The sequence below is a fragment of the Cyclopterus lumpus genome, chromosome 9, assembly GCF_009769545.1.
Source record: "Cyclopterus lumpus isolate fCycLum1 chromosome 9, fCycLum1.pri, whole genome shotgun sequence".
Classification (NCBI taxonomy): Eukaryota; Metazoa; Chordata; class Actinopteri; order Perciformes; family Cyclopteridae; genus Cyclopterus; species Cyclopterus lumpus.
In genome coordinates, this window is record NC_046974.1 from 10927313 (window position 1) to 11038623 (window position 111311).

Consider the following 111311-nt stretch of genomic DNA (forward strand, 5'->3'; position numbering starts at 1 on the left):
ATCATCGACTCTGGCCGCGATGTCACAAGAGAGGCTGTCAGGTCTGGCCATCCTTAGCATAGAGAATAAACGTGCGCGCAGTTTAGATGTAAAGAGCGTGGTTAAAGACTTTGCACACAGATTTGCTAAAAGATGTGCACATGTGTATTCAAATGCAAACCTGTAGAAAGTAGCCTACCGGTGTATCGACTATATGTAGGCATATTTGTTATGTTGTTGTAACACATGTTCTATTTGAGCTGTTTGATAGGCCCTAGCATATGTTTTGTTTCTGTTGGAATACATTTGTTCTCTGTTTGAGCTGTTTTTTCTGATTGAATAAATTTCCCTCAAAAGAAAAGCTTGGGTCCTGTTCGTTTATCTTTGGATAATGACCGCCGGACAATACATTATCCCTTACATATGGGGGGGCCCCTCTCAGGGTTATTCTGCAGGGGGGCCTCATGTGTTTCCGTTACGGCACTGAGTATAGCCCAAACCACAATGTTTCCCTAAACCTAACCAAACCATTATTGTGAACAAACCTAACCAAACGAGACGCAACACATGGTACTGCCAATGGTTTCCCACTATTCCACTGCTCAACAGGTGACAACCATGGTAACACACCAACATATGCTGCAATGAGCCCTCAAAGACAAGAACATCAATGTTCATTTAAAACACTTTAATCATTATTTGATTTACTATTCATCAAATATATTTATTATTATTAATAATTATTATATATTATTGTTATTATTATTAATTAATTAATTAATTAATTGTTGCGTCATGGTTGCTGAATGCGCAATTAAATATAAAGCAGGTTAAAGAGTGGCATTTGAGTAGAGTAAGGTTTTATAATATCTTTCCATGGTGGTATACAGAATACCATGTCCTGTATCTGTCCTCCAAAAATATGAGAGGAATAAAATCCTCAAATAAAATATCTGGTCTATGCTGTGATGCTTGTTTGTGAGAGATTTAGTTGAGAATCTAAAATGTCCCTTCAGAAGGAGATGAAAACACAAATAGTGGCATAGAGCCACATCAGCAGTCGCAAGCATTATTTCCTGAGGTCTGGCGCTTACTGCTTTAATGTGTACTGCATGAAGGAGTGTGTTGTAATCAGGAGGCCAGAGGACCAGCAAAGGACCCACTGTAGTCCGTCTGCCACAGCCACAGGAAAGATGTGAACCCTTAGAGACAGATTGCAAGTGTGTGTTTGTGTTTGACTTTGTGGGAGCGCCGAGTGAAAGAAAAGAGAATGAAAGTAAAGGAAGGGGATCGGGGGGGCATTTAGGAGTGTCAGGGCCTCTTCTGGTCCTGAGGCCATGGTAGTCCCTCTCTCTTTACTTTCTCTGCCTCTCTCTTCCTCTCTCCAACCTAGTGCTCTGTGATTTATGCCTATAACCTCTGTAATTACAGTACCAACCGCAGCAGCCGTCAGGTTCAGATAGGGTAAAGCACAGGCGTGCCCCATCACCTGAGAGCAGCAACTCACCAAGTCTAAAGCAATTTTCCCTTCAACCTAATCTCCTTGACATTGGCTTGAGGAACATATTTGTGTGACAACAAGACACTGCAGCGCCAGACATCAGTCAATTGTTTTCCATTAGAGGACACAGTAAGGTTATGAAGAACGTGTGCTCTGCGAGGGAATCAGATTAATTTCTGTTGATTGATTTTTGCTCTTATCAGTGAGGTTTACTTGGTCATTTTACTGTGTGCCATTACCAAACTGACTAGTGTAAGGATACAATAGTAGCTGAAAGTACTCACTTGTAATAGAGTCTCCTCTACTCCAGCTGTGGGATGAAATATATTTGGCGGTTACTTGGTGACCTGCAGCGTGGATTTTCCATCTGACTTGACACATATACTTGGATATAAAAAACCCTTTCAGCTCCACAACAGAGAGGAAACGTATCTGTTTCCATGTGTTTTGGGAAGAGAAGCCATTGGACTTTCAGAGCCTACTCTTCTTTGCAGTGTATATGTATGGGGATGTCCATGGCACACCAGGCATTGTGAGTGGACCGAAAGCTCTCTTTGGTAGCCCCCTCGGTGAAGCAGCACGATAGAAAGTCAGAGAAAGAGAAAAATAGGAAGAAAGAGAGAATGTGCCCACATGAGTGTGACATAGTGCTGCCGGACTGATTTGTTCACCATGACAACTGCGTAGGAGGGTGGGGGGTGGGGAAGCTGGCTTTTCGGCCCGGCACAACACAGAGAGGCACGGCTGTCTTAACCTCAGTGACATTGCTGTTGTCAGCGGGTCAAATCCTTGAATATCAATGAACTGACTCAGTGCCCCTTGCATCGGTCCTCAAAAGTGCCCGACCCACATAAGAAGCTCTTGCGGTCCTCTTTGACCTCTCCTGACCTGCGTCCAGCCTCTTGGCGCATTCAGACCAGAAAGACTGATTCCACAGGGTTAAACAACCCTTAAACAGCGCACATACATTCCTGCTTACAGCTTAAAGTCAGTCCAGTACATTTTTGTGTGCTAGAGCAGTGATTACCAACCAGAGGTACTGCTGCAGCTGCCAGGGGGCGTACATGAAAGATTACTGAGAAGCTCAGCTAATTTGAAAAAAAAAGGAATTCAGATTCAACTAAAGAAGCTTTAATAGATTTATGGTCACGATACAAACAACTAAACTCGCTCCAAGAGGCTGACTGGACAAACTTCTTTACAGTCTTTTATGAGTTAGTTGTAACACATTAAAGATGTAAATTGCCATTGAGATTGCATGAGAATATATGTCCAAATAATTAACAAAGTAATGGACACATGGTTTAAATAGTTAGTTAAGACAGAAGACAGGATTTAAATTATAAGCTAAAAGTCTATGGATAACAGTTGAAATAATTGAAGAATGCAAACTTGAGAAGGCGGACCCTGTGAAGACGACCTGCTCCCTATGTAGATATGAAGGGCTCATTTTCATAGATTAGGAAGTGGACGTATGCACCGTGACGTCATCTATTGGTTTGTGGGCTGATGTTTTAAAGCTTTGAGTTTGGCATTTTGGCCTTTGACATCTGTTTTTTCTGCCACCAGAAGAGAAGGGGTTGGAGCTAAGTACAACCCATCGCTGATAAGACATATTTAGGAGACCTATATGGTCACAATACACTTTCATGACGTGAAAACACACCGTGAAAGGGTTTAAGTTCTCAGACAGAAACAAACAGGCCGCCGTGGTGCCTATTTATCACAATGTAGCCATGCCCCAATGCATACTCTCCTTTGTTGTCTATTTTACTCTAAATGGGACCAGAATTTACTGAATGAACATCAAGTTGTATTGAAGAAGACTTGGAACTGGAGATTAAGACCACAAATTCATGTTAACAATGTTAACTACGGTAATATAAAGTGAGAAGTAGGAACATTTTCTTATAGACTTCCAAACAATCAGATTTTCTTTTGTAACCAGAGGAGTCACCTCCTGCTGGCCAGTAAAGTTAATTCTAAGGTTTACAAAAACCCAACTATAGATATTTCAGCTGGTTATACATGGATAAAAACATGGCATCATCCAATTAAGTCCCCTAAATCCTACATATTGGATGATTCACATCCTCTTTAAAATCAATTGAAATGAACACACAACAGGTCAGTGAAGGGCTACTTGATCAGGATGAGGAGGTACGTCAGATTAAAAAGGTTGGGAACTATTGTGCTAGAAATACTTTTTTAAAGCAGACACCGCAAACAATGTAACTTACACAACACATTTCTCGAGCACAAAAGGACTCCTATTACAGGCCACAACCGGAGCAGCATTCCTACAGCAGCACCACCCATCAATTCAATACCCAACTATGGAGTCATGCGTTTCCTGCCTAAGAGAACATGTTGTTGTTTGACGGCTGCGCTGCTCCTTTCTCTCCTTTGAAGCGCAGAAGAACAGAGGCTTGTCTTTATGTTGTTATCTGAATCTTGCCATGTTGGTTCAAAGTGGTGTCCGTGACCCAAGGCAATGATCAAACAGAGAGCCAAATTTAGTTTTGCATTTCCATATCAACCACTCTTGCTTATGATACACTGTGGATATCCAACAGCATACTATGCAGGTGTTGTGGAGTAAATATGTGGACACATAGTTTGCATGCTTTTGTGAAACAGCCTTTACCAAAGAGTGCGATGGCATGCCTTTGGCTTGTGCCTCCCTTGAATTTAAGACTGTATAGACAGCTGTAAATGCTGTCTATGCTCACATCTGTTCTTGAAGACTTTGACAGTTAAAATTAAGTAAATCTTTTTTATACTTTCCGAACCCATCATAACAAAAAATATAAGTGCATTTTATAAGTGTTTAAGTGTTGACAAGTTTAACAGATAAAAAAAACAATCTCAAGTTGTCTCAAGTCTCACATCAAAAGCTCAGGAAATAAATGTAAGTGTAGAAAAAAGCCAATAAGTTACTATGTAAACAAAGACAGCGGTGGGGCAACAGTGTTTCAATTGGGTTGTCAAACTGCAATCACAGATTGGCCCTTTAAGTGGACCGTTATTTTCCACTCAGGCCAGATAAGTGGGTCCTGACCCTTTCTCTGTGTAGATTAGCCACTGCTGCCATCACTTCCATTACTATTATCAGGACCAGGCAATCTGGCCCGCTACCAGTGTCCAGGAAACTGAGATTCTTTTGCCATGCTATAGCTTGATTAATCAAAGGAACATGTGCACAGCTATCAGATACGGTCGTTCATCATCTCCCCAACTGTTCCTCCATACTTATCCCAAAATTGCTTCCAGTCCTGTCACTGCATAAAACAAGCTGGGAGCAAAATGGGACATTGTCTTGGACCGCTGTCGACGGACACATGTTACGTGTTGTGCCTGCCCATTCCTATTAACTTGATGCCTCGAGAGAAAATGAAATACTCTGCAAGCTGCAAGGATTTTTGCCATACCGAAGAGAATATGGTTGTAAAAACACAAACAAACTGATGAAGCTTTTTTTGTTTCATTCAGTTTTTTCTGTCAATTAAAAACAATACTTTGAATTGAAAAATACTAATACGAAGTAACTAAACACAAATCTATGGTATGTTTCTTCCTGCTGACATCATGTGTTCATGGATAAGAATTAAGATCTGTAATACAGCTTCTCTGTGTTGTTTTCATTGAAAACCAGGGTTTTAAAACGAAAACTACGTCCACCAAGCCTTTCAGCATCGTTTTAGAAATGACTTCTGTCCTTATGAGCACACCTGAAAATAAATATAACATGCCTATCCATGCACACTGCCGCTTGCGAGTGCTGGTGTAAACAGGAAGTAGATTGGTTTCTTAGTGACAGAAAGTACTAAGATTGTGCTTGATCTTCCTCTATAATAAATCCACTATATACACAAACGGACACATTTCGTTGAAAAAAAGTTGTATTTTTCAAACTTAGTTACAAGGCTGCAGGTCTTTACTTACTTTAAAATGAACACTTACAAATCCAAGTTACTAGATTCTGGGTCAATGCATTTGGTCAACACATGTCTCACTCGTTTCCCCCTCGTAGCTCTGTCGTAACTTGAGAGCATTTATGCTTTTGATTGTTTACAGTTTCTTTGTGGACTTTATAATAGTTGTGCAGAACAAAATAAGCAATAATAATAACAGGAAAGTACTCTGTTTTGTGTCCTTTGCCCTCCTCAAAGCAGCAACCCATGACTTCAAATGTCTGCTCAATAGGGCTGATAATGCCGCTGGACACGCCGCTTGCAAAATGCTCCAATAACCGCTTGCTTCCTCCGCATGAAGGGAGTAGTAACATTATAAAATGCAGAATTTACTTGCACAACAGCTGCTAGTATAGACAACAAGGTCAGCAACGCCTGTAATCCGTTATCCATGTTGAATTAACCACTGGTAGTTGATCGGTAATAAAGGCTGCTGTTGTTTGTTTTCACACATTGTGACTGTTAAGACCTAATCAAGTGGTGGGTGTCTACGTTATCGTTTTCAAAGGTCTACATTTCCACCAATCCACACGATGAGGCCACCACAGAGTTTTCAATGATAAGCAAAATTCAACACAACACTGTCAGAGCACCCATGCACTGCATCGTGACTGAGAAGGCAAGGGCCTGTGTGGTTAGAAGGATGTGAATAGTCTGGTGTCAGCTGGAAGCAAGAGTTTTGCCATGGTGATTTAGCAGCAGACTATAATCTGTCACCTTCCTAATCCACACCGCAGAGAGCTGCGATCGTTCTTAAAAAACGCAGCAGAATTGTAGGAGTGAGGGGGGCGGCTTTCTTCTGATGGTGGACATTCTGAAACAGAAACTCCCAGACATACACAACAGACACACAAACGTGTTTGTGTTGATGTCCATGCAATGATTTATTGCAGAAAATGAACGACTTCCTGAATATCATCCCGTAAAGCACTACGATGTATATAACTGCATGTATGCGTGAGTGCATTGTGTACATGTGTGTGTATAACACCTGCACTTGTTTGTAATGTGTAATTGGTTTTTCAACAATGTTATGAAGGCAGTGACAGGATTGATGGTTGGTGGAGTGGAGCGAGCGAGCGCAACAGGAGACTGTCTACATGTGTATATCTTTTTGAGTGTGTGAGTTTACAGACAGTATAGGAGCCATAGAGACATAGACAGAGGGAGAGGGATGATGATGGATCTGGCAGGCTCATGAACACCGCTGGGAGAAAATGCCTGTGGTTCAAAGACACTCTCGGCAAACTTAACAAAGAAAGATGGCACAGAGGGGGAGAACATGACAGAAAACTACACAATCAGCCGTCATATAAACTTGGAGAAAACATCCAGGCCCTGCTGGCAAGATATACTGAATGCAGACATCTGATAATTTTAACATAAACTGAAGTACTAAAGTGCGGTGGACAGCAAGAACACAACATTACTACTACTACTACTACTACTACTACTACTACTCAATAAATAATAAAATATGCTTCAGGTACTTTAGGTATAATAAAACCATTAATGACTACTTATAGGCTATTTATTTATTGTAGTCTAAGTGACAGTTGTTTGGTACAAAACCCAGACTCTGTCTTGACCACGTACCGCTGATGGACATTTGCAACGCTGATGACATTGCTAATATGTTTAATGCGTGTATAACATACATCTAAGATTATTCAAGGTTAATAAAGGAAAGTTTAGTAGATGTCTAGTCTGAGCCTTCGTCACAATATAAGATAAGTAAACAAAATCTGTGTGTATGACAAAAAAAAAGAAGGTCTGCAGTTCTTTTTAAAAATATTTACAGGTTTTATGCATTATTTTAAACATGTAATAATGTTTTTAAGTAATAAAGTATGGTCTAAAATCAGGCTATACATGCCAATAAATCCCAGTCTACATCAGAACTAAAACATAAAGGCAATTGTCTATTGCTCAGTGGGAATACCATAACATAAACAAGTAGAAGTCTTGCTGTCACAACTGTATGTCAAGTTGGGTTTTTGTCCTGTCTCTATGTTTGTTTTGTGACTTCCTGTTTTATTTTGGAAATTAACTCTCCTTTCGTTTCAAGTTCCGTGCCCTTCCTCTTGTGTCACCAGTCTGATTGTCTTCCCTGATTGCTGATTGTGTCCACCTGTTTCCCCACTTCCCTCATGTGTACTTATAGTCTGTGTCCCCCCTCGTCCTGTGCCAGTGTGTCTGATCCCTCGTCCTGCACACACGCCTAGTCATAGTCATGTCCAGGAACCTAGTGTTAGTCATTTCCAGGTTTTTTTTCCCTGTGATTTTTTGTTAGTTGTTTCCAGGTTTTTTCCCTGTGATTTTTTGTTATGGAATAAATCTACAGTTAGTTAAATCTCCACTCTGTGTCCGAGTCCTCCTCCACAGTTCCCGCCGCGTGACACTTGCAATCAAAATCTTACTTCAGGATATATCATCATAATAATATACTTAGAGTATTAAATGTAAAAGTATTAATTATGTGCAACAATGTGTGTTTATATGATTATTATTGCATTCATTTTAATGTGTAAATGTTACTCATTAGTTTATTAAATTGGGTACCTTTAGTTGCAAAGAGTTAGATGTTAGTTAGATCAGTAAACGATCATTTCTGGAGAGTGGTATGAATCTTCTCATCTAACTCGACAAGAAATATATATAAAAAAATGCTTGAAGCATTAAAATTTGAGCTTTTGTTCTGAATAGTTATTTCACCATCTCGAAAGCATTGTAAAGTGAGTTTACAGTGAGAGAGATGCTGATGCTCCCTGAACTAAGGGGGAATCTGCTGAAAATCCCCAAGCACCTGTTATTCCATTTCCATGTGTTTCAGTATGCATGCACTGCATTTCAGCGTGCGGTAGTTTCCCATAGAGTTGTCACTTTTGTTCAACAAATTGTGATTGTAATTGTGAATTTCTTATTTAGTTTTCCAGCTATCAGTGTGCATGCTTATACATGCATCAAGCCTCACAAGCCAAAGTATATGAGAGAGTCAGTCTTAGGGGAGGAGGCTAGCATACAAAGAACAATGTCTGAAAAGTAGAAGGAGTTGCCATGCTCTTGTCTGTCTGATGTTGCATTCAGCCGAACTCGTCCTCTGAGGAAGTGCGCCGCTGCCCTGCTTGTATGCAGGGGGAGTGTCTGTTTGCACAGGTCTGTCAGTTAACACTAATCTGCCTGATCTCCACCTCAAAGTCCCTCACTTCTCCACATGCAAATAAACATATTCAGTCCTCTTTCAAACCAAAGCCACTATCAAACACTTGTTTGATCAGCAGAGGGCCTGCGAGGCAGTTCACTATGCATTTGAAAAAAGTGTCCTGCCTCCGCCTTGCAGGGAGAGAACTCATTGTTGCCAGGTTTTTATGTAATTACTCTCACCTTCAGCAGTGGCTGGGAACAACTGCCTCCACAGCAGACTGACGTGTGTGTCTGTGATCTGGTTGCATGGCTTGTTACTGCAGATTGGGCATTAACATGTACTTTTACATTGCCCTAGATTATTTGCTATAGATCAGTCCAGAACATGACACCCACCCACACCTTCTTTAACCATAATCCTCAGAACTCGGGGGGTTTATATGCCAGAATAATTTGAGGGATGAAAGGTTTTCATTGCATTATCTGATAACACTTTGGTCTGTGAAAGTTGCAGCTCTCTTTCCTCCTTTTTTTCCCCGGGCGCTTCACTGCAGCCCACTGCTCCTTCATAACTAAGGATGGGTCAAATGCAGAGAAGAATTTCCCCACGGGGATAAATAAAAGTGTACATTTCTTTATTTCTTTCTTTCTTCAATAACCCTCTTACTATAAGTTGCTTATTGAGCAGGAAAACAAAGCTGTTCATTTGTGATGCAGCACCAACTATCTTACCAACGGAGGCATAACTCACCAAAAGGTTACAGATTTACATTTGCAGCAGCTGTCCAATCCGAGAAACAAGTGCCAAGAATCAGTATGGGTCTGACGCATTAGTAGCATATATGTTGGAAGGAACCCACCTGCCCCGAGCACCAGCCAAATTCCTTTGTGTGTTATTTGTTGTGTGCGTGCGTTCATGTACGGGTATATGACATTGAGAGGCTAAGCACTGCTCTTCCAACAGACAGGTCTGAACTAGTTAACAGGTGCTGCTGGAGCAGCTGAGGATGAAAACATGGGGCGTCTCCACAAAGGCAGATCAAAGAGGAGCTGCCTCATCCGCCAATCATCTCAGCAACTTGATTCATGTCACTGTGTCAGAGAACTTTATGATTGTTTGCAAAAGCAGCAGACAAAGTTAAGGTACACTGGTTCCGAAACAACACCACATTGCATACAATGAGATGGCATAAAGAAGAAGGTGTAGTCTTTATTGATAAAGAAGCATAGTATTATGGTGTTGACTGGTGAAGAGGTTTCCTTGCCGCTTTCCTTCTGAACTGGAATCAGCCTTTGACATGCGGAGGAGTCATTTCCACTTAATGCTTCTAATACTGCTCGGCTCCACAAAGACACTTTACATCAGCGCAATTATAGTGTGAAAAGCTGAAAATCCTGGCTCGCTGTCAAAGCAGTCAGTTTAAATTAAATCAAGTAATTATCAAAGGTTTGATGCCGTTTCAACACCGCTCACAAGCAGAAACTCCTTTTTGTCAACAAATCCTAAACCAACGCAGACACCGCTACCTCCAGCAGTAAAAATGAGAGGCAGGAAGTGGATGAGTGTGGTGAGACAGCATTTGTCCCGGCAGAGTTTGGATACATGTGGGTCTGAGATTCATCTGCCTTAGTCACATGGTTGTAGCGGGATTCTCCGCTTTGTCAAATACATCTTTGCAACGAACAACATTTAACGAATAGCAGCGGGAGATGAGATGACTTGAGAACATGTGATCTACTGTTATAAGATCTATACCTTTAAAGGCCTAAATACCAATAGATACAGATGAGCCCCCCCACCCCCTCCCTGAAAAATAACTTTCTTGCCAGCAATACTTTGCCCTTGCTCTGAGCAGGATTTCTTTCCTTTGAAGAGAGGAGAAGAAGAGAAGTGAAGCCTGCTTGGCTGAAGAAGCCCTGGAGGGGGGTGGTAACTGTCATTTATATTTACAGCCTTCCCAGACACCTCGGGGGCTGTTATCCAGGTGGCCTCTGTTGAAGCTCTCAGAAGCACTCACACCTTTTTTGCAACTCAGAGTATCAATAGACACTGTCTGACTTTGATTCAACCACATAGAGGTTGTGAGTCATGTGCTTTTGACTGTTAAAATGGGTTGGGTTGACGCTGGAACTTGAATGCCCTCCGGGATAAAGCATTACTACACTTCTGAAACTTTATTAAACCGGAGAGGACTCCCTAACACAGGTTTTAAACTCTCAAAAAAAGATTTGAAAGTGAGACAGATGAAGGTAGAAAAGGTCTTGTACAACCAAACTATGTCTTATTTTTTTTTTTTTTTTTTTTACAAATATTAAAAGCATAACTTCATGCATATGTGGTTCTGTCTTGACATACATGTACCCAATGTCTTCAAGTATCCATGGAGTCAAAAACAATTGCTGTTGCTTGGAGTCAAGACTAGACTTGTGGCTCTCAGAGCATGGAGCTTTAAAATGTTGACAGAGTAAGGATCGTTTAACACCAAACACCTCAGGATACCACACATTGTATTCAGTTTGCTCATGCTTTAGAAAACCGCTTCAGTCAATATGTAGCTACTTCAAATCCAGGCCAGATGTGTCTATAGAAATGTCACTATGCCTAACTGATAAGAAGAGAGGAGATGACAGATATTCTTCAAACGATCTAATCCTGTCCTGAATGAGAGCTGGATTATTGTATAACCCCTTCATTGATACAAACCGACACATGCAACACAGCACGAGAGAGAGAGAGAGAGAGAGAGAGAGAGAGAGAGAGAGAGAGAGAGAGAGAGAGAGAGAGAGAGAGAGAAAGAAAGAAAGAAAGAAAGAGAGAGTGGACTAAAATGAAGTCCTATATCTACTTCAGCTGAGGGGAAAAACTATACAAAGGGTTATATAAGCATCCAGCATAAAGAATGTAAAGGATATACAAATAATAATAATAATAACAATAATAATAATACTAAAATAAACCCTCATGTTAACCACAGCATGAACATTGGACATTTTGGTTGTAAAAAAAACCTGTGAAAATTAATTACTTTGTCCTTTGGATGACACCACCACTTTCACTGTTCCTCTGTATGAATAATGTTCATTTATCCTGTAAATGTAATTCTGTATCACAATGTTTCAAGGAGAATGTTCTCATCAAACAGGTATGTATTCTAATTGTAAAAGCCCCTCTACACAATCTGTGAATAGATTTTACACGAAAATTGTTCTCACTAAATGTAAAACTCCATGCAGAAGTAACTTTGTTGCCTGAACTTAAACATAAAAGGAAACGCCAAGGACAATTCCCTTTTTTTGTTGTCTTTGATGCTGCCACTGGGGGACAAACATTTATGTCCCATTGTTTCCTTATGGATATTTAAAAACAAAAGAATAGAAATGTCACTATTAATGTTTCCTGTGTGTGTTGACTCTAGCATCAACATGTTACATTCCTATTTTATATGTAAAAGTGCAAGTTTTGTTTTCATTTCAAGAGATACACTGAGCTGATCACAAAACCAATCAGTAATTACTATGATAAAAATGTCTCTTTTGGCCATGTAAACAAAGCTGTTTCAGTACATAAAATGTAACGCTAATCTGTTTGCCTAACGTATTGTTAGAACTCAGCTCTGACATATCACATATCACATTCACAAATTATGTTGAATGATTTAGATTTTTTTTAAATGACTCCTCAACTGAACACAAGTGCTGCAACAGAAAAAAAAAAGCTTAATGTGGTCGGCAAGGAAACCTCTTCACCAGTCAAAACCATAATACTATGCTTCTTTTTCAATAAAGACTACACTTTCTTTTTTATGCCATCTCATTGTATGTAAGGTGGTGTTGTTTCGGAACCAGTGTACCTTAACTTTGTCTGCTGCTTTTGCAAACAATCATAAAGTTCTCTAACACAGTGACATGAATCAAGTTGCTGAGATGATTGGCGGATGAGGCAGCTCCTCTTTGATCTGCCTTTGTGGAGACGCCCCATGTCCTCATCCTCACTCCAGCAGAGGGAATAACAACACAGTTGCAACACACCATTTCGGCTTAACAAACATTTAAAACTAGAACGTTTTATTAATTTTTCTATTAAAGTTTTTTTTTTTTGAAATATATACAAATGTTCCCTTGTGCTATAAAACAGCAAAGAAGAAAAAAAGGAAAAGTCAACTGCGTGTACAAATAACTTTTCAATAACGAGTGCTTGATTAATTTATGCCATGGAATTGCCTCACAAATTAAGGGTAGTTTGGAAGGTCGTGAGCTCTTTTCAACAGCTGCTCTCACTCCAGTTAAACATATGTGGCACTGCCTTGATTCCCAATAAAAAGTCTCCAAACAATACTCATCTCTCTGACCGTTTGCCTTTCATTGTCCATACAGTCCTTTCATTGTCTATAATCTGTCATGAACAGTACAAGTGTCTTTTTTTGCCTGGAAGGAAAACATTTATTGCACATTATTCCGAGAGACCCCATGTATTCCACTCTTCTGGTAAGAGACAATGAGATTTTTTTTCTCGACCAAGTTCCTCAGTAGATAAGTGAATCCAGGAGTTTTTCAAACAAAGGCAGCTTTTGTTGAATGAGATGGCTCAAGACACACACACACACACACACACACACACACACACACACACACACACACACACACACACACACACACACACACACACACAAAACATTATCTTCAATGCAGTTTGCATAAATAAAACATGAACCTTGATTTCTTTTTTATGGCACTCTAATTACAAAGTCTCATTTAGGTAAGGGCTTTACAAGTATTTTTGGGGTTTATACAAAGAGAGCCAGCTCATACACATGTTGGAGGGGGCCGTGTAGGCTCATACTTCGTACTGTGCCCTTTGAGAGATGGGTGGGGTTTGATGTAAGGCCTGCTGCTGGTGAACACACTGGCAGCCTTCCTCCTCGTCCTCTTCTTTAGCTTCCTGCTAAACACGTTCTGCCACGACTGCAGTGTCTTTGAAGTCCAGATCCACATGCCGCTAGTGATGCCCACCACCAGCAACATGAAGATCTTCACCATGAAGATCTCAACAGTGGGGATGGAAGTCTTCATGGCGCACTCGTCTGACTCCGACCCGCTGCTGTCCACACACTTCTGCTCCCCGGCCACAATGCGCCAGTAGTCCATGTTGAGCCTCTCGTAGAAATAGCAGGCGATGACGCAGGTGGCCGGGACAGTGTAGAGCACGGAGAAGACCCCGATGCGAACCATCAACTTCTCCAGCTTGTCTGTGTTCTCTCCCTCCGTTTTCATGATCTTACGGATGTGGAAGAGGGCCACAAAGCCAGACAGCAGGAATGAAGTGCCAATAATAAGGTAGCAGGAGAGAGGAATGAGCACAAAGCCTGTGAGAGCTTTGACATCCATGCTGCCCACGTAGCAGACGCCCGTCAGTTCATCTCCCGCTACCTTCCTCATCACCAGGATCACGATGGTCTTCACAGCCGGGATGGCCCACGCTGCCAGGTGGAAGTAGCTGCTGTTGGCCTCGATGGCCTCATGACCCCACTTCTTCCCTGCAGCCAGAAACCATGTGAGGGTCAAGATAACCCACCAGAGGGAGCTGGCCATGCCAAAATAATACAGGATGAGAAAGACAATGGTGCAGCCGGTGCTCTCCAGACCCTCCTGGATAATATACTGAACCCCATTGTCTCTGTCACAGGCTATTCTATCAGCTCCCACAAAAAGTCTGATGAGGTAGCCCACAGAGTAAACACAGTAGGACATAGAAAGGAAGATGATCGGCCTCTCTGGGTATTTGAATCTCTGCGGGTCTATGAGGAAAGTGAGCACGGTGAAGGCGCTGGAGACAAAGCACAGTATAGACCAGATGGCTATCCACACTAGCGAGAACTGCTTGTCTCCCTGACTCCAGTATACATCCACTTTGGGGTGGCATTTGGGGGCACAGGACTCACTCTTCTCTACAAAGTGGAACTTGCCAGGATTGCTGCATGTCTGCTTGCTGTCCTTAAGGTGCAGGTCCTGCCCGCTCAGAGGCCGCTGTGGCCTGAAATCTGGAGGCTGTGTGTGGGAGACTTTGGGAGGCTCCTCTGAGCCGTTGTTTGGTGCCTCCATGCAAAGGTTGTTTGGGTCGTTTTTGGTCGGCAACCGGGCGCAATCCAGAGAGTCCGGCCAGGGAAAGTTAAATTGTTCCAAGATGGGAGAGCATTTCAGCTTGACCTGCTCACACATAACTCTACATGCTGGGATGGGGTTTGAAACCTCCTCTGTGCACATGGGAGCGTACAGGGAACACAGGAAAAATTTGAGATGACTGTGGCATCCAAACTGTATCAGTGTTGCAAACTCCTGCAGCTTTATTGCTGCCTCTTTTTGGTCATCATGGCCCATAAGATTTGGCATGCGTGTCATGTTGTAGCCAATGTCTTTACACTGGGGGATGTTGATGTGTTGACACCTCCCCTCTCCTGACCAGTCCGGGTCTATTGAGCTAATGGCTGAACCCCCACCGGCCCAAAGGACCAGTAGCACATAGATGAGGCTCAGGTTAACAGTTGAACGCATTCTCCCTCTCTTGATTTCAAGAAAAAAAATGTCGAAATATTCACCACTATAACACAACGCACAAGTTCATTTCATTAAAAAGTCAGTGATGAAACCCGGCTGGTGTTCGTGTCAGATCAATGCGGGGAAACAAAACTTACTGAACTATCTGCTGCAAGACCATCGTTTTCTCATGTTAGGTTTTTAGAGTTTAATAAAAACATAAATCCCGCATGGGTCCAACAATGTGTTCTCCCTGGAAGTCGCGTGCGTTCAGGTCCATGCTTTTAAGCGCTCAGCGTGTCGTGCTGGAGCGACTTGTTCGGTCTCCTGCACATTGGAGCATATCGGTCCACTGTGAGTAAAAGTGAACGGATCCAACGTGTGTTCCGTACTGGTTCCCAGATTACTCACTCATCCGTCCTCACGTATCGTATTCATCGGTGGAGCACTCCGATTTCAGTCCTCGTGCAACAACTTGGGAAAACAACAATAATGTTTCTCTAGTCCTTTCTGCGGCGGGGGTGGCTGCTCACGAGGCAACAGAAACAATGGATCAGTCAGCTGTATGCGTTGAATATCCTCGTTGATAATAATAATGATAATAATAACCGTGTCCCAGCAAATGCAGGCTTCTTGCTCTTCCCGTGCGCAGGCAGTTGCTGCGTTTGGTGGCAGCGCTCGTCTGAGCTGGTCGGAGCCTCCGTCCCGGTCTAACCTGCCAAAGGATCCGCCTTCAAAGACAGCCACTTTGCATAAGAAAGATGACACTGACCCGCGGATTATTTTCAAATCGTGCGGAACAACTCGTTCATTAGAGCACTTTCAAAGGCTCGGAGCAAAACTTCCTTCTCCCTGTTTGTTTGTGCTCCACCGCAAACTTCTTCTAGGACGGAGGACACATTTAATGATAATCACAACATATTGCGCAATATGTCACACAAGGCGCAACCAAAACCAGAGCGTTGTGCATGGTTGCAACTGATGTTGTAAGCACATATGTTACTGCAGGGCACGTTTATTTAATATTATTATTATCGTTATAATTGTTCAATGAGTCCCTTCCATTGAATTGCTTCCTCTTGGTAAGTACGTTTCAGAATGCAGCTCCAATAACAGGTAAAAACAACGACAAACGAGAGACGATATTCTCACACATTCACATTCACACGCATTCTGCAGTCACACACGATGTTATCAATATGTGTTTGACTTTTTACGTTTTGGATCACTGCAATCTCAGTTTAAGGGTTCCATTTAGGCTGAGTGGTCACAAATAATACTAAAAGCCTAAAACAATTTAATATTGTTCTTACATGCACACTATGACTGTCATGAGTACAAAGTAGAGTAAAATTACAATATTCATTTAAAGTACAGTGAGTAAATATAGCTAAATACGTCCCATGACTGTCGTTAATTTTCTGTGGTCTGACATTAATCCCGCATAGGGATTACATTTAGAAAAAATGAAATTCGATGATCCGAGACCAGAGTCTTTAATATCATGCTAGCAAAATGAATGAACATGTTTTAATTATTACATGCATGAATTATGTTTTTAGGGTGGGATTTCCATATAATGATATATTTCTGTTATATTTTATTTAATGTTATATGTACACAAACAAGATTGGATTAGCTGTTTTACAACTTAATTTATATTATATATATATATATTCAGATACTGCTTTGCCTCTCCCACAGGGACATCTGTATTCTCACCAGATGTGGACAATTTTAGTATTTTCCCCATTTTGACGTCCATTTCTTAAGTTGAGTTACACTTGGAGGCATACATGAACTCTCACAACAATCTACAGTGTCTTCTGATTTTGAATAAGGTGATATCAAAAATCCACTAGTATTTACATATTTATTTTTGAATCCAGCAGAATTTAATGCTCAAATGAACAAACCATGGACACCTCTTCATGTGCCCTCTATAAACCCTCTATTATAAACACTGATTCTAATAAGAGACTCTCACTACGCAGTGAATATCAACAGACACATTAAGTATATAGCGGGTTTGTTCTTTACATTCTTTAAAAAGCTTTTACATGTAGGTTGAGGCCTTGGTGGGACTGTGCTGCAGTGTAGAGCATGTTTTGTGTATGATTAACCATTATGTTATGAAACATTCTCATAAATCACAGAAATATATTTCTACACATTCATAAAGCACAGTGGCCAATGTTGTTCACATGCGGAGAAAAGGGCACTAACAAGCCACCAATGTTGGCTGAATATGGTTGATTAATTTCTTTCTTTTGATGTCATTTGTTACGATTGCACATTGAATCAGTGGGGACAAATACAATATTTTGTATTTGTATTTGTTTGCATGTTCACAATATGTTTTTACTTCATGTGCTCCACTTTCCTCTCATACTGCCAAATGATGAGTACCAATGAATAGATGGACGGGCTTTTATTGGCCTGTTAAAGCGAAACAACTCCTGTAGAGAGTCGGCCCACATAAGACATGGCAGCACCAAAGTCACAGTGTGTCATGAAATAAACCGAATACAACGAACGCATCCACACATCAGTAATACTTCAGTAATAAACTGCATCTGTGAACCGATGTTGCATTGTTGTTGCGGTGAATCAGAACTCCATCTTGGTTGTACACTGTGTCAGCTTCCTCATTCAGGAGCTTGATGGTGGGAACTACTTGAGAGAAGGTTATGAGGCCTTTTTTATGTATGTGAGATCCTCCAGACCTCACTCACATTACCTTGTAAGAAGTTTGTAGTGGTAAGATTTATCCTCGAGTCTGCCATGCTCTTCGTCAAGGGGGAAATACTGATCACAAGTAAACAGGAGTGCTTTTAGTCAATTTTTTACAAGAGTCACCGAAGTGCTTTTAGAAGTATTTCATAAATGTGTCAGGGCAAGATGAGAAACCTGGCACCAGCGTGCCTAAATGGTTTAAGCACAGCATATCTTAGTGGTGCCATTTCAGCTGTTAGCGCTCAGTGTGTGGAGCAGAAGGGGCATAAATATAGGGTATGAGTACACTTAGGAACACAATACCCTCCTCCTATGCAGCACATGTGCTTCTCAGATTCCAGTTATCCAGCTGTTACCGTTTGAAGGGGTTTGGTCTGAACTTGAAGAAAAAAATATCTCATGCTCATCACTTTATTTCAAAAAGACATATGCTAATGTACTCTCAGTTTGTGATCAATGCCTTCAGCCGCCACACTAGTTTGATTTCCTCATGGATTCTAGTATTTTAACCCATCAGTATTTTGTGCTAAGTTAAAATCAGTTTGCTGGGAAATTCATAATGATATGCAAGATATTTTCCTTTGTCAAAAAAGGCCAGATGTAGCAGCAGCATGCATTTTATATATCGTGACCCCTCACAAAGACAAGGACCACAACTGACTTGCCTGCTCTGTCCCTTTCTAACCATTTGCCCTTTATTATAGCTGATTTGTAGAAGTAGAACAAAAAGAGATGACAGCTTTAATGTGAAGACCAATATTGTATTATCAACGTGATCCCAGAGCCAGTGCTGCTCTCCATTTACTGATCATCCGGCTTTCGGGAAACTCTGTCTGGCATATTTTAAAGCAAATATCTGCCCTTATTATCGCTGCCTTTGGTGTAATGAAGCTGACAAGATCATACTGTCACACAGTCTAATAAGAAGACACAGTCTACTGGTTTGTTGTAATTCATCGCCTTTGTTCTGTGCTCGCTCCTGTCTTTCCTCTTGCCTCCCACTCTTTCGTGATTGTTTTGGTCATGATGATATCTCTTTGAAAATGAGAAGAAAAGAGGAGGAATCAGGCCTGTTCAGTCTTTAGCATCTGTAGCCTCAGCAGCAATTGTCTCTTTTATGATTTTTTCCCTGTATACCACCCCCTGTTTCATATACAGCCCCCTTATATAGCTCATTCCTACTCACACTCTCTCTCTCTCTCTCTCAGACCCACAGCAACTTTATCTCATCTTTGCAACCAAACCGTGCGGTGAAGAAAAGCAGCGTAGCTCCATCTCTGAGAAATCAGCGACTGTGAGATAATTCTGTAACTAATAAAGTGAAGGGGAGGGGGGGGGGGGGGGGGGGGGGGGGGGGGCTTTGATGGCTGAAGCTGAAAAGATATTTATTTTTTTTGTGTGTGGGATTTGCGATGTGTGATTCTATGGAGCGAGCTCGCTCCCCTGCTGCTAGGCTCTGGCTGGAAGCTGGCCCCCCTCTGGCTAATGTTATGGAGAATTGGAGGAATTTTATGGCTGTCTTTTCCCTCAGCCCCCCTTTTTTCTTTTGTTCCCCTTTGAAGAATGACTTTAGACATTTTATTTACATATTTAACCATGGATGAAAGAAATGAAGGGTGAGGAAGTAAAGCTCCTTCGGTTCTTGAGGGAATTTTGATCAGTAAAAACTGAGTTGAAGCTAATATAATTTTGTTTGCGTATAGCCTGAAATTAGATGGCCATCAAACACGCAACTGTGATGGTGACATTTCTAAAATTGACGCCATCAGCTCTTTGATAGGAAATATGATCTGCTTACTATCAGTGATAGTAATCATAGTATTTCCTCTTAATTGCTGTGGTTAGATGACACATGCTGTTCCAACATGTGAGGTATGCTATGAGAGAGATGGGGGACGTTTTCGACATGTTTGGCATTGTTGTCAGCATTGAAAGGGCATGTTGATTAAACGTACGGGTGGGGTAAGGCTATAATCTTCTTAACCAAGGCCCTCCTCTTCTCTTTCAGAGCGCACAATAAGAAGAAACAACACACTCAGTTGGAGGTGAGACTATTTGTCCACATGCCCTGCGCATTGTCCAAGGATCCTGTTCGCCCTCCTGATCGCACGCATTCAGCGTTTAGCTCAGGATGATCCTATTTATCAACATAATCTGCTATTTTCTCTCTTATTGCCACTCCACAATTTGTGAAGAGGTTTGTGCCAAAAAAACAAAAAAAAAGATGGGAATGCATCTGAACTTGGACAGTAAAACACCTTGTGATGAAATAATTTTAAAAATACTTAAATATAGAAGCAAAACTCTTTCCTATCCAGATGATTCTGTTTAATATCATACATGGTATTTTTCCATCCTGTTTGAAATGCTGGAGCTTTAATAAGGGTGCCAGTTTTAGTAAAGGGTCAGACGTTTTGAGGAAACGCATATGAATCAAGCAATACATTATTGAAGAGCTCTGTCAACATCAAAGCCAGCTGTATTCTTTGCTCATCTGGTTTAAATAGTTCAATAAAGTAACTTATTAATGAGGACTAATTTGTTTCACTCTTCTTTTCACTTTGCTCCATTAAAATGCTTTGTTTCACTGCTGTTATTATGGGTAGAGTCCTATTGGTTGAAGGTTAACCCGCTGACCTCAATCATTGTGTATTGTTGTTGATAAGAGGAAGTCACTGCGTCATTGTAACCTTTCAAGTGTTTATAAAGTAGATTAGTACAATTATAAGCATGGTGGACCTTTATATGACTGGTAAAGCTGTCAGCTAATCTGCAATAAACAGTTTTGTAATGAATTTTGTTTGTTATGACACCCAATAACATCTGGGTTGAGGCTGCTTTGAAACAGCAATATTAGTTTAGTGGCTGGGTCTTACATCATACTCTTTCATGTGGTGGTCGTTTAATAGCAAAGAGAAGAGGAGGGGAGGAAGAAGTGGTGGTGGAGGAGGAGGAGGAGGAGGAGGGTTGTTGGAGTTCAGCAGCTTGAGATGAAGCAATGGACCAAAACAGTTACAATCCACTGCTTGTAAAACACATTTTTGTTTTAGAAAGTCACATCAGACACATTAGAGACATTTGCAAAGTTAACACATGAGAGCGATTAGTAGATCAGAAAAAGTCACAGAAAAAGGAGGAGGAGAAAAAGAGTCAAAAAGGGAGAAAACATTTTATTGCCTTCGTTGGTAAAGGACGCTGATAGCAATATTATTACCCGAGGTCCTCGTGGGGGCACTTGAGTGTGAATTGCTAATCAGGAAGGCCTTCTCTGGTCTAATCCCTCTTTGAGTGGCCGGCCCGGAATCACCACGTCTGGGGAGACTCCCCACTGCTTCGGGCTCTGGAGGCTCCATTCAATAGCACAACCCTCCTGTCCCATTCCCACAGTCTCCTCACACTGTGCATTGCAGCCATACACACAAACACACACACACACACACACACACACACACACACACACACACACACGCACACACATCCTCATCTGACCAAATTAGATTAGACCCTTCCCCTTCTCCCCAGCGAGGCGCTGGTCTTTTCTCTGCCCGGTCATTTATCCTCCCCTTTTGTCTCTGCTTTATAAAAGAGAAACAAATTCCCAAACAACTCCGCTCCGAAGAATGCACTGGTTTGGAAAAGGATGAGGGAAGGGCAGACATCTTTAGCAGACCTTAGGTGATGCTATAATATCGCCATCCCTTTGGTGTGTCAGCTCTAATGATGTGGGGGGAGAAGAGTGGTGTGGCAGAGCAATGAGAACAACGCCAGCTGTGCATCATGTCAACCTGTTAACCCAAAATAACACTGAGCCGTTTCTGACAGCAACACTAAGGATCTCTTTATTGTGGCCCCTCGGTAACATTGTCTAACATTTGCTCTGCTTGGCCGTAAATCATCCCTGACTAGAATAGATAAAGTGCAGTTGGCAAACTGTCTGCATGAGACGTGCACCAGTTTGTCCGAGTCCTGTAGTATTAGTTGTTTCGATACCTTGTATCTTTATTCCTTGTAAACCAGTAATGGACACTGACACATATAGGCAAAATAAAGGCCTCTTTTGAAAGGGTCTTTTATAAGAAAGCCCGGGTGGAAGCTTATTCCTCCTGGTTCAATGTGCAGCCAAGCTATCCCAAAAGCAGAAAATTGAGATCAAAGCTAAATTAAAGCTGACTCGTTCAAAGAAGATAAAAATGTGTGAGCCTGCAGCAATATTTTCTCTATTGATTTCCTCCTTTGCTTGCACTCCGTGGGACTGTGCTGGCTGTGCTGTGCTCAGCGCCAGCATTGGAGACTCTGAGGCTGCTGCAGGGAGAAAGGAAATGAGTATCGATACAGACAGAAAACCACTGTCATAATGATCAGGGATAAATGGATTTTTCACAGCGCTTGAGATCTAGGTGATTGGGTAACTTTTCATTGCCGTCCAAATGTGTTTTCATTTCGCATTAAGACACCGGGAATAATAATGAGAACATCTAATGGCAAGCATGAGCGTGGCATGAAGAGCGAGCGAGGGAACGGCATTGTCTTCTGCTGTGATTCTGTAGAGCCAAGTTTTGTCATTGTCTTCTCATGCGGCGCAGGGATCTCTTTTTTAAGGAATCACATGTGAAGCCCTATCTCTCAGAAGTTTATTTAGATTTGCAAAAACTTTTGAAGAGTGTCTTTCACAGACATTTCTCTGGCCGTTTTTCAAAAATATTTTTTATATTTGCTTTTATGTTCAGCGCTACAACAAAGAAACAAGGCACAGATTGAGTGTTCTCAGTGCTGCACAGCAGATAACTGCACATTGAAAAAAATGTCAGCTTTAATTAGAGAGAGCTAGCTTGAATGTGATGTTCCAATAACAACACAACAGCAAAGAAAATGTCTTTGTGATGTTGAGCTCAAATCGAGGTAATTATGTGTAATTTACAGGTTGTTGGCAAGGTGTGAATGCATGAGTGAAGGTGCAGGTGAGGGGTTCCGTGCTGCGTTTGAAGTCCTGGAAAGGATTGACAAGCTTTGCAGTGAAACCTGAGAAGGTATGAAGACAAGCTGGAACAATCAGTGTCTGCAGAAACCACAGACCAAGATCATTTTTCTTTTTCTGATGTAATTCTCCCCATGTTGGATCTTTACACAGTCTTGCACATCAGTCTTCATCTACGGTAGAACAATGTAGCAAAAAGTTGTTGGAAAGCTGATGAGAAATCCAAAATGTCTGTCAATCGACACTGGAGGCTTCAACAAGTGACAACATATGAACTCTTCTTTGTTTTATGCATCTCATACAAGAGTGCATTCTCACATCTTTTATGCTTTCTTCCCCTTTCTGCTGTAAGGTGTAAAACCTGGGCGAGAGGAAAGGAACATGAATCAAGCTGAGGAAAATGTCTTTTAATCTGTTTCAGATATTGTTTCATAGCTGTAAGCAGTCTTACCTCATCTATGAAGCTTCCTCCTCAGACAGAGGGATCACTGTATCTGTAGGCATTCCTTGGGCTCAAATATCAAAACAGCCCTAAATAACCTGTCATTCTCTCTCCTAGATCATAGACTTTGCTACATGATCAAGCTTGTGGTCCATTTTTTAGGAAGAAATTACCCCTCAAGTTTAAAGGTCCAATGTGTAAGATGTGACCAGAATTATAACTTAAAATGCTCAAAAAGAGAACTAACCTATGTGAAGAGGTTGCAGTGTTGAACTTCTGTCAAAAACGTCTAAGTATTGTGTTGCAGACATATCTACTGAAATAAGCATGCAAAGCATCTTGCCCCAGTCCATCCTGTCTTGGACTACGACCTGCTCCTTGAGAGGCGATAGTGAGTCACCGTAGCATTTTGTCTGTCCTCAGTCCAACATGAGAGGACAAAGAAGTAGAGCTGCCTCAAGAGCTTGTCAATAATACTGTACATCCACGGTCCATGTATGTTTAGATAGTTTGTTTATTGGATAAAATTGTGCCAAAGTGGCAGAAATGATCCGTATTTTCATTTTGTTCCCGCCGTCACCAGAAGATCACCTCGCCAGACGGAGGTCACCCTGTAAGACGGGTCTTCACTTTGCGGGTTAGCTGTAGCAACTCTCATTCAGCCAGTGCAAACCCCAACAGCAGCTCTACATCTAACCTGTGTGAAAGCAGCAGCAGGAAGTGGGATCAGACGCCTGGTGCTGAGGTTTGCTCTACCTTCATTTGTGTTGCTACAACTCTTACGCATAACACCTTTAAGTGTTATATAATGTGGGGTAATTTACATGAAGAAACGCTTCGCAAAAGTTGAGCCGTAATCTTGAAATAAAGGATTGTGGTTATCAAGTGAACTTTATATCTAGAGTGTGGTATGTAGTAAATTGCCTTAGCAACAAAATAAATGGTCTAGCAATACAAATATCTTGTTTTCACACATTTCTGCTTCCGTCAAATAGACAGCTGTTGGTAACCCAGTTATGGAAAGTGCCGGTGGACTTTTTCTTTTTTTCTTCCCTTACTCTCAAATTCCGTGGCTGTTTGACTTATATACGTCTGGTGTTCAAGACCTGTTCCAGACATTGATATCAAACCTAATATCAAGTGATTTCCATTTCCCATCAGTGCCTCCTGAGTGATCGATTGGGGAACCTACAACAAATCCAAGGAGAAGCCACTACGACAGTCAGTCAAAACCTGTCCTGTTTGACATGCATGCTTCATACATCCTGTTTTGATACACTTTAGTTTTATTGCCAAAGTATGAGGGTTGATATCTCTGGGGAAGGGCTGTTTTTACTATTACCATACACAGCACATGAAGCAATACGCATGCATCTATCACACACACGTGCAAACACACCCATTCCTGTTTCTGCTTCATAGTGCACGTAGATGAGACCACTGCTGCCTCTTGCCATGGGAAGGGATGTTGATGTGGAAGCTTTAGCGGACGGATTTAAAAGGAGTTTTATTGGTGGACTCTCCGATAAGAAGTCTGCGACTTAAGCGCGCTGAATGTTCAATGTTCAAAGATGGCTGTTGTTTCAATGTACAAGAGACTGGGGCAGATTGGGTGTGACAGACTCAGGCCAGGATTGAGCTCTTAAGCTCGTTAGTAAAAGCATTCATGGACGAAAGCTTAGAGCAGTTCTTTGTCTGCTTTTTACGGTCATTATTTTTTAAAATTTAAAACAAAGTTTCTCAAAACTAACTATCATGGTAACCCAGTCAAAATGAGTTCATGTATTTTAGTCAGATTTGGGCAAATAACTTTTCGTTTCAAGTTATTTGCCCAAATCTGACTGGAATTTGAGTACAGCAATAAATACACAGAAAAACCTGTGTTTAGTCTTTATGCTAAGCTAGCCTGCTCTTAGCTGCAGCCATATATTCAAAACGCAGACATAAAAGTGGTATCCTCCCATCAAATCTCCTCAACAACATACGCTTATTTCCAACAATTATTTATTGATTATTACTAATATAAGCATGAACTAATACAAACATTAGCTAGCTGGCAATATTTCCATCAGCTAACGGTCTATATGTGTGTGTGTGTGTGTGTGTGTGTGTGTGTGTGTGTGTGTACAGGGGCCTGTAAAGGGGTCGGTATGCTTCATGCAACACTTCATACACACTCATTTGTTTAAAAGCTACTGAACCAATACAATTTGACTCAACCAAAGCATTTAAGGAGCAGGGGGCTGCTGTGAAGTGACTTAGGGTTCAATATCTGACTTGAGGACACTTTGACTAACCGGGGACCGCTAACCTTGTGGTTCAAGGACAACCGGCTCTCTACCACTCACATATATAACTTGTCCTCTAATTGCTGCTCATGTTGCAACATAATGGACATTATTTCACAATTGGAATGTGGTTGTCTCTGTTTGTGCATGTTGTAAATTCTATCATCTGTAACAGCAGATAGAAGTTACAACATGTACCCCATCCAACTTTTAAATCCTTCCTGATATCATCCAGCAGGTGTTACTAAATTAAGGATGAGATCAGCGTGCACCTCACAAGGACAGCAACCTTTTTGATCTCAGCATTATTCTGTTTAAGCCTCACTACAGATGTTGACAAGATCTGTGCTTTCATTCACCCTTGAAGAAGCCCAAAAGGAAGGGTGAACAAAACGTATGTGTCTTAAGTGTCGTCTTGAGTGTCAAGTGCTGTTGAAAGTCTGGGTTCAGAATGAGCAGAGTGTTAGCTGTCTAAACAGCGGACGGCCCACTGTAGTTCAAACAGGTCGCAGCACGAGTGAAAAAGGACACCGGCTAGAGGGGCCTCCTGTCCTCTGGAAGCTGACTCAACCTTGTTGGTACCCACTACCTCTCCCTTGTGAAACCCTTGTCCCCTATCTTTAAAGAACAAGGCATGCGCCACCATGACCCTTCTCTGTCTGGACAAACAACAGTAGCCTCTCTACGTTCCAGTGTCTGGTTCTCCCTTCCTCTCACCTCCTGGTTTTGACAGAGAGACTGGTGTTTCAGGTTCAGAATGTTTCTATTAGCATCTTTTGGTGAAGGCCTGTAATCCAGCCGTCACAGCCCTTGTGATCTGACCACGGCCAGGCTGTTAACCTGTGCCACTGTGACAATGTCAAAGCAGACAGACCCGAGAACACTGGTAGTCCTCAGTTCAGCAAAGACTCCTTCTGTTTGCTCCCTCTCTAATAATTGTTTGCTCCACTGTCTGGAGGTGTTTGTTTACGTCTGCTGGCATTTGGCTCAGTGTTGACATCTGATATGTGTAAGTGATATCTGTCATTCCTGAGTGCAGCATTGTGAGATGTTAATGTTAGATATTGTAGTTTTAGCTCAGAGGTTTGAAGATAACATTTCCTGTTGGCATCCTTGCATGCATTTTATTGTATCATTTTACTTTGCGTACATGTCCACACAGAGTATTGAGAGCTGAAGTCGGGTATGGCTGTTATTGTTGTATTTCCAGTTTTCCAGTTTTCTACATTTTCTTCCGCAGTGGTTTATTGGCGCCCACATAGAGAATTAGCATCATGAACTGTTTTTTCTTAGTGAAGCCAAGTCCTAATATTCTCATATTCTCATGGACTGCATTCATTTTTCTGACATTTTTATTGAAAATGTATGCTATATTTGGAAGGAAACCTGTAAAGTTTCCAACTGTTTAGCTGTTATCTCTGCTGTACAAAACTGTTAATACCGACATGACTAAACTGTGGCCCCTCGACTCATGGACTTGCCTGTATCATCAAGTTGGTCACGTTTTAAGTGGCAGACAAAAAGACGGCGTTTCTCCAAGTGGTATTATTGTTAGTATTGTTGTAGCAAAGACAAACTTTCCATTTTCCTCAGAGCCTACTACTGGTGACAAATGTAGCGACCTATTCAGACCATCAAAGGAACAGCAAGAAAAATATTAAAATATATTATTTTGTAATTCAATGCTGCTTAGAGTAATCACAGTGACCGGCACCTCTGCCAATAATGTGCCATTTCCCTAGGATTAGTAACTGCAAGAACTTACATTGATACTCTTCGGTATGGGAAAATCTACTGTTAGATACCGGGGATAATAAAAGTGCTCTGCTCTTCCTGTTTTGGTTGCGTAACGGTTGAAAGCACTACCCCCGTGCTGTAAATTGAGTCTTCATTGTCTCTGTAGATTCTCAGAAGACAGAATTGCAAAGTGACAACGAGGCTTATAGTGAACTCATCGAAATGTTGATGGTGCCATTATTCTGTAGCCATTAGGTTGTGCTACAGTATAAATGGTATAGCCATCTATAGTTATGAATACGTCTGGCCTCTGCAGAGTAATATGGGCTTCAACCAGTGATTTTTTCCTTGCCAAACATTTTATCTCTCCTGATTGGCATCCAATAAGTCAAACCATTAAAAGGATTAATCACATTCTCATTGAATACCAAGGGACATCCTTCAATTGATGGGGCAAACAATTAATGCCATCCTGTTTATTTGAAGTGATTATACTGGGTTTGTTCCCATCTGCCTCGTGGGAGGAAGTGCCGTCCCTGGTGCAGATGCTGTTTGTCTGAAGTCAGAACGGTGAAGCAGCGAGCCAGCATGCAACAGAGGAGATTCAAGCAAACTGAAATAGAACAATGGCTCTTCCACGCCTGTATCCTATTTCATAGGAACAATGCCTAGTTTGTGGCACTTTTCCATACACATGAAAGACAAGCCATACTTCTATAGCTATACACTGTACGCATTTTTGTGATATTTTGGTTCCGTTTGTTTTGAAGTGTGTTAGAGGAGAGACAAGTCTCTGCATAGCATCAAATGCTTCGCTCACTTTAAAGGATTTGTGACATGTGATATAATAATAATTTTGTTCCAGACTGTGTTTTAATGCTTATACGTACGGTATATTTATGATTGGCTGCAGCACCTCAGACTTCTGTCTTGTAGGCCTTGGACTGTTTGAGCAGCAGCTGAAGTTAATTACTTAAGTTCTTATCCATACGCAGTTTGCACCTACAGCTGTTTTCATTATATTACAAATTAGATCAAATTCAAGACATACAAAAAAAGCAAAGCACTAGAGAGAGTTTAATGACTGCTCTCCTCCGTGTGAGGACCTCCCTGGCCAAATGTGGTTCAAGGCGACTTCTCCTCCACTTATTGTCCAATGACATGATTGTTTGTTGTCATTGTGATATTGTTTTCGCTGTCACATTTTGATCTTGTTTTATGGTCCCAGATGTTGGCAGAGGGGTGCAATACAATGGAAAATACATCTCAGAGCTGCGTCTGATGTTCTCTGTGGTGTAGTGCTGCTAAAACAGCAAACACAGACTTCCTACCAAAACACAGAGCGGCCATAGGTCTTTACAGGAAAGAAACGTGGCCTGGGCCTGTTGCAACCTGTTGTGTTGACCAAGGGAATAGGTTTTTATGACAATTGTCCACTCAGATTGTGAGAGACAGTAGATTTGTATAAACAACAACATGTCACATGTCAGATTAGGCTACACTTACAGTAGTACTGATAATACCTGTTTTTCTACATTTGGTTTAAGAGGGAGCATTCTTTCCTCATAAATGGTGGAAATCCTGCACCCCTTTCCTCTCAGTCAGTGACTCCCACCTCGACTCCTCCGATTGCTGTCCGATTGGTGTGAGGAGGCCAGCCTGGTCTTTTTCTACTTCTGTAAAGGTTAGGAGATGTGAATGAATCAGTTCTGTGTGTGTCCAGGGAAGAGGCAGCACAAAAGCCTGTTGTGGGGGGTGAGATGGCCCCAGTAGAGCTTCTTCCACCAATCAGCAGTGATAAAAAAGAGGAGAGGGAGCCAGAGGCGGCAAGGGGAGTAGAGCTCCTCTGTAATTACAACATGGTCTTAAAAAGCAAATACCAAGCCCTAGCAACCTCAGCCGGGAGACAGAGAAAAAAAAGTGGGGGTAGTAAAGAGGAGGGGTAGAAAAAAATAGGCAAGGGGAGTTAAGAAGCGCCACAGAGAGCGACCCTGCAATGACCTCGGCTCTCCAACAATCGTCCGCTGCCAGCTGGAGCCAGGGTTAGGGGCGAAAGCGAGGGGCCGGGCAGGATCCCCTCCGATTTATGACTGACTATAAGGCCCTGAAAGAAACCCAATCACCCAGGATTCCTGCGCAGCATGACTCTGGCTGGAGAGAATAGATAGCCCAGGAGAGTGTGGGACTGGGGCTCCGGCGGCAGAGCCAACGGCTCAAACGCAGGCGCTGACACAGAGGGCCACTTTACCAAGGGGAGGGCCAGTGGGCACTGGCTCTATTATCTGCAGCTCTCTGCATTGAGTATGATATCATTGCACTGTGCCGACTCTAACCTCAGCTGCGTTCAACGACTGCCCAAACTCATCCTCTGAACTCTCTTTGTCCAACATATTTCACAACCTGGATTTACATGCACCCGGCTAATTGCTCTATCTGTCTAATTAGTAGTAATGTAATGGTTATTACATTTCAACCTGCTATCAATGTAGAGTGGGAAAGAGAGAGGCAGGCTGAGAGTAGGGCACGAAAAGAAAGGGAGAAGGCAGCTGTCTTTTAAAGCGGGGTAAGCCGTGCTTGGAGCTACCCCGCTGATCTATTAGCATATCTGAATGATCCTGTTCCTGCACAGCCACCACCACGCTGCAAGGTGGCACATCTGACGAACGCGCCCTTTTAATGTGCTTGCAAGCTGGGGAAACTCTTATTTTTCAGCCCGTTTGAAAATCCGGAGACAACTTGATGTTTGAGAAGCCAACAAAAATAAAAGAGGAAGAGAAAAGGGGAGAGGGGAAGAAAAAAGTTTGAGGTTTTGAGGAGGACAGAGTTTTACAAGCTTTTTGAAGCTGGATGCTTAATAATTCACTTGATGCTACAAGCAGTGAGGCAGTATGTATACACACTCATGCATGACAACAGTTTTCATAGCCTATGCATTGTCAAAAGAAAGTGTGTCACAACCCCGGGCTCAGGCTACAGAAAAAATGTTTTTCAGGGATCCTCAAAAGCCAACCCATGTTCGAATATGGATTTAAATAATTCTGCCTACAAAATTAAGAGAATTTTGAAAGTGAACATTTATTCAAGTCTATCTTTTGATAATATCTACAACAATGGCACACTTTATCCCATCATAGACTTTCAGAAAACAACTGAAGTGGCTTCCTGTTAAAAGTGCAATTATAGTGCACTGCCTCGTTCTGCAACATAATTAGTGACATGTACACGATTATTAACAAAGTAAAACAAACAGGTTTGACTGGATGCATTCCTTTGACGAGACACACCCAATATCTGTTGCACAAGTAATAGAAGTGATTCTACATTTTTACGTATAATATATTTGGGTGTTCTGATCCTGATCTTATTTGGTAAATGTGTCAGAGCTTATTTTTTCTTCTTCTTTCCTTTCCTTTCCTTTTTTTTTTGATCAGCCTTGAAGTTGGTCTCCCCTCGGCCACAAAGCGGGCTTCTATTGACTGGTTCCAAGGACCGTATTGATGGTTCCATAATTTGGGCACAGGAACACAAAAAGACTGACCCCCGCTGGGCTCAGCACGACAACCCAGTCAGCAGGGAGGCTTGCATTTATTAGCCTGGGAGAGGAGCTCCTGCAGAATTAAAGCACATTCACCCACCCATTGATCTCTGTCATGAAAACAATACACTCCTCCCTCACTGGCAGCGAGCTAGGCACTGCGCGCTCTGAGGTAATTCAGCGGCCATAGAAAACAGAATGGCTCACACCCTCGGGCTCCAAGTAAACTATTTGAAAAGTGAGAGAAATAGGATAAAAACAACTCAGCCATATTAGATTATCAATCCACCTGTCCAATTGTATTATGCTATGAATTGGGATGAATAGGGGGGATACGAATGCAGCTGTGTGTGTGTGTGTGTGTGTGTGTGTGTTTGTGTGTGTCTGTCCAGGGAGCAGAAAGTCTTTGTTTGTTTTTTGGCTGTGTTGTGACATGTTGAATGCTACTTTATGTGTCTCTGGAGGATTCTGATACCAGGTTTCCTCTATTTTTGTGAAAAGCTGTCTGTGGATTGGAGCATGGATCAGCTTTGCACAGCTTACTGAACTTGCCTTTAACGTTTGGCTCTGGCATCATGGTCATATGAGAGGTGTGGTTGCATAGCTTCCATCTCTCCAAGGTATCTTATCTGCTGGTCAGTGGACAAGGGTAATACATGGGATACAGGTGAGGAAGAATTATGGCAGTATGTTCAACACTATGAGCACCCAGCATCTTAGTTTCTGTTAATCCACTGATAATGGCAAAAATACCAGAGAGGCAGTCACAAGGCAGGAGCATGCCTTCCAGTATCACCTATCTGATAGGGTGCACATGTGCGTGAAACATAGGTTCTTAAAATGGCTTTACAGTTGACCGGCACCGGCTCCCAAGAGTGATTCCTGAACATTGAGTTATCAGTTGATGTTTTGGTCTGCAGTCCTTCCTTTGGGCAAACAATAAAACAATCTTGAGGAAACTAGAAGGGGGAGGGATGCACCAAAACTGCTCTTCTCACCCTTGGAGATGTATTTGTGTGTGTGTGTGTGTGTGTGTGTGTGTGTGTGTGTGTGTGTGTGTGTGTGTGTGTGTGTGTGTGTTTGTTTGTGTACACGGCCATGGCTGTTGACCTAAGGAACTAACAGGGCTTTGATGCTGCTAGTGTCCAAGGAGCGAGGGGTGTCTGGACTGGTCAACACCTCACACACAGGCTGCAGTGTCAACACAAGACACAAGAAGACAGAGAATGTCACACTTCACACATAGTTGAAAGGAGTGATGCGTCTCATTATGCCACCTAGAGCTGCTTTTGTCAGCTGGGGTTTGATGTGTAGAGGGGAAGGGCTCAGGGAGACGCCATGGCCTGGTATGGGGCCTGCCGCTGCCACCTTTGAAGTCACTGTCGGGACAAGGTCTTTCATATTTGCAGAAAAGAGAGGAAAACTCAAGGGATGGCCGTGATTGGCACACTGTTTTGTTAGTGCAATAAATGGCTTGAGCTAATCACCATTTGCTATCGCCCTGTTCATCAACCCTCTTGCAGCCCCAGGAGTTTAAAAACAGTGCTTTGCAGGCACTTTTTTGGCTCTTCAATCATGAAACTTCCTTTTATCTATTCTAACTCAAAAAGCCATTCAAACATCTTACATAAATTATGCTCTTAGCATTAGAATCAAAGGCGAGCAACATATCTCCTCATGCTGTCAGTGAACCTTTTGATGGACAGATATATTAAGGCTTGCTTTATGGAAAGCATATGCCTATTGTAATTCCAAAAGGAACCCGACTGCATCCCTCAGTGATAGTGATATTGAGGTCCTAAACAGCACAATTTTCCATTCCTTTCATGACAGAAGAATTCTCACAAAAATGGACAGAAATTTGAGCAATATCCTCTATTTGGTATATCAAACTAGTGTACAATACAAATTCCCTTTTCGACAAGACTACTACAATTCTTGGTTGCATTAAATGTCATATTTTTACCTCTAAATATCTGTGGAGCCACTGTATATATACCCTTGACTGTAAGCCTATCCGGACAAAAGTCTCTATTAAACATATATTATGTTTATAGTAATATGAGTCTTGTTTTCATAATTACTGAGCTGCTACAGTAATAGCTGGCCATACATTATCTATAAAGGGTATAGTTTTACATTTTGGGAAATTGGCTAATTAGCTTTCTTCCCTAAAGTTTGATGAGAAGATTGATACCATTCTCACATCAGTTTCTTCAATGTAAATTTGTAACTAGCAGCCTGTTAGCTTAACACGGAGGAAACAGCTTGCCTCTACCTTCACACATAGCCAGGCTAGCTAGATATGAGCTAATGCCAAAGCTCACTAATGATTAATGACTAATGATTCTCGTTTGTTTATATACGTGAAGAAAGTATGTACAGGGCGATTTCTTAGCCATACCTTCTGCCAAAGCCAGGCTAGCTGTCCCCCCTGCCTTCATGCTAAGCTAAGCTAACAGTCTTCTGGCTGTTGTGTCATGGATGGACAGCCATGAGAGTGGAATCAGTATTTTCATCCAACTCTTGACAAGAAATCACATTTGCCAATAACTATTCCTTGAATAGGCCTAGTAGTTTTTTTTTTTACATATTATTTAGTTATAGCTGTGAATATCTACCTTCTTGCCTTCTCCACGGTGCTCTTCGAATTAATTTTAGCTCTTTATTTGGGGATAATGCTGCACATAAATAGTGATATTAAATGCCTATGTGTCTGCCTTTCTTTTTTATCAAACAAGTAAGTTCATCGTATCTAGACTTTAATAATATTTACTAGGAAGAGCATCCATATGCTTCGTACTGAAAGCGGGATCCTTCCTCTATATTGTAAATGAGAGAAAGACGACTCAGTGGTGTTGACTAGTACACCTCAAACTGCCATATAAGGTCATTGTAAGGGCCTCTCTTTGTAATCAACTCAAGGTTTTCTTTCATAAACAAGGGAAAGAGAAAGAGAGAAGAGAAGGTGTGAGAGTGTGTGCGTTGATATGTTCTTATCTTTGTTCAAATAGTGCGAAAAAGGAAAGTCAGGAAACACAAAAGGGTGAAAAGAGAATGGAAACAAGGCCAGTTACAAGATAATGACAAGGTCAAGTGTGCGCTCAATGGCTCACTTCAGTCGGAGAGAGATAAGGCCCAACCTGCTGACAAGGTGTGTGCAGCAGAGGGGAAAGGGAGGTTAGGTGAAGCTCTGGGGACTTTCTCTCTCTCTCTCTCTCTCTCTCTCTCTCTCTCTCTCTCTCTCTCTCTCTCTCTCTCTATCTCTCTCTCTCTCTCTCAGACACACAACAACTTTATCTCATCTTTGCAACCAAATAGTGTGGGGAAGAAAAGCAGCACAGCTCTATCTCTGAGAAATCAGCGACTGTGTGTGTGTGTGTGTGTGTGTGGGGGGGGGGGGGGGGCGCTTTGAAGCTTCTTTTTTTTTTTGTGCCTGGCTATGAGAACACCAGCTCTCCATCACCACCTGCTGGACCAATTAGTAAACACCGCTAATACTAACATTTCAGGCTCATATGTTAGCAAACCCCTGTCCAAAACCCCCCTAAAAGTCTGATCCTCATCTTAGCAGTGTATCATAAGTCAGACTCACCGGTGAAGGAGGATGCTATGGATGCTAGAGAGATAGACACAAGAGAAAGTGTAATTGTATCTTCACAGCATTGCCTATATCATGCCCTGCTGTCTGGGGTCCAGTGTTGTATAATGACAGCAGTGTGGGAAGCTCTTATAACTCACCAACCAAACACAATCCTGATTTGAAAGGCACACTGCCAATGCTCTCATCAACTATTTCCTGGAGCAATTCCAACAATAACCAACCGTTTGACTGGAAGCATATTTGTATCGCTTTGATGTCTAGGTTTCTTCTGTTCTTGAGAGGCACATCACTGACTGAGTTGAATACAAAAAGGCACGTAGCTCCCATCTGACGTTGAGCATGACATTAAGCATGATTTCCAACGACAACAAATAAGTGTGAAAGGGCTACAGGCTTGCAACTTACTTTCACAGGGCATAAAGGATAGGATTAGTTGACGGCTATCTCTGATGTGTCACTCATCTCCAGGAGAGAAGAGAACGAGAACACAAGATAAAACAAAAAGATAAGATCTTTTGGTGAACCAGCAAAGCAAAGGAGGTGAAAAAGAGATGGAGAGATATGCTTCAATAGATATGTGATACAACTGATCCAGACACTGACCCTAATCCTGATCTGGAATTCTGATCTCATGTCTGGATAAAGGGATAAAAAGCCTTTGGGGGTTTAAGGCGAAAAAGTGAGGCCTTAGACAGATACTCAGAGGTGGGCTGGGTCAGTGGGACATCAGGCAACACTTTGACCACACCAAGCCTTGAAGATGCAAGGGGCCTCATCCAACACAGCCAGGCACAGGGGGAGCACTGAGAGAACGCACCAGGAGAGTGGGATTGAAGTGAGCTACAGGGAGCAGGCTGGCTGTGCTGTTGTGACTGATAAAGCAGCGAGTCAGGAGCTCTTTGCTCTTCTTCATTTGACTAGTAGTCACGTGGAAACAGGGACTGGGAGGAATAATTAAATTCACTTTTTAATTTTAGCTGATATTGCCATCTAGTGGTGACACCCAAGTATTTGATTAATCACAATTTCTGCAGGTCCATGTTACTTCAGCAGGTAATATAGGCCTCCAGATAATGGCTTTATATCATGGAAAAGCAACAAAGCCAACATGAATGAGACGACAGCTTGCTTCCAGGGGTGTCTTAGGTCAGAGATGGAGGCTTAACCAAACACACACACACACACGCACACACACACACACACAAAGTCCCCAGCAGAGCCACTGCTCTGTGTGCAGAGGATTAATCGGCCATAGCTAGGGCCCTGATGGTGGGGAAGCCGAGCGTAGAGAACATCATGGCTGGCTCCCACTCTATCAATCAGACAACTCTTCTTCTACCCAAACCAAATTGACCTACCGATGCACTGGCCACGTCCAAGCTCTGTGTGGAAATAAATCACATTGAATCAGAGGTAGGTACCTGTCAGCTCCACTGAATGCACCATCCCTCCCTCTCCTCTCCCCGGATGGATAGATGTGACTGCGCTCACACACACAGCAAGTTGTACAGTTGACTGAACTGCACATGCAGACATTTATGGAAAGAGGTTTTTTAAAGATGCTTTTAAAATGATTGGCTTGGAGTCAGTTCGCATGTGTACATTAATTTTGATGCAGACATGGGTTAAATGTGTTATTTTTATTGTTTAATGCATTCTTTAATCCCTTTGGCACATCCATTGGCCCACCCGCAGCTGTAAAGCCATCAGCAGCTAAAACTATCTGAACCAAAGAAGTTAAGGCTAAGATTGAAGTGCAGGTTTTGTAATCAAACTGTAACCTCCACTACCTGAATACAAATAATTGTACTGAGATTTGTCAAGCTGGCATTGGTGCAGAGTTATCAATATGTCCTTGCATCAGTGCTGACAAGACAAATTACCAGCCACTCACTGTACTTCATGAATACGTTGATTTGGAGTCTAATTCTCATTAGAAATCCAACCACAACAGTGTTGCATGCCCCCCCTCATCCTTCAGCTGTCCCTTTTTTCCCTCGGTTGTAGCTTCAGGAGGTTTCACAAGATGAGAAATGGTGTGAGGGAAGATAATGTGAGGAAGGCCAGACTCTAAATCTCAGTTCTGCTCATCTCCTCTCATCCTCTGGCTCACCTATGTGGCCAGGCTGACAGATGACATCCAGGCTGCATCTCTGTTCCTGGGTCATCCATTGCTCTTGGAGTGATAAGTGGCTCTGTCGTGGTGTGGCTCCTGGTGCTGCATACACAGTCAATCACAGTGCGGAGCCACAGTACAACAGCAGCCTGTGGAGGACAGCAGAGCAATAACTCGAGATGACATCTGTATCACCTGAAGTGATGAAATAATCTGCTACTTTAGGTCCAAAAAAGGACCATTTGTGCTACTTTTACTTGCCACAATAACTGTTAATGAACCACAGCTGTTTCATAGTTCTTATTGTCAGCTTGTTAAGTGATATCTAAATAGATTAAAGTTATGAGGATGTCAAGCATTTATGAATACATAATGTAACACAAGTTTACACTTTTGAGACAATAATTGTGTCCAACACACAAATTAATGCCTAATGTATGTAATGTTAAAAAGGTTGGTTCACTTAAAATAGATAAGAAGTCCTATTTTAAATTTCAAGTAATGCTACTGTTCAGACAGTGTTTCGCCCATATTTTGAGATTTCTTTCTCTACCCAAATACAATATAGGTAAAGCAAATGTAATTTGTGGCAGTAAATCATATACAATATCTGCTGTAATTTGTCTATCCAGAAAGTGCCCTGTCACTGATAATCCACCGAACGTGGGGTCATGGGGACCATATCTTTAGCAGAAAGTAGTTCCAAATTTCAATTCAATGAAAAAAAAAGGTATATTTACATATTGGGAAAATTACAAAAAATAGAAGACTAATATCTCAAAATCAAATTAAAATCTGCATGGCTAGATACCACTAAGTCAGCATTTTTCATTTTATTCTATTTATTTAGTTATTCGTAATATGGGTGAACTGCAAACCATTAATGTCAAACTCGACACAGTCAAAATCAAAGCTAACCAGGACTATGGTTACCTTTGATTCCCACTGGGTTTACCCTCACATGTGCGACATGTGCACTCCTGGCACTGTAATGCTCTGAATAACGTAAGTGCAGTCCCCAGTTACACACACACACACACACACACACACACACATGCTTCACAGGAGATAAATGAAAGGAAAATGAATGCAGTCAGAGTTGAACTAATTTTACATCCCACTGCAACAAGCAGCGAGGTGCAGCCTCGAAGCACTAGATGGCAGCACAACCACACTGCTGCACCTCTTGCTAATTTAATATTTTAGATATTCATACATGTCACCTGATCATTTCTGTGACATAACATGATTACATACAATGTCATATCTGTCCATTCACCTGCTGTTCGATTGACATGTTGCCGGTCCAAAAAAAGACCATTGTACTCACCATCCTCCACAGTAAAAGAAAGAAAGAAATCTAATAACATGGCTGGCTAACTGCTCAGCCTGCATGTCATGCTGTTGTGAGCTTGCACTAAAAGAAATATACATAAATTAAAGTTGAGCTCTGACATCAATTCACTGGCCTTTTCCAAAACCACTCTCTGGAGTCTGACTTTTGGAAGAGAATATTCTTGGTAATTCTCTGGACCTGATCGCAGTTTGCCAGGTAATTCCTAGAACTTATCAGAGAAATGGAAATTGGGTTTAAGATGTGAAGCCCCTGTGGTCTTGCGGGTAGTCTTTAAGAATGCTGAAGGGGGAAGACTTGGAAGTTTGATGTTTACAGTCTGCACTACTTATTACTGCTTTATTTCACAGGCTGCTGTTTTTGATCAGGTAGGGGAAATTACTCAAAACTGAAATAGATATATTTTATTCAAGGAGTAGCGCATTCAGTCTTGATACATAATTAGACTTCAGGAATCCCATGCATTAAGGTCAAGTGGCCACATCCGAATATGGGCTGTGCATATTGTGTCTGTGAATGCATCCTCTGGTGTTGGTGTAAACATACTTATCTGACTCTGAGATTCCTGCCCGTTGTGATTCATTCCATCATGGCTGACTGTGTTCCCCAGAGCGTGAGGGAGAAGCTTATCATCTGTCTCCTCATTTCATGCCCTGTAGCAGGCAGCCTTCAGCAACTGAACAAACTCAGGATGTAGTCATCATTGAAACACCTTCATTGCTACACAGGAGACATATAGGGGAAGCAGTGGGCACACATGTAATCACCATATTCCAAAGGAGTTTCAGTTGTGATATTGTCACAAAAATGTAACCTTTTCGGTACAGCATTTTCAGCTGGCTACAAAATGTGCTGTAAACTGAGATAACCTATCCAATATCAGCAGCTAATGAGGCAGAAAGAGGAGCTGGAGCAGACATACACTATCATTTCAGCTCCATACGTTGTCTTGCGCAAGATAAGCTTTGTCAGAGGTCAGATACTATGTGATAGTTTTACCAATTTTCAGCACTATTTCGGGCAACGGCGGTCGATTTGATGGCAGCTTGGATTGCCAGCCCATGGTGAATGAGCAGCTGCACTGCTTTTGACTCACAGGGGAAATCTGTTTGGGCTGCCTGGAGTTGAACTGCCGAGTACTTTTACTTCTGGTGAGAAGATTGCTTGCATGTTTTATTGAACGTTGCCACCGGCACCTCTCATCCTTGACAATCTGATTCTACCAAGGTCCAAGGCTCATGACCTTAATGTTCAACCAATGGGGTGTTGAAATTCACTCGCTCTGACCCCTCCATCAACCTCATCGGCCTCATTGGTCCTTTGCGTAGCATTTATGGACCACTCTCAAAGTGGATTGATATCTTTGCTATCTGCCTGCATTATACTTAACTGTCCTTGCACCTAAATAACCTGTCATCTCTGCCCTTTAGTTCACTTGTCCGATGATAGACAAGGCTAGACATCACTTAATCATCTATTCTTGGTTCTCTTTTACTGAAAAGGTGTGCAGAAAACAACCTCAACAAACTGAGTATGTACATGTCCTTTTGTCAAACATATTAAATGTGGGTCAAGACCTCTCAGCTTGCCAGCAACTTAATTAAGAATCTGTCTAATCTCCTTGTCTGACCTCAGAAGCTGTCATCTAAACTGTATTATAGTAGAGTTTTAATCCACTATAGCTGTCATGGAGCCAGTGATCCCGCCATAAAACACAAACCCAGTCCTTTATTATCCATTTTACCACTTAACCTCTACACAGTTTCAATAAAAGAGGGAATACAGAGGAAATTAGGAGGTTATTCTTAGAGATATTCCTTCACAACCCCAAGCTGACCCTAACTTCTCTAGTCTACAGCCGTGCTAGCAGCTAAGGGATGCTTGATACAGCAGAGCTAAATGCTATTGTCAGCGTATCTGATTGGCTATACCCTTCCAGGTCATTGCCAAAGTCTAACGTTAGCCTAACTATGATGCTAACCGGCACTACAAACTGGACAGGCCCAGGAAGAGAGCTTTTGCTCCCGTAGTCCGAAGGTAGACTACCCGGTTTGTACAATGGGAAGTTTTTGTCGACAAGACCCCGGACCGAGAAGCAGAGCATAGTGAGGCTTGTTGGATACAGACAGGTGGCTAAGAGTCAAGCCAGGGCCCAAGTGCATGCTGGAGAACCAGAGGGACTCCTCTCACCCGCTATGACTGCCTCAACGGCCACAGTAAATGTTCCCGATTACAGAATTACAAACAAATCATATAAGCATACAAACTATATGTGTAGTTAATTTGAGATTTATCAGATGTTATACAACTAATATTACTACTACTACTCCTAAAATTGATAATTATAAATAATAACACTTATTATTATTATTATTATTAATACGTATTATTATACTTTTATTGTTGTATTTTATGTTTGTTTTGTAAAAATCTGGAGGCTTTACCGGGGCATCTCATAGCGGGTGAGAGGAAAAGCACCCCTGCAGAACATGTTGGAGGTCAAACTCTACATCCGGGAGTGCTCTGACACTGGAGGACAGCTGATAGGGGACACTTGGCCCTGGGCTTGATCTTGCAACATTTCCACCCCTTTTTTTTCAACATCAATTTTGGTAAAACTGCCAATGTAAAAAACCTCCAAAAACTAGGGTAGTCGTCCTTCGGCTACGGGAGCAAAATGTCTCTTCTGGGGCCTATCAGTTCGTAACGCCAGATAGCATTATAGCTAGGCTAACATAGGCATTTAGCAACGGCCTGGAAGGGTCAAGCCCAATCCCAATATCTGACTTCGAGTCCCGGCCACTGTCAAATTTGTTGAGTGTTGGGTACTCTCTTGCAGACAGACATTTTGAGCCCTTTATGAACCCAAGTCAGCATTAGATTCAAACTTTGCCCAAGTAAATTCATAGCAATGTGACGTTAAACAGCAGTTACTAGTGGAAGCATGGAGACGTAAAAAAAAGGTAAACAAAGAGGACCGCACATGGGTGTTCAGCCTGGCAAATTACTTTTACACAACAACATTAAGGATTAAAGATGGAACATAAAAACACATGAAATCATAGAAGCTGTTTTGACAAAAACAAGTAAATAGATTATTTAAAATGACCTCTCATCTCGTGAGGAAAGAGTCTGGAAGACGTTCAAATCAGGGAGTAAAAAGCCTCCCACTCAACCACTTAACAGGTGGCATCAGTACGTGCCTGAGGATTCAGGGTTTGAGGCCTTATGGAACATTGGGATTGAGTCGCAGAGTACGGACCATAGGTTGGGGCGTATAGCAAATGTCGCACACACAGACAATCATAATTTGTGACGTCATCTCTGAAGGCTGGACCCTGAGCCTGAGCCGATCTGGCAGTTCTAGCAAATCTGGCTCATACATCCGCAAAACACCATAAACCAACCTTCACCATGCCGAGGAGGATTTGTAACTGAAATATAATGTTTGTGGATATTCATGTCCCTACTTTAATGCCTTTACACAAACCATGACATATTTTTACAATGAAATAAAGGTTGAATATCCAATTTAATTTGGCTGGCGCAATACATACTCATATGCAGATCTTTAAGACCCAAAGCATTTAAAAACGTTTTTTTAAAACTGACAAGCTCCAGCACAAAGTTAATGTGAGTAAGGGCTGTTCAGTTCAGGAATGCATTTTTTACTTTGAAAGCTTCTATTGAGGTTTTTGAATGAAGCCTTGAATGGCCGTGTGGCAATTTGTGTGCAAACTGTTTTTTGACAGAAGTAAAAAATTTTTTTTTAAATGTTAGATGGCAACACATATTATTTGAAGCAGAATTATTTGTTTGATAAATCACATTTATCTTTTTACATTCAAATTTGACTTTTTGACTGATACTGAGACAATTACAGAGACTGTATGTTAGAAAGAGATAATTCAAGAGAAGGTGGAAAGTGGACTATTGCATGCAATGTAGCTAGGATTTTTATATTGATAATTTGAATGTCAAACTTATAAATAAACTTGCAGTGCACATATTGTGTCACCAGAGAGAGTTAAAGGTACACATTTCTGAAACACTAAACTACATCATCATGATGGACGAGGTCATATTTTCGGTGCATATATGTAATATGTCCATGCACATTCAAGTCGTTAGACATCTCCTATCCATATTATTTGACCGATACTCGCCATGCATGCTCAAGATCTTTCAATGCAAAGGCAGGGCTGCCGGAAGAAAATCAAACATCTCATGGTCACCATCTCCATGGTTTGTATTAAAATAGATAGATATATGCTTATAACATACTTGTTTCATGCCCTTGCTATGACAATTGTATGAGCGTAATCTCTATACATATGGTAAGTAAAAGTGCCAAAAGAATGAAAAGAAACATAATCAGGTGATTAAACTGATTAACCTCAGCTACAGTCAGAAATGAGGAAGTCTTTTGGTCAGAATGAAAACCACACTTTGTCTTTGTTTGCCTCATTCTTGTCTGATTTGGTTGAGAATGCATAAATATTGAGGACTTGCCTTTTAGGCCTCTGAGGTCTCGTCTACCACACAATAACCATGCAATTAGGAATCATTAGACTTGTAGTCCGCTATCAAGAGTGCCTAAATTATTTTGGGATGTCTACCTTTCGGTCCATTCTTGTGAACGTGATATTAATTTGATTAAACTAAGGACAAACATTTCAATCCAATGAAAAGTATTCAAGCAAGTCTATGTGGTGTTTAAACACAATACATTTTGAATTAAATGGAAATATATGGCAGGATTCATTCATTTCAATGATTTACTTTACTTGCTATATTTCATGCTATAGTGTGTCTAAAAACGTAGATATAAATGATAGATGAATGAGATAGATAGGATGGAGGAGGGGGTGGGGAGGGGTTGAAATTAATCTCCCATGACAGGCTTAATTGTGGCCTAAATATTGCATCACTGATTTCATTCTCCATACAACCTCCTTAATTAAGATAACTAAACTGGAAATAATGAGACGATTGCAAAGCTATGAGGATTCTATATGTAACAGATACTATTGAGAGGACATCAACTAACAGTTTGATACATGCCTTAAATAGATTCTTCTTTTGTTTTATGTCACTATTGTTAACACATTTCTTGGACAATCTTCAAGATGGCAGCCTCTAGTAAGAATCAAAGCTTCCTCCTGAGACAAAAAAGAAAACAGGAGAAAGGAGAAATATTTGTATGAACGAGTGAGAAGTACACAGAAAGCGAACATCTGGTTTCTGCTTTTCGAGGCGGCTGTGAGACGACACAGGGAGGTGACATCAGATCTTTTTGTCTTGGGAATGTTTTCCTTATAATTCAGTGGGAAAAACAATCACAATCGTACTCAAAGTTGTATTTCTCTTGTAAGAACATTTCTCTTCGTTCTTTGAATTTGACACATCATTTATGAACAGTGTTTATGTGAGTGCTCCCCTTTAATTGCTTGAGAAGTCGTGAAAAGACATGGCAACACGGGCAAAGGCCACAAATCACACATCCCATTGGACGCTTGTGTCATTTCTTTCTTTTTTTGCTTGAAGAGTGACTCAATTTCAGTAGAAATGTAGACAGTCCTCAGTTCCTTCATGCAATTTAGTTATTCGTCGAGACATGTAAACATCAATTCAGTCGTCAATCAAGCGTGAGAGCCAATTTTCCTCCAAAGTGGGTGTTGTCGCCGTGTTAAGGGTGTGTGTGTGTGTGTGTGTGTGTGTGTGTGAGAGTGTGAGTGTATGTGTGAGAGGGCTGCAGAACCCTGTCCTGCCTTGGTGTGTCTGACTTCCCTGTTGTGGTGCTGGGATTACTCTGGGGATTAGCAGGATACTGGCAGCACCCATCGATGGGACAGAGATGACAGTTCCCATCATGTAGTTTCCCGCTTCAACCTCTCGCTACTCCCTGGACTTAAAACGACACAAACAGCAGATTACATGACTACGACAGCAGGGGAAGGAGTCACACATCACACAGTGGAGATTAGGCTGCACAAACTCTTCTTCGGCGGCCTGGGGGTGAAACCCAAACATGCGGAGCTGTCTCTCATGGCCCACTTTGTGCTGGATTAGGATGCTGCAGAGAACATTTCTCTGCACGAGAGTTTGAAAAAAACTACTATTAGTATGCTATTCAAATAAAGGAATGCACTGATTAATTTATTTGCAATTATAAGCATTACAATTTCCACTCAGAGGATATTGGAATGTGTGTTTGTGTAGCGATGACTACAGGAAATTATGCAAAAGCACATTCTAAAGACGATGTCGTATGATTAGACTCACCTGAAGGCTTAATGCACGTTTGTCTGACTATCTCTTGGAGACGTCAGTGCAGAGCATAGACTGTATGTCAGAAGTGGACATCGGCATGACATCACCCATTGGTTTGTGGATAAACACTTTGAAGCCATGAATTTGGCATTTTGTTCATCGGCATCTTGGCTTTTTGCAACCAGAAGTGACCCGAGAGGCTGAGTACATCTGAATGCTGAATAAAACACGTTTAGGTGACCAAAAAGTTTACATTTTACTTTCATGAACTGAAAACACTCTGTGAAAGGGTATATTTTGTAAAACACAAACACAGTCAACTCTTATTAGACCGGACAACGGCGTGATAGTGACCTAGGTAGCCACTACCTAAAGCATACCCTGCTTTGTTTATTTTACTCTAAATGGGACAATAATTTACTAAATTAACAATATGCTTTATATGCTTGAAACTAGCGATTGAGACCATAAGTCTTACAGTGTTACAATGTTTACTTAGGTAATAAATCAAAGTAGGGTCATTTTATTACAGACTTCATTACATGGTCAATAAAGCTGATTCTGATCTGACTTTGTTTTTAAACTAGAAGAGTCGCCCCCTACTGGCTATTAAAAAGAATGCATGTTTAAGGCACTTCTCCATTGGCTTCACTTTCAAGACCCTGAGCGTACTGCTTGGTGCAGAGCCAACCTGTATACATCTAAGACCCTGGGGAATTACGATACATCTGGCTCCTGTGTATATTTCAGGCTTTTGAGCTAATGTTTACTCAGGTCCCTGCATTGAACCTTGCAAGCAGCTTGCGTGCGAGTGCAGTGGATGCTGTACAAGCATTTACTATTAAAAAGCCTACATTTGCTTCCCACTTATTGAGGAAACACAACCATTGTCTCTGTGATTTAATGGGAACATACTTCCAGCGTATCAAAGATTTGTCTTTTGCCGTTTTATCCATTGTAGAATATGATAGAAAACTATGCTTTTTGTACTATAAGTAGAGCGATTGTTAGTCTTTGCAGTTTAGTGGGCGAGAAAGTCTACTGCAGGTGGGAGCATCCCGAGCAGTAATTGCATGTGGTGTAGTGCAGTGTAGATATGGTTTGAAGTGTGAGTGGGTGTAGTGAGACTTCATACTTCTTTGCATTATGTTTTTATTTCGGTGCAGATGTTTGTTCCTTTTTTTCGGTCAAAACCAACACTACCTGCAAAATATATAAAGGTCTTCACTAAACAACACGTCTTTTCCTGTTCATTTCCGTAAGCCCAGTCAGTGTGTTACCAACTCTGCTGAATTACCTGCATAGTACTACAAGAACCCAGTCTGGATTCGGAAGAATAATGAGTGTTGAAAATCAATATGCCAGGATTCTCATGAGCTAAACAAACACTTTCAGCAGATTTCAACATTGAGCCATATTTGCAGAGGTGTGGATTTATCCGTTGAGAAATATTAACACTTGTTAACTTAAAATAACTAAATTCAAATGAATAAAAACTTACCAACACCAGGTAACTTGCAGTGAACACAATTTCCAGGCGATTTCTGATAAATTTTCAATTTTCAAGATCAGACCCAACACACGGCAAACACATATCTATGTTTGAGAGTGGTATGAATACCGTTGCAAGAAAGTGAATACTGTGAGCCCATTTCCCCCAAAAGCCATGCGTTATATTATAAACTAATACTAATTGATATTAGTATCAAGTGAAATCACACAGCCCTCTTTATTGCAGCAGAACTGAGACCAGCAGAAGGCCTGGTGAAGGACATACACAGGATTGTGAAGATCAGTGCACATACACACACATACATACTCAACCTTCCTCAGTTAGTAACACTGTTATTGTAAAGCTTTTTTTTAGTTACATTTTTACATTTGAGTTCACTCACTTTCTGAGTTTGCAAGGAAAATGAGAACGGCAACATGTGGCTAAATGCACCTCAACAGAACACCCACTACCTGTCAAACAGAAGGATGATGTACATTGAAAACACATTCCCTTCCTCGTGGCACTCACATCTATCACCAGTTTATGGCCAGTCTTCCCACTCTAGCACATCTCTGCTGTGATATCCATCTATGTCAAAGCCCTAACTTGCATATCCGGAGGCCTATGTTGTTTCTCTGTCCGTTAAGTGTTCATAACATATTCTTAACAGGTTTCACCATATGTTTTCTCTGCATCTGCAAGCTATATGCATCTCATCCAGAGTCCCTTTTGCACAGCTTCATGTTATGTTAAATTATGGTTGATGCTTCTGACAAGTGATTCCCCATATGTGCTACATCAGATGAGTAAAAAGGTGACCTCTGCTATTTTATGGACAATTACATTTGGAGATTATTCAAGCATTTAGCTGCTAATTACTCAAGTCCAAATAGAACAATAGGGTTGTGTCTACTTCAAGCTATTAAAGCCTGGTCAATCATTAAATAGTTGTATTTGTGCGAATATATGACAAGTAAACATGTCCTCTTACGGCAGCCGCCAATTCTGCATTTGTGAGTATGAATATGCATGCAGCACTGAGGGTGTATCTGTAACGCTACAACAACTTCAGCACCAGTTTTGGGGGGTAAATCTTCTCAGCTGGTTTAAATACACAGTGTAGTTGCTGTTTCTCTCTGGGTGTGAGGAGCAGGTACATAGGAAAGGATCAAAATTGTCCTTCGGCAGCACTATACAGCACACTGGAGCAACCCAACACACATATACTGCTGCTGCTGCTTATCACAGTGCTGCAGTGCTAGGGAGGAGCTCAAATAAGCTCACAGCAGTAGCTTGTGGCAACTTCCTCTTGTCTCCAGATACTGTGAGGTTTGGTCCCACACTCTGTGTTGATATGTTAGTTAACCCTCTTTAATAGACAATACATCCCCATTACATTTACCACTCGTGTGCAAACAAGTGAGCTTTGTTGGAGTGAAACAAGTCAGCATGTACACCACATTTAACCATTAAGTTGTGCTGTAAATACTTGTGTACTTGGCTGTATTTCATTCTACTGAAATCTGCTCCCTATTCCTGAAACGTGCAGTAACAGAATTGAAAAGAAGTGTTAGCATCTCTTTCACACAGCACTTGCACATCAAAATATGATGTGGATGCATGCATGAATATAAATATATTAAGTTCTCTGTTAACAAAATGATCCAAAACCTACTGAAAACGTAATTATTTCTGATGCAACTGGGCTGCAAGTAATAGCCAGTCACCCACCTTTGCTTTACTGACATAGAAACTCCTCTTAACCATCAGAGGGCACTAAAAATCCACCTGAGGCTCTCAACCACTCAAAGACAATAGAATATTAATATTAATACATAAATATGACTGGTTATGTTTGGTTGTATTAATAATGTAAGTCACTTTTTTCTCTCCAAATGGTTGATGCAATGTATCTATTTCAATAAGCAACGGCCTCCTATTTATACTATACTCTTAATGATGTTTGCATTTGTGTTGTCCCTCATTTGATTATATGTTCTTACAACTTCACGCCATGAATATTGATTCCATGTCATTTATAGTTTCTGATGAACGCGTGTCCTCCATAATGACATACAGTGAAGTCTCACATAATCAGATTATGTGATCAACAATCAGTAAACACTATAAATATGTCCTGTTTGATCATTTCTACTGACATGGCCGGAAAACCAACGCAGGGTTAATCCTACCAGCTGCGTACTGAACGTGCATGGCTTCCTGAGCGGATGAACAGTGACAGATGATGAGTTTAGTGCCCTGAGGATTGCGCACAAGACAGTCAGTGATCTGCTAACTGCCGTTTAACACCGCAGACTGGGAGACCGACTCAATCTGGAGGACTTGAGTTATCTCGCTTCGAGGGATAATATTGAACCAAGCGGAACATTCTCCGTCACACGGTCGCAGCTCAAGACTCCCACATCTTCTGACCGGGCACGAAGTATTCAGCAGAGACTTCTCCAGGATCGTTACGCACAACTTTTACGCACAACCGGGGAACTGCCGATGAACGGATCTCGATGCGCTGTCACCTGCAGCACGAACTTCACTACAATCTGTGTTCTCACAGTTGTGATTATGTTAATTGAGCGAACTGCAGGAATGGATGAAACGATCCGCTCCATGCTCTGCTGAAACGAGACCAAACCACGGATATGGGAACTTGCCTGGAACAGCGAGCTGCTCAGGGTGCCAAAATGAACTTTAACTACCAGACCAGGAGGATTTTACAGATATTCTTTGCAACTATTACAACAGTTTTCACACAAGGTAAGTGACCTAGAAGTAGTTGCTTGCGTGTTGGGATGTGTTTAAATGTAAACTGTCCACCAGGGATAAGTAGCCTACAAGCAGCGTCTGCTGCCAAAGTGAAATGAATTAACCTGAAGCTTTATGCGACTATATCACCGTTTATGCATTCATACCGCGTATGCATTTACTGATATCAACTGAAAAACAATGAGCCATAGACTGAACTGTGAATTCCGTGCAAATCTTACTGAAGGGAGCTGGGCCTTTTTTGAGAAATGTCATGCCAACAGTAAAACAGTCTTTTCTAAATGCGTAAATAATATATAAATGTCCTAATTTGTGCCACAATCTTAGATCTCACTCGACAGTGAAACAGCTTTCTATTGAGCCAAACAGAGCATGTATGTATTGTGGCAAAGGGGTCTGACAGCAGTGAGTGTGATATTCATCATTTAAGATGAAATCGGTGTACATCGGAGTAAAATACTTGATGGGTTTATATTACAACTTGACCCACGCCTTGTAGTTTAGTACTTTGCTTTCCCTGATGAATGTATGTTAGAAAAACGGAGTACTCAATGTTCACACAGCAAACAAGAAGCAGACAACCTAAATTACCAATTTTGATCATTAAAAAAATCACATCACAAATGCATTTACTGTAAATTCTATAACTACTTCATAGATGGCTATTTCCAGGTAATGTTGGTGGCTGATTTATAGATACAAGGATGACAACACTTGAGACACTGTGATAAATAAGATGCTAAATAATAAAAGCTTAAGCCTCCCCTTTCTCCCCGTCTGTCTGCCTGTTTTCTCCACCCTTTCACTACCCAGGCCATTGGGGCATTACATGCTATGATCAGAGCATCATTGTGTCTTATAGACAAGCACTTAATGTCAGAAGAGAACGTAAAGAGTACTTTTGACCATGAGGTCTGACTGATGAAGTGTCGTCGTCTAACTTTTGTTTCGCAGCTCCACTCTTGTCAGCACATAATTCACTTTCATGATATAAAATAAATGAAATAACAGGAAATCAGCAAGAGTCTTGCCCACAGAACATACATATAGTAAAACTGAACAGTTTTGAACACTACATTTCATAATTTTCTGTTAATGCATCATGCTCATTGTCACAACCCTGACATTTCTAGATGACCTTTGATAACTAACCACAATGTTGTGTGATACCCTTTTTTTTAATCCCGGGAATAACAGCTTACCTTTCTTCTCCTGTGAGCTACTGTTTTTCCACCCAAGGTAACTGCTAAGTAACTAAATGTCTCACAACATACTCACACCTTTGTATTTAAGGACCTATTTATCAGCAAGCTGTCAGATCCTAATGAGAGTTTGTTGGGGCTTTATTAAAAGTAGATGTATTGGAAAGGTCAGCCTGTCAAAAGATTAATGATCAAGTGCTAACATGATACACAGGTGCTTAATAAGTGTTACTAGCATTAGGCCTTGCCAACATTTTCTTATTTTAAAGTATTCATCATCAGTGTATTGTTAGATATGTGACCCATAATACAAACATAACTATTTGATCAAAAAATGAAAGTGAAAAACTTTGAAACACAAAAAAATCCTCTTAAACGTTCAATTACTGATTAAAATGCAGACATCCATTGTTGTCCTCTGAAATGCTATTGGGAGTCGACTCCCTTCTGCAAGCTGTTTTGCACATATGGTAAAAGTCATTACTGCACATTAAAATTCACAGTGATTCCTCAGCATTATAATAGAATAGCACAAAGATTGATTACGATTGGAGAAATAAGGCTCAAAGACAACCACATTGAAAAGAAGTTAGCTGACTATGAACATATTTTAATATACAGCCTTGAGACAAACTGCAGGGCAAAAACGTAGCTCATTAGATACAACAGTGTTTTTAAAAATTTCTTTTATTAAAACTGGTGATGAGGAACATTATTTTAAAAGTCTTAGTCCCCATAGACCACAGAACAAATCTCTGCTACTGACTCCCCTTTTCTAAGTAAAGGGTTGTGTTTACTTTCCGTATCCATTCTAATGCATGGCAGTAAAGCCCTCATTGCACTGTATTTGCTTCATACATGTGGCCAAGCCAGAAACACTGAGGAATTTTATACTCACAAAGTCACGTATCCATTTCAAAAGACAATTCATGCTTGACGTTTATTCTCTGCAATCACTCAAAGGAACAGTAGAGTTAGTTTCAAATGAACAACTCCAAAATCTAATTTCCTACAGGTAGCATTTTCATTTGGACACAGAGATGGATGACCAAAGATTTGATCAACAACATATGACTTGAACCTTGACATAAAAGGAATTCTCCCCCCCCCCCCCCCCCCCCTCCTGGAAAGTAATTAACCTACATACAGTAGAAAAATAAAAAAATAAATCAACAAGACGAGGCATTGAAAATGAGCAGTCTTGGAGAGGTGGCTTTTAGAGACTGTTGTAGCATCTGCATGGCAACACTGATGCTTTCTGACTCCAAGGAGGAAGAGGAGCTCAGGCTCTTCAAAATGAGTGATTTGAGAGGCTGGAACAGCTGGTCCAGCGGATTTGCTCTCATGTTTTCCAGTTAAGGGCAGAATTCTCATCATGGTGAGAGAACCATAGAAGTATAGTTTTGCTTACATTGTCTACTTGTTAAATATCCCAAAGTGGCAAAGGAGAAGGATCTGCATCTCTTACCTGTCATGAATGATACAAAAAGCAGCATGCCTGAAAAGTCTGCTACCAAGTAGATGTGTGCTTTGTATGCCTGAGATTTAAATGGACTCCTTTTGGTTTTCTGACAGGAACAGCATGTGAAATAACAAGGAGAGCACAGATGACCCATCAAACCCAACTGTAAAAGGATGAGCTTGCATGTGAAGTAGTCTGTTGGCACATTGGCGGTGCATCCTCCCTCCAGGAGACAGTGAGCCAGTTTATAGTCACTCCAGCCGGAGCTGCTGCCAGCTCTGGTATTAAATAGCACATCTGTCGCTGTAGCCACTGGTAGGCCAAGCCAGGACAGCCACGTTCCCAGATTCCTGCCTCATGCAGTGTGTCGCCCATCAGCAAACATGACTGTCACTCTTGTCTGTATGTGGAAGAGTGAGAGAGAGATAGATAGAGATGCTGTGGTCTTCCTACGATGGCTGCTGGGTGACAGGAGTTTGACATATACAATATAGTCGTTGCTGTGTCAACTGTCAGACCATCATGACAGGCTCTTTGCCAGGGTGGATGAGTGAGGATAAAAAGCAGAAGAGGCCATGATGAACGGACTAGATGCCGGCAACCATGAGGGACATGAGGACTGATATTGACACAGAAAAGCTTCAAACTGTCCTTGTTAAATAACAATAAAGAATTGAGGCGCAGTCAACTCTCTATTTGGCTACTTTTGCCATAAGTTGACAAATGCAACTGATGCAAGTTTTCTAGATTGAGACATTATCCCTTTTGTCAGACATGGTTAGCTTTTGCTTTACCAGTGGGATGATGATTTGTTTTTTGTCTTAGATTGCTACTGAAGCTGTTTTTCCACCACGTTAATGCGGCACCATCCATTTCGTTATAATCTGTAAAGTAAACACCAGTGTTTTTGTCCTTAATTCACAAAGTAGGGCAATTAGCCACCAGATAAAAAGTGCATTCTCAGGTCAGCAGCCATAATCTTCATAATTCTATCAAAATGGACATTTAATGAGGACACACGATGGCCGGGTGACCTCTGCTCATGTCCACTGTGGCAAACACTTACCATTAAGCTTTTAAACCAGATCAGAAAATATTTATGCTGTTGGTTTGTTTTTTATTCACTCGAATAAAAAGATAATTCTGTGCACTTGTGATCAGTATTTAAACAGGCAGCCAGTAATCCTTGTAATCATTGTCCTTGTTTACTGTCCAACACAAAGCAACCAATGCAAACATCACATCTTCCTGAATGATAGACAGATACATTTTCAGATTTATCTCTGTTTTAGTTAGCCTAATAGTTTTATTAGAATTTTCGTCATTTACTTCTCGCAAAATACAACAAAAAGCAACAACATAAAAACATCAGAATGTTTTTTCTTGTGGTGGATCTGCTGGGTATTCACAGCATGCTGACAATCTGAAATAGCCATTTTAATCCCAGTTTTGGATGGCTGAATTCAACCTTGTGCCAAATTTATCAGATCCACCTTTCCTCCCCAAGCTGATTATCCATATGAGACAATGTAAGGGGACAGGCAATATAAGTCAATTTAAGCTTGAATCACTTGACACAGAATTTCCATATCAGTAAACATGTTTTTGAAAACTGAATTATATAGGAATGAATTCATCACTTTTTTGTGACATGTTTAGTTACCTGGGTGTTATTATTTAGGGACTGTACACACATTATTAGGGGCATTGTATTCTTCTTTATGGCTGAGAGAGGTTTTGTATTTAATCAAAACTTATACTATATTATTTCAGCTGCCCTTTGCAAATGTAATTAATAGTTTTGTTAAGTAGTAAGTCCTAAAAAGACAACATAAACTGTCTCCTTATCAGGGGCTTAATAATGTGTAAATTGTGGTGCACATTAGAAGTTCAATGAAGAAATTAAGATTGTTGCGGTACACGATTAAAGAATTTTCATCAATGTAACACACTTGTATTAATTTGATATTTTTGTGGGAAGGGTGTTTGCAGTTTTTTCTAACTGAAGAGGTTTCTAAGTCAAGAAGAGGTTTCAAAATACATATTGATATCCCCGAGGAGACCTCGTCACATCAATTCTTTCTGCACAGGCTTTCAACAAAGTCACCGAGTTCAACTGTTCGGGTCCCAGCCTCAGAAACTATAACACTATTACACTTCACTTCTTGTAATTTACATTATTCCACGTATGTGCTCTGTTACATGGATTTTTAAGTTAAGCTCAGAGGCCTTTTAGTGTAATACATTGATGGATCACTCAGTTGATCAGTTGGCCTTGGCTGACTTTTGTGCTCAAGTGTTCCTGGTATTTTTCCACAGTACTTTAATTGCTCAGTAATGGTTTTTGTTTAGTTTTTGAAAATAAGTTGCATAGAAATATGGTATTATGAGATATTGCCATGGCGTTTAACCAGCCTTCAATTTCGTAATTTATCTTACAGATTTGAGCAGTAAAGAGCTGACTGACAGTAAGAGCCCAGTGCCTTTCCCTGTCTTCTTGCCGGTCCAACTACGAGGTGCGAGATGCTGACTACCTCTTCCTGAAGGAGGCTGGGCAGGACTTTCATGAGGAACTCCAGCATGCAGAGTCACACGCAGCCCTTTGTTATCTTAAGAGCCAGCCGGCAGCCAGCTGTCAACGCAAGCTACAGCACTATGTCCACAGAGAAGCTTGTGCCTCTAGATCTGGTCCAGTCTGTTCAGCTTTTCAACGCTCCAAAGGGTCTTTACCTTTAACTGGAAAATCCAGGCCTTTGTGCTGACGTCCTCGGGTTTTCTCATCCAAGCCCAAAGTCCGGGTGCTCTTCTATGTTGCGGGGAGGGACTGGGGCCGCGGAGCAGGAACTGTGGATGAGCTACCGTGTGTGAAAGTGTACGCTTTCTGGCAGACCCAGGAGGTGAGAGGTTCCTGTGTCATGGGAGGCGACAGAGGAACCTGCATGGCTGAGCTGGCTCCCTGCACTTGGCTGGTTCGCTGTGGGGTCAGAGACCAGCAGGGAGAGGCAAGGACCGACTACTGGGAACCCTGTGGAGCTGTACTACCAGGCGCAACCCAAAGTCAATGGAAAGTGTAATTCTGTTGATGGAAGTCGTTGGGGTGGCTCACAGCAGCAGGCAGCAGAGTTTGTTCCTTTCACGCCCATGCAGGAGGATTGGCAGCGTACGTCTTCTGCAAGTGCCAAAAGGAATGGCAACACTTTCTCGACTCAAGCTCGGCAACGCCATTGTCATACGGACAGTCCTCCAAGCCGCTGAAGAAGACTGATATCTCCACTTTCTACATACTCAATGGCCAGCTCTGCTCAGCTGACTAACTTCACTCTCAGGTAAGACAGCGTCTTCGGCTGCCTCACAGTTTGAATAGCTATAGTGTAAAGATCCATTGCAATACACTGAGGTGAAATACTGCCATCACTTCAGAGGGCTCTGCAATTTCAATGTAGTGCAAATTAATTGGTTAATAAGAATTCAATGCAGAGAGATGGTCACTAATATTATTATTCCTCTTATCTAGTACTTGCGCAAATCCTGTGCCATCAAAAATGAGGAATATTTGAGGAAATGAGATTTAGCATGGATTATGGCATACGATAAGAGGTTAACCGTCTTTCAGAGAACTGGAGATTATTTGAGTTTCAGTGAGCACAGCCCAATGACATTAAAGGCTGCTTCAAGAGCGGTAGTCATCAAGGTTGACATGGATCAAATGAAATCACGTGTACGCATGTGACTCATTAATGCTCTGCTTTAAAGGGTATGCCCGGGATCTCTGGTAATTCAACGCACTGCTACTAAATGTATGAAGATCCTGGGGATTACCGGGATATCTCAATTTAATTTAAGGCTCTGTTCTTACTTTGCAAAGCAAAGTGTTCTTGTTTGACTGGAGAAGAGAGCATTTGTAGTCCCATCTCAAAACAGCAGTTATTCCTCTGGAGGTCTCTGTGACCTTATTGGTAACATAAGATAATTGTTATTTAAAAGAAAACTCATACAGTATATATCCTGGGAACGAATGCCTCAACCACCTGACTTGTTCTGAAGAAGAAAATACAAAAAACAAGACTCTGTTCTCATGGCATTCTCTCAATATGTCAGTTTATTACTTCTCTTTTCAAGGTGAAATGATGCAACATGGGAGATTGGCACCTCACCACTGCAAGTGAATTAGATGCCTCCATTTCGCTCTCACTGCTTCATTGTTGCGTTTTCATGGTCCCATGCGCGGCCTAATGCCTTTTATTATCATCATCCAGACGGAGTTCAAACAGAACCACGTTGCAGCAAAGCTAGATTTGTCGAGGTTAGCTGTCAGAGCAGACAAGTAGAGATTTACGCTAACTTGATTAGAGGCCATTTTTTAATTATTATTCTGGACACTATCCACTTTACTCCAAGCCAGTGAATAATGGCCTGCCAGGAGGTATGAAATACATTGTCTCAGTTATTCATTTGGTTTGTGTGTAGATTTAGATCATGAGTAGAGTATGTCATAAATCCTTCCATCTTATGCGGTTTTGATCATCTCTGTTGCTGTTTGCCGTTTGTTGGATGATGTCCAGTTCAGTGTCCTGACTTAAGAACTGGCTCAACAGGAAAGTCCTTGAAGGCAGCTTGTCTAAAAGTGTGTTCATTTCCTGGACAATAGTTACAGCCTTCCTTGTAGATTGAATAACGCTGTGCTACACAATCATACTTCCTGGAAATAAATAATTTGTGAGTTACTTCCGCCTTGACTTGCAAATACATGCTTCAGTGGAGGTGAGCCGTTAAGGGGACAGTCATGGATTATTAATTCCCTTTTCACCTGGTCCTGTATTCATTCACTTAGACAGTCACTTAGTCAGATCAATTGTGAATGCTGGAATAGGTAAATATTGATTGAGGCAATACCTGTGCATGGGTGGATTTGTGCTTTACAGTTTCAGAGTTGCGTCTGCAGTAGTCCCTCAACATTTCTCTCAGGTCATTCCATTTCTATCTGGTGTACCAATAGAATAAAGAAACATAATTTAAAAAATGTCATCCTGCGGTTTTATGAGTTGTCTGGATTTCCAAGAGAATCCGAGAACTGGGAATTACAGACCTCTGAATGTATTTTATCGGGTTAGACAATGTATTTAAATTTATTTAGCTGGTTCACTTTTGTTCTCTCTCCAGCAGAGATGCCAAAAGATACATTCTGATCTCTGCTCTTCATTCTGTCCACTTTTAATCATTGCTGCTTTAATTAATGTACTCAGTCACACATGTTTCTGAACAAAAATCAGATACCAGAAAGATAGCCTCTCCTCTCCTCTCCTCTCCTCTCCTCTCCTCTCCTCTCCTCTCCTCTCCTCTCCTCTCCTCTCCTCACAGCTGTCACTTGACTGGAAGATTGGCAATCTTGTTAGGAAGCTTTGTAGCAATTAATCTTGTGTGATGTCTTTTTTAGAATGTAGTAGTAGACTAAACTCTGAAATATTTGATATATTTTTTTACATCCAATTAACATTAATTAAAAAATACACTCATTGTCTGACTGTCAAACGCTTATATCCAGTACCCTCCCCCAGCTTATCAGCACATTAACAAGCCCTGTGCATCCGGTCCTCAACAGCTGTCTGTGTTCTTTATCATTGTCTGAATGTCCCATTAAGCTTTGCTTAATATCCTCTCATCAGCATGATACACCTGTTATTGATGTCTATAGCTGGAGTCAAGGTACATACAAATTTTGAGGTCGATTGAGAAATAGAGAAGGCACACCTGTCCTTTCCTGTTCATTCTCTGTGAGAGTTTGATAAAGGTCATTCATAAAGTATAATCACACACCCACGTGTTTGGTAATTAGGGGATCCCTTAGTGTTTGCTCAGGAAGTTGACTGGCGAGAAATATGTGCTTACAATTTTTCTTTGGGTTTTTCTTCTGGATGAAGCACAATCGTTTGTCTTGTTCTGTGGGGTTTTATTTAAAGACAGCAGTGTGGCAATAAATAAACTATACATTCTGTGTCAACAGGACAACCGTGTCAGTGAGCTCTTCAACTCGGGAGCCTAATCATTCATCTGTGTGACAAATAGGACTTTCGCAATCTATTTTTAGTGCTGTGGTGCCGGCCATCTGGCTGGCATGTTGGCATGAACATCTCCTCAACTCTCTAAACTGCTCCATAAGTCCGATAAGCACGTTGCCGGTGTCTGGTCATCAGACTGGCTAAACAGTGTACATTTGCCTGCTTAATTAGAGATTGCATCTGTTTCACCAGTAGCACCGCAGCCCCGCAGTGATGCATTCACAAAGGCCAAAGATGGTGACACAAATTATATCGGTGAAGCAATTACAAACCCTATGTACTGTAGCATCTCGATAGCGGGTGATGAAGCTTAATGGGCCAGGCTGTGTAGCTCACACAGAGAACATAACTTTTTTTGAATTGTGTCAATGTTTACTTTCTTTTGTTAGCCATGCCCTGTGACCAGTTTGCGTGTGTGGAGTTATATTTTACATGCAAGTGAGTGAATAAAGAGTGAGTGAATAAAGAGTATGTACAAGGTGAAAGAATAGTGCCACTCATGCCTTGCCTGGGTCAGAAGTGAGATGGATGGCAGGTGCAGCACCTGAGAGCTGCTTTTCTCACACGCTGTCAGCTTCAGTCTCCAAAGCTATCCATCTTCTCTGCCCTGGTGCCTCCCCCTGCTGCTGCCTCCTCAGGGCCTGCTAACCAAAGCCATGGACACTGGCCCCCTCTACCAACCACTCAGAAGAAAAACACCTCTTCCAATCACATCTTTGTTTATTTATTTTTTTACACAAGTTGGGCTGGGAGAAAAAAAAAAGCTTGAGATAAGTCTTCTTGTTACTGCCACTTTTTATTTGTTAAACTCTGCTCCACTCAGCTCAATACAAAGAGGGGGTTCATCACAGCAGGACATGTTATTCAGAAGTCATTACTTGATTAACAGCAATGTCATCCTGCTTACCTCATTGATTATGCCCGGATTACTTTTTCACTTACAATTCTCGACAGTCAGCATTAGTGCTGTAATTCTGTAAAGAAAGAGGGAAAGCAATTGGTGAAGGCAGCACTAGGTAAATAAAATCATACTCAAATGCTTTGGGAACTGTGTAATGTGTGATGCTTCACATGCTATTATGCTATGCCGTGGCTCCTGACTGAAATAACTCAAAAACTATGAACATGAAATGTGGTACAGGCATTCATGGTTTCCAGAGGATGACTCCTCATTTACTGAAGTAATCCTCTGGCTTTTACTCTTGCGTCACCATGAAGTTCACATTTGTGGGTTTGGGTGAAACAACTGATTGGATTTGATGCCATACAATTCCATGTACATGTCCCCCTCAGGAGGATCTGCAATAACCAACTAATAATAAACCAATGATAACCCAATAATAATGCAATATTGTTGGTGTATGCAAAACCAATGACATTTGTGTGAAGTGCTAATTAGCAAATGTTAACATGCTAAACTGGGATGGTTTATACCAGATAACATTATTCCAGTTGCCAAACATCAGCATGTTAGCAATGTCATTTTGAACATGTTAGCATGCTGATGTTCATCTTAAGCTTAAAGCTGCTGTGCTTCATGCCAGCATCACTGGAGATCAGTGGTTCCCAAAGTGGGAGTGTATAAATTATCAGTCAAAATTGTGAACTGAATGTTTCATCTCAGACTTCATAATGTGTGGTAGTGTGACTTAAAAGGCAAGTCATTTACATGGATAACAGGGTGGAACCACCTTCTTCTTGTTATCACCTCATCTTTCATCTTTCCTAACCGGAGAGTCCTAAAGCCTTTTCAGATTAACACTGCATGTATTTCTCTTTGCACATTTAGCCCCTGTGTTGTTGGCTCTCCTGCCTCGCGGGAACCTTCAGACTGATAACAACGGACTGGCCACCCCTTTCTCTTCGCTACTGTCTTTTCCCTCTAATACACAGTACACAGAGGAGTTAGTTTCTTTGATGAGAAACGCTCCGAGCCAGAGTTGGAATTTTCATTTTGGAAGTTCAGTACGTTTCAGGAGACACGTGAGAGTTTTAGAGGCATCGACACAACTACCTACGTCATGGTATATGGCTATTACATGTCCACACTACAACGTTTCCATCTTAAAATGCATATCTTTTGCCACGTTTCCCCTGAGCGTCCACACTACACTGGAGTTTTCATTTAGAAAACAATGCTAAAACGCCCGTAGGGATGGAGGCATTCAGCTGTGTGCAATAATGACCAGAAGACTTGCAGGACCAGATGATTCCACCTTCTAGCCTACTGCTCCCGGTTGAACCCGAGTTAATCAGATAAATCAACTGCTGTTGTGTGCAGCTGGAATTTAAACCAGCTGTCACAGGGGTCGCAATTGCACAAGATTAAAACCACTATTGAAAAAGACAATTCTCGGTCATCCCTTTATAATTGTTACCTTTGACCTGTGAGCTCTTTGTCCGTTTTAACTTTAAGCGGCTTCACAAATGCCACAAGATGAGCCAAATCCATTCTTTCTGTCAAAGAGACAAAGTAAAGGCCTTCCTATGTAGCACTCCTGTTAGGGCAGCGGGTCGTGTCAGACACTGTGGCTCTACAGCAGTGACTTCCACGCTGAGCTCAGTGGCCACTTGAGACCTTCCTTCCAAATGACATGCTGGATGTACAGATACGAACGAGCGTTCAAACATACAGGCACACGCAAACGTGCACACAAAACCAACACACTAAATCCATTAAGAGCTCATCCTATATATTTCATTTAGGAGTTATTGCGTGATGGTAGACTTATTCGTTTCACTGTGCTGACCAGGGAGCAATGTCTCCTCTTCTTTTCAAAGTCAAAACCCTCAGCCCAAAGCAGGAGGAGTGCTCTGATTGCTGCTGCTCCCATCATAGATTACACCTCCTCAGAGACTCATAATGCGCTCAAAACTTTGTGTTTATCTCCAAGATTCAGAGATAAACCACACAGCTTTGCATGCAGATGAAAACCAAATAATTACACAAGGTTTTTGTTCTGAAATATTTGAGACAACTTGTCTGAGCTGTTCATGAGAATTCGTGGAGTCTTACCAGAGCGTTGAGTTTCATAGAGAAGCAATTCTAAATGAGAATAGTTCACCATATTGACTATAGGTATATTGCTGCAGCAGAGGACTTTATCTTTTTTTATCATTTTTGTTCACGTTCACCTACACTTTAGAAAAATAGCCTAGAATTCCATTGGTTGTTAATATAGGACATTACCACATTCTTGACCTTTTCGTTTTTTTGACTTTCCACAGAGCGACAGTAAAGAAAGGTGTGACCTTTCGAACAGCGACACCCAGTAACTCTTTACTGTGGGACATCACTGTGGATATGGGGGCAGATGGAGCCATCGCTGTTATTTGTCAGAAGAAAGCTCCCATTCCTGGGAAAAGGCAAGTCTGTTCTCTTCACATTACTCTGTGTACAGTGTACAGTATGCAATTAAATTGCTTTGGTTTGAATGGACAAATAACACTTCAAAAGGAATTATTCAAGTACTATTGGTTGTCTCGCTGATGAAAGTGACACTAATGTAAAGTATCTCCTGCAAAGAATATCAGTAGTTGCTTCTGCACCAGTTGAGTAAAAGACTAACCATCATCACCACCCTGCAGGCCTTACAACGGCTTACTGCAGAAGCACGCTGCGCTGTGTCCTGGGACGACATCTCTGATTCTCTCTCAGCACAGGTTGGCTGCAGGTGCTCCTGTAAAGCTGCCCCTTGTAAACATATATTGCTTTTCCCCCTTTATTGGCCACGTCTCATCTGTAATCTGCTTTAAGATTGAATAATCTCTAAACATTTACCAGCTGTACACATCGATGCATTCCCAGTATACAGTAAGCAAGAAGGGAAAGGTTGTTGTAGCAAATTTCCGTTGTGAGACATTTTCAATTGAGTTTATTTTGTATAGCCCGATATCACAAATTACAAATTTGCCTCAGAGGGCTTTACAATCTGTACACATACGACATCCCTGTCCCAGGACCTCACATCGGATCAGGAAAAACTCCCCAAAAATAACCTTTCACGGGGAAAAAAGGGAAGAAACCTTCAGGAGAGCAACAGAGGAGGATCCCTCTCCCCGGATGGACAGAAGCAATAGATGCACTAAAACTATTTACAGTACATCTGCAGGCTATTCGGAATCCAACTCATTGGGCTTTTAAGAAGTACTGCACTATAACCTCATGAAACAGGGATACATCCTTTCCCCAGCAAGCAGCGTAACTCAGATGCCCTTACATTTTGAGTTGAGTGCAATTTATTGGACATTGAGGTGAGCGGGGTAAATTCAAGAGTTATGTCATATGAGCGTGGCCCTCCACTCCCACCTCGTCACCTGCATCTAATTGTCCAATCAGTCACTCAATGACTATACAGGTCCACTTCCATTGTTCCTTTGTCAGATCATCATCATTGCTATATGGAGGTTTCTTTTGTACCTGTTATCCATGTACCTGTTACCTACCTGCCCATACCTGTCTATCTGTAACCTACCTGCCTCGCTTTGAGCCTTTTCTTTGTATTACACTATTGAACTGCTCCAGTCTTCCTGTCCTCATCTATGTTTGGGTCAAAGAAGTAAATACACAAACTTCTTGTCATTGAGTATGAACCTCCTCTGTCATAATTAGTCAACAAAACAAGGATGATGCACCAATTTTTTCAGAGCACGGTGGAAATGATACGTCGGTGTACTATTAGCGAGCTATTAACATTTGCTCATTAACACAACTTTGTGAAATGCAAACAAGGCCTATAGCTGAGGCTGTTAATGTCACACGTTTTGCAAGTGTTGATGTGTTAGATGACAAGTAAAGGGATCAGAAAAGTGATTTTGATTTATCCCAAAGGGGACACAAATGTCTGAACTAAATTTGGTGGCCATCCATCCAATCGTTGTAGAGGCATTTCACTCAAAACCACAAATGTCAACCTCAAGCTGGCAGTAAAGGAAAAGTAACGGAGAACACCAAAGTCATGAGGATTCCTCCTCTGGGCACCATGACTGGATATGGATAGATATTTCAGTCTGGATGTAAGTTGTGGACTGACAGACCGACTTTGCCATTCCGCTAGCTCGGCCGATAGATAAGTCACAAACTGTTCTGCTGGCCATTCAGCCATCTTGAATGCAACGTACGTTCAGGAGAATACTATTCATGTTGCTGTTGTGCACTTGATTTTAATTCTTATATTGCCACTGATGCTTGCCAGTGCCCCCAAAAATGGATCCACTGAGATTTAACTCAAACAGTAAGAGTTTGTGCCTCTAGAGCAGCTAGAAAAAAATGCTCCTAAAACTAAAGCTCTAATCTGTGTTTAAATGTTTGGCAAAGCTTGTAAAGAGCAAGTGTCTGCAGCCAACTCTCATAGGATGAAAAAAATACTAATACAAGTAGACAATCACATTTCTCAGTGAACTTTGCATCAATATAATCAAAATGATTAATTCATCCCATCAAAGGGATGAATATTTACTTGATCTAAAGTCTTAACTTTGTTCGACACTGACTGGTTAGAGGTCGTACAACAATAGTTTCCTTTAAACCGAAGCAGAACACTGACCTTATATGTGGTTGTCATTATTGCTTTGACCTCATTACATGGTTTTCCCCTTTTGGCGTGGATTATGACATTGTTTATCACAACTTCTTTATGGGTTAACATATTCTTCCACTCATTTTAGCTAATCCTCTCCAAAATGTCATGAAGCTAACAGAACCCCTGCAGTGTGTGCCCTGTTACACCACTCTGGGGATTGCTCTGACTTTTTGTCTTGGCTTTAGTGAATACTAAGAATATTTGCTGTATCTGTATATTAAAGCTTTTTTATCCTCTGTCACAGCAGCTTGGTTTGGATCTTAATATTAAAGCGCTGCTTTTCACAGACAGAGTGGCCACAATGTTGAAGCATTATCCCCCGGCAAGCTTCACAAGAGTGACTGAGGGCGTAAAATAGCATGGCAGCATCCCTTATCTTATAGATATTTGTGTTAATGCATACTTAAGGGGATATATGCATACTTATGCGACGCAAGCATATCTTGTTTTGATGCTTGAATTCCATTATTATATTTTAATCTCAGGTCTCGGAGCAATATGCTAAGATTAATCAATTACACTAAATCTCTGTCTTGCCATTAATAAGTGAAAAAATAATGGAGTACTGGGTGGATTCAGAGAGCGGCTTTTTTGTACTTTGTTGTTGACTTTGGAACTTAATGGAGGATTAACAAAATATGATTTGCAGTTTCTCCAACTGTTGTAAACAGGACTGCCTGCACAGCCCTGACACAGATATTTATAACATGTACACACAGATGCAGTGGCTCTGATAATGTATACGTGGGTATGTGCATGCTTTTTGTTTTTTTGTCCACCAATATATCTTTTCTATAGTTCAATACAGTGCCAAGAAATAAAACCCAGGATACTAACTTGGGCCACAAGAGAAAATTGAATTCCATAGCTAGGACACTCTGTTCTCTGTGGCATCAGTGAGAGGCCATTAGAAGTTACAAAGGCTTATACTTTGTTGTGTATGCAGGATGCCGCTGTCCTCGGACCACCTTTTATTCAGTTCACGTGAAAAGAGAAATTTAGCTCTATTCTTTTATGATTTAGCTTGGTAAAATGCCTCCAGAGGCAAAGCCCTCCACTAAACAAAAAAGCGGATTGGGTCTTGTCGGAACTACTGGGATCACATCCCTCGCCTGAATTTTGAGCTGGATATTTCTAAGAATCCAGTCTCAATCTTTATTATTTTATTTTTTTTCAATAGTCCCAACAGTTTCCTAAACATGAAATATTTACGTTATTTGCACGACACAGTGAATGAGGTGTTATTGATGCATTCTGAGCTGTCAATATGTTGCAGCAGCAATGCCACCACATCACAGTTCTATACCTCTGGTTTGGGCTTAAAGTGATTGAGGATTGCTAAAGTTTGGCTCTGGTCATCCTGGCTGATAATGTGTTCATTCAGTTATCTGTTTTCACATAAGGTCATGTAGAGCAATGAGCCACAGGCTGAGGTGCAGGGCACACTGCATACTCACTGCACCTTTCCTTTTCCTCAGACATCTATCTCAACAGGAACGTAACATGTGCTGAGTTAATTGCAAACCCAAATGGTGAAATAATGCTATCATGTACCAATGGCTGGCTGGGATGGACATATTCTCTCTTTCTGGAAGTTGAGAAAATGAGATCCTTAACACAGTCATAACACAAATGTGGCACTTGTTCCACCAAATGACGAGAACATAAAACAGTGTGTTGTTTTGATGATTTGCATTTCCACTTTAGGAAAACAAAATATTTAGACTGGCATGCATGGTTTGCATATCTGTAACTCTTCCTGCTTCCCATTCAGGCTTGAGAGCAGTCTGCTGGAGGTGCTTCAGATGGACTTTGAGGTGGAGGAGCTGAGCAGTCCTCTCGACAGTCAGGTGATCATATGGAGGCTGGAACTTCCATCTGAGTCCAAAGATGTAGTCAAGACTGAAGGAGCCATGAGGATCTTTACTACCCAGAGAGACTTTGTTGGCCTAGCCCCTCTTGTAATGGTGAGTTAGCTGACAGCTCCCATGTCACACCTAATTATTGTTGAAACCACCATCGACGTTACTGACAGCAGCGGTTCCAACGCCAACACCATCCTTTTGAGCGTTGGTGCATGAAACTATCATAAAATGCACTTTGCTCAGATCCATTCGTGTCTGGTTTGCATACACAAAAGGCTGGATATGCTTTGGATTTTTTAGTAAGTGGGTTCTATTTCGAGCAGAGAGTGACCTTGAGTGTTGTTGACTGTCAATGTGTCTCTTCTGTGTTGTTCTGCTCTGTTCTGGCGTGCAATAGTGTATGTGGTCATCCTCTCCTCCTTCATGCGCTTCTATTTTGGTGCCGCGGGCCTCTTTATCATACCTCTATAATTAATCCATGATATAATCCACACCACTAAATACGCAACACTACACAAGAGTTTACACCACTGAATATTGAGTTATGTGTCACCTGCAGTCGGTGACTTCTTAGTACACCAGTTTGCAGGAATGACCATAACAACCTGTCACATGGTACACTGAGACCACCATTTTCTGTTTCTTAGGATGTATTCCATCAAATATATTTCATAAAATATGTAGAGTTAAAAGTCAAGAATTATTTCACTTTATGCTATACATTTGGGCAGCAGGTTACTTGCACTGTATGTCTAGTCTGCTGCATTCCCATCAGACTGGTGCCTGACCTTATGAGGATACACTACAGTATCCTGATTCGTGAATTTGACATGGTTCATCTCTCTTTTGGATTAAAAGCTGACCTCAGGCAGAGGGCGAAAAACACAAGGAGATTTGATGGTTGGCTCGAGGGGACATTAGCGCTGACTGATCACTCTTAGCCCAGCTCTGTGAACTCCATCTAGTGCTGCTGCTCAATACTTCTATATAATGGCGAAAGCCTCCCTGACACAGGCTTCAGATCCGTTTTACAGTGGACAGACACATAATAACCACCTGCTTCATTTTCGTACTAAGTGGCCAAGCTTCTCTTTAAATTAGGTTCAACTGATCATTCACAGAACTTGACCTGGCTGCGCTCCACTGCTCTCATACTAATTTACCACACGTATCCATCTGTTCCATTTTCATGCTTTTATTATAAATGCGTGCATACAAATGCATGCATGTACAAACACACACAGAGACAGAAATATACTACCACATTACAGTACTAACAATAATTCACATCAATAACATTTTTTACAAAACACATAGGGTAGAGCGGACGACTCCGGTCTACCCTATTTAATAACACTTGAGCATTAAAAGAACAGACTCTACTGGAGATATGTAGAGATTTTTTTTATTCCACTTCCATGTTTGAGCGGATATGGCAGCGCTCTGAGGGATATACCTGTGCAGAAAAGTCCAAGATTAGCTTTCCATTCCATGAGGTGACCTGGCCAAAGGGGCACTCGCCTTCTCACCTCATCAGGATCGCTGAGTCGCACTTCACCGCCCCCGTCTCTCCTACCTTCCTCTACTTGCACCCCAAAGTGGTCCGATCCCACATTTCTTTTTGCACTACATGAAATCATTAGCCAAATGTCTAAAATGTAAAATAAAAACAAACCAAATTATTGCATGTTATTATTTGTTATTCAATGGGATGAAGAAATATGTACAGGCTTGATGGCTGATTTCCCTGGCGTCTTCGTAGGACACAGAGATCCTGAATACAGCCGTTCTGACTGGAAAGAAAGTGGTGATGCCCGTGAGGACAGTAGCTGTGGAAGAAGATGGAGTGGTCACTGATGTTTCTGACTACACAGACTGCAGCTCTGGTGATGAAGATGTACTCAAGGTAGGAGTCACTCCTCTTTCTCCTCGATACCGGCCGCTACATATTGTAGAGGGAACAATAACCTTCTGATACATCATTTTTTGTTTCTTTGGTTTCCCACATTCCAATGAATATACCTTAGCATTTTTTTTTTAAATTATGATTTCATTATGGGGATGAAAAGTTCAGAGGTGAAATTGCAGGTTTTTTGTGTGTGTGTTTTTTATATACACCTTTTGTAGTCAACCTTAATCCCTTTCGCTGCAGAAGTATCAAGTGAAAAATGTTCAATCACTACTGGTAAATGGTGAACTGAGAGCAAACACTTTACTAGCAGCCATAAATGGAAGAATGTGAGACATTTGTGTCTTGTCTGCCCACCCTAAAGTTTAGAGGCAGGAGGGCAATTTAGAGTGGCTGTAACAAAAAGGCTCCACCGGGGCCAGGTTGGTTATATGTTTGATGGTAAGGACAGACGGAGACAAATAAGTTGTACCAAAGTCACCCCGGCTCTGCGTCTCTTTTCCACACAGTAAAACCAACTATTAGCTGGGCTCCGACAACATCGGCCATCAATCTCCCGACAAAGAACAACCACCGAGCTAAATCGCTCCCCACAAATGACCTCAGTCTGCCACTGTGCTCCCATCCAGTGACTTGCCACGTTTATCCTGTGAACCTGAGCTTGGCTGAAAAGCCAACTTTGATTATTGATGAAACTGAAAGTCAGGCCCCCCCAGGCTGTAAGGGCATTGTAGACAGAGAATAAAGACATGCAGTGGACTACAGCCTGCTAATGTTTATTTTTAATTTTTACCGGTCACGTTGAGCAAGCAACAGATGTCTCGGCTGATAAATGTAGTATCCTGTTCAGAGTGTTGCTCCATGAGATGTAGACAATACGTGCACATATGTATTACGTTCAGATGGGTGTCAGTTATAAGAAAAGCAGGACTGCATGAGGATGTCAAGAGGCTGGACTGAATCATTCACCGTCTTTGCTGTTCTGAGCCTACAGGATAGCTCTCAGTTTATTTGCTGACCAGCGAGCAGCTTCAGTCAGAAATATCCCTCTAATCTTCTTAGTCTAAAAGCTTGACTCAGATATCTTTTCTCTTCTGGTGTGCCTAAAGAGTACCAAATATGTTAGTGATGGATGGGGAAAGATTTATCGAGAATGTTTAGCTTATATGACAAAACAAAAGCAAAAGTCTAATCTGTCGTGATGGAAAGCTTTTCTAAATGTGCATGAATGATGGAGAGACTTACAATGTGCATGTATAAGCATTCTCTTTGTCAGTTCAGGATGGAATAATTGACACTTGGAACAGTTTAAGCATATATTGAACATAAATGTCTACTCAGTTGATTAATCAGGACTCTTTATGGTGTGAACAATTTCAATTAAGCCTGAACTCGGTGTAACGTGTGAACATAATTTGCCCCCTTAAAACTATTGTCACAGCTGTGTCAGTCAAGCATGCATTTGAGTATTTCTTTAAATATATTTCTGCTAGTCTTTCATACTGTACCATGATGAAAGTAAAATACCATTTTAAACAAATATCTATTTTGACACCAAAAACACCAGGGGATATTCTTGGAGGGAAAATGAGATTGTGACATGGATGAGTGGGCGGATGACACTTTAAAATGGCATTCCCTTTGAACTGATGCTTCAGAATATTATTTGAACATAGCTCATGGACGTTCAGTGGAAGAGGTTTCTCTGAAAAAGCAGAAAAGAGCAAAATGTCTTCGATCATGGATGACTGGTTGACTGCCTCCACACCAAACAACAACAACAACAACAACGACGACTTCACTGGAACAAAATCAGTCCTCGTCTGTTGTTCCATGCTTGCATTAGAAATGTTCCATAACAACCATTCAGGGGCTTCAATGGCACAGTGTGCTGATTGGATATAATCCAAGCATAGGATTATTCACAGGGAAGAGGGCAACTCAGCTAACAGCAAGGATGACACATAGTGATGTGGTCATTCTGAAGCTTAAACTCTGGTCATGGGTGCAGGATGACTGATGCTCAGATGCCGTGTCACAAGATGTCCTTGTGACAGGGCATCTCCTCGTAAACTGTTGGGTTCACCCTGGTAAGCACGCAAATCATTGCCATTTGTATTCCTCCTCAGTCTATCTGTCAAAGTCACTGTTTTTTTTTCACCCCCGTGCACTTCCAGGGCTGGTGACTGAACTGCAATGCTGCGTTAATTATTGTTTAAAGCAGCGGCTGTTGAGAGGACTAAAGAAAACCTCCTGACTCGTGTTTAAAAATGTCCATGAGATCTTTGAGCAGTCGCCCAAACTTGCCAAGGTCACCTTTGAAATCACAGCGTAATGATTGCATTTGGCTGTGAAGGACTGATGTTCAGTACTGCACCACATGATATTTTGATTAACATAAAATTGCAATGCTGCCTCCTCCTAACGCTTTGGACCGGTGATCATCGCAGCAGTTTATTACAGCTAGCTGACATTAGTATGGTAACACATGCAGTGCAAAACTGCTGCAAGGCCATTTGTTGTTGTAAGAATGGCCTATTTGTTAAAATAGTGACTTTTATGAGAATATTTGATTATTTCTTGTCATTGGTTAGATGACTAACGATCTAAATATCTCCATCATTGACAACAATCTCATTCTGAGTTTGATGTAGACTGTTTACTCAAGTGTACACAAACTCCTGACTCATCCTGATTTTCTGATGGATTGTTCCTTTTATATATATTATCTCTTTCCATCCAGGTGTCAGACAGGTGCAACTATGTTTTCCTGAATGGCAAAGAGACGAAGGGCAAGGTGAAGTTGGTGGTGAACTTTACCTATAGCTACCTGAGTGCTCAGCTCGAACTGAACGTGTGGATGCCCCGACTCCCTCTCCAGATTGAGGTGTCAGACACAGAGCTGAGCCAGATCAAAAGCTGGAGGGTACCCATACTAGCCTCAAAAAGGTGGGACACACAAATAAACCACTTGTTCATAATAAAAACTCTCCATATTTTGTTTCTAGATGGGATTTCCAGAAGCGTCCTTTAGCCCTTACAAATCCAAATCATATCTTTCCCAAGGGTTTATGGATTTTATTCCATTATATAATGTAATGCAATATCTCAATGTGATCTAATCAACCAAAGAGACAGGCTTGAGTGATTGGACTATAGCAGGTCAAAGCATTTACCATGTGACAGGTGTGAGTTGCACGTGTGTTTTTGTTCTCATGTCCTAGAACTGGCTGGAACAGTGAAGAAGACAGGAAGGGAAAGGGCTGCATGCTTCAGTTTCAGCACGCCCTGGTGCGGGTGCTAACTCACTTCGTGGCAGAGCAGGCGGATCCTCGGGATCCTAAGGCTTATTTCCTGGGCTCCGATTGGCAGGTGGATGTCACAAGACTGGTTCGATACTTCATTAAGGTGGAGGACCCTCGAGTGGCAAGGCTGCAGGCAGGAAGGGTGCTGTCAGGACGAGACCTCGGGACCACCACCATCCAGGTAATAAACTGAACTACTTCTTGGTTTAACCTTGGCCCGAACAGCCCGTTACCAATGTCATAGTAAGAAGCGGCTAGACCCTGGTCTAGATGGGCTAGTTTTCTTTTGTTTTACTTACAAAACTCTGTTAAACTCACAAACTGAATTTGTCCTGACAAGGAAATACAGGCTGAGGCACCCTAACGTATTTACTGTGTCTGATAATGTTTGTGACAGGTCTTCTCTCCACTGTCTGATGCAATCTTGGCGAAGACAACTATCAAAGTCGTTGATGATAAAGTGACTATCACAGATTTGGGGGTCCAGCTGGTTACAGGCCTCTCCATGACTTTACAGTTGAGTACCGGAAGCAATAGGGCCATCCTGGCTACCACAAGCACTCAGGAGTTTCTACAGACCCCCAAACAGGTAACAGTCTGAATCCATTTAAATGTCTAAAAGATGAGCAAAAGCACAATTACAATATCTCTTGTTTTCTCTTCTTTCAGGAAGCCTTGGTCAGTGCCTGGGTGCAGTTCAGTGATGGCAACCAGACTCCTCTCGATATTTATGATCCTGCTTTCTACAGAGTGACGGTGACATCTCTCGATCCGGGGGTGGTGTCAGTGCAGGGCCCTCTTCCCACTGTGGTTGCAGAGGGTGAGGGCGAGGGAGTCCTGGTCCGAGTAGAGATTTCCATCTGTGAGTCATGTCAGAAGTCAAAACGCAAAAGCACAGTGGCTGTGGGAAACGGCAGCCTAAAGGTCAAGTTTCAAGTGAACAGTCGGCGCCCAGGCGGCAATTACAGCAACACTTTTAGCACCAAGGACAACGGCAGTGATTATGGAAACGATGGCGAAGAGGTGGACAGCGAGAGAAAGCAGAGGGAGCAGTCCAATGGTCCTCCGCCACGCAGCTCAACCTTAGATAGAGAGGAGAGTGTCATGCAGAAGATCACAACCACGATCAAATCTACAGAACGAACCTTCATTACCAGCGGCAGCCTCGGAGGAGTGGGTAAGACCAGCAACTCAGGAAACCCCGGCAGTCCTACCAGCTTGGAGAATATCAGCATGATGAACAGCCCAAGTGACGGCAGCAAAGCGGACAGCTCAGACAATATGATAGTGGAGGACATGAGCAGTGTAAGCACTGTGAAGGCCCCTGGGAACCTTGTGAACTATAACTTCCCCACTAAGGTGGAGGTATCTGGGCAGGAGACAGAGGAGGTAGAAACTGGTGCCGAAGAAATGTTGGTCAACAGGCCGCTCACAGACTTGGAGATTGGCATGTACGCTCTGTTGGGTGTCTTTTGCCTGGCCATCTTGGTTTTTCTGGTTAATTGTATCTCATATGTTGTCAAGTTCAGGCACAAGAAGCCTCCCTCTCATGGCCAGGAGCCCACAGGGCACAGGCATGATTGGGTGTGGCTTGGCACAGATGCCGAGCTGGTGATGAGCGTGCCGGGCAGTCCTGTCCAGCAGGACTCCCAGACTGCAACCACCGTCATAGACATTGGGCCTGATAAGACTTGCTCTCTGCCCAGAAGGCCCAGTTGCCTAGCCTCCGTCACAGACTCACCCCTCAGCTGCGTGGGCTCCCTCAGGAGCAAACCTATGCACACCGAGTCCCTCCACTCGCCCACCAGCAAGAGAAAGAGAGTCCAGTTCACCACTTTCTCCACTCTGGAGCGCCAACATTCGCCACATCTCCCGCCCAGAGAGAACGGCTACGGCATCCACTGGGTTGGGAAGCAGGACAGTTGCGAGGAGGAAGCCCAAGTGCCCATGACAGATACTGGGGACCAGTTATAATACAGAGCCTGATCAGACCTCACATGTACAGTTGATGTGGCTTTGATCACCTCAATGCCTTTGTCAACAATAACTGTCTAGAATAGGTGATTTTGGAATTTCCCCCCCTCTACATTTCATTACCTATCAAGGCCTTTTACATGTACTGTATATTATTGTTCATATTGGTGTGTGGATGCGTGTTAGATGGTTAACCAGATGAGTCTTATTTACACAATGTTTAAAGCCACCAAATGTTAATGCTGCATGTGGATATCAACTTCTCTACATTTTTTACACTCACATGCTGGTATACACGATACGATAACACAGACTTAAAGTATCCAAAATAACAAAAACAATTAATTACCAGTTATAATACAGAACTCAGCCTGACAGATATGGGTTTCACCAAGAATGTGGCTTTGTTTCAACATACTTCTCACTAAAATGGATGTTCTATTATGCAATATCCAAGACCCCTTTCTTTGTAAATTTAAGTCCAATTCTCATTTTATTTTTCATTAAAACACTATGATCTTGAATATTTCAATATTTTTTTCTGTTAAGTGCCTACTTTCAACAAAACAGAGGCATATGACCTCTAATAACAGTATGCGGGTCAGTTATGATGTTCATCAATCATCATTTTGTGTAATGCTCAATTTTACTGTTGCAACAAAAATATTGCATACTGCATTCACGTTTTCCTAACCAGACATTTTACAGCCCATACCCAGCCTGTTACCTTTGGAACAGCAAAATAAAACAACCCTTTGTGGCCCTTTAAACCAACTTTATTGTTTTTGCTTATTAAAAAATAATTCGGTAGCATACAGACTGGAACAGTTTTAGCGTTTGAGGAGAACTCGAAATTGAATGGCACATCGAATGTTGTTAAGTAATCAGATACTTTGTCTCAATAGAGGGAATGAAAATACATCTTTAGATCAACAACTACACAAAAACAACCTGTGGAGCTCTTTTATTAAGTAGAATGCATAAACAGAGAACCAATGTCTTTTTATATTCATACCAAACCATAAATAACATTACATCATCACTTTCAAATACATCAAATATATTAACAAGACAACCGTTTCTACTCTGGGTCTTTGGTTCAAAGTGCCCTGCAGCATAATTTCAATCTGGCAGAGCAGATACAATATGATTTATTTTGTACAGTGTCTTTGTAGCTTGATTTCTTATAAGACTGGGAAAAAAAGACATCGATGATAATTTAACCTATACATAAGCTGGTGTAATGGCCTGCTCTCTGTCGTTGCAGTTCCTGAGAAAGTATGCAGAGTGGGGTTGAAGGCTGTGACCTTACGCGCAGCGCAGAGTGTCCACCAGCCGCTGGTAGGTTTCTCTCTCCCGTTTCAGGCAGTGATGCTCTTCCACGTAGCGCTTCCCATTCCTCACCAGTCTGTCTCTCAGATCATGATCTGACAACAGCCTCTGAGATTGATGCACAAATTCCTGGCAGAGAAAAAAGCCAAACGAGTCTCATTTCATGAAAGATCATCCAAGACACAGGAACAAAACTCAGATAAGAGCCTGTGACCAGATTAGTAAATACTTCAAAAATGTCTGTAAATTGCCAAAGGATGGAGATATTTGTGGCACCAGATTCACATATGGCTGTCCCATAGACCCTTTCAGTCAATCCTAATGGCAGCCACCTCTTGTTTGCTCATGGAAAAAAAACAGTGACAACAACACTCACACCAGCTGTACCAGGGACACTGGGAGGGGAAGATGGGGATGGAAATTAGATAATTAAGAAATGAGTAATGGTGTCATCGCTAAGCATTGACTGAGATGTGATGTATCCACATGGCATCCTGAATCTTAGTTGTTCATCTGTTGGCCCAGCAGACTGAAAGAATCCTCCAAAAGAAGTTTGAAGTGTTCCTGCAACATGGCAGCCAACATTTGCTGAAGAAGAGAACCAATGGGCACACAAGGTTTTAGCCACTGCTCGTCAGCAGGCCAATTCACTTTACTTCATTCAAGTGATGTGATTATGTCTGGAGAGGCTATTGGTAGGACACGGCTCCTCGGTATGGCCATATGAGAGCTATAAATCCTCAGCAACAGGATTAAAGCTCAATATATAAACAGAACGCTTATAATCATTTCACTCTTAGTCCAAATTATAGAACCAGACAGGAAGTGCCATTTTTCTCTTTAAAGCTGTCTAGTGCTAATGTGTTGTTTCCTTCTTTTGACACACTTCTTGATATCTACACTCCTCGTAAGTACTTTGAAGGCTTAAAGAACAAGAAACAGTCAATCAAAAATAAGGGGGATTTTAAAGCATGCAGAAAAAGTCTTGAGTGTGATCCACTGCAGAAAAGATTGTTGGCTGAAAGACGAGCACTGACTGCCGATCGGTCCTGGCTGAGGTCATGGTTTATCCAGCCAAGTCGCTACAACCATCTGTGAGTGCTTCCTCCTGGCAGCTGAGCTGAGCACATGTGACCCCCCCCCTCTCCCGGAGAGGACTTATCTCCACCCTCACAACAACATCACACAAGAGCATGGTGTCTTGACAGCACCGCGATCAAGCCCTTAAACCATGATATTCTTTTCTTTTGCATCAAACCTCCTGATAGATCAGATGGTAATGTGGTATCTTCACCCCGTTCCTGAAGGCTGCCCTTTTTGTTCCTAATCTAAGTACCTGGGGAAACATCTGCTACTTTTGTTTTATTTTTAGATTTAGACTAATGGTACAAAGTTTTACAAAATGATGTAAAGTTTTCCGACTTCAAGTTGCGTGACCTTTTAAGATAAATCTCCGCCAGGAAGGGGACATACCCAACCTTAAGTCACCCTGATAAAGTGCTTCATTTCTACTAACAGTATTAGCAGTAAGCACCTGTCTGGTTGCTTAAGGTGACAGGACTAGCTGTGGGCTACAGTGTATATGCAGTATATCCTCTCTGTAGTCCATCAAGACAGTCAATGTGACGGCTTAATGGGGCTTAACGCATGCGGTCACCATACCTGAGGAGACGAGTAGAGCAGGCCAGTGAACTCATGGTGCACTATGGCTGCATTTCCTGGGATGTCCCTGGCCAACACAGGTACCCCGAGATCCATGGCCTGTTGGAGCAGAGACATGAAATGCTTAAAAGTCACTGTCGCACCCAAGCACCTTGGAAGTTGTACAGCGCAGCCATTCTGCCCTTCAGTGCCTTGGTTTTACTTACAGAATGAACCACCTGTAGCTGCTAATACATATAGCAGGTTGTTGAGTGCAACACGCTAACATACTAATCAGACTTTAAGCCCACTGTGGATTGTCTTAATCAACTGTGTTTAAAAGAGATTAAGTGGATTTGCAGGTTTTGCTCACTCAGGAATGGGAAGATTGCAGTCAAGCAATTCATGTGGGTAATTGTCCCTGAAGTGGTCAGATAACATTGTAGCAGAGCAAGAAACAGCGAGATAAGAACTCCTGTAAATATTCACTCGGTTTAAATCTTTCCATGGGCTTTGGTTGGCAAATTCTCATTTTACATTTTGATAAATTACCATAATATTCTGCACAATGCACGAGCTATAACAATATAAAATTGTGTTTATCAGCTGAATTACTGAAGTCAGGAAGGACATGCTATTGTCCAGTTACCCATGGACCCTAAAGATGTTTACCTCCAAGATGGCCGCTGACATGCCCTCTGAGACGGAGCTGTTAACCACGGTGAAGCACCTTTTCATGGCAGCATGAAGCTCCCGTTGGCTCCTCTCCTGGGCCAAGAAGACCCCTGCTGCTCTGCAGAAGCAGCGGAAAAGCTCAGTTCTGTGTGACTCAGGGCTAACAGAGGCGTGAATGATGCTAAAGGGCAGTGACAAGCCAAGGGATGGAAACACAGATGCACTGTGTCCAGGTAAACCAGAGAAGGCAGTTTCCTGCCGCAAAGAATACTGTTGTGGTGTTGTGGCCCTTGGCGAAAAACTGAAAGATCAGCTAAGACTCATGAGTGGGAGGACAGCTAAAAAAAAATGGAGAGGTTCTTGGTGCTCACCTCCGATTTTCATTCTGTTCGCATTATGTCAAGATAAATGCAAGCTACATTTGCATAGATATTTTTGTGCCACATAGGATAAATAGTGAGATAAGCTGTCTTCACATTTCTTGGAAAGGAAAGTCTTAATTGTCACATCTCGAGTTTATAACCGTTAAGGAAAACTCAAAAAAGAAAGCTTACTTTTTAACAACAGCTTCCACTTCAACGGTAAACACAGGATCAATCTAATAGAGAGAGAAACATTACAAAGACAAGTATCTGAAGGATGGAATGCAAACAATGACACAATTAATAATTTCTATCAAGAGCAAATCATTCTCTGTAAAATCCTGTATTTTCAGAGATTGGGGTCAGGGTGGGATGGGGTGGGTGGCCAATCTGATTAATTGCAATGTGGGATTTGCGTGCATTAGCATGCCCACAGAAAAGTCAAGGCATAGCAATTTAGGTCAAAGATTCTGCCAAGCAAGCTCCTACTTGTTTTGCTTTCATGTCATAGCTCATGGAAATTCTACACAAAATCTGCTTTAAAGCATGTGCGCATTAAAATGAAAGAATCTGAACTGAGAAAAAAAAAAGTGTATTCTGGTGTAATCTGGGATTTAGCAGCCATTGTACAACCAGCAGGGGATAGGTTGCGATAAAGGCTGTATTAACAAACACAAATGATGTAAGCACTGTACTGATTCTGAATACTATTTCTTGGTGAAACTGAGCAGAAGGATGTGGCCAGTCAAAAGGGGAAGGCATACACTATATAAATATGTATTCTTCCAGGGAATAATTACATTTTATTAAATTTTTGACGCATTATTTTAAGTTATTAAGCTACTGATATTTGCACGCAAATATCCCAAGAGCTAATTTTTAGAATAATCTTTGGATTGGTTTTAGTCAGTACTCAGTCAGAATATGCTGCACATGGTGCTTGATAGGAGGTACAGATGAGTGAGATGTGTCATCGCTGACAAACTGACCTGATTTCTCCTCTTGATGACAGATGTCATGCAGCCAGAGTGCTTATTACTAGAATGTAGGAGCTGTGGATTTATAGTACGTCATGCAGCCAGAGCAAAGCATGTCTGATTCTCCGCTTGCAATTTTAGGACCTACGGTTTCTTCATTAAATCGATTGAATGATGTTTATGTTTAAAAGTGGAATCCTTTAAAGTATCAAGGGAAAATCTGTCGGTCATACATGTTTGTTATAATAATAATAATAATAATAATAATATTATATGGCTTTTCATTTCTCAAACAAACAAACAAACATGCTTTCCCTGTGATTCAGGGGTGTCGAGATGAATCACACGTCTGCGCTTCCACTGAACAAATTCATCTACAAAGCATAGCGGACAAGAAGCGGCAGCCAGGCAGTGTAGAAGCCCCTGGCCAAGTCTAATTGAGTTGTTTTTTCTAAAGCAGAACATACCTTTTGCCTGACATCACTGTTTGAAAGAAAGAACAAATACTAAATAACTGCATATTGATGTCAAATCAAAGCAAGTCAGGGGGAGAAAAGACGAAGACAAACATACAGAGAAAACAACGAGTGAGAGCCTGGAAATAAAACAACGGGAACAAAAGAACAGTTGTAAGAGGCTGTTGCTGTTTGCTGGGATATAACTTCACTCTAACAAGGTGCAATCAGTCAAAGCTTCTACAGTGAATGTATAAAAAAAAAACCTCCCTCCTATGATTTGACTGTCTGGTTGATTTATGAATATCGTCAATTATAGCCGACTGTGAGATCAATTGCTTTTCCCCCCCTCAATTATGTGACGAGCTCGACATGAAGCCATCGTGCTTGTGTATGTACATTTGTCTTCAGGTATGATACACAGGACAAAAGCATGAGGGTGTGGGTCAACCGCTTCGGCTGCAATTGCAGCACATCTGCAGAATATATGCCCATCCTCAAGTATTACACAGAGATCGCTCTTTACAGCTCAAAGGCAAGTGCTAAACTGGAGAAAGCAATTCATCAATGTATCAAGCAGGCAGCCAGTTAGACAAAAAGAAACAGGACCTGTGCTGCTGTCCCTCGCGCTGTTTGCAGAAGATTGCCTTTTCTTCCTGGCGCTGCCTGTTAATTCCAGCTAAACAGCTAAAGCCAGTATCTCTGCTATATCCAATTAGTGGCCGCTTGAATTCCCAGGGAAGGTTTCTATTTCGATAGCACAGAATGTCACGGTACAGAGGGAGACACATGGCAGGTATAATGTGTACTTACCCGTGGCCCAATCACGACCAACACATTCAGCGGGTTCTCACGATGCCACTCTGAGAGACGGAAAAAGAAAAAGTGGTCATGTCAACAAAAACACAACCGTTTGAGGAAATAAATTAACAGCAGCAGCATTAAAGATGTGTTTGCACAACATCCTTACATCCAAACTTGCTTAGTGCACCCTATGTTTGTATTTTTCTTTTACAAATATAGACATGTGAAAATCTAATCATTTAGTTCTCGTATCTGGCTGAAACACCAATATACAATTGTAAGCCCTCTCGTGTCTTATTACGTTCACGTTGTGTTAAGAAAGTCACAAACAATAAAATAGGATGTAAAAAAAGGAGCCCACGGATGTTGGATCTCAAAGTTGAATATATTAGACACATAAGATATAGAACATAGTCATCATAAAAAGAAGTCTTTGTTGAGCTGTCGGGAGAATCTCACTGCACTTTCACATAAATGTTTTAATTATCTGAAACTCAACCGCGGAGATCTTACTTCATTCCTAATTGATGAGGACACGGCCATTGCCTCTGTCACAAGCTAGCACAGGAAAGCAGTCAGAAAGGCTTTGCAATTTGAGAGTTTACGTGACATTTGAACTTGCTGAAAACATGACGGCATGAGATGCCCTCCCCTTTGTTTTAGCTGGGCCACTTGCTGTATTATTTGACAATGTATTTGACTTGAGTTTTTCATTACCAGTGCATATACTTTATAAAATAGATGGTTCACCTGAAAACATCTCCACCAGATAGAGGGGGTCCTTGACTCTTCTGAGACCACAGACCAACAGGAAGACATGCAGCTCATCCACAGGCTCACTGCTCACACCTGGAGAGTAGCCAGCACAATATCAAAACACTGCATAGTGAACATCCCGAGTACGTCGGCAGATAATTCAAGCAATACATCACCCAAGGTCATGAGGAAAATAAGACAGCAGTGACTAATGTACTCGCACAAGTCTCTGATCAGAGTTGTAACATTCAGCGGGGAAATAGGCCGCTGAATAAATTTGAAGGTTGCAGCCTAATCAGTGTGTAATGTGGCATCATAACTACAGCGCAACAGGGTTTGGGTGACAATTCGCTCACTGAACAGTCTTAGAATAAAAGGAGCTTACCAAACATCACGCTGACAACATTTCACTTTTTGAGAACCGTGCTCCAATTAAGAGGGAGTGCCACTAAATCGTCTCTTTTGCCAGATCATCCAACTTAAAATCCAGAGATTAATCAGAAACTGGCACACAACGGTGCTCAATGCCAACAACTACTGTTCTGCACCTGACCTCCCAAAAGCAACAGATACAAGTCCTGATACCAACGATACACACACACACACACCTTTGACTTCTCACAAATTAGCAGAAGCTGAACTTAAATAGATTACAACATACTTCCTCTATAAAGTATCTATAGAGGAGGTTGAATGAAATCCCCTTCACAGCTGACTAGTGGACAGCGATTAGCATCCTCACAATGAAAATGCTAACATGTTGATCATCAAAACAAGAGATTGTGGAATGGAGACAATCACATAACACAAAGCGTGTTTCGCGCTCATCAAATGTTGACCCGAGGATGGTACAAGATGAAAAGTTAAGTCCCCAAAATAATTACATTTATGTCTGGACCAAATCTCATGACTCATGGCTTAAAGTGAGGTTGGTGTAAAGGCAACACGTTAAGGCCACGGTCTCTTTATACTAAAACAAGCAGATGTAGAGGGACGTTTTAACATCAATTTTTAATCCCTGACCTATTATGCTCGACAACGATCCAAACTGATAAATCCTACACTTAGAGGTAGTACTGATTGCATTGTTGAACCCACATTGAAGGGAAGTACAAAATAAGCCAATAATAAAAATGTATTTTGAAAGTGTCTGTGACAAATCGAGAAACAAACCATTTTGAACATAATACCAGACAGACACGATCACGTGCTGAGAACACAGTGACAGTTGAGTGAAATCCCCTGCTGCCGGATAAGCCCAGATCAAGAAGCTGAGGCAGCTCTTTTAATGCTATTAAAGCATCTTAAAATGACAGTGTGGAGTCTGGGCAATGACCCTGATCCTAGGAACCGATTGTCAAAAATGCTCTTCATCTGCGGGAAGTAATGAACGTCCCCGCATTGATTCTCATGATGAGAGAGCGCGCATCAGCTGAGGGAAACAAACATGTCACTACCTCGCAAAGAGATGCAGGAGGATGGAATCAAGAGCACGGATATGTCGAAATGAGCAGGAAATTCAAAGAAATAATCATTAAAGAAATATCCTTTTGGATCTAACGACGCAATTCATCTTTCCTCGGGGGAGAAACACAAATTTGTACAAATCATCTGCTGTGCCGGAAGCACTCTTTTCTCTCCCTTTGCAGTTCTGTGAGTTCTATGCAATCCTCATTTTTGTTCATTTGCCTTTGATTTCAGAAGGGTATTCTGAACAACCCCCTAATGCTTTAATCAGTATGTGTGCGCACATGGTTATGGCAGCCCATATCTAACTGAAGAGCCCTTATTAATCTGTTGTCTGGCACAGGGTGATACAGAGAACAGATACGGCAGGGGCTGGAACAGAAAATGAAAAACACCAACGAACAAAATGACATCTGCTAACAAAGCTTCACAGGTGAGAAACATGAAGCTGATAAATAGCTTTTATCTGAATTCCAGAGAATATTTTAAAGCTCCTAACAAGCTGCAAAGAGAAAATAGTTTGTGTCAAGTTGCAGGTGCTTGTCCTAAAGTCATTGGTCTATTTTCCTTCTCACCACACCAGGACTACAGGTTTAGAGAAGCCAGATATCAGAGCAGAGACACAAAGTTGACTAAATGAATAATACATTACTTAGAATTGTATAAACACAACTGCAAATTCCTCAATGTAATACAATTACCAAGGAACACAAGGCCACTTTAACACATGATATGCCTGCTGTGGCACAACCATTGTTCCCTAATCATGTTGCCACACTATAGGATGATAATAGGCATTACACTTGACACCTAACCTTGTCTTCTGATTTTTAAATTACATTTAATCAATTCATACAGACTTCACTGAAGGCTCCCTGTGTAATATATTGAATAAGCATACTATCCTTTGAGGATCAAGCAGCTGGACAAGGTGACAACAGACCCCCTGCTCGTTCCCTCTCATCCCTCAGTGACTCAACTCTTAGGTCTTTTTACAGTGAGCCCTACATGATGTACGGAATCCAAACATTCAAACCTTGACACACCTTCATTAAAAACAGCCTATACTGTATATAGATATATAACTGCTTTTAGTAAGGATACATTTATGTCACAGAATGCAGATTGCTGCTGGAGTCACTTCTGTCAGACTGTGCTATTGTTTGAGGAAGACGAAAACATTATGAAAATGATTGTTGAAGGTTCAAAGTTCAAAAGGGGACATCTAACTTTTAGACTGCAGAAAGACCACCTCATGACAACTAAACAATGATCCTGCAAAGTTTGCAGTTTCATGATAAAAAAAAAAACAAATTTACAATAGGAGGATCAGTTCTCATTTATTTGACTGTTCCTGTGTCTTGGGATCATCCTTATTACATAAAAGGTAATAGTCCAGAGCATGTGTTGCCTTGTCAAAGCACCATCTGACCCACATCCACAATCAGACAGCACATACGCAGAAACTAGAACAATGTTTACAGCACTAAAAGCAACCACAAGTCATATCACTTTCATCACATCACTGAGGGAAAGCACAGTAGTTTTGACTCCTATCTCCAGTACAACAAATGGAGAAGTGACTGTGGGCAATTAGTATTACTTGCACTGCTGAAGCGTGGTGACAAATGAACCCGTCGGAGAGCTATTAATCAGTTGGTGCTGTCTGTATTCAACGCTGCTCTATATGAGCACCTGGGATGGACATCATCATGCAATTGTTCAAGTCTGGGCTGTTTGTGGGGATGATGCTCTGAGTAACGGTGCATATTTACTGAGCTATTCAAATGGGAGTTTGAGAACTGGAGGAGAGAAGGGAAAAGGGAATTCTGCGACAAAACTCTGGCCTCCCTGACAACCACAGTGATGCATTGAACACAGCGCAGAGTACATTTATGCTCTGATTGGTACTTTTCAGGTAGGGGGTGTATAAATGCATTCCCCATCATGCTCCCAGCGGGGCTCCACTGCACTGCACAATCTATGACTAATGGTGGAGGAAAGAAGAGGAGGATGCAGTCTAGAATATGGCATTCATGTACAATATGGAAAACTTAAGCTTCATTTTCAGCGTGTTAATAAGGCTTCGACCAGACTGACAAAAATGAGACATGCCAATAACAAGTTGTTGTTGTTGGGCAAAAAATATTAAGCTAAAATACAGTAGGAAATTGTTAACAAATATAGAGGTCAAAACTCATCAGTGTTTTATTGATGCCTCCAAAGCTTTTGACTGTGTTAATCATGGAAAATTGTTTGTAAAATTGAGTCAAAGAGGTGTCCCCAAACGCATTGTGAGAATTATGGCTTACTGGTATGCCCAGCAGACTATGTAAGTTAAATGGGGCCAAAGTGTCTCAGCCCCATTTGGGACAGCAATGGGGTCCGACAAGGGGGGGATCTGGTCCCCAGTTCTTTTAAATCTATATATTGCCTGTAATACTCAGTGCATGATTGGTAATACTTTAGTTAATCATATTATGTATGCAGATGATCTTGTGATTCTTAGTCCATGTAGTGCTGGTCTCCAGCAGCTCCTTACTATATGTACTGTCTTTGGAACATGAAATCAAATACAATGCCAGTAAGGGTGCCATCTTGATCTGTAGAGGACACACGTCTAAAATTCCCTGACTGATAATCTGATAATTACCTCGTGTCTATGATGAGGTCAAATATCTTGGACATTTTATTACAGAACAGATGACCGATGATGAAGATTTCTATAGAAAACATTCTCTCATGCAGATTTATGTACAGAGGGAGTGAAGATGTCTCTGTTTAGAGCATATTGTCCACCTCTCTACACTGCACACTTTTGGTCTAATTACAAAAAAGCAAGCTTACAGAGACTACAAGTAGCTTATAATAATAATGCTATGAGAATATTACTGAAGAGACCGAGATGGAGTAGAGACAGTGAAATGTTTGTGGCTGCAGGAGTTAATACTTTCCAAACTGTTTTAAGAAATCGTATGTACAGTATATATGCATCTGCCCAGTGAATGACTCTGAAAATGAAATCATCTTGGTTTAATCAAACATAAAGTTTAGTACTACACACTACCAGTCCCAGCTGTGGAGACATTGGTACAGCTGTCTATTTATAAAGGCATTCGTAGTTCTATGTATTTTACTTGTGATTTTGTATGTATTTTATTCTATTTAATGTTTTGTACTATCAGGACCTTGAGTCTGAAATAAAGGTTTGATTGATTGATATGACAAATACCTGCACAGTAATTTCAAAATGTATGATTCAGCCCTGCTATAAAAGGGTCATCATTACACCAAAAAAGCCATTATGATCTGAAGACCTCCCTCAAAATGGCTTTCATGAGGAATATTTTCTACTAGAAAGCAAAGAAAGTTAAAAAAACAAACGTGAAGATTGTCCACAATGAGGCCTGTGGATGATCAAGTTTCTCATGAGACAATAGCTGGAATGACAACCAGTTGAAGCAGTAATAGTACCTGAGCTCCTCAAGAATTCAGCCCAGTGGAATTTCTCACTCACTTCCGTCTGGATGCCTTTAAAATTAAGTACAAGGCACAGTCTCCATGTTAAAGCCTTTACTGAACATCAAAACCAGCAATCATTATCAATGTATATCAATGTGTGTCTTTTAGTTAAATATATAAATAAATAAGTCCACAATTGTTTTTTATGATCTTGAACTTTGTTATGCGACACTCAAAGTTAGGTCTATCGAACAAATCTAATATTCTTCTCAACTGTTATTTGTATAAAACTCCTAGTTTGTGTGGAAACTTTATATTATTCTAATCTCTGTATGTAAAATAAAGAAACAAGATTCACATTTCAAAACATTATGATGTTTGGTTCATGTCAAAAGCACTTCAGTGTGAACATTATCTAGGGACAAGCATAAGAGCTAAACTTCCACTGGTCAGGGATCAGTGACGCAGCTGACCCACAGCTCTCCTCTAATCTATGGAGGGACACCATTTGCCAAAAAAGGCTTCTGGTGGGAAACAACATGTAGGAGTGATTTGGGCTGTCCTCCATGGCACGATGGCCAATGGAAAGAGCAAAAACAACTTTGTACTGTAGACAGCATGATAATAAAGCGGATTCACAATTAAATGGCAAAACAGGGATGCACAGTGTCAAGCGGGAATATTCCTCCTGCAGAGCTTACCTTGGGGCTGGACATAGATTTTACTGCTCTGGGATAGCTTCAGAGAAAGACATTGGAAAATTCGGGTTAAAACACGTATAAAAACATAGATGCGCAAGTGCTTTAAATCAATCAGTAATTATTGGTAGTGTTTGTTTATACAAAGTACACACGATTACTACCCACTGTGCTTCTTTCTCTTCATGTCACACAAAAGAAACAGCCACTTAATGCTTGTGGTGCTCCAAACGTATTTAATCAAAATCCAAACTTTAAAAGAATCAGGAAAGCAGTTGCTTAGATAAAATAAATCAGAGAGGATGGAAAGGAAATTGACTGGATGCTATCACACTAGATTCATCCCCATGTGTGTTTTCTGTCACAATAAAAAGCGTGGCGATGCCTCTCAGTGCCTGTCCTGTCTGCTTGCTGTCAGCACTAAATGGCAGAGATAAAGCATGCCACTCGCCTCAATCTGCAGCACACGGCTGGAATCTAATCTGAAAATAAAACACGTTAATATTGTTTTAATGCCATACTATTACGGGCCAGGGCAGGATATTGTGTTTGTATTGTAAAAAGCCCTTCTGTTGTGTCTATTGAAGCTGTCAGGCTTCTGTTGGGTGTTGATGTGCCGTAAAATGCAAACAAAAAGCTTTTCCCCTCACTACTCAATTTTTCTTAGTGGCTTTGAAATACAGAGGTCAATGTTTTTTTTATGTTGAAATATTACTTATGACAGTCAGTTAGGTGGTTAGCTTATGTGGGGAGTGGGTTTCAGCATAGCCAGCAGTCATAAGCATATTAAATTAGGCGCGCACACACACACAATACAAACATGTTCTAGTAAAACTTATCCGAGTAGAACTTGTAACCACAATATGTCACATGATACAGTGGCTTGTACATGTCATGCAAGCATCAGTGCTTATTAGATATAAACTAATGCAGTTGTATTATTAAAATACGAGAGTACAATCGTACCAAAAATAACTCTGCCTCTTCTTTCAGTTTGTCCGTAAATGCAACCGCGAACCTGATAAAAAAAAAAAAAGGAAAACTGTTATTATCACCTCTTTGAAAGCCATTTCTGTTAAACAAGAACTTTCATTGCTACCGTTTTAGCCTTTTACAAGCAATGGTAACAAGAGTAAAACAAAAAAAGTCTCCAAGCTAGGGCTGAACACGTGAGAGCAGAGGAACTGCTTGTGGTTTGAAGGCAAAGGATTTAAGGATGAATACACCAAGAATACAAAGAGGAAAACAAAGGGAATGTAGAGCAAAGAACAGTGAGGAGATATTAATTTGCGTGCATTATTAAATAGGCCAACGGGCTCAGAGTGGTGACTGAATTTTATGATCAAGGTTTGTGTGAGAAGGCACGAGCAGCGGGAGGTGCGCGGATTTAGATGTTTGAAGTTTTGAGACTTGAATCTCCCCCGTTCTCCCAGAAGGCAATTATCCCTAGATTTACTGGATGGATGCCCTACCATCTCCTGCATTTTCATCATAATGATAATGAAGACACCAGGGTCTTGTGTTAGGGCGCAGGACAGGAAATTGATAAGCCTGTGTGTGCACGTTTACTTTTCAATGTTAAACACGAGGAGAAGAGAACAAGCAACCCGCACAGCCGGTGTTGGCCAGCAGGGGTTCAGCCTCATTCTTTCATGCCAGTACCAGGCTCTGGAGGATTTTACAGGGATCCAGTCTTTTTCTCCCCAAATATAATTGATACCCATCTATAAGATTGAAATGCTTTCCAACAATTCAAGGAATGGTGAAAATTCTCTTTAATATTTTGTAATATTCATGCAATTCTTAATATCTACATTACTAGAAGGATGATTGCTTTTAAAATCGGCCACAACAGTGATTTATGTAGTCACACATGTGACAACTTTGTTTTGATCTTGTAAAGCAACACAAGATTTGTTATTATGTCCCAGACTGAAAATCATATAGTTCAGAAAATTTGATTTCATATGGACAAGTTCATTTAAGAGGTGTAAATGATCGCCTTTACTTCCTGTTCGTACTTCAGGATGGGGACGTCTGCATCAATCCTCTATAAAAGGAAGTAAGTGATACATTATTGGCATATTTGGTACCAATAGTCGATTAAATCTATCATTGATTTATTAAGACGGCACATGTTTACATATTTACATTCATGTCACACTCACAACACATAACTTCTTCAAACAGACTCAAAAGATAATTTGGCTCATGTAATAATTTGACTAACTGGATTGGGACCAAAAACATATATGTCATTGTTATTATGCAAATTGTGACTGCAGTTCTCCAAAGATAGAACACCACATATACTTTCACAACATTTTAGAAAACATGTCGGTCTGGAGTCAAATATATGTACCTAATTTGGAGCGATTAGGAATTAGATAGGTTAAAATAGTGGTTTGCAGCAACATCACCTGGCTTTCAGTAGCACCTGCTCCATAACCACACGCTTCTGCTCAACTTTCACATCTTCATTTATATCTGTTCCGCCAAAGATAACGCCAAAGGGTACGTGGATGTCTGGTGTAAAGGTTAGACATAAAACAGAAAAGTCCTGACATTTTTTGGGACAGGTAGCAACTTGCAGGCCCAATAGTATGTTGACAAACACAAATAAGATAAGTGAATAGATAATATAACAGCAAGGATATTTACCTAAGAGAAGGCTGCCTGCTCTGTGCAGATGGATGGCCAGTGCACCCTCAAATGGAGGATGTCGAGATATTAGATTTGCCACCTCAGCAGGAGACTGAAATGCTGCTGCATCTCTGAGCTCACAGGTGTGTCCTGCTGATTCAATGTGGGACCTAAAGGAAAAGAAACATATGACTATGGCTGGCAGGAAGGAAGGATAGTTAAGTTAAGTTACAAACATTAAAACTAAACTTGTTTTTTGCATTTTGACATGGCTCTGGCTAACAGTCAACTACACGACTATTGCCTAACACAGGCCTCACCAGGTAAATAATCATGAGCAACAGCTGTTAGCACTTAGCAACTTTGCAAATTACCTTATTCTCTCAGCTGTAGTGTGGTTTCCAGTTTTGGGGCTGAGACAAGCAAGGAAGAGTAATTTCATATCGTCACTAAAGACTGCTCTGACGAGGTGACAGGGTGAGTTAACGTGTAATATGTGTGAAAACTAGGTTTGGAAAACGGCAGCAAGCAGAGTCTGTGAACCGGACTCCTGTCACGTTTCCTGAACCTCATGCCTGCAAGTTTCCGCGTCGAGCAAAGAGAGACGCAAGCGCCGCCGGGTTAGCTCGGTGCTTGGCAGCGCACCGACTCAAGTTTACAAGTCCGTCTCCTATGCGATCCCCTGGAAACACATGACGGTGGCCACATTCTGGTGTTTTTGTCTCGAGACCATCATTGTGTTTACACTAAATATAAATATAAAACAATTACATTAAAAAAATTAAAAAAAAGACCAGCCAGAGCATACTGCTGTCATGTGTGTCAAAGCCATAATCAGCGGAAGAAAAAAAAGAAGTCACTTCCTTCTCGATGGTACGTCTGCGTAACCGGAACAAACTTCCAAACCACACGGATGGGCCGCAGCTGCCTCCTTTACGGGACTCGTCGGGTACTTTTCACTTTTCAGATCGCCTGCAGAGCAGCGCGAGCGTGACGGTTTGTTGACTGCGAGCGGTGTGTCACGCGACAGTACTGTGACACAGTTTTCTGTTGACTTCCAGTTCTGCTTAGACAAAGTACTGATTTAAGAAGACCCGAAGTAAACGTTTGAGCGGTAAATTAACATCTAACTATGTTAATGGGGATATTTGAAGACCACTAAGACGTATTCGGATACATAAAGGTAACGTAAAACAAACTGTCGTATTGCTAAAGCTAGCTTATTAAAAGATTGCAGCGTTATTTATTAGAACTATACGAGGAGGAAGGGGGCTCTGCTTGGACAATTCATGTTTTGAGTTCCGTAAAGCCAACGTAGCGGTTTTCTCTTCGTTAACCTCGATGACAACGTTTAACCAACATGTTAAGCTCCTCTGTATTTTCTTCACAGGTTTGAACTCCAATCAAGACTAACTTAATACACCTTTTAAAGTTGTTTGAGAATGGCTAACACCAGGGACGACAACGAGAGCACCCCTCTGCTGGACTCTGGGAACAGCAGAGCTCCCCCCCCATCAATTTTCGAGGGAAGAAGACTAGCATGTGCAGCCATCCTGCTGGCTGAATCACTAGAGAGGATTGCATTCTACGGCATCACGTCCAACCTGGTCCTTTTCCTCAATAGCAGTCCCTTTTATTGGGAGGGCACTCAGGCCAGCCAGACACCTCTGATGTTCATGGGCGTTACTTACTTGATTTCACCATTTGGGGGCTGGTTGGCGGATGCATACTTTGGGAAATTCTGGACAATTGCTTCAAGTTTGATCCTGTATTTTCTTGGCATGCTGTTTTTCCCTTTTATTTCTAATGATGACACGAGGATACAATTATGTGGAGAGGTGTTGGCTTTTCCTGTCCAACCTGCTGAGTGTCTGAGCACAAACACTACCCTTCCAAGCAATATCACCTGCCCTATTCGCACCCCATATTGTGGCCCAGCAGTCTATGGTGGCCTTTTTTTAATTGCACTAGGTGTGGGTACTGTGAAGTCCAACATCACGCCCTTTGGGGCAGATCAGGTAGAGTATGAACAATGTTCATTTCAGTTCTCAAAGTCTGTTGTGAATATGGAATGCTGAAAGAAGATGTGATTACTGACATGGGCTTGTATACGATTGGGTGTGCAGTATAACATCATGGAGGGCAGACATATCATGTGATGGATTTAAATTGAAGCATGACAATTAACTAAGACCAGGATGTTCTTGATCCCCATGGCCACTTATAAGTATTTCTATCAATGGGGTCATTGTTTTTTCAAAATAATCTAACCATGAGAGGGTAAAACCTTTCAAAGGGGGCTAGCGTGGGGAATATGATTAGTTCTTGAGCCTACTATGCTCATTACAAGATTTTCACGTTTCTATCAATGCTCCTTTTGAGCATGTTAAAAAATACATACAATACACAACATCAAGTAAAATCCACACATTGGAGGGAGACAAAAGAAACGCAGAAACGGGTACATCTTACAGTGGCACTCAACAGAAAAAAACAGCAATATATGGAATAAATCCGCTCCATTTTACTGGTGCCAGAGACTCAAGCAACAAGTAATTCTACAAGTTGCCAAACATGTTATAACCTTTACTAAATATGTAATATGAATTGCATCACTTCAAGGCATGCTAATTCTCCTCCAGATGAAGGTTCTAAACAATTGGCAATGGGAGCTGAACTAATATGATATGAACTAATCATATTCCCCCCCGCTAGCCCTCTCTTGTCGTCAGCCTATGAGCATATTAATGTTCTGATCATATTCTGTGTTTGATGGGGGGTCAGCACTGAAACAAGACAGTAAATTAGATTTTCTATCGTCCTAAAATTACTAAAGGCTCGGCCTAACACAACCACTTACACTAATTGATCTTGTGTCAAAACTAAATGTATGAGCTATAAAAGTACCCTGCTCTATGTATGTATTTTAGAATATATTATGCTAGTATAACATATATCAATCCACTGGTCAGTTTGAGGATGATGATTATTTTCTTAACTGACAGTGCACAACTGCAGAGAGGAGCCCCTGAGAGATGTATGCTCAGCATAGGCTTGTTGTGAATGCTCTGACATTATCTCCCCTTTAGTTAATTGTAGCTGTACTGCAGCATCTTTTGTGCTCGTATACAAAAGATATATCCACTTAATCACACAATGATACAATCTTTTCCTCCCAGAGGAATAACTGCATGCAGAATGTATCGATGCCATTATGAGAATAATAATATTTGCCTTTACAGACATTTACTTAAATGTATTGCAGTTCTATTAAGCTAATGGTGTAGGAAGCAGAACATGACTAAACAAAAAGTTGCTGTTATTTTAGTTATCCCCCACCTACGTTCTAAAAACATCCTCCCTGTGTTGTGGCCTTATACGTCTCCCAGTTTCATATGGCTATATATATATTCCATGCTTCCATGGTAGGGCTGCAAAAAGATTGCACTATTAATTACAGTTCAAGGTTTTTCCCATGAGGCAAATATTTTTCTTTAAAATTTCTCCCTGTATGCTTGACCAACTTACAATGACATGATTGTTTGCTGTCATCCTGCACTGTATGTGCTCTTAGGTCAAAGACAGAGGACCAGAGGCCACGCGCAGATTCTTCAACTGGTTCTACTGGTGCATCAACTTAGGAGCCATCCTGTCTCTGGGAGGTGTGGCCTACATACAGCAGAACCTCAGCTTTGAGCTTGGCTACATCATTCCCACTGTGTGCCTCGGGATCTCCTTCCTGGTCTTTCTTCTGGGCCGTACCGTCTTCATCACCAAGCCTGCTGACGGCAGCGCCTTCACGGATATGTTCAAGATCCTGACCTTCGCCTGCTGTTCTAAGAAACCAAAGGAGCCCAACCTGCTCCGGTGAGAGTGGGATGTCACCTATGTGTCAATCATTTTAGAGCATCGTATGTAGTGGTGGGGAAAAAGATGACATCAAACTGTATTGTCCCGCAATAATGGTGGTAAAGTCATTCCCTCAATGACAAACGGCATGCTCACATTACTGGTGTAGCAAAGCATTCATCAATCTCAATGGGAAGGCTCTTTCCAACAGCGAGTATCTTTTTTTCATGGCAAAGTTAAGTGGGATGGTGACTACTGCGGTGACTACCCCCCCCCCCCCCCCCCCCCCCCCCCCGCCAGTATAAGTCTTTTCTATACACTGATTCAGGCATTCATCTTCATTCCCTGTGGTGAAAAGTTATTCTGAAGAGCTGTTCCTTGACTTTGAACAAAAGTAGCTAATTTGGTTCAAAAACTTGACGTTAAATGTTTTAAATTGGTCAATCCCTGCAGTCTTTCAAGAATTCCATATTAAGACATTTTCTCCAGAGATGTGGATTATAGGCTTTAGAATAAAGTTTCTTTCCTATCTCTAGAAGTGCTGTAAGTGTAAGGTCTTCACACAAAAAAAGAGCTGATTAAGTCTCGCATTTCAAGAATTTAGAATTATTGTAGTGTATTCTGTATTTGTTTATTCATGTGTTTATTTTATTCTACAAATCACCCTTCAGTTTTCAAATAGTATTTTAAAGTTTATTTTTCTCTTTTACTTCCATGAAGCAACAAACCAACCCTTCTAGACAGTGCCAAAGTGACCTATGGAGGGAAATATCCGGAAGAGAAAGTAGAGGAAGTGAAATCCCTGGTGAAAATCCTCCCCGTTTTCTTTGCCCTTATCCCATACTGGACAGTGTACTTCCAGGTAAGATCAACCCACTTTAAGTTGAATCCAAATTCATTAGAAGATTCATTATATAAAGTAATTTAATATGGGGAGATAAGCTTTCTGGATGCACCTATGCACATGCCTGTGTTAATACAAGGGAAGATTATTTTCCTTTTCATTATTGGAGACACCCTGGTGGTCATCAAGTGGAGAATTACCTCCTACTGAGACTCTAATCTCCTTATTGTTTTGCAGATGCAGACAACATACGTCCTGCAGAGCCTCCATCTGAGGATTCCTGACAGTGCCTCAAACATCTCTGCTGACTCCCACCAGGTAACCTAAAGTGATGACACTCAGTCCCAGTACCTTTCCGTTAAAGAATAGCAGCAGTGTAGTGACATGTTAAGCAACTACCGTTTCATTCTATTGAGCTATTGACAGTGTTGGAGCTTAAACCTGCCTCTTCATAACTAGGTTTTTCCCTGACACACATTGGTAGGCAACAGCTGGAGGCAGCAGCAAAGGTTTGTCTTTGGTCTTGGGACTTAAGACTTTGCTTCACAGATCTGCAACCTGGCTGTGCCTGTACTTCTCCAAAGCAGCGCCTCCAACTGATTCCTCCTGACTAGTGTTGCTTCTGTACCCGTGTCTCTCTGACAGATTGTACGTTATGTTCTGCAGGGCTTTGATGACTGAAAGCCCCTCAGTAACTCCACAAGATAGACGGCTCCACAAAAATCAAATGTCTAAAAGTGATGAAATTGGAAAATACTAGGAAGTGTTGTATGTATAGTACGCCTGTTCTTTTCTAAGGAGGCATGCTTGGGGTGATGGTGAAGTGCACTGACTTCATGGAAATGTGAAGTGAAACCCTTGCGTTTAAACCACACAATATAAGCTTGTGCTGTGTATATATGGAGTAGATATTCTTAAATGTTCACAATACTATGCCCTGAGACATTGAAATTGTCCGTTTAGTTTACTCATATCTCACTATGTTTAACTGTGTTTAAGAACAATATTGGCGTTTTTTCCCCCTTCACAGACCGTTTATCTAGTATAAAAAATGAAACTGAACCTTTTCTCCTACCAGCGTCAACGCATCTCAACATCAAAAGGGAAGTGAGATTAGATACTTCTGTGATGTTCTCCCTCACCTCATCTCACCTGACACATGTCAATGGAAACACTGAACAAATACTATATCTTCAAGAAAACAAATAAGAAGACCTGGGAGGCAAGAGTGAATGTAATTTGGTATAATTAAAATGATATCCTCAGATTACTACTCTTATGTAGTGGTATTAATTCATGTCTCCATGAATGTATGGGACATGATTTTTGACTGCATTAGTAATTCTTTGAATTACGTTACACAGGTATTTGTACTTTTTAATTTACCCATGTAATGTATCTTTATGGTGCCTTGTGAAGCATAGAGAAGTGGTTTCCAACCCTTTTTTTTTTTTCTTCTTTCTTTCTAACTTTTTATCACCTTGAGTTCTCCAACCTAATAACTATGTTATTGCATATTGTATTTACTATACATATGTATGTAATCAATTTGGGGAAATAAAAAGCAGAACATCATACACAGACCTCGACCTGCTGGGACACCTTTGTCATCCATGCCAGGCTTTCCTTGCTAAAAGAAGCATGCTCTCTTAGCACGTTTTTAAGAATCATTTTGAATATGATAATGCACAAACAAAAGGAGGGAAAGGAGCTGCATATGGATTGCTAGTGGTTATTTTAAGAAATGGAAATTCAATTTGAGAACAAACGATGCTATCAGAAGTGTTAAACCAGATCAGGAGCTCAGATGGTACTTGGAATTTGAATTGCAAAAAAAACATCTCCAGCAGTTTGCAGTCTTTCATTGCTCACTCTGTGAGCCTCGACTTGTGGATCATTTGTATGCTCACAATGGATTTTTTTTCTTTCTCGGATTGATATTTCATCCAGTCTGTTTGTACATTATAGTACTGTGCTATTTGTGCTGAAAACTTTTATTTTTGAATTCAGTCAGGTACACTTTGTATGTGCAAATGACACATTAGAAACTGAAAACCATTTTTCATTTCATTAGTTGTTAGTGCTTAGTTCTGACCACCTGGGGGTGCCAAAGCAATGTCAAGCCGCATGTACACACAAGCGTATACTCATTTGCACACAAGTGCATGGTTAAGAATCCACTGACATTCTCTGTAGTTTTCATGCGTTGTTGCTTTTTGAACAGCTTTACTTCATCTTTCTCTGGATCCCCCAGATGACGTTCCGCTTCCCTGCTGCCTGGCTCACCATGTTTGACGCAGTGCTCATCCTTATGCTGATTCCCCTAAAGGACAAAGTGGTGGACCCCATCCTGAAACGCCGTGGCCTGCTGCCCTCCTCTCTGAAGAGGATTGCAGTGGGGATGTTCTTTGTTATGTGGTCGGCCGTGGCAGCGGGTGAGTGCAAGAGCAGAAATGTTCTCTCTACGCTGTCACATGAGTATGCCAAACAAACACTGATGAAACAAAAAAGTTAGTGCTTGTGGTAAATGCCACAACAACGAGCAAAGCAGCATTATTTTTAATAAAATTTCTAAATACTGTTTTTGTGGGACTTTTGAAATGTGGTACTAATACACAGATTTCTGACGATATTGTTGCTCAGGTGTTTTTTAATCTCCTAAGTGTGATTAACAGGTATTTGGCTGAGTTTCGTAGGGGCCTCTTCTGTGTTTCTTTTTGTGGAACTCGGCAGACGGTCTGTCTCTGTTGTATGAATTGTCCTTGAGTCTAAACTTTTTTTTACTGGCCCTGTGGAGCACAGGGGGAGCTGTGGCATCTTACTTGAGTGACTGCTCCCGAATGCCGCAGCGCTGCTCAGTCCTATTCACTTCTAGACAGTGGATTATTTTGGAAATAAAGTCTTAGCCAGGCCTGTCAGCGGGTGCTGCTGCATTGATACATCTGGGCTCAAATCTTTTGAGAGACATACCCGAAGGCAGGAAGAAAGCAAATCAGTAACACTCCTGAGAATCCAAACACATTATATTTCCACAGCCACGGCCTTTTCTCAAATGCACAATAGATCCATCCGCCTTTTTATAGAATATAAACTATTCTGTCATTAGTGACCTTCTAGATATTGACTGGTGTGCTTCAACCAGATTGCCAATTGACTTAATGATGCACTGAATCAAGTTTGACAAGAACTGTGAAAAACAATTCCATTGTATTGTTTTGTTCATGCAAATTGAAAAGAAGAAAAACATTTTAGATACAGCAAATAATATAATCTGATGAGCTCATTTTTAATATTAAACTCTTAAATCACCTGTTAATTTGTTCACATTATTTTACAATGTGCTTATTTTGCCCAGAGAAGCCATCTTGCTTGTGTATGCTGCATGAGTGGCAACACTGGATATGCTAAATAAGATTTATATTGTATGAAAAACAAAGGGTAGTTATTTGAATCTTCATCTGCACAATCAAGGTAGTAATTACATTACATATCATTTATCTGACACTTTTATCCAAAGCGACTTAATAAGTGCATTCAACCATGAGTACAAACTCAGAAAGACAAAGAATCAAGAAAGTAATGTTTTTTTAAGAAGCTTGCGTCTTCATGGTCATCGAACGGCAGAATGTGTAAAAGGCCACGTGGTCAACAGACAAATACGTATACAACACGGTATTTAATTTTTGGGTCAATATCTATCTTTAAAGAAGCATTATATATTTTCATATATTGTAAAAGCTCATCTTAAATCCGAGTTCACATATTACTAGCTGCTGATTCAAGCACTCATACATTAAGTGGTGAGTGATCGACGGAATGTAAGATCATAGATGAAAGACATCTGTGTGGTATCTGAGTGTTTTTTTTTAAGGTTAAGAGAGGACAAGGTGATGGACTAAACTCATCCTATTTTATATAAACATGGAGAAGAAGAGATGAGAAAGTTTGTTGAGGGAGTCTTCAGATGTTCTAGCAAGTTATTAAAGCCTGATTTAGCCCATAAAAAACATCCTTTTCAATCAGAGAGTTGTGAACCAAATCTAATGTGTCTACTTTCCAATTTAAAGTCATATTTTCTTTTCAGAGGACATGAGCATTACTGGAAGGGAAGGTGCTCTAACATGTTCATTTTCTGATGTTCAAAAGCTATTTAGGTATTTGCTTTTCCATTTGGCTTCTTGAAAGAAAGTGCAATCCCTGCATTTGAATTCAAGCTAAATGATTTTCTGAATATTGCAGGCAATTTTGGGTCCTGGTAGTGGAAAGAAAAGGTTTATGATGTTGCAGTGGTCTGGCCATTGGTCACAGATCAGCACAGTAGGTGAATACACAACTAGTGTGCAACACAGTTCTGACCTGCATTTTAGGACTCGAAACAGACGACTGATCAAATCGGTTCAGCGATGTACTTGAGACTGAGATTAGTTATTGAGATACAGTATTAATTACATTGTATCTGCCTCTTATAACAAGTATTCATCCAAGAATAATTCCTCTTGTTTATCCCCTGCATGACCTTGCTTCCTGGGAGCTGCCTTGCACTGTTATTACATTTTAAACTGCATTTCTCTGAGCTGTCTTTGTGTGTCCTCAGTGCTTATCTGTATCAGTCAACTAGTTGTTGTGTTCAGAGCCTGACTGATGGAGAGTTGTGAGTGACCAAGTGTGGCGTCATTTGCCCGGAGAAGAGACAGGCCAACGCATTGCATTGTTAGCCCGCCACTCTGCGTGCACAACATTGGCCACACCGCTGCTGTTCAGAGATAGAATCAACTTTCATCTTCATGTGCAACAAATGTGCCGGTATTTGTCATGATGTCGTTGGTGTGGCGATATTTCACAGTGTTTCATCTTGCAGCTGGACCTCCCATGAAGCGCAAAGGGAGCCGCCAGTGTGCTGTTTCTGATCCGCTTGTTCAACAGTCCCAGACTTCAACCACATACTGGGGCCTGCTCTGAAAAGCTGTGCTGAAATTACTTTTGAAGGGATTTTTTATTTTTTTTCCCCCCTTAACTTTATATATTAATCTGCTTTGGTTAAAGCTCAATGGCTTTTAGGTGTCCAAAGCCCCCTCTTTTTTCTTCTTCATAAAAGCTGGAGCAGAGTTGCCAGGGATCACACTGGGCTGTCTGATGTGTGATGTTGAGTAAAGGGGGGGAAACAAGAGTGTGTGTGTGTGTGTGTGTGTGTGTGTGTGTGTGTTTTTAGAGTGCGACTCTTGCTCTCGGCAGCCCAGTGGCCACACTCCCTGAGATGGACAGCTGGTATTATAGGATAGCCGGATTACAAGGCCACAACTCCTCTCAAATACAGCATTAAGTGTAGTCATGATAGGAGGCTGTCTCTGGGAGTTATCTGGAAATAGCCGCTGGTTACATGATGATAATGGCTCTATCGAATAAAGCTTTTAGGAGGAGGCAGTGGTTGATGACAACTGCTTGGCTCTTATTATTGAACCATCTGCACTGTTTCATTACTAACTGCCATAATATGGAAGAGTGCAGATGTGATCTTAATGAAGTGGTCGGATAGTCTTAACACTAGTTCAATGTTTAATGAACTGTCACTGAATCCTCTAACTCTGTTAGGCTGTTTGTTGACTTGAATCTTTCCCAAGTGTTTCGTCAGCCTTTAGATTCACCCGTTGCCCTGTTTAGTTTTTGCTTTAGTATGTGTGTTGCAGACTTTGACCATATATGCTTTTATAAAAATGTTCTCCCTCAGCGAACTGTGCTGATGTGCATTTTTTCTGTGTCTGTCCACTCAGGTATTTTGGAGACCAAACGCCTGGAGATTGTCAAATCAAGTGGTACCATTGACCAGGTGCTTGGCAACGTTATCTACTACGCAGCAGATTTACCCATATGGTGGCAAGTGCCTCAATACGTGCTGATAGGAATCAGCGAAGTCTTTGCCAGCATTGCAGGTACAGTTGTTTGATATCTCCTGTGTCTCATTTAGCACCACCATCAGGTAGACGTGATGAGTACAGTGAAATACAGTATCCTCCAGTGATTAGCCTTGTGATTTGAGCTGGTCTGTGGTGCCCATTCTTCTAAGCAGAATGCACTGACGATGAAGAACGTACAAACTCTTTTTGAGTAGTTTGTTTGATTTATTCATTGCCTTCCCAGGCTTAATGTGTTTGTGACTTGTAGTCCATATTAAATAGAACAAGCAGTCGATCGATAATTGACAATCCTGATGCAAGACATTGTTCAGTAATGGTACGTTTCATAAATACAGTGCGGATAATGTAACCTTTTAAAATTAAAATGGGGATGAAAGCTATGACTTTGACCCGGACAGAGACTCGCCACACAGCTTTTCCTCTGCTCGTTTCCAAACATGCAGTAGAAAATCAGATGGATAAATTCACAGATATGCACCTTACACTGTACTGTGTGACTGAACATGGAGGTGAGAAGTTTATGTTATGATGTTCATTGTGTTGCCACTGACAGCAACACAATTAACATCGCAATTAATTCACCTCCATGTTCATTCACTTGGTGTGTTGACATTTACCACTATGAGCTTAAATGTATACATACCTGCATATGAAATGGTAATCCCAATGTATGCCCCGTGCCTTCTGTCCCATACGAAATCACACTTGAGAGACTAATTGTACTGACATACACTGGATTGCAAGTTCAACTCTTAATTAACCAATTAGTATGAGTCTCAGCTTTCACACTGCTCATAGGGACAATATTACACATGGATACATAGAACATGATGGTATGTCTTTTCAGGTTGCTGAAAGTTATATGTCCATGTCGACCTCCACTTCAGAGGCATTCTACTGTGGACTCTAATGACTGCAGGGCCAAAGGAGAAGGCAGTGGGCGCTTCACTGCAGCCCACTGCTCCTTAATTACTAAGGATGGGTCAATCCCCAATAAAGGAATTATTATTATTATTATTATTATTATTATTATTATTATTATAATACATCGGTCAGGCTCATTGATTGTATAGGGTCATACTGCAGGTTGACAAATCTCTCACTGTGGAGCACAAACTAAATCTGATTAATCTCTATTGGCGTATTATGTTGGTAGCTAAAGTTCAAAAAGTAGATGTCTCAAAACCTTGGTACAATAAGCCAAAACGATCTGCTTGACAAGATGCCACATGGAGTGAGTGCTGTGACTCGGTGATTAACTTGTTCTGAAAGTCCTACGTTTTGGATTAACCTGCAATAATCCTTACTCCTTATGTTATGTGCAGTGTTATTATTGTGACTTGAAATCTTTTGTGAATAGTTTTTTTTTTTTTTATCTTCTAGCAACAGAAGTTAAGAGAATTTCTTAGAAAATGTGACAATTCAAGATTGCTTTACATCATTTTTCACACTGGGAAGCTTGTGAATATAGTTCAGGGTCTGATTTGGAATAAAAGATGTATTACTATTGCTGCTGAAATGATTCATCCAGAAAAATATCATTCAAAGAAAAATGCTCATCAATATGAGGCCCCCCATAATCCTTCACTGGAAATCGGCTAGTGTTTGCATTCCCTGTAAAAATAGATTCACTGTTCTTCTCCAAGAAATGATTAAAAAGTAAAACATTGAATCAAAGCAGGTCAGAATATTTGCTGGAACTTGTCAGCTGCAGACTTCAGATATCAGATACCTTGATAATGTCAAGGTATCAGCGGAAAATTGCTCCTTTTTTTTTTGTCTTAATGGGAAATGCCATTTCATTCGAAGCTACTTTGAGTAAAGCCATAATGCTCCAGTAATACAATGTGACAAAGTGAGAAATTAAAGAAAGAAACGAAAGAAATGGACACTTCTATTTATCCCTGTGGGGAAATTCTTCTCTGCATTTGACCCATCCTTAGTTATTAAGGAGCAGTGGGCTGCAGTGAAGCTCCCCGGGGAGCAACTGGGGGTTCAGTGTCTTGCTCAAGGACACTTTGACATGCAACTATGAGGAGAGCGGGGATCGAACCTTGCAGTTGCGGGACGACCACTCTCCCCCATGAGCTACAGCCGACTCAAAATGGCTCTAATGTTACATAAAATAGCGGCTGCAAAATCTGAGACAAGAATAGAAGCAACCGTATTCTCCGTTTAAAAGAGGGGAGTTTGGGTCTGTGAGTGTAACACATAAATCTGCCTCGTATTGCGTTTATCTATCTGTTGTATGTCTATAGTCTTTGTTCCTCTCTCCCTTTCTTCCCCTTTACAGTCATGATCATGGCTTCAGGCCTCAGTTACCTTAGTGATTCCAATTTGTTAAGGCCTGGGGCCATGATTGAGTCATTCTCCTATTACTACGGGTCATGCTGTTGTAGGTTCTTCTATATAGCACTCGCTTTATTTCTATACCTAGAGTGAAGATTGAACCATTAATATTTAAGACTTTTTTTCTTTTTCTTTATCACAGTGGATGGATTATCAAGCCGATTCAGGCAATGCAGTCTGTTTGTACGCATGAACATACACATTCACTCCATAAGGCTTCTTTAAAACACTAGAATTTTCACAACATTATCAGGGTCCCCATGAAAGTAAAATCCAGACATAACAAAGCTATAAGGATCCTTTTAAATAGACTTACTCTCTTCTCTCTCTCTCTCCATACCATTCCTCCCCTCAGGGCTTACCTAAAGGAAAATTGGCTGACAAAATTGTGACATAGTTCTAGTTAAGAGAAATATTTCCCCTCAGTATTCTTCTGTTTGAATAAATGTGTTGAAAACCTCCGGTGCCGTCAAACTTCTTCGCTGCAATCCCCATTCTTGAAGGACGATTGGTAATTCTTTGCTTGTACACCACCCAAGTTTGTCTGCTTGCAGGCAATACGAATATGCAAAAACTTTAGCAAAATGATTCCCTTTTAGTATTTTAATTATGTATTGCACTTCTGAAAATCTTAAAGGCTAATATTATTATTTTATAAGAAAGAAAAAAAATCCCCCCTCCAACGATGGCCTAGGGGTTACCAATATTTATGCGTTTTTAATTCCAATTTCTTTAAAATAATTCTAATCGTAATAATTCTGTCCTTTTTTAGTTGAGAAAGGTCAAGCTCACTTTTATGGTTTCTTGATTTATTGTCGTCACAAACTTGATTCTACATCATGTTACAATATTGGTCTGTACCCCCTTTACTGTGCAAAGCTGTATCTAGAATCCTAACCAACCTTCGCAGTCCCCTGTGATATGCATAGCCATTGACCAGTGTTTTGCTATCAAAAGGTTAGCTTAGGCGATAAACAAATGTATCATTGTGAACTTTTGTAAAGGTCATTCATGCTTTCCACTGAGTAATAACGATATGTGTGCCGTGCTTTTATCTCATTCCTTTTCTTCTGCAGCTTTTTTTTGTGTGCGACTAGCACAGGTATCTGTACAGAAACTGCTCGTCACATTAATTTGTGCAATGTCCCCTTCCATGGAAGGTCTTGAAAGGCAAATGTATTTAACCACAGCTCCCTAATCTCTACTGACAGATGTAGCTATAGGCCCTCATTTGAAAAATCACATGTTTAAGGTGCCATGAAATTATCACTGTCAGCTTGCAGGCAGACAGATCACTAGGCAAAAAAGACACACATTTGATGTGTTTTTTTTGCGTCTTTCTTTCTCTTTGGTTCCCTGCCCATTTTCTCAGTATATTTTTTTTTCTTGACAGTAAATACTGAGTGATGTGTTTGTCCAGGAATAAAATATTTTTTTGAGACCAGTACCAAGCAGAGACCATAAACAATGGCACCACAAACCAGTGCCACCATTGAAAATGAGCTGCCAAGGAAGCCTTTTGGTCAGTGTCAACAAACTCCGTCATATTACATTGATGCATAAAGACGGATATTATACCTCAGTACATAGTGTTACTTTGTTTGCGCCACTGTCACAGACATAAACACAACAGATGAAGCGTGTGACTATGTAGCATACAAATACAGGCTGCATTTCATGTTGCTACAGGTCATAGCATATACACTGTTTTCACTGTTATATACCCAACCTTTCAACAAACATCTATCTGTCTTTTTACTCTCTTTTTTTGCAGGTCTGGAGTTTGCATATTCTGCAGCGCCCAAGTCCATGCAGAGTGCCATCATGGGGCTCTTCTTTTTCTTCTCTGGGATTGGCTCTTTCGTGGGCTCCGGTTTGTTGGCTATTGTCTCCCTCAAGGAGATTGGCTGGATGTCATCCCACAAAGACTTTGGTAAGAGAATAGTGTAGCTTATACACTCTATATGTGTAATGATCATTGTAAACCACACACAAAAAACAAACAGATTAATCAATATTTGTATATTAACAACAGATCAAATGAATATATGTGAAAAGGGGCAGTCTTGGGGGACTGCACCCACAAATAATTATCACTTGACTCTGCTGTTCCTGAACATTTGGAGGAGCTTTAAGGTGTTTTTTCATGGTTCAGTTTTACTGCTCTCATAGCGTCATTTTCAGCCTCAGCAGGCTTCTGTTTTCAGCAATCTAAAAACCCATTTGACTCTGCCAGCGAAGCACCAAACAGATAAAGTTAGCGACGAGCTGGTAAACATAGCCAGATATTTCCCTCAGGAGATTGACCAAAATATAGCAGAAAGGAGAGTGAATATTAACCTTACTATCACCAAGTGGTCAGAGACACAGGTCAAAGTGAATGAAAATGTTTCTTCTTCATTTGATTTAAGAGGTGTGTATATCTATCTATCTATCTATCGCTAGCTTGATATATATTAGTCCTGATGTTGCACAGAAACAAGCAATCAACCGAATTGCTGGAATATTGACCCCTATCCCTGTGACATGCATGCAGACTCATGGGAAACACGACTTTGTCTGCGATTACATTTAAAGAAAATATCGTCGAGGTGATTGATCTTTTCTCACACTTTTTTCTTAGGGCTGCCCATAATCCCTCTGAATTGAGCATTACAGTTGACAAGCCTGCTGTTAGATGTTCAGTGCATGTGGAGTGCACTATTGACTTTGCACATCGACTGTATGTATGGACTCGTAATAGAATTGTTGGTATCGATTTCAGAATGCAGATGGGGCTTTCATAGCTTGTACTGATTTAAAATCCACTTAAATAGTTTGTAAATTGGATGCAGAGAGGGGGGGACAGCACCCTGTGCACTCCTTTTGTTTTAACAGTGTTTCCCATAATAAATAGACATGTCAGGCTAACGACAAAAGGTTTGTGTAAATCTGTCCAAGTGGTAGAATGAATAGTGCGGTGGTGGCAGCAGATGGATGGGCTCCCTAGCGAGAGGAGGCTCCCAACCCAGATGCACTTTTCTCTGAGCATGCGGTAAATAAGCCAACACTGTAAATTGTTTACCCACAAACACCTAATAGCTCATTAATACAGTGCGCCGACAGGTAGGGGGGGGGGGGGGGGGGGTATTTTTGATTATGTTAGCACTGTAAGATGCTTGGCACACTTCATAAATGCATCATTTGCTCAGCCTTGCTTCACTTAAGCGGTAGTTAAACTAGAGCCAGATTGCCTGTAAGACTTGTTTTTGCTTTCCAAAACAAGTCATTTAAAAGGTGAGCTGCAGAAATGGAACAAATCATCCTCCTGGCCATTAATAAAAAAAACACACCGCACAAAGCTAAGCCATAAAATACAGTCGGGGATCATGCAGTTTGTTTTTGTGGCTGTTTTTCACACTTTTTTGCATGTTAGCTTCTTCCACATCTCATGGCTGTCTAGGTGGAATGGATTCAACTTATTTCCATGGCTGCGGGCAAAATGGTGTGCAGTAAACATTTTGGATGAGCTGTGCTAAGTTGTACTGAGCTGTATGGGCCTGAAGACAGATGAGCAACATTAATCACAGGCTGGGGGTCTGATTACATAGCCCTGGATAAGTAAAGCTGTCCCTGGAGCGTTACATGGAGATGGCACTGCTACTCTGGCACCACACTGGTGGATTGCTCAGCTCTCCTGTAGAGCTGTTGCTCCTTCTCTCCTTCAGCATCAGTAAAGTGTCACACGAAGAGTCCATCCAGTCTGCCCTTTGTTATGGTTTTACCAGCTGCTTTGTACATTGGAAAGAACCAAGTCTCAAACTCTTGGTACATATACATGGTTTGGTTTCAGTTTTCATGTTTTTCAAATGTGACTTTTTGTGACTATATCTATGGTGACGGAAATTGTCCCATATAGCAAGATCATTACCTCTTGTTCTGAGCCTGGTCAAAAGGACAAACAGCTGCTCTAATGCCAATCCAATTATCTCCATACTTGAACATTGGAGCCATTTATGGTTTTGCCCTTGGTCTAAAACCCAAGCAACGCGAACACAGGATTTGTTTAGAGCTCCCCTCTTGAGGACGACCACTTCAATCAACACTACAGCAAACGTTAAGGCAGTTGGAGTTTAACGGCTGCTGGTGGAAGTTTCCAAACCCAGTAGGAAAAATAATGGGTGACTTGAAACTAACTGTAGTTCTGTCAGTTTTGAGTCTCAAAAAACAAATGACTTTCCCATTTGGCACAGCGGAGTGAATGACCATGTGTGACAGAAAGCCCTTCGCAACGCAATGGAGAAAATGGTTAAACGGTATTCCTGCTCTCAAACTTAAAACATGGTAAGCTCATGTGTTACAATAATTGATCCTTCAAACCTCACGGCACATCGTTTCCCCACTATGGTGACATCTGCTTGAGTACTTATCTATAACACACTTTTATTTGGTCTTTTTGAAGGCAGAGCATATAACAGCAGCTCATCTTTTCCAGCGTGGAGCCGTTTTAACCTTAAAGTCAAGTCCATCAAATATCAACCTTTCCTTTCTTTACTAGCATTATACTCGTCACATGAGGAGCTTCTTTGTTCCTCGAAAACGTCTATTGTTGCATTTAATTTGTTCTGCTTTTATCATTCACTCAAAGTGAGTGTCTTATTTGTGAGCCCCTATGGTCACATGACATGAAACAGCCTTTTTCTTTGACCAGTGTTCAAGTCGTGTCTGATCTTCTATCAGATGTCTGGGACGTGTTTAGACACTCGGAGGCAGCTGACATTCGCACATCCTGCTCATGAAGTGTTGGATCACATTCAGTGAAATGTCAATGTCTTAATGGAAGACTTTGATGTCAGATCTGGCAAATGTAACAAGAACTCTAACTCTGTCTGACAGTAAATTGTTTGGTGCATGTGTTAGACATGTCAGACATGCCACAACAAAAGGCAAATAGAAATAATAAGCACATTGTAGGCATTTACAACATTCCAGCATCAATCACAAAGCAAAATAACTATTTATAGCTAAAACAAACATTAATTGATTCCCTCTCTGATTTTAATTGTGAGGCTGTGAATGGTACTGAATGCATTAAAGCATTTAAATGTTGGTTCACTGCACTGAAGGTCTGGATCAATTGATCCATTTTCAAACGTTGAATTGATATTGACCCGTTTCATCTGGACTCACATGGTCCGCTCAAACCTACTTTGTGCCACGAGTTTATATTGTTTAGATATTAGATGGCGGACACTATGTTGGGGCATTCAGTGTAATCATAATCTTGTCATTCACTAAGCAGGTTCACATGTGGAAGGGTGCAACGACCAATATGAGCCAGTCTTATTGTTTCCACTATTTCCTACCTTTTCAAGAATTTCCCTTTTTAAAATAACTGTCAAATATTTATGGGCTTCATTAATGTCTTTTACAGCAAATTCTCGTTTAGTCTTTTTCTGCAGTAATTAGCCCTCCATATTTTTGAATGTGGTTAGGCCTGGGGGGAGGCGGAGGCTGACAAAGAAGGAGGTAGAGCCTAACTTAATGTATAATAATGAAATTAGATCAAGAGCCATTACACAGCTGAAACCTTGCATAGTTTTTCTGTCTGTTCCCTGTTTTTGCCAGTTATTTTGCATTCTTTGGGATGAGTTTTGAAATCTGCAACAAAGGTTGAGATCCACTCACTGGTCAGAATAATCTTAACGCTGCGGAAACATTTTCTTCAGCACTAAAAATGTCCTAAAATCAGGATTTGCTCCATTTAACATGCTGACATTCTGCGCCTTCTTAAGGGCAAACTCAGCGAGTGTTGAATATGTTGCTGTAAATACTCCACTTATTTTCATACGTACAACTTCTACTTTAAAATGATCATATCTTTACAAAACTCTCTGGATATTCCCTCGACATTTGTCTGCTATATTCCCTGCTTTTTGTAAGCCATAATGCTCTGTTAATTAAGACTGCATTGCAGACTCCTGGTCTATCTGTTAAGAGAAATTATCGATTGAAAATACAAGCGCCCTCGCTGCTAATGCACTTCCCGTTTCCTCCTATGCTCTCAAACCGGTTGCACTGCATGAATTATTCAAACGCTGCCTTGGTTCTTGGTCTGTTTTTCACAATTTACAATGTTGACCAAATTTAAGATGATAACAAAATGGGGGGAAAACTGACGGGGGTCAAAGTATCCTGTTTTCAGCCAGCTCTCTGTTCCTAGATGAAAGGTTTCAAGCTATAGAGATGGCCCAGTACTTTATGCCGCTCGATTTTCTAATTATCCACACGACCATTCACACTACAGAGAGAGACTGGAAACATAATTATTTATACGCACGATACACTTGGTGACATTACAGAGAGTGAGCCGCTCTACTGATCACAAGTGCTCATGCACAGCACCGGGAGAACTGGTTTCAAATGAGTTAATCCTGCTCTTCGGTTGGCAGTTGGATCATGGACAAGAACATGAAGGTTTCTGTGTTGGATACATGGTGAGACACCTGCTCTAAAGCAGTACGGTTGTACACGCCTTTGTTGTGAAACTCCGCCTTGTTTTAATCACGTCTGTTGACATTTAACAGTCTAATTTAATACAGTATATCTTTTAAAAAAATCTGTTTTCAATTCAGCACAGTTCATTTGAACCTTTTCAGTCACCTAAAAATGTCTTATTCACCATCCGGTTGTACTCCCTTGACTTTTTGTTGACTTACTGGTCAAAATATTTTCTTTCAGAGATTTCTGGAAAGAAGTCTTTAATTTGGTTTATAGTTATAGGGAAAATAGACACGCTGTTCAATTAGCGATTTAATTCTGATTAATTGCTACTTTAACCAAGACAGTGTTTTAGTCCGAGCACAGCGGTCGGCGACACATGCATGAACCGCTCGCATGGCTGTAGATTCATTTCGAGCAACGCAACGAGCATCACAAGCAGCATTTTGACCATTTCATTAACTTTGCCCTTCCAACTGGTATTTTGGTGTCCAGCGCATGCTTCACTGGTGGGAGGAGAGGCCCAAACAGGTGGGCGGTTCACTCCCCTGAGGCAGTGTAATGCAAATTGTTGGCATTTTGATGGGTCCCTGAAGGCAGCAGGACAGTGGAGCTGATGGATCTACAGCCTCACAGTGCCCTGTCTCTACGGACTGCCGTCCGCTGTGTTTACCGCCTCTTGACACCAGGCTGCTACAAAATAATCCCACACACTTCTACACGCATCATGCCGGATGTTTAAACCTCTGCATTCTGCTGTTTATGTGGGAGAAATTGAATTACCAGAGCGCGTTAATTCTGGGCATAATAGCCTCCTGTCAAACTTGTATAATTTATTTTCAAAAGTCGTCTGGGTTTAATTTTTCACTATTGCTATTCATTACTAAGCAAATGCTGCTGTCATATAACCCGTTACAAACATAGCATGTACTTGATATGCTTCACCATCTTATATGATGATAATATAAGCTTTTTAATTCTGAATTTCTATTGCCATTGTACTTACTTCACTGCTACTGACTTGGTCCTGTGTGTTCACGTCTTGCTGCTCTGCACCGTCCAGATGGCAACATGATTTCCTGGAGAGGCGTCGTTCCATTTGTTGAACTATTGATGTCATGATTGGAACAGCTGTGTCCGAGCGATAAGACCCGTGATGTGACTGAGAGTGTGTTTACTGTTCACCACACCCTCTGATCTATATGACTTCAGCCAGCCCTTTTGCACCGAGCGCTGCTGCAAATACATGAACCAAAATAGCAGGTGTGCTTGGAGACGGCCCTCCACAGTTCGAGCCCCAGAGAACGTTTTGCATTTCTTTCTGCAAAGGTTTGTTTGGGGTTTGTAACGGATTCAGCTGCTCAAGGATTTGTTGGGCGATGACTTCAATTGTATGTTTGAACTTTTCCACATTCTCTTCATAAAGTAAAGCCTTAAAAGTTTTTAGGAACAGCAAACAGTTTGCATAGCATCTAGTGTCTGCTGTGCTACTGCATCAAATTAGACACATGTTTTAAATGATTTTGTAAAATAGCTCAAAAGTAAGATACGAAATCCTGTAATTCCATAAGCGCCATTTTGACCAGGCTGTTAACCTGTTAACATGACAATTAATTAGTAATTAGGCTGCACACATTCCTGCCATGTGAATAGGCAGAACTTGAAATGAGCGTTGTCTACACATAAATGTGCTGTACAAGTTTGTAGAAGGCAACCTTTAGCAGCCAGCTCACCCCAAAATGTGAGCAGCCTCATCTCATGCTGTTGGCTACAAAGTCAATTGGTCTGCCTGACATGGTCAAGAGGACAAACAGCCGCTCTAATGCCAATCCAATTATCTCCATACTTGAACATTGGAGCCATTTATGGTTTTGCCCTTGGTCTAAAACCCAAGCAAGGCGAACACAGGATTTGTTTAGAGCTCCCCTCTTGAGGACGACCACTTCAATCAACACTACAGCAAACGTTAAGGCAGTTAGAGTTTAACGGCTGCTGGTGGAAGTTTCCAAACACAGTAGGAAAAATAATGGGTGACTTGAAACTAACTGTAGTTCTGTCAGTCTTAGCACAGTCTGTTGTGTGTGTGTGTCTCCCCCCCAACCCCCCACCCTCCCTCCCTCCCTCCCTCCTGTGCAGAAGTCATACAGCAGATCACGGGATGTATCAGTTTATTTTTTCCTGTCTTTTGATTGCATCCCAATTCCCAGGAGGATACACACCGTCCTTTTTAATATGGATGAAAGACTCCCCGGGTTGGAATCGCAGCTGTGAGCCTCTGTTGCTCTGTTATTTCTGACGCTTCAGTCACACATCATCACTACTGTCGATGAGCGGGGTCAACCGTCTTCACTTTCAGAAGGCGCCACCGTGGTTGAGATGAGAAGTAACAAGCCCCTCCGCTGGATCCCAAATCCTGACAGCATCGCGTCCCCCCCCCGCCATGCTCACTTCAAGTCTGCCGTTTGTGTCGAGCAAAAAAACACAACAACCTGCCACACTCACGAGCTTGTGGCCGTTTACCTTTTGCCTTTGGTATTCCGTTAACACGTTGCGGTACTTTGTGATAAAAGAACCCTCCTACTGTCGCCCTCTGAATGCGTCGTGACTGACTCTTTTTTTTTGTTCTCCACATTTCCATATTTGTCAGTTTTTAAGCATAATCTAAATGCCTGTCTTGCTTCTCAGCTGTTTGGAGTCTCAGCTGAGGTGGAACATACCTCATTATAATAGTATCCTTGTTTTCTCTCTTTCCAGGTAATATCAATGACTGCTCTCTGCACTACTACTTCTTCCTCCTGGCAGGGATCCAGGGCGTCACCTTACTGGTCTTCCTTATTATCTCCTTCAAGTACGACAAGCAGAAGGGCAAAGCGGGAAGCCAAAGGCAGAGACGCGTGTCCTCTTGACCTGCTCCACATCCCCCTCAGCATTCCTGCCTTTTACCCTCCTACCACTCGGTGCCCGACGACCCCGTTGAATCGGTACTTATCAAATCTTACAAAAGTTTGGTTTACCTCCTTTCAGTCACAAATTGTCTGGTCAAAACTGTTTTTCGTATTCATGTTTATTTTAGATTTTAAGTGGTGACTCTTTATCCTGTTTTTATAACAATAATGATTTTACATAACTGGATGACTCCACAGCTACCACTGAAAGTATAGAGATTAATGCAGGAGCCATGTTTGAATTGGTTCTACTGTGCTCCCTAACTCCTCTTGTGGCCTTTCTTTCATCATTTGCACTTGACTTGAGGAGTGGTGGCATAAAAATACGCGATATCTAGATATTTTCTTATGACGAAGAATGCTCAGTTTTTATAGTTGCATTTTTACTGTTTTGTGCTCTAACAAAGTCTCATTTTAGGACTTTTGATAACCATTTCACTGAGTATTTAAATGATTGCTGGACTGATGTGAAATGTTGTGCATTAAATGTACATTGTGCATTATTTCTTGATTACCCCTGTTGGAGCTTTTCAAGAACGTTAAATACCTATGCAGTTACATAGTTGTGATTGAATGGGAAATGTGTTTTAACTGGAGGTAATGTTATGTTGTTACAGAATCATTGCTTTTAATGACAGAATAGGGCTCTTGTTTGGTGAGACTCCAAAGAAACTCACTTAGATTTGACTTATCTATTATTCAAATCTAATATTAAGAGACATTTGTTACCACTGCCTGTGATTACATACTGTAAATCAACACAAGTCCATCCTATAAATCTGCTATTAATCCTCAAACAGACCCATACATGAATAATAATAACTCATGTTAAAAATACTCCATGATTTTTTTCATTTCTGGTCAAGCTGCAAAACTGCATGACAAACAACTAATTAGAAATTAGCCTTAAGCTTAACAGGCAACCTTGAGTGTAGCTCTTAGAATATCCCCTGCTTTAAGGCTTCGATCATGATTTAAAAAAAAAGTGAGATATAAAAATTGAAAATGTAACCCATTCACAGTGACATGTTCTTTTTAGTTATAATTCGAAAGCAAAATAAAGCACACCTTTCACATTATTTGTTGTCAGGGACGTTTTACAGTGTTCTAGTGGCTTTGCAGCTTTGCCTGTAATTCTTGAAAAAGAAGCTTCTTTATTGTTTTATTTATTAGACTGTGATGCATTTGTTTTAGCTTTATACTGTTAAGAAAAATGCTTGTATGTGAGTAGGTATAGTACAAGGTACTGAATTTGATTAAAACAAGAAAACTCTCAGGACTCAAGGAATAGTGTAACGGCACATATGACACAAGAAGCCATTTCTTGTGTTTGATTGGTCGGATAATTACATTACAATTACAATTACATTTTCCTTGTATTATTGTATATTCCATACGTGCTTTATTTGTCAATTCAGTCCTCATCAGAAAGATTTATGACATTTATTTTGGAAATATATTTGGTTTTAATGATGTCCAGAACTGAGATATTTGTTGCCATTATTAAAGTATATTAAACTGAGTATTGGGTTTGTCATTTTTAGCCATTGTGTAAACGAGGAACAATTTGCAATGTCTTTACCTGCTTTCACTTACTTTTCCTTTTTTCTACGTCTCTTGATGCACATTTATTATGTTTTTTCAAGCCAGCACTGCCTTTACAGGTACAGGCTGTGCGGTCAGGAGTTCATAGAAAATAAATAAACGGTATCTTAAATGTTTTATTCTAATCGTTTATACCCCTAAATTGTACACACATATTTTAAGCACGAGAGAACATTGATAGCATGACATGTTTTAAATTCAGGTGGCAGAGTGACCCTGTTGTTAAATGAGAATC

The 111311-nt window shown here is 41.2% G+C and overlaps 4 protein-coding genes across 6 annotated transcripts; 2 read left to right on the forward strand and 2 right to left on the reverse strand.

The window, feature by feature from the left end:
- Window positions 1-12639: 12639 nt before the first annotated feature.
- fzd10 (frizzled class receptor 10) lies at window positions 12640-16007 on the reverse strand. Its single transcript, XM_034541586.1, has one exon. The coding sequence runs from the start codon at window positions 15145-15147 to the stop codon at window positions 13402-13404; it is 1746 nt and encodes a 581-aa protein (XP_034397477.1). The 5' UTR covers window positions 15148-16007; the 3' UTR covers window positions 12640-13401.
- A 32285-nt stretch (window positions 16008-48292) lies between these two features.
- LOC117736551 (transmembrane protein 132D) lies at window positions 48293-71820 on the forward strand. The gene is given in 18 exon segments (XM_034541953.1): window positions 48293-48340; window positions 48342-48456; window positions 53571-53635; window positions 53637-53690; window positions 53692-53850; window positions 53852-53893; window positions 53895-54083; window positions 54085-54276; window positions 54278-54367; window positions 54369-54416; window positions 54418-54455; window positions 60414-60551; window positions 64542-64734; window positions 66395-66538; window positions 69285-69490; window positions 69766-70027; window positions 70244-70435; window positions 70516-71820. Coding segments are annotated over 18 exon segments (3480 nt in total).
- A 754-nt stretch (window positions 71821-72574) lies between these two features.
- Window positions 72575-88032, reverse strand: glt1d1 (glycosyltransferase 1 domain containing 1). Of its 3 annotated transcripts, XM_034542442.1 has the most exons (13): window positions 87467-88031; window positions 87111-87262; window positions 86870-86975; window positions 85416-85467; window positions 84453-84489; window positions 83764-83820; window positions 78817-78915; window positions 78076-78125; window positions 77275-77321; window positions 76023-76066; window positions 75466-75581; window positions 74815-74913; window positions 72575-73281 (listed from the first exon to the last, which is right to left on the reverse strand). In XM_034542442.1, the coding sequence occupies exons 1-13, from the start codon at window positions 87532-87534 to the stop codon at window positions 73129-73131; spliced, it is 1080 nt and encodes a 359-aa protein (XP_034398333.1). In that variant the 5' UTR covers window positions 87535-88031; the 3' UTR covers window positions 72575-73128. The 3 variants fall into 3 exon arrangements, with proteins under 3 accessions (XP_034398333.1, XP_034398335.1, XP_034398334.1); XM_034542444.1 differs by lacking the exon at window positions 83764-83820 and having other exon boundaries at window positions 87467-88032; XM_034542443.1 differs by lacking the exon at window positions 77275-77321 and having other exon boundaries at window positions 75466-75586; window positions 87467-87969.
- slc15a4 (solute carrier family 15 member 4) lies at window positions 87982-110993 on the forward strand. The gene is made up of 9 exons (XM_034542441.1): window positions 87982-88275; window positions 88483-89110; window positions 90667-90959; window positions 91662-91803; window positions 92023-92103; window positions 94040-94220; window positions 97554-97712; window positions 101821-101979; window positions 109281-110993. The coding sequence occupies exons 2-9, from the start codon at window positions 88535-88537 to the stop codon at window positions 109430-109432; spliced, it is 1743 nt and encodes a 580-aa protein (XP_034398332.1). The 5' UTR covers window positions 87982-88275; window positions 88483-88534; the 3' UTR covers window positions 109433-110993.
- The last annotated feature ends 318 nt before the right edge of the window (window positions 110994-111311 follow it).

What these genes read in the sequence shown, in the direction of transcription:
- fzd10 (XM_034541586.1), bottom strand. Translation starts at nt 15,147, where the DNA reads ATGCGTTCAACTGTTAACCTGAGCCTCATCTATGTGCTACTGGTCCTT.
- glt1d1 (XM_034542442.1), bottom strand. Translation starts at nt 87,534, where the DNA reads ATGAAATTACTCTTCCTTGCTTGTCTCAGCCCCAAAACTGGAAACCAC. An exon ending in AAGAGGCAGAGTTATTTTTG is followed by an intron (nt 84,490 to 85,415) that starts GTACGATTGTAC and finishes CTTTCTCTGAAG; the next exon opens with CTATCCCAGAGCAGTAAAAT. An exon ending in TGTCAGCGGCCATCTTGGAG is followed by an intron (nt 74,914 to 75,465) that starts GTAAACATCTTT and finishes CTGCTCCAACAG; the next exon opens with GCCATGGATCTCGGGGTACC.
- slc15a4 (XM_034542441.1), top strand. Translation starts at nt 88,535, where the DNA reads ATGGCTAACACCAGGGACGACAACGAGAGCACCCCTCTGCTGGACTCT. An exon ending in AAGGAGCCCAACCTGCTCCG is followed by an intron (nt 90,960 to 91,661) that starts GTGAGAGTGGGA and finishes ACTTCCATGAAG; the next exon opens with CAACAAACCAACCCTTCTAG. An exon ending in TCTCTGCTGACTCCCACCAG is followed by an intron (nt 92,104 to 94,039) that starts GTAACCTAAAGT and finishes TGGATCCCCCAG; the next exon opens with ATGACGTTCCGCTTCCCTGC.